Here is a 112,391-nt window from a genome sequence, read left to right as displayed (position 1 = left end):
CAGGTTCAACATCTTGGTGCCAAGGCAACCTGCTAATCACCAGAGGATTCTTGTCAAGACTTGTAACTTCCCCACAGACACATTTCCATCAACCTCTCGCCCGTGTTTCTTCTTTCCTGGCTCTGACTTTGACACCATTTGTAAATGGTGTAATGTAGGTTAAGTATTTGCAGTTTAAAGAAAGTGCTTTTTTTTTAGCCTATGACCCCTTTTATAGTGAGCAGGTAAAGGAGCAGTTAAACCAAAAGTACTTCAATTAAGCCCTGAATAAGAGGTAAAAGCATCCTGAATTTTACAGGATATAAAGAGGGCAAATAAATAATATAAACTTAAATCCTCTTTTGAACCTCTATATTTATCCTTCCAGATTGGAGGCCAATGCTTTAGTGTTATCTAGCTATACAATACAGTAGTTGCGGAGGTAAATTAAGTTATTACTATTCTGATAGCATTTGATGGCAAGATCTGTGAACTGTCCCTAGGGTCACACTAATTCTGGAAACTAATTTAATAGTTTAATTGTTTCAAGCCATGTCACTGTTTTATGCCTTAAAAACACATTTAATATACATAAACTAAATTCTAAATCTGTAAACTTCCACCTCAGTAAACATGTTATTTTTAATCTTGTATGCCAGGGGTCTCAAACTCAAATGACCTGGGGACCAATGCGCATCAATTGTGGTCAAGAGGGGGCCGGCCTAGAGAACAAAAAATGGGAAAAAAACTGTTTACAATATTGCATCCTGATATCACACGTATACTTAATAACACTATTTATGATGCAAAATTAATGTACTAATATCAAAAACAGACATGTATTTTAAATTACATAAATAATGGTGTCGACAACTGTAATTAAAATTCGTACCAGGAGCCGTTTCGGCCACTGCCATTGGTGGCTCGGGCCCTAACAAGTGTATTTATATATGTAATTGAATGTATATGATACAATTAATAATGGGATAATTATGACCAAATGTCTTATTACTGTTATAAAAACATTGCACTATCACCTTGCTGGCAGCTATGCCTTAGCTACACACTGTGTTTAAAAACGGTGAGGTCATGGGCCATGTTTTCATTAAAACATGATATTATGTGGGGGGCCGCATGTGGCCCTGGGCCGCCAGTTTGAGACCCCTGCTGTATGCTGTAACAGCCACGCTTTTTTATTTAACAACACAACAAAGTTCTGTGTTTTTTGCCTTTGGTTCAAAAATGGACCTTTGTGTGTTTGTTTGGGGATATTGCTTCACATTAAAATGCCATTTTTCTGTTACAGGTTATCCTCTTCATCTTTTCATAAAGCTGGACTTGTTATAACGTTACTGACGGCGTTCAGGATCTAATATAGTGTAGCTTCGTATCATCCTATGAGAGTCGGCGGCCCATATGTCCTTATCTCATTTTCATATATTGCTGCAGTCCCGTTAGATCAGACGGCAATAACCGAGATGGTGATCCAGCATTGGACATGTGTTATGAAAGAATCACTTTACCTTTAATAAAAACAAAAGGCAGGGAGATAGAGAACCGTGGTCTGTAAGAACCATCTCCTGATGAGGTAGAGCCACTGACAGGCGATACTTGCTTAGCATTGTAAATGAGTGGCAAAGCAAATGGCTAATTTGCACAGGGTCAGGTGTGCCTGCTCAACAGTAATAGACAGTGTGAGTGCTCTAAGCAGCCCTGTCAAATCCAGCCATGCACTTCCAGAGACCAGCAGAACGTGCTAGAAATCCCAGAACCGAAATTACAGCAGAGACGTGGGATAATGGCTCCTATGGCTCCAGCTGTATCAGACATATCTCCATGTCTCTGCATGCGTTGGCGCGAATGAATCCTCACTCAGTCACACTCAGAGTAGGCACATACAGGTGGTCATGAAAGGATTCCTCTCTAAAATATTCACTTCCTGAATGATGCTTCCCCCCCGTACATGAAATCCGTTTGATCGGATGCATCTGCTGATTCTGCAAACATCTCCGATATAATACAAATGTATGTAGACACAGGCCTCTTTCGCTTGCTTTGTACAGTTCACTTATATCTAAATTAGTTTTTGGCATGAGACAAAGGAATGCAGCGTCGCCAACGTTTATTGAAGGAGACCAATTCTTGGCTTCTGCCGTTACGTATATTTAAAAGTCAAGTAAACTCCAATCAGCATTGTCTTCATTAGTCAATTAACTGTGTGTGTGTCGTGCACTAAATGCTCTTTGTGAGGCTGATGCCGTCTGACCTCCAGTGTCATGGCATCGATCACTGGTGTCAACCTCTGCTAAAAAACAAAAGCCTGTCTTAATTTTACTGAAAGCAATTTTCTTAATTTAAATGTTTAATAATATAAATTATATATCTGGTAACACTTTAGATTAGGCAACACATATTCACCATAGGCGCTTACTAACATGTATAAATTGCATACTAGCCCTTTATTAGTAGTCATTAAGCACGTATTTACACCTTATTCTACATAACCTCATTCTACCTCTATTACGACATGAATTACGATTTTTCCTACATAAGGTGTTAAAAAGTGCTTAATGTTGACTAATAAAGGGCTAGTATGCTACTTATATGCATGTTAGTAAGCACCTAGTTAATGGTGAATATGTGTTACCTAATCTAAAGTAAATATTGAGTCATTAAATAGGATTGCACATATGGACATGGGTGTTTCCTTACATTTTTTTTCTATTTTGTGCTTTTCCCTCCTTTTGAATCTCATACGTTAACCAGTTTCCACCCATTTCAATTCCATTATCACCTTCTTTTTTTTTTTTCCTTTTTAAAATCTAATCCCCTGTCCACCCTAAGACACCATCAGTAAGCCCATTCTAATTGCTGGAAGCAGGTCCTTTATGAGAATGGCAAATCTGCTGAGAGGAGGGAAAAACAATGAAAGCAAATGCTGTTTCTATTGATCAGCAGTGTCTCTGTCCTCGCTCCAACCAGCTTTTCTTGTCCAGAGAGCCCTGACATGTCACAGAAGTTCCGGGTGAGCCACATTAGCCTCTGCAGGGAGTATTTCTGTAGATGAGTTGAGGGAAGCGTTGTTCTAAATACAGACTGTTCTCCCAAGCAGACAGTCACAGCTTCACAAGCTGCCTCAAACATAGCCATTAACCTCTGTTCTCGACAGCACAGGCAGGTGGAAGATAGTCATTACTTTGAAATATGTGAAAAAAAAAAAAAAGAATCGCTTAACAAAAACTCCAGAGTATATTATAGGATTTAGCTTAAAGTGTGTGGTGATCAACAAGTAGATCCACTGTAATGTAATGTACTCAATTTAACACAATTTTGAATAAATGTCTAATGATCATTTTGACAGAAATTGCGATTACCACATGATTTGTGATCAGAGGAAATGGTAATGTTTCCATAATTATAATCATTTTCATTCAAATAATATATTTAAAAATTACTGTGTGGGATATTTGTAAAGGTCTGTGAGAAACAAAGATGTTTTCTTCAGTCTGTGAATTGCAGCAGGCCGTATTGTGATTTTGATATAATTTCTCAGCCCTACTGCATACTTTGATTTAAACAATATAGGGGAAATATTGCAGTAATTGCAGTTTTTCTGACAGATATTTCAGTTGCGATGTCATTTGGGAGCCGCGCTTCGGTTTAATATTCGCTGTGAAATAGATGAATAAAGTGTGATGTAGCTGTACCACACAGCGCTGTAAAATACTTATAAATATAGTTTAATGCGATACGAAAATTCGATGTGATAGTCCAGCAGGAGCCAACACACAGAGAAAAACAACCATTCACTCTCACATTCACTCCTATGGTAAATTAAGAGAGTCCAATTAATCTTATACTCTTTATTTTTTGTAATTGTCTATTGTATGTTTTGGGTAACATCTACTGCACGTCTGTCTGTCCAGGAAGTGGATCCCTCACCTGTGGTTCTCCCTAAGGTTTCTACCTCTTTCTTTTTCCCTGTTATAAAGTTTTTTTTTTTTCCCCTGGTAGTTTTTCCTTACCCTGCTCGAGGGTCTAAGGACAGAGGATGTTACCAACCCTGTGAGACAAACTGTGTTTTGTAAACTGTGGGATTTATAAATACAATTTGATTGATTTGATTGATCCCCAATTGCACATGTTAGAACATGCAAACTCCACATAGAACAAACTGGTGACCTTCTTGCTATGAGGCAACAATTATAGCCACTTTTCCACCGTGTGACCCCTAAAGTAATAAAATTACACATTTTCCGTGAGTGTACAATGAGTCACACGTTTCTCTTTAAACCCTGTCTTTTTCGTGGGCCCATTGGCAAACAGACACTGATATTGATGATCTCACCTTTGACAGATATTCTATACTAGTAATAAGACTGATGCTGTGGTCTCAGAGCTCCTGGGGTTGGGCTACAGGTACTGTCCGACTCGTCTGTTTGCCCTCGTTGATCTGCACCACATATCAATATCTCTAATGAGGATGGAGGCCTGGTTAGATTAACTTTCCACTGTTGCCATGTCCTATCCGTCATAGAGGCCAGTGAGCTGGGGAAATAAATGTTGGCTTTGTCAAAGGCTTTTATTAGCATAAGGGATATTACAGACTGTTAATCATTAAAAGTTAGGATTTTTATAGCTGTCCTCAGATCAGAGGTCAATCTGGGATAGGGAGGTCTAATCCTCACACCAGTGGATATACGGCAGGATGCAGAGCTAGTGTTTCTTTTCCTCCTCTCTCTGCCTCCAAATGTGGCTGTGTGTGTTTGTGTGTCCAGCCTGCAGCACACTATGGTTGGTTTGCTCTTTTCTCTCCATCAGCATGACAGGTAGATGAGGTTGGGAGGGAAAGAAAAGAAAAAGGAGTTCCATCCGCTCATCAATAGTTATCAAGGTCAGGGTCAGAGAGACAGACAGGTAAGGTGATTTATTATTGGAGGCAAAAGGTAGAACGTTAGAAAAAAAAAGAGGGAAAGTGGGGAATATGGAGGACATGAAACGAGAAGAAAGGGGGGGGAAAGCTCATCGAGGAACTTAAGACATCAGTGCAAACTGACACAGTGGAAAAGATGCAGATGCGTGTGAAACTGCAGAATACTGAATCAGCTAAGAATCAAAGGTTTGGGCCAGATTTGTGTATTCAGTGCATGCATTTAACCTCGGCTTTAAGTGAATCGCTGATGAGCTGAGTTGCAGAGAGGTAACTGTGGATTATGTGAGCGGCATCGTCAAGAGTGTCCGACATGTACAACGTGCACAGATGATCAGCAATTATCAAACTGCAGGATTAGTGATGTTCGATTGAGGATTTGGGATTTGGACGACCTGTGATAAGACACTGCCAATACATTTGTTTTGTTTTTAATGTAGATTTTTTTAATTGCATGACTGTTTTTAATTAAGTCATGCACAGATTTATAATTAGCCTAAAGTACATCACATTTGGAGTCGCATTAACATATTCTAACTTGTTTCTCAGCGTGCACTTCCTCCTTGCAGTCCCCTGCCAAATTACATGACAGGGTTAATCCACCCAAGAGAATCCCCCCAAGGCTAATCATGCTTGAAAGAATAATTGCAGTCATTTAAAAGCAATGTATGAATGGTATTTGATAATATGAGTTCATTTTCCCTACAGACGTGTGACTCTGTAGGGTCCTGTATATGATTGCTTGTGAATTTGTGAACTACAACTATAACGTGGAGTTTTGTCACACTGAGGAGGACAATTCTGTTGTTTTTGTTTGAACACATAAGTCATTTATATTCAAGACAACACTGTATACTGTCAGCATATAAACGTTGTGAGCTGTACTTTTTAAAATAACCTTTCATGTACCAATGATTTAATTAAATGCTTCACTGACAGTTTAGAAAAGCAAATGTCATGTGAAAGGTGCACCTGATTTCTCCATCTCCATCATTTATATTTAAAAAAATACAAGAGAATGAAAAAGATTGTGTATGTAATCAGATTCCGGTTTTTTACGTTTTTCCACTATACTGTCCTAGCATGACACGGCACGGCTCTACACGGTTTGGTTAGTTTTCCATTACAAACTGGTGACTTGTAACGCAGTTGTTTTCGTTGTAACCGAATCATGAGAATCATTTAATTAAAAAGATTAGTACTTCCTGCATGACCGGAGCATCACTGAACTGAAATACAGCAGAAGGAGTTGTGATGCGGCCCAGCAGTGCTGTCACTAATACACCAGACTCCTCTGTTAAATTTCCTTTGCTAAATAGTGGAGATGAACGCATGTTTTAAGGATTTTTAAGTCTTTTTTAGTGATCTACAGTTTGGCATAGTTTGCTTTGATTATTGTGTTGGCCACCACGCTCATAACTCTTCTAGTGCCGACACTGACCAATCGGTGGCCGACAGTCTGTCGACGTCACACAGTCTTTTGTCTCAAGTTACGTTGAATTAAAACACAGTGTGTATAGAAGCTCCACAGACTCCAAAAGTTTCCAAAATACAAGCAGCAACACGTCTGAGAGAGCTCGTCACCATTCATGACAGAATTCTGTCATGACCACAGACTGCAAATCATGTTTACGTTTTGAAAGCATCTTGTGGCATGTTGCGCCCCCTACCGCCATCTACCAATCATTACAGTCAGTAGAGTCTCCGCTGCCAAGCAACCACGGGTTGCCAGTTATGTCTGAGCTACAATGGCAGAGAAAACGAAACCTAAAAGACCTCAGTATTTTGGCCACATTCTTACATATGGCGCCTTTAATTTTAATGTTGTTTGGAGTTTTTAGCCTGTACCTATTATGCTTTTATTGTTAAGAAGCCACAATAAATGTCATATTCAAAATTGTAATTGCTCACTTTGTTTAAATACTTTTACTTCTAATGTGAAGAAAATGACTTTTTATACTAGAGTACACTAAATGTCAGGTAATTTAAGACTTTTCCTCAAGTTTTATTCTAAAATGTGACTTTAACTTCTACCAAAGTCATTTACTGGTAAGATACTTGTACTTTTGCTCAAGTATTGCTTTCAAGTACTTTTACAAGACTGACCAGATACTATCACTAATGGAAAAGCAAAAAAAAATGTGCGGAGTCGAGCTGTGCTGGACCAGGTAGTGGAAAAGTGCCATTTGAGTCTTTACAAGCATATATGTGCATGATACAAGTCTGCTGACAACCACAGTGGCATAGAGAACTAAATGCAAACTGAAGGAAATATGAAAACTTTAGATTTCAGATTCATGCACAGAACACCCACTGGTGCAGGAGGTGCACTTGGCAGCATGTCTCTAGGTCTCCAGATTTCATGGTTCACATCTATGCATTCTCCTCTGTTGTTTAATTTCGCAGTGCAATCCATCCGTCTTCACAAAAGGCCATTTGGGTGACTTTAGAAAGATGTTAAGTAAGAAAACAACTCCATGGCTCCATAAAAGGCATGAAACATAGTCAAGGTAGTCGAGCCTGTAGTGACGGATTGTACCAGGTCTGCTTGGCAGAATAAATAGAGGCATAAGCAGCTCTGCAGCTGGCACACGGTCGTTGCTGGAGCTCACTGGCCTATGAAATGTGCAGCATAGCACTGTCCTGGTCCTCGCCCCCCATGTGATGGATGGTTTATATTCTTCTGTAATGCATATTAAAGTCCGACTGTGTGATTGATCATGGGCATAAGACACCAGGAAAGGAGAAGAAGGGGGTAGAAAAAGGAAGTGGGTGAGAGAGGTTTTGATCAAGTATGCAGCGAGAGGAAATTAAATCCTGGACAAAAATATCCAAAGTGTCCCCTCCTTCCTTCACACATCTACCTTACATTTCCAGTAACTGATGGTGAGAGCAGGGCCACTTTTACATTTTTAATGAGTCCCCTTTAGGCCCCTGAGTGATGTCTGGTTTTTTAACACCTCTTAGCCTCAACAGAAAGGCCATTGTGCACTTCACACAGATCAGGTGTGCTCCCAAGGGCGATATTCAAATTTTACCAATGACCCATAATTCTCTGAACGACTGCTTCTTGTTCACAGTGTTCCTCAGATAACCGCGCACCGTCCTTTTGGTTGAATAAAACTATGCAACCTATGCACTACTGCACCTTATTCACTGATGTGACTTATCAAACAAATTTGACATGTTGAAATCTGACATTTCAGAGTTGGATGAAAAGATCAAAAGCATTTTCACAATAAATATAACATATTTTCTACATATTGAAAATGGGGAGAAATTAATTGTTTTGTTGTCCAAAACCACTGTGTTTAAATCTTGGTCATGCATGCACACAGGAAGAGATATAATTCATATTCTATAATACAGATGAAGGCAACTATAGTAAAGCAAGATGGCTTCAAACAGGTTAGAATATGACTACAAAGACAATAATAACCCACAAAATGTTTCAGAAATTAGTAGTTTTGCTCAAAATACACGCTTGTTCACACTTTTTTGCCCCCGCCCACCCCTTCACTGCATGTATATACACACAAATGCTTCCTCAGTCATGTCTGATAGCGATGGAACCTGTTAACAGATGAAGGACGCAGCATACAAATTATGTTTGTATGCTTGTTTATGCTCACAAAGATGAAACAGAGACAGAGCAATCACATCAAAAGCAAAAAATGATAATAATAATCACAAAACTTTATGCTCTGCAGCTTAAATCATTAAGACATAGATGCTGTCCTAAGAGTCTATGGGATGCATCAAGAGAAGAGGTGACAACTCTTAGATCAGAGATCATCTTTCTATATCTTTGTATATTTTTTTTCTATTCCGTGTTGGTAAAACATCTTCTTGAATACAGATGAGTTTGGTGCCGCAAAGTTTTGTCACACATTTTGGCACATTTCATTTGGTCGAGGGATGCATTGATTTATCGGGACTTTTTTTCTGCTTGTCATACAATGGTTGATGACATCCTAATGGTAAAAAAAACAAAAAAAACAACACCGCCAAATGCCAACCACACCTTTACATCACTCAAAATACTCAAAATGAGTTCCCATCTGACATGAATCACCACAGGCACAGCTGTTTTTTAGAGTGTATCTGCGTCATTACCTTGTTTACGAAGCCCTGAAGTTTCTAAACAAACAGTTCAGCCACTGCTGAGAACGCTGTGTTTTATTGTGATCTCGGGCTCAGCGAGATCTCTGAAAAAACCTGGTCCGGTTATGTAACCAGCAGTTCTCCTGAACAGCAGATCGTCCTACTCCGGGCACTAGTCCGGGGACATCCATTTGCGTACATTGAACCGCAGAAGAATAGTGTCCGTTGTGGAGGTGTTTCACGAGCGACAGTGTCTTCTGACTCTGGGTCTGACTCTGGGTCAAAGTCATAAAAGGGACTGGGGCGGGGAGTCGTGACAAAGCTATTTTTAAACATTGTTAAAACAATGTTTTGATAATGAGGAGCAGTGCATCCACCGTTCCAGAGGGGGGAGCTGTGCTTCTGAGAGCGGGTGTGCTGATTATGTCACTTCCAGGTATTGGCCAATCACAAGACGGTTGGGAAGGCTCTACGCTGGCTGACCAATAACAACACACTCTGTCTTCTGGATGTGAGATTTCAGTCTGAAATATCGCGGCTGAGGACAGCATTAGAAAACAGAGATTTCTATCGGCTCGTTTACAGTAACTAGGAGGTTTTTGACCATAAAAACAAGTTAATGCATGTAAGTTGACCTCCATAACTAACATATATGTGCAACAGGAGCACTCTATGTGAGCTTTAATCATTTTTTGCGTACAGGGCAAAACAGCCTGAAAAAAAAAAAAGTAAAATAATCATAATTATGTGAAGGACCCATGAATTGATTACATAATTACCAAACATGATTCTGATATTTTTAATTCTCTCCATATCGGTACAACTTTATTTGTGAAAATAGTCAAACTTGCATGAAAATGTCATTCTTAATCTTCACAATCTCAGTCCACTAACTGCTTTTTCTGTGTGCAGATTTCCTGCGGAGCAGCACTGACGGCGACGGTGACGGCGAAGCACACCTGGTAATGTAATTACTTTAGTCACTTTCACTGTGGTTGGGAAAAATGGAGTGTCAGTGTCAGTGTTGATACACTGATTGATTGACAGGAGGGCTCAACAACTCAGTGTGTCAAATCACTTAGATAATCAAAGCCTGATCTCTTCATCGGCATGGGAGAAGCCTCTGTATGGCATTTCAGCTTCAGTGATTCAAACTGTGCCGTGGATCAGAGGAGATCGATCTTTGACCTTGCCTATTTAATCACAGGTAGAGAGGTGCTACTGATTTATTGGCTGAGAGGTGAGGAAGTGCGCGGTTAAACAGGCCAGCAGTGACCCCAGAGTGTTGAGTGAGTAGTGAAAATACCCATGAGCATACAGTATGTGTCTGTTTGTGCACGACCCTGGATGTGTATACCTTGTAAAAAAAAAACGAGAAAATGTAAATACCAAATTTGAAAGTGATGCATTACGGCAGCATGGCTGGATGAATTTGTGGCAAGGCTTATCCCTCATTTGTTATTAATATATGTACTATTTGGTTTCATTAATTCATAGAAATGATCAATCACTTTAAATGTGGCCAGAATTAATTATGTGGCGATGCTAATCGTGCGGAGAACATTTGAAACGGCGTCATCATCAGTCAACCGGCTCCATCAGACTCTGTTATCTGAACCAAATGTCCTCTCATTTTAATTTAATGCTCCCCAACAAGGAAAATGACTTGTACACCACGAGACGTACAATACTGACACCCTCCCCTGATAAACTCCTCTAATCACTGTCTGCGCCCTTCAGCGTGATCACGCTTTCACTGCTTTAGCCTCATTTTCCAAGGCAGTTATCTGTCACTTTGCTTTATGTTTTGAAGTAATAAATAAAAGCCTTTCACTGAGTAGTTTTCTCACACTACACATTAGATTGTTTACTACTCTTGAGCAACTATGCATAATTAAAATTCTTATGAATAATAACTAAGACTCTGCATTATTCCATACCACATTGTCCCTTAGGAGAGAAAATAAATCTTCAAATTGCTCTTACCAAGGTCAGGGGTTGAGCTAATGTCTCATTAGAAACTGTTCTCCCATCAGTAAATGTGATGGGATCAGGGAGTGATGGATTGCCTCAAGGTTTTTATTTTTTTAAATGGAAAATGGACATCGGTGGATGTGATGTGACATCACAGCATGCAAACACACACAAATCGATACGTACAAACACAGGATCACACATGGTGTCTTTTTTGTGTCTGCTGGTCAAAAATAACGCAAGCTTGCACACTCACTCTCACAAAGAGAGGGAGATAGAGAGATAGAGATAGACCTGACTCATCAACATCAACTGTATGTGTGTGTTTGTGTGTGTGTGTGTGAGTGGCACTTCGACAATCCCGAGGTGAAGTTGTATAAGACTGTATGATGAATGTTGTTTCTTTGCCACAACTGAGGTGAAATTAAACCCTTTCATCGATCACCTCGCCTGCAGCCGGGATCAAACCATGTGGGAAACACAGCCTCTTACTGTATTCTCTCAGCAATCCCTGACAGCAGAGGACACACTAAGAGAAACATGTCAACACACACATACACACAAACATCCAAAAAAATGTTTGCAGCTGCAGATGGGTTGGTTTAAATATCAAACATTTATCAACGATAGGGATCTGAGCGAGAGCGCGGGCAAAGAAAATGTTGATTTTTCTGTTAATGGCACTACATGTAAATGTACATCCAGGCCTTTACTGATTAGAAAATGTGTTCACGCGCAGGAGAAAATGTGCTGATGTAGTGCTATGTTTCAGCCAGGGAAGCATCTTTGCTGAATTTTATTTATATTTGTGCTTTTAGTTGACTTATTCAACAGCTTATGATGGATGAGCATGAAAACGCTAAATGTCTTTTTTTTTTCTTCTTTTTTTTTGCTTTACAGCACACAGCCTCTGGAGCACCCACAGTGTCTTGTTCAGTTAAATGCAGTTTAGCCAAGTTTCTTAGCAGTCACAGTCAAACCTCTGCACTAATTCTTTCTCTCACACACACGAGCACACACGCACGCGCACACACACACACACACCAGGGGACCTGACATCAAGGTCACCGGCTACAAAGCAGCTCTGATTCCCAGTGGTTTTAATGACTTTCACACTCTCCGCTCACTTTCCCACTTTCACTTTGAAAACAGAAGTCACTGCATGGGTCTTTGTGTTTGCATATAATTGCGATAATGCATGAGCTGGAGTCCAACATGGTGGGATAACTGTCATTTGGGGGACGGCAGGCTTCACCGACGGGGGGGGGGGGGGGGAGTAAATTGCCACACTTTGCCAGCTTTTATCACTGCAAACACTTTTTCCTGCAGTTGATAAAAAGCCTCGCGTTTCAACTCGATGACGGGTGCATGATGGATCAATTGTAGAGATTATTCGAGGGACATTTTCAGAAGGTTATTCCCTTTAATAACGACAATGGCCCTCGGTAGAGGGGATCCCCTTCACGAAGAGTTACTGGACCTGGCAGTGTTTAGCAAAGTGTAAAATCTTGGATCCGTCCCCTTATTTGACCTGCACCAAAATGATGGGTTCTTATCAGATTTAGTTCAAATCCATGAAATAGTAGTAGCAGCAGGTGAGAACATCCTTGACAGAGAGAATAATACTGCACACTAAGGGCCAATTCCAATTCCTATCTTAACCCTCACTCTTAACCCTCAAGTTCAACTTAATCTTAAACCAAGTGTTGAGGGTTATTTTGTCACGTAGAAATGGGACATCCCTTAAATGCAGAGACGTCTTCAGACTGTGGGGGGCAGAATAATGCGAAAGCTGCGTCCAGTCTGTCATCTCCCAAAAAAAGAAGACGAAGAACTCATTTATGTCACGATTATTTATTACGATCCGTGTCAGTCAAGTTATTAGGTTGTCAGTTAGTTATAAGATGATACTCATACAAACACCACAACCACGTACATATTCAGCTGACGGTTACCACACACCACGGCTTATTGAAAAATAAACGATAGCAAACGATCGCTTGTCCGCATCCGGCCGGGTACTGACAAAATATCGTAAAATAAAAATAAATGTTACGCAACAATGACGTCAGTAATCCATAAACCTAAGAACCTAAACTAAGCGTACTCGTTTCGCTGCTTTCTGCGCCATCTTTGTTATGTCAAAACACGCAATGCATTCTGGGTAGCCCTTGCTCACAAGGGTGGTCTTGTAAAATCTCAATATTGAGGGCGATACAGCCCTTAAACTTGCCCCTCAACCGAATTTTTCTGAGAATCGGGACAGCACTTGCACTAACGAGAGCGCGCATTTTTGAGATTGAGGGTTAAGCAAGGAATTGGAATTCACCCTAAAAGGTTTGTTCATCAAATTGATATAATTCACCAAACAGTTCTTCAGAATGGTTTTTTTACGCACGTATTAGATTAAAGTGTCACTCATTTGATTTTCTGCATCACACATTTTGTCCTGTATTTCCTGTTAAGTTTTGATACTCATGTATTTCTTCATTTCATATGCTCCTCTCCTGTGTTTCCCACAGGTCTCATCTGGATCTCATTGTCTCTCCTACCTGACTCTTTCAGTCTCCGTCTTTGTCTGTGCCTGTTCATCTTGTTCACTTGTGTCAGCACTCCAGTCTTTTCACAGCGTCTTTTGACTCTGCCCTTTGGACTTGTCACCTTTGCTGTGCAGAGTCATTCCTGAGTACTGAACCTACAGGGGAATTGTTGCTTCATTTTAACATTTTTTTTTTTCGCCAACAAAGCTGAGGAAAATAAGCCTTTAGCTCTACCAAAACAACTGATGCGACATCACTACACATAAACAGATAAAGTTGTTTATACCTTTTGAGAAATTACTAAAAAAAAAAGAACATGTCGGGGCAAATTTAAACAGGGTCTGGCTTGTGTTGTCTTGGCTCAAAAGGTTAATGAGGTGTATGTTCACACAGAGGAGAGGAGACAATGATGCTCTTTACGGAAGAGGAGGCGTCACATGCCCGAGGGGCCACAATAATGACACCCCTCAGATCTCATTATCAGCGTTATTGATTGGTCATGGACACCTGCCCCGTCCACCCACACACACACACACAGTCGCACACAAACTGCAGCACACACAATATCAGACACAATTATTCTCTTACATACAAGAGGTTTACACGTGCACAGGAAACATGAACATGGACAAATATTCACGCTAATGAGCTTGAAAATCCTTGTAAACATGTGGTTTTATTCAGTCACACACACACACGCCCACTCCACAACCACACAGCTTCTCCCCAGCACAGTTTAGTAATACAAGAAAATGCAATTTCTGAAGAAATGACTCTTGGGTTGCTGACTTACAAGCTAAAGCTGAACAGGGAGGCTGGCTCGAATTCTTATAATGAATCAATCTAAGGAATCTGAAGAATGATAAATGAAAAAAATAACACCTGCAGAATAAATAAAGTTTTAAAACGTAGGTGTTAGATAGAATTTGGTACACAACAGCAATCAAAAAACAACCTGAAAACTCAGGGAAGAGCATCTTGGCCCTGACGGTATAATAACTGTCAACACCTGCCCTTGTGTGTGAATGTAAGATAGTTTAATATAAGTTTTCAAAAGTATATCTATACAGACACTATTTGAATGCAAAGTTGTGTCTTGATCCATAAACATATTCAATGTATGAGCAAATAACTTTTTGGCAGACGATATTTGCAACATCCCCGTGTGTGTGCGTTCGTTTCCCCCCACAGTTCAAAAACATGCAGTTTTGGGGATAAGGCAAATTGGACACTCTAAATTGACTGTAGGTGTCAGAGTGAGAGTGGATGGTTGTTTGTCTCTCTATATGTGGCCCTGTGATGGACTGGCGACCTGATCAGGGCTAACCCCACCTTTCGCCCTATGTCAGCTGGGATTGGCACCAGCGCTCTCTGTGACCCTCATGTGGAGGATAAATGAAGCAGGGTTCCTATGCAGTATGGAATTTAATTTGAGTAATTACCAGGTCTGGATAAGTATGGAAGTTACTAACGCAACATAGCCTACCTGTAGATGATATGAAACTAATCAAGCTGGCTGTAGAATGGTGTCGTGTTACCATGGTTACTGTTCACTGCGATTCTTATTTATTTATTTTCGAGTCAGCCACCGATTGTTGGCAGGGACAGTGTCATGGGTCGATGCAAATTTACCGAGGGCTGGCTTCATGAAGAATGAGTGAAGATTTTTAAAACCATTTATTTGCATAATAAGGATCTAACAATTGGTATTTAGATGTTTAAAGGTGCATTATGTAATAAATCTAAAGCAACTGGCCATAAAATCCTCCTAATATGTCACAGAGACTCAGGAATAATGTTCATATAACAAACTGAACTCACCAACAACAACAGTACAGACAAATTATTGGAAAAACCTCAATATTGAGATTTTCCAAGACCACCCTTGGGAGCAAGGGCTACCCAGAATGCATTGCGTGTTTTGACATAACAAAGATGGCGCAGAAAGCAGCGAAACGAGTACGCTTAGTTTAGGTTCTTAGGTTTATGGATTACTGACGTCATTGTTGCGTAACATTTATTTTTATTTTACGATCTTTTGTCAATAGCCCGGCCGGTGCGGACAAGCGATCGTTTGCTATTGTTTATTTTTCAATAAGCCGTGGTGTGTGGTAACTGTCAGCTGAATATGTCCGTGGTTGTGGTATTTGTATGAGTATCATCTTATAACTAACTGACAACCTAATAACTTGACTGAAAAACGGATCGTAATAAATAATTGTGGCGTAAATGTGTTCTTTGTCTTCTTTTTTTGGTAGATGACAGACTGGACCCAGCTTTCGCGTTATTCTGCCCCCCACAAATTAAAAAAAATACTTTGCAGACTGCAAATCATGTTTATGTTTTGAAATCATGTTTTGGCAATATGGCGCCACCTACCGCCGTCTACCAATCATTGCAGTCAGTTGAGTCTCAGCTGCTGAGCAACCACGGGTTGCCAGTTACGTCAGAAAACTAAACCTAAAAGACCTCTGTTTTTTTTTAATTTGAATGTAGTAACTGTTTTGGCCACATTCTTACATATGGCACCTTTAATATTGACTGAAAAATCTGGAAATTTGAGTCTGGAAAAGTACGGAGTTTTGAAATGGAAAATATGTAGGAACTCTGAACACTGAACTACGGAGGGGCAGTTGATTATTTTTATTTAACATCTACTTGCATCTGTTCATGAGGCTGATTCATATAGCTATGTAGTCACTTCATCTCCTGCTGCTACTAAGGTGGTCATTGTTTGCATATTTAGTCATACTGCACCACAGAAGCAATGATTTTGGTTGTTTTTAGAAAGAAGAGAACATGTAGATTTCAGAAAGAATTAGTTCAGCAAAGCAGTGCTGGCCAGTTCCCCCATCAATTACATAACCACCTCAAAGGTAAACCCCTGTGGACCAAAAGGACGACACTAATAAATCTAATTAAGGTCCCTTTCTACACTGGACCTCTCTGCTGGAGCTTTCTCACCACAGTCTTCCACCTGCCACTAACCCAGCAGCTTGACCCGTGGGTCCAGGAGCAGACAACTGACCGCAGCAGCACTTGGCAGTGAGATGGAGGAATGACAGCAGATGGCACAGATATAGCACAGATGCCACCACTTTTCCCTGTCCCCACATGGAAACCTCATATAAAAAGAGGTTGGAGAAGCCTGGGTGGGTTGTATAGGAGAAGAAATAGAGGAAGAAAACAATGAGGCATGAAGACATGGAGCAGACTAGTGAAGTGAAAAAAACTGAAAGGATGTGGAGTAAGCTTTAACATTTAAATTCAAGATATTTGGAGAAACTGACAGAAAATGCCACATGTTGATCTGCACAAGCAATTTAATCCATTTGAATGTGATATTCCAGTTGTTTAATGGAAAGACTTTGGCAGAAGGAGCTGAAGAAACTGCGTTCAAAAACAAAATAAGGAGAAGAGAAAAGTGGAAGGTCCACTTTAGCTGTGCATATCAAATGGGAGTCTGACTGTTCCCTCTGCACAGTGTGCGGATGACACTGTCAACAAACTCATCTGCACTTTAGATTTTTTCCTGCTCAGCCACAATTATTATAGCAAAACCACTTTCAACTTCTTTCTTTAGGGGTGTCCTATCCCTCGCGTCCTCTTCTGTTCCAACCAACCATCTTCATGTCCTCCTTTACAACATCCATGATCCTCCTCCTGCCCGGCGACAGCTCCTTCTTCACCGTCCTTTGTCCAATATAATCACTATCCTTCCTCTGCACATGACTAAACCATCTCAACCTTGACTCTCTTATTTTATTTCCAAATCGTTCAACTTGTGAGCTGTCCCTCAAACATGCTCATTTCTAGTCCTGTCCATCTTTGGTCACCCAGCATCTTCAGCTCTCCTCTGTCTTAGCGCCACAGTCTCTGAGCCATACATCATAGCTGCTCTCACTACCATCTTGAAGACCTTCTCTTTCACTTTTGCTGCTGTCCTTCTGTCACCGCACACTCTACCCTCCCTTTACTCTATTTAAACTCATCCACTCTCTATCCCTCTACTCTTTGTGTCATCACCATACCACCTGTCGCACATCACCCCTGTTCTTGAAGATTGGAGAAACTCATGATTCTGTGTAAACACCATTTTACTTTCTACCTTCCTTCTCCATCAAATTAGCCAACTATCTCCCTTCGTTACCAGTCATTATCTCTAGTCTGTGTACTATCATCTAAAGAATACACCAGAACTTAAAGGACTTTTGGAAAAATTGGTCCATGCTTTTATCTTCAGTGGATATTAGACTGCTGTAATGCAGTTCTCACTGGCCTCCCAAAAAAGCTGATTCAGAACGCTGCTTCCCACATACAGTAACTCCAGTTCTGATACTGGCTTCCTTTCTGCTAAATAATTGATTGATTTTATTTTAATACTGTTATTAGTCTATAAAGCAGCATTTCTGACCTGCTGGCTCTCTATGAATCATCCTGAGTCAGGTTTGCTCTGTGTCCCCAGAACCAGGACTCAAACACGAGGAAGCTGCTGCCCAAATATCTGGAGCAAACTTCCAGAAGAGTGCAGGTCTGTTAAATCAATTCATTCTTTTACATCTACCATACCTGCTTGACACGGTGTTCAAATAAAAATAAAATGATCGTCGCTGCTTCACCTCAGCTGCAACTTTAAATCTTCTTTTAAATTCTTTTTTTTCCCTCTCTATTGAAATGTTTTTATTGTGTTTTATTACGCCCTTTCTATCTTTTATGCCTCTTCGTCTTCTGTTTATTGTAAAGCACTTAGAAATGCCTTGTTGTTGAAAAGTGCTATATAAATAAGTCCCCACTCTCATCTCCTTTGTCCCGCTGCCTCCTAACACGCCCTCCTCTTCTCTTCCTTTGTCTTCGAGCCAGGGGCAGTAGCAGCAGCAGCAGCAGCACAGTTTCCGTTGGCACCCTGCTGGTCAGAAGCACCGATGGCAGTCGGGCCTTGACCGATCTGGTATGCCAGTGTTGTTTTCACGGATCCACTTATTTGATTTGGCAAAGGTTTTGCAGCCTTTATGCAACTGTATTTTGTATATTGTTGTGGTTTAGTTTAGTCACAGTGTTCAGGACATGAGGACAGAAAAGTGTTGTTGTACGATGAGGATTGTAAATATCCTAGTATGAATATCCTAAATGATGCATATGAAAACAGTGTTTTGACAGCAGGAGAGAGCTGGTTATTCATTTTATGTCAGATTAGTATTTAAGAGATGTTTCTTGTGCAAAATAATATAATTGGTCTGTTATTTGTCTATGACTATATGATCTAATGCAGAGGATCTCACTTTCTTTCCAGCCAAGCCCCTCCTACTAGATAGAAGATACTAGATACTGGTTAGAATCCTGGTTCAACTGAGGGTCTTTTCTGTGTGGAGTATGCATGTTTCTGTCTCTGGTATTTTAGGTTAGCTGGACACTCTTAACTGACCATAGGTGTGAATGAGAGAGTGAATGGTTGTTCACCTGTGTATGTTGGGCTCTACTGTGGTAGACAATGAGTGCGAAAACTGTGCATTTTTTTCCAATTATAAAATAAAGGTTTCTACTATTCCACGTTGGGCTCTCCTATGAAACTTTTGGTTAAAGAAAATCAAAATATAGGCTCATTTAAAGGGACAATATGTAGTATTTATGGGTTTATATAACCCAAAATCCACTCTTTTATACATATTATGTGCTCCTGCATTGTCTAGTCGCTGTATAATAGTTTTTGTTTCATTTTCGTAGTGTTTCAAAAAGTCATGTAAAATAACATGGCCGCGGGCCGCGGTTGCATTGCCACTGTTAGCAGCGAGACGCCATGTTTCTACCGGAGCCTGTAAGGACAAACGCGAGAGAACAAATCAAGCGTCTCTTTACTTGTAGCGGAAGTCCCGCCTCCTCTCTCTCTCGCTTCGTCTGCTACGGCCGCGGTAGCTCGCCCTCTCCCTCACCTCACGAACCTCATCTGCTGACACGGAGAAAGACAACGAGGACGACATTTGACCAGCTGCGGACACCGTAGCGCTCAGGGAAGGGAGGGGGTGAGCAGAGCAGCAGTTCTTTGTTGTAAATTTCAGCCTCTCCTCTAGATGGCACTATAAACTACTTACTTCACCTTTAATGTATATCATCATCATTTTTATGTTGGAGCCTGTGACAGTGTACCACAGACCCCCAATGGTCCCTCCACCTGCATTTGAGGACCCCCACTGTATAAGGTGCATCGAATGATTTTAGACAAAAGTGAGTTAATATTCACATGGAGAACTGAGAGATAATTACAGCCAAATATTTGCTTCATATCCTGCATAAGGGCACACTATTGTCTCCCAGCTCACATTCAAGTCAAGTCCATGTGTTTGTCTGATTATAAATAGTTGTGATTTGTATCAATAATTTAGTATTGAATTGAAGCTACATTTGTGATTGGCTGTGTGCGCTGGAGGAGGCCGGAGTGGGTGGGGAGTTTTTAAGAGACTCTGCCTGCCTCCAGTCTCGTCTCCGCCGGTCATAGCGACAAGCTGAGCAGCAGCAGCAGCATCGTCTGCATCAGCAGCAGCAGCAGCGGGAGGAGGAGGAGCAGGAGCTGGAGGACACACAGAGAAGGAGATCCGAGCGCATCCCCAAAGTTTGAGACTGCAGCTTGTCCGGGCGCAGAAGACACAGTTGGAGCAGACTATGGAGAACCAGGTTTGTAGATTACTCGCATATATACAAACACACACATTTATTATTCTTATTCTTATTTTTTTATTTTTTTATTTTTAAATCAGCGCAAGTAAAGTTCGATACAAGCCTGGATTTAGTGGATTTTTTAAAGATGCTCTGTTGTAAAGTTTCCGCGTCGTCGATTCCTATGATTCGTGTCAAACTTTAGAAAGTCGTCCTCTCTCTCTCTCTCTCTCTCTCTCTCTCTCTCTCTCTCTCTCTCTCTCTCTCTCTCTCTCTCACTACAGATGCTCTATTCTCTCTCAGACAGCTCCAGTCTGCCAGACCTCTATTAGCTGATCACAACAGAACCACTGCCAAAAAAAAAGCAGCAGTTAAACGCTTCTGTTGTCTTGGAAATAAACATGAGAAATGTTCGATATGTGGCCTTGATGAAGACACAGTTGCGCATAAAAATGTCAGAGCAACACCTTGCATTTTTGCAGACTCCACCCCATGTGATTCCTGTCTCAATTGCATGGATAATGTCTTAATAATTGGCATAATATGGTCATTTGTACCTATTTGAACAAATAGTAGTCATTGATCTAGTATTGTTTTGTCAATATTTGATCAGGAGGTGCAGAACTTGGCTTGTAACTGGAGGGTTGCTGGTTTGAATCACAACAAGCATGGTGCCCAATCTCCATTGCTCCCAATTGATTGGGTTAATTGGACACAAAGAAATTGACCCCAGTGACTAGGTTCACCTAGTGCTGGTCCCAAACCTGGATAAATTGGTCTGCAGGGCATCCTGCGTAAAAAAAACATCTGCCAAATCAAATATGCAGATCACTGAAAAAGCAGGTGATAGTCTGTGACGGCCCCTAGAGAGAGAAGAGCTGAAATAAAAAGAGTAAATCAGGAGAATAGAAAAGCACTCCTTCATACGGCTACCCGGAGTGTCTTTGTGAACCAAACCTCCTTATTTTTTGGATTTATTTGAAACACAATACCCAGCAGGTCCCCATACCATTGACCAATTTGCCATGAAATGAGTGCTTTTACTGCTTTTACTGCCTTCGTTCACCGCCATCCTTGAAATACTTCAGAATGTTTTCACCTGGACCTGAATTGGACATTAACCATACAAAAATCCAAACGCTATTTACTTTACTGTTATATCATCGTTAGGTGCATAAGAGAAAATGAATAACTATATGTTATATGTGTGTCATGTTTATAACAGAAATGTTATCTCTAAAGATTATAACTGTTGCTTTCAGTTGAACTTAATGCTTCCAATAACATTTCATATTTATGTGCTTTTTTCAGGGGCATTCTCAGTTTAGATTAAGTTGGGATTCAGCAGTGGAAAAGATGAAAAACGCAGCTGTTTAAATACCACAGCTCAGCTCTCGCCACATTTTAAAGAACGCAATTTCTCCCCCTTAACGATATCTAAAATTTCATCAGCCGTGATTCGTCTGCTAAATTAATGTTGTGTGTAGATTTTCACGGGCCAAATAATCCGCAGATTAAAATGTGTGCTTGCAGAAATCAGTGTGATCCCTACTGTCCTTGTGCAAGCTGTTTGCTAAAGGGTTAAAGCTAAGAATGTCATATCACAAAAAGACCACAATTCTACATTAAAATCATCTAATTAGGCCAGAGCTCAGGGGTTCATGAATCAGGCTGGGAAAAGTGGTAAGAAGCAAGTCAACTGAATTGGGTTTTGTATAACCTTTGTTTCCCTTTGAATGTCATTTTTAAAAAGAAATGACATATCACAAGGGAATTTATACAAAAACAAGGATCTCACTCATACATCGTCTAGGACAACCTCGTCTCTGGCTTTGATTGTGTGTTGAATTGTGATTTTTGTGTTTTTAAAAAAAAGACTGTGGTTAAGGTTGATGTGTGATTTTACTGTCCTTTATTTATGTTGATGACTTAAGTGTCTGCAAATTTAGCAAACAAGTAAAAAAAAGAGCTGATGACTGGCGACCAAACAGTAGGCCTATAGTTTTAATGAAGCTGATGCAGTGACCTCTTGGTTAGATGTATGTTTGAGGTTTTATTGGCAAGCTTGTGCTGGTCTGCTGAGTTATAGTTATAACTTCACGAACAGCTTTAGAAAATGTGCTCAGTTAAAGTCACTGATGAGTGCCATTTGCTAAAGAACAACAACAACATAAAAGCAAATAAAGTATGTGAGGGGACGATCCCCGTCAGACCCAATCATATTTTATGTCTCCCGGAGGATGGGATCGCTGTTGCTCCTCTTCAATTTGTGTAATTCTCTGCAGCAGCAGGACTGAATTACTCCTGAAAGGTGTATTTGTTTTCCTCTGAAAGCCTCATAGAACCACAGGGTAGGTCAGATGCACACGTTCCTAAATAGCTAGCATCCTAAACAGTCTATCTGCACCGTGTTGCCACTGCATTCATCTTCATCTGTGATCTGCTGTCACTCGCTTGGTGTAATTTGATCCCGTTTGTGAATAGAGGTGTGGGGTTTGGCCTTGTCCTGCACCCTATCATTTACCCAGCAGAACTCTGAAATCTGTGCCAGGCTTTGGATGCACCATGGCCTTCCTGGACTCCTACATCCGTATTGTCTTGCGTTACGGTGACAACTACTGAATAATTAACTGTGGCTTCTTAACGGTAATGAGTATTGTGAGTTTGTGTTTGTATCTGGAATCTGACAGAGGGTGTAGTGCTGCTCTAAAACCAGCGAGAGCTTTCAGATTAAAGCTTTGAAGGTCACTGTCATTCAGTGTTCCATATTGTTGACGGTGACATTGTCGAGGTGTTGCCAAATAAATACTTTTGAAGGTGTCACAATCCTTTGTAATGCACTTGGCACATATTCAGAAACTGTACCTTAAGTTTTTGATGCCTCATCTGTGCAGTTGCTGCCCTGAGCAATAACCTCAACCAGACAATGTTGCTGTTGTTTTCATTTATTAATAACTCAATACCAAGTGTTCATTCAGTTGCTGAGCTGGCAAGATGCAAGAAATCTCAAGAAAATACTCAGATATCAGCATTGTTAGACCAGTGGAGCAAAATACTGGAGCATTTACAGAGAAGTTCATAAGAAACTTAAGAAATATAAAACTATACTATCACTTTTGGTATCCAAAACCACAAGGCCCCTTTCTTAGTGACATCGATATGTGAATGAAAATACCAGAAAAGTGTAAACACTCAACAATCAAGGAAAGGTCAGTGTTCTAATAAGAGCTGACTATCTGTAAGATTAAGCAGCTTAAAATTTAAGAGGTTTTTACTTTAATCAACAGTAGAGGCAGACACATTTTATTTCAGTCTCTGATAACTATTGATTTTTCTTTTCTTACCAAACACTCCACAGACTGTGGAAAGGCAATATTTAAAATTGTTCATTAAGACGTTTTTTTTGTCAATAGACAACACTGTGGTAAAGCTGATAGGCAGGAAGCTGTCAGTGTCATCATGTAATGAACTGTAATGAGAGGATAGATGGAAAGGAAGGAGAAAAACGGCTGGATTTACCTCCTAAGCCTTACACTCGCGTCAGTATATACAGTATTACATTGAGCACATTAGCAAATCGGGGCTCTCTCCACCACACAGCCGCCTCGCTCTGTGTCGCTGCCAATGTCTGTGATAGCGTTTAATATCTTATATCGTTTATTCTCCGCTGCTCACCAAGGTGGTTGTTTTATTAAATTGTTCAGGCATCGTTTGAAAGCAGCTGAGCGAGGCGGTATGGTCCTTGCACCGTCGCTGTGATGCCGTAATTGAAATTCCAGTCGGTGGAACAGTTCGGCGGTGAAACGGCTTTCTCGTGTGGAACCGCGAAACAAGAAATCACCTGTGCAGTTTGTCGTTTTTTTTGCCCCTGCAATATCAGCACTGTCACAGTGAGCGTGCTTGGTTCTTCTTGTAACATAGGGCCACATGGGGCCATGCAAAGAGGGGGGGCCCCCCTCCTGTTCACGTGATCACAGAAGCAGCATGGAGGTGGACGACTCACACGGCAAAGTCATCATTAGTTTTTCCATCCGTGACAAGCGAGTGAAGAGAGAGAGAGAGAGAGAGAGAGAGAGAGAGAGAGAGAGAGAGAGAGAGAGAGAGAGAGAGAGAGAGAGAGAGAGAGAGAGATGTATGTGGTTTTGATTTCCATTGAACATCCCTTGACAAATATTCATCAGCCTCATGATCTATTGCACTGTGATAACTGACACCGGCCACAGGATTTATTGTCTCTCTACTCAGCTCAGAGATAAACCCCCGGAGACTCGGCTCCAAGCACAAGTCTATTAACTCATGTGGGAACACTGGAGGAGGGAACGAGATGAGACCTATTCACTTATTGGAATGAAATCTGCTGATGGACCATGAAATAAAGTGTGCTGATAAGCTCTCCTTTCTTCTGCCCAAGATGTGTTTGGCATTGCCTTTTTTTTTTTTTTGGTCTGTGAGGCTTTAGGGCCTCCTCTGCGCCCACACTGTAAGCCCAGTAATCAAATCAGCTGGACAGACTACCTTCACCTTCACTTCAGCGAGACAGAACGTCCGTGTCTTTGTGATGACTTTTCTTTTGTGTTTAATCCGTGCTTAGGAGTTCAACTGGTGGCTTCTATTTCAGTGTGGATCTGAGGCGTCCTCAGCTCCCCGCTGAGCACTTTTTTTCAGACTCACTGTTTGAATCAGCACTTTGCCTTTGTTGAGAATTTAAAGCTTCTGTCTCCGATATGGACTCACGGAGAATTGCACCCACAGTGCGTGTCATCACTTCCATAGGTGGAAGTCGTCTGGTATGTGTGGGTTGTTTTTTGAGTGAATGAAAAGCATTGTTTTACATCCTGGTTTATGGGTTCTCTGATGTCTCAGGTCGTTTCTTTTCACAGTCGACTAAGTTTCTGACCTTTTTTTTTTTTTAATGCTGACTCCCCAGTCTTGCCACCTTGGATTTGAGCATTGTGTTGTGTGGGCAGGGCATGATATATATATATATATATATATATATACACACATATATATATATATATAGCCTTCATCAAGGGCCGGTTGACTGGCTGGCACAGGCACTGTTCTGTTCCAGTGGATTTGACAGAATGGCTGCCTGATGGAAGGAAAGTGCTGTCTTCTAACTTAAGATTGCTGACATCTCCATTTTACTTTACCCCACACATACACACACACACACACACACTTCCATCCTCTCTAATCCACATTTCCCTTTTTCTTTTACACTCCTCCTGATTTTTTTTTCTTTTTTTATATATATATTCTTGCTCTTTCCTCCACATGTATCTGATTGATGTTACCTGACCCTCTGCATTCCCTGGGCAGCGACAGACCTCTGCTCTGTCCGAATGCAGGTGTAAATCATTGGGATTACCGCTCCACTCGTCACCTTTGCTCCATGCTTCTACCGTTTCTCTCTCTCTGTCTCCGCTTCCTTTGTGCACCTTCAACTCTTACCTCATCGGATCACATCTTACCTCATCACGGGGTTTTTCACGCTGCCGTGTTGCACTGTTGTGATCTTTTGAGGTGAACTGGAGAGATTAAGGCAACACAGTGTAGGATATTGACCTTCATCTCCAAGATCAGTTTTATCAACTTACAACAGGGTGAATAGCACCTCTGTCACCTGCACTATCTTTCTTTTGTTGTTGTTTTTGGGGGTTAATCTTCATTTATGATATCTTGAAAAATAAGACAATTTAATTGTGTTTTTAGGATATTGTACCTGGTCTGAAGACATGGATGTTTGTCCTGCTTCAGAGTTTCCTAGCTTGTCAACAAATAACATGCATTACTGTGGCATATACAACAGTAGCGACAGACAATACTGTTTACCGACTGTAGGGGGACCCCATGAGCAAATCCTACATTGTGTTACCTCAATTGGCCTTTTCAACTGCTCTCATTCTCATTTATTTCCTCCTGTCCTCACTTTTTGTCTTGTTCCATACAAAACAATCCATTCTATTTCACAAACTCATCCACACTTTCTTCCATCAACTGGTGATCTCTATTTTTGTCCTGTTCAACACCTGTAATTTGTGAATTAGGATGAAGTTGACCTGACATTCATTGACCCTGAATGTGGAATAGTTGGTGGCAGTCTGGAGTAGACCATTTTAAAAGGAGACGAGGGCTGAGTGTTGTGAGGGTTCTCATAATATAATGGCCAGATACAGCAGAATTGATCGAGGTGGTGGTGGGGGACAGGAGAGAAAGGCAGTTTCCTTTAATGTTTGCCAGTAACACAGCATCTGCGAGAGAGGTGGCTGGAAGCAAGAAATATTTTTCAAGTCTGGTGCCTTTGAGTCAGACCTCAGGAGCTTTAGAACAGTAAAAAAAATAATCGCATTTAGAGCCAAGAGAGTCATGACTGTGTAAAAAAAAAAAAAATCACAAATAGGTTCACTGTGAGTGCATGAGTTGGCTGTTTTATAGCTGGTACTATTTTCTATTAACAGCAAGCAAACATGCGTGAAAAGATCAGCAATGTCAAGTCAAATATTTGAAAGCATCGATTTCCACATTATATTAAGTTCTGCATAGTGAGGATTTGAAGATCAAAAGTCATGTGATGTTTTAGTGAAAGTAAAACACCTTGTGGCAGTTTAATGACTGTACAAGTAAAACATTTCCTTTTGAATGCTGTGCAGTTGTTTGAAGGTGCACATTTTGAGCCCCAGTAGTCAGTGTTCTATTATGTATCCTGTACCATGTGTGCTAATTAAGCCTATCAGCTCCACACAACAGTAGAGTGGTGTTCAGATCTAATCTTGCCCAGAAACTTACCCGCACTGCGCACAGGAAGTGATTCTTTAAAGTCAACAACAGTAAATTTGTGCTAGTAAAGTGAGATGTTGAAAAACACCAAGCATCATCCATGACAAAAAGTATCTCAGTAATTCTCAGTTTGACAAAAGCTTCTTCTTCTCCTGTGCTGCCACTGTGTTCATACGACCACTCCCTCAGTCAGGTCTGATAGTATTGCTTCACACAACCTATATTCATATGACGGATGCACCAAGCATATGTTGTTACATCGTTTCTGTTCATGAAGACCAAACCGAGGCAGAATAATAACATCAGTAAAAAGGTTTCACACTGGTGCTTTAAACCTGTGTCACAGTGTTGGCACATGTTGGGCTCATGTCGTTGCATCAGTGTGTGTTTTTCTCACCAGCAGGAAATTATTTTTCTGTGTCCATATATTGCATCCTGCTGTCATCACTGTATTTTGACAGTTAATACAGTTTCAGTTTCACCAAAGATGTACAGGAGTATTTCCCACTGTTCAGTCAGACATAAAGCACTGACCCTTCAGGTTGTCATTCAGAGTGACACGAAACAACTGGGAAAAAGGATGAGCCCTAATAATTGGAAACTAATTAAGATGGAACTCCCTAGGCCACCGTCCTGATGAGCGGACCTAGTTTAGAGCTACACACAGCCTGCCATGCAGCGGTTGTCTCTGTCAGGGCAGAACCTCAGCTGTGTCTTAATCAGGCTGTGTTGCATTTAGGTAAAACAGGAAGCTTTTCCTGTTCCAAATGAATACTGATCAGGAAATCATGAATATTTCAAATATTGATGGAGGAGTGACATTGAAAATACTCTAAATATGCTGATAGGGGAAAATAAGTTTGCGTGTTCATCTGGTGATAAAATGATAGATGGCAGGCGGCTTGGACGTTGGAATTTTTCAGCTGTATTGCTGCAGCTGTTTTTTCCCCCTTTACCTTTTCTCCTCCATTTGTTTTTTATTCTCTTATCTCTTGTTAAGTTCTCCTGGCTCTCTTCTGTGTGCTGATGTGAACACTTTTCTGTGTTGCAGTGTTAACATTAGCAGTGAGCTATTTTCTTTTCCTCTTCACAAACATTTTGACAGTGAGATCCCGTACTTCAGCCTGACTACGAGCGAGCCGTGGGAAAGCATGTGTTCATGTCGATGGACACGTCCTTACAGGACGCGTTAATACAACATGTAATGCCCTCTGTGTTGTGTCACTGTCTCTTTTAGATGTAAAAGGTCAGCACTCTTGATTGCTTTCCACTCTCGTAGCTTTGTGTCCTTATTTGCATGAACACTCTGTAAAAGAACAGGTTGCTCTCTTGCTCTTTCTCAGTGTGTTTTTATGTCACTTTGAAATACACACAATTTTGTCCAAAAGCATGTGTCTATGCAGATATCAAATGGCTGGCTGTGTTTGAACCGCAGCATATTTAATTGCCCAGCTTTATCACCATTATTGTAACCTCTCACTGTCTGCCAGCCTAAGTATGACGGGCTTTCCAATGAGTTGGCAGGTTGTGTAAAGAGAAATCACTCCATAGACACTTTGTCTCTTTCAGATGCTAAAAATACCTGTGAAGTAATGTCTGTAGATATGAGTTTGCATACACGTGTGTGTGTATGTGTGTGTGTGTGTGCGTGTTTCCCCCCTCAGAAGAAGTGCAGGTTAAAACTGCACGTGTCAATAGTAGATAAGGTTGCTAGTTGGAGAGTGTTTGTTGTTGTTGTGCACAGCTGAAGGTGACCTGGTCCTCATTGATCTCATTAGCCAGAGATTCGCTGCAAGATGGCAACTCCCAGAGGTGACGAATGAACCCACACAAAGCACCCGGTGTCACCACAATCAAAAAATCAAACGTATCAATAAGTGATTGATGGATGGTATCAGTGTTAAGTATCTTCCAGAGGCCTCCCACTATCCGACAGTATATATATATATATATATATATATATATATATATAATGCTGCTTACGTGTGTTGTATGCTGTGAATGTGGTTGTCTGTTTTGTAAACAAAGCGTTGTGAGGGGAGGGGACACACCCACCTGAGCATGTGCATCTCATGCAGCTGCCGTCTGCATTTTCTCCAGGTCCACTTTATCTTTATAAGCAGCAAATTGGAAAGGGTTCATCCAATTCAAGCAGGCTGTGGCTGTGACTGGGAACATTAACTGTCTCTCCTTCTCTCTCCTCCTCCTCTCTCTCTCTCTCTCTCGCTGCTCTTTCCACTTGCTCTCTCTTGCTCTCCCTTTCTCTTTGTTACCAATGGCTAATTACTTTTAGAGAGTGGCTTTACACAGGCTATAAATAATGACAAATCAGGCCCGTCTTTGCACATCATCCTGTGGAGTCTGAGGAGTGGTGCGATCAGAGGACAGGACTTTTCAAAGGACATAACTTTGCCTTGTGTTGGTGAAACTGATGAAACAGCCAAACTTGAGCCCTGGATGTAAAGCCATGTGTTAATGGAAGTACAAAAATCTACAAATCTGTGTGATATATATATATACATATATATATCTATATATATGTATATGTATATATATGTATATATGTATATATATATGTGTCTACTGTGCAGTGTCAGTCAGCACAGCCTGACCAATGGCTCTGTGAAAATGATGACAGTCCTACAGAGTGTGACTGTGTTTAATTATAGCTCTCATCGACAGTACGTGTGCTGTGTTTATATTTGTGTGTGTGTGTGTGAGAAGAAGTGACCCTTTTAAGGGCTTTCCAATGAAGACTAAGCAGCGTCTGCTTCGCTTCCCGCCATCTCCGGGGTCTCGTCTACGCTTTGCGAAACTGTTGTGGAGAGGAAATGGAGTGGGCAAAGAAACTAGTGCGTGTCGACTGAGACAAGGCTGATGGACGACACAGTGTGAGAGTGTGAGTGAGAGAGAGAGAGAGGATGACGCCGATGGTGGAGAGAGAGAGCGAGAGAGAGACTTAACGAGGAGGAAAATAAGCTGAGCAATCTCTGTCTGTCCTCCCTCTACCTCCCAATGACTTATTCACACACATGCAGACACACACGTTTGCACAGCTATACTTCTGAGGACACTGTATTGACTTCCATTCATTCAAAGTGTTGTCCCTAACCTATAACATGCCATATATTACTGCCTAACCCTAACCTTAACTAACCACAATTCAAATCACACAGCCTTGGGGAACCATAACTGAACTGCATGACCACTCTCCCTCTCTCTCTCCTTCGCTCTCAGATGATGAGTTAATGAGAGATAATGGAGAAAGGCTGCTACGAGGTAATTACAGGTTGGATGGGATCAGATGGGGAGGTTATGTTTGTAGCTTTTAGCTGCTCCGCCCACATCCACAATGGAAATAATAACACCGTGTGGGTTTCATCAGCAATGTTCTATTTTCTGTGTGTTTGCTGCTTCTACTTGAGTTTCAAGTGCCTCTATATCTACATGTACTCTCCCTCTCTCGCCAACTAGCTGTGATGGTGCCAATATAAATTGTCATTGCAGGGAAAAAAACACAGGTCTTTATAACATTATGAATCATCATGTAGTACCAGGCGTGAGCAATTGTAGCTTAATTGGGCATTTTTGATGGAATTGAGCCATTATAAGTTATCCTATTGTTGTCATGTCTTGTTTCATACAGCCTGAAGTGAAAGACACGTTAATCTGTCAACAATAATGTAAACAGTGTTAAAAGTGAGAGAATTTGGTTTTAAAGTTGTGTTAAAAAAAAAAAAAAATGTATCAACAGTGTTGCTGAATCGACTCCCTGATAGAATGGAGTTGATATTGTCCTTGAAAGCACTTTCAAGGTTTTCTGACCTATTTTGGGAGTTTTGCAAGTTTTATCACTCACTGACAGAGGGCACACACACACACACACACACACACACACACACACACACACACACACAGAGAGAGAGGTAGAGAGGGAGCAGGTATGTTTGTACATATACAAAAGTGCACAATCATTCACTCTGCTTCCTCCCAGGTGCGTCATCCTGCTATACCAGCCTGAGTCCAATGCACCCCAGAGCCACTGACTGATAAAGTAACAGATAGAAAATACATTTGAAATGAAGAGAAGAGAAGGGTTGTGATAACAATGTATGGAAAAGACAGGTTGTCACAGTCATGCAGTTCTTCATCAATACAGTACAATGCATTCAAATGTCATTTTAATCTCTTGCACAGGCACACACAATAATCTCCACATCTCATGTATCGTGTTTGTCTAAGCAAAGCACGCTTCAGATAGGTGAGCAGGTAAAATGGTTTGCATATCATGTTTCCTAAATGATTTGAAACCTGGTCTGCAATGGGAGAACGTGATTCTTTATTAATGAGGCTCCCAACACTCTTAGTCTTGCCCTCCATCATGCGAGCGAATGATTGAAGGGGTCAACATTTGAACAAATGGCCCAGTGTAACACTGCACTGACAAACGAGGGTGATGTCATGTGGTATCTGTTTTTTTTTTTTTATAATCATGCATTCATTACTGCTAATGTGGCTGTAATGACACCATAATCAGCTCACTCACTGTGTGCGTGTCGTTACAGAGGATGCCGTGTTCTCCCGCAGATGGATCGTGTCACTCTCACTTACTGAGCAGAGAGTCATAACATTCATTTGCATCAAATGATGAAATCAGGAAGGAATGACTTAATCCTCTCCTTATGGTCCACATGAGAAACATCTGTCTGACCGATGTTATATCAGAGATTAAAGGTAGCGTTGATGGCTCTGTATTTGGAAAACAGAGAGTTGTGTTAGGCGTTAGTAGCAGCAGTACTCTAGCTTTTTTTGTCATTGCTAAAGAAGAGCAACAAAACACATTAACCAAACAACATAAAAGTGCTTAGTTAAGTTAAAAAACTTAAAGGCAACTCTTTTTCAAACACCACGCGATTCCAGGCGTCAGCAGAACGGGGCTATAATGTTGTGCACAGGACAGGGGAATAAGAAAGGAGCAGTGGGAGTAGAAGAGTCTCTAACTGTACACATTTCCTGGAGCAAATCATAAACATCAGCATTTGTGACTCAGATGAAACAGTGTTTCGAAAGCAGATTTTTTTCAATAGTTCATTTCTTTTCCTCTCTAACCATGTGCTGCCTTCATTTTTCAGGTGGCGATTTAGAAGAAGCTCCAGAGATTCTGCGTCTTAATAAGTCACAACGTTAACATCCTTCTGTCATGTCGAGACAGCTGGAGGAGCTGCGTGAACAGATTCTGCCTTCACTGGACTAAAGAATTGAACTGGATGGAGCCACTTTTCCTTTGACTGACACCAGACACAGAAAACCTTTAGCTTCTCATTCATTTCCTACCTCTTGCTGCTTGAAGGGAGAGAGAGGTTGTTTTTGAGGAGATCGTCCCAAAGGGAAACGGTGAAAGTAACTCGTAACAACACCTGACAGCTCTCTGACCCACTTATCACGCTTCAGCTATCGCCACTGAAGGAAGAACTTTGGGTATTTAGCAGGAAACTTCAGCGAAGGTGATGCGCTGTTTAATATTCAGGGCCATTGATCCGCTGACCTCGTGTTCTCATTAGCCGCACACTTACACCTCTGCATGTGCGCTCGCAGATAAACACCTGCCAGCCTCTGCAGATGCTTTAAATAGCCTTTTATTTTTTATTTTTTTGAACACTTGTGTCTGGGCTCATGGCTCACTGACATAACACCCAGTCACACAGATCAACAGAAATACACAATGGTGTCAGACGTCCACGTGTGCACACCATTAGCTCCCATGTAGAACACCGACCTTGACTGTGATCAGCAGTGTTTGTGTTTGGATTAGCAGGAGGTAGTGTCACATCCTGTCTGCTCTGATTGAGAACGAGAGCTGATGTGGCAGAGAAACAAAAACATTACTGTCAGGTGGGGCCGCTTTAGCTAGAAGCCAAAGCCGATTTTCCAAATAATGTGACACTAAAAGTTAGTCAATATTAATTGTCAGAGCACATTAAGGCCAGACATGTATGAGTCATGTCACGCTGACTGACCTTGATTTGACAGAATAAGCTGAGGAAAACTTATTGCTAATTACGCTGCTGAATTAGGCTGTTAAACGTCATCGCCCAACAAACAGGGTCTACAATATAAAAACGTGTAAAGCATCTTCTTCTTTTTTTTTTGCCTCTCAATCAAAACTCCCTGTTTTGGCATTTTCACTGCACTGACCCTCATGAGCACCTTCACTTCTTTCTCGTCAACTCCTCCCAACACACCAACCATCCAGTCAGTGTGTAAGCCCTGCCTTCGGGCCCCGTGGAGGATGAATGATGTGCCCACTCTTGACTATGAGTTGCTGCTGTCCCCGGCCAGCTCCTCTCTCCCCGGCAGCCCTGGTGGTGGCAGCAGCAGCCCCCCTTTGGCCCTGGTGGCTGTGGACGTTGAGCAGCGTACTGCCTTGGCCTTCGTCGGCCTCCTCATGCTTTTCCTGGTCTTCCTGCTGGTCAGGTGCTTCAGGATCCTGCTGGACCCCTACAGCCGCATGCCTGCATCATCCTGGACTGACCACAAGGAGGGGCTGGAGAGGGGTCAGTTTGATTATGCACTGGTGTAGGGTGAACAGGGTGTTGATGTTTCATGGTACACAGACAGGATAGCTTACATGGTGTAACTTAGAATTGGACATGGGAAGTGATAATGCACAGTGAGGTTGCCTGATGTGACTGCAGGCTGTGCACTGTGTAAATATGAGGCTGCAGCATCTTATCCAACTATAACAAGTCTGATTCAATATGAGCCACACCCTGCAAGGCAAGCACTCATCCAAACCCAGGTGTGTGAACATGGAATAAAAAACTACCCTGAAATAATAAGCTGCACAGCTGCCTTAACCTGAACTAATGTACGAGGCTAACATGCCACCACATTACAACATCACTTTAGGGCTAGGTTTTACAATTCCAGAGCTTTTCAATGGCAACATAATTTAAAGCCTCATTTGTGATGAAAACACGGGAGTTTACACTGAAGCAGACGCCCCTTTAACGAACCAAGGTCCATTACAACGTGTCTATAACATAGATTCTGTGTCAGTGCTGATTAAGTTGCACAAATCCTCACATGTTTAGACTTTAGATATCGATCATGCAGTTTACGTCTCTCAAAGAGCTCCTGTCCGTGTATGTTTTGTGTTACCGTCTATAACCGAGAAGCCATATTGAAAATATATAATCTCTTATTATTGCAAGTAGAATATTCCTGTTACTTGGTTGTGTCCTTTGCTTTAGTTAGCCTGCCAAGTGTGGTGATGAAGCGAACAACTTTTAGGCAAAAAAAAAGCTTTATTTTTCTATTCCTGACTCAGGTTTGGGAGTCTCCTTTTTGCTATTTTCCTCTCACTGAAGCGATCCTTAGACCGTAGGTTTTTGAAGTAGCCATGCAGTCATGTTAGAAGAAGCAAAGCAGGTAGCTTTGCTTGTTTGTGTTTTGTAATCACGTATTTTTCTGACTGTCTGCTTTGGTTTTGATACACTTCAATAAATCAGTGAAATGAAAGATCTGATTTCCGCTGAGAGACACAGACTCTGTGGAGCGTCCACACTGTTCAATGTTGGAAATGAAATAAAGAAATTATTATTTCTCATCACTTGTCACCTTTGTCAGCCATGAACAAAGACAAAAAAGGAAGAACTCAGGCACACAGGACTTAAAAATATAACCCACAATACTTTATTGCCATTTATGTCATTGGACAAAAGTGTACAATTTTATATGAATTGCTGTAATCTTACAGACTGCCAGATGGTTTCATAAATCTTTGGTGTTTGTCTTGCACAAAGATGATCATATTAAAAGAAATTCCACAATGGCTGAATGATTTATTAATCCTTAACTAGTAGATGTGCATCTGGATGATTGTCGTTTTCAGCTTTCAGCTGGACTTTGGTAAAGCAGATGTCAGCCTCGTGCTGAACATTTAAACTGCAGACTCCTTTTTTGAATATAAAGCACGAGATATTCCAATGCAAGCAGACAATGACAATATTGTTTCAAGTTTGTCACTGACACTAAGATACAGTAAGCACACGCAGCACACTGCATTTTCTTTTAAACATAGTGGCAAATAGGAGAAAAATTACAAACTGACAATAAAGACACAAAGTATACAAAGGTTCCCAGGTTAGAAAAATGGTTATGTGTTATAAACATTGCCTCGGCTGTGGGACAGTGCAGCAACCGTTACTGTAAAGAGAGTAAAATATTCATTAGCACCAAAAATCCTTCTTGGGGATGGTTTTGTTTGTTTTAATGGTATTGTACAGACAGTGTACGCTTTTAGAATAACAATATTGATTCCTTTCTTTTCTGACATGACTGGTGCCAGTGCTTTTAAAAGATTCAGTCAATGATCGACAAGTAGGACGTGAAACTACAAGCCTTCAGTTGGGTTTACTGTGAGTATTTGGTATGGCAGCCTTGACATAGAAAAAAAAAAAAAAAAAACATTTCATTTAAAAATATACAATTTAATTTTCAAGAAGCAAGTTTGATAATATTGTTTTTTTGTTCAGCACTGAGACAATACAAAAGACGGACAAACACAAAAAAAAAACCTAGCAAAAAGAAGTGTCACGTTTGCAATCCAAATTCCAGACTGCACTTTGTTCGTACAGCGTAAGAGAGATGGTATCGTTATCTAGCACCGTTTTTTTCTCTTTGAGAGAAATGAAAGATGACCTGACAAATGTTTGCTTTTTTTTGTGAGGTTTCGTGTTCACCTGTGCGTGTCCTTACGCTGCCAAGCACTACCTTTAGTTACAGCTTAGGTAATGTTAACATGTCATGTACCTTTGAGACTGTCATCGTGTTCAGCTGTGTGTCTCTTTTTTTTATTGTGTTGTAAACGAGACCTCAGACATAAAACTCAAAGAAGTCAGATAAAGTCAGCTTATTGTCAATTTCAGCCACGCAACACCCGACCGTGGGCTACAGCACCATTCTTCTGAAGCTTTTATGACTCAGGGGTTTAGAATTAAACTTTCAAAACCAGAAAAACCTCTGACAGCCAACAAGGGAAAGGCTGGACTTAATGCAACAGCTCGCTATCATGTCCAAACTCAGTGCACCTGAAATCTTAATCCCTTAAAGGATAAATACAATGACCTGATCTATCTTCTTTAAAGTCTACAAGCTAACTGATGTGATCCCTGCGTATGGTGGATGCTGAGGGACACTAGCACCCTCTTTTGTTTTAAAGTCAGCATCACAGCATGGCGTCCATACCCGACGAGAGGTACTGAGGTAACCAAACATGACAGCACACACATGCAAACACGTCGATCCCTGCTTGCCACAGCCTGCAAGGCGGGGCAGAAAGTCAGTCACACCAGAGGAGAACACACCGCATGCTGTTTTCTCATCTGAACATTGGTTGGCATCCAGCTATAAAAACAGACTGCTACAGAAGAACCTGAAATGCTGTGTAAATGTTGCAGTCCTTCGTGTTAACATTTTAAAACAGCACAAACACATTAAATGACACACTACAATACTGAGAGGGGCAGACGTGACGATCCTTGTTCCCCAGTGTTGTGATTTTTTTTTTTTTTTGCAAGATTACAGAGAGGTGAAAGAGTCCTCAGACCACTATGATGCACCTGACTCCCGATCTCTACACTTAATATTACTTTTATATTGTTTGTAATGAAGGATGAATCACTTCAGCTCCTGCACAGTGATTTAAATACCAAAATTGTGGCCACTCTCAGCACTTTGTTTCTGTTGATTTTTGTTTTGCTTGTCTACAAAAGTGCTTCATGGACTTGTGGACCATCTGTCTGCTGTTTTGTTTTTACTCAACACTGTGGTCCAAGCACAAAGACACCTCTCTGCCATCTATTCCACTGGAAATCTCAGCGGAAAAAGAGTGCTAGATCAGGTACAAGTGGAGGGGGCACTAGAAGGAGTGTAGTCAAGAAAAAAAACAAAAAAAAACATGAACATATAATAACATGAACAGTAACAAAGTGGTAGTGAGTTGGGCTGATTGACTCAGTTTTTCCATTGCCCTTGATAACCCCCTGATGGTGGGGATGGTCCCATGGGGGGTGAGCTGAGAGATGGAATTATTGAATAAAAGGTCAGGTTAAAACTCAAAGGCTTTAAAAAAAAACAAAAATCAGTCCAGGGCAGACACATTATGAGCTCAGTGCAGATGGATGTGAAGTTTGATGCGCAGGGCGTTTCCTATTTCTGCTTGTAGGTAGTCACTGTCGTGCTGCTTCTCCATCTGGTGTAGTCTTCGGGGCCCAAACAGCGGCAGGCTGGCGATCTCCAGCCGGTAGGATCCTGGTGAAGGCTGCCTCTTGCCAAGTCGGAGCACGCTCTTTCCATCGCGGCGTTCCAGCAGGCGGAAGTGTTCGTTAGCATTGCCGTGGGTGATGACGTAGCGTACGTGGTGTTCCAGAGGTTGCAGGGCGGGCAGGAGCTCGAGCAGAGGCTCCTTGTTGACCAACGTGGCCAAAGAGAGGTTCATGGGGATGGAGGCCTGAGTGTCCAAGCTGGCCATGCTCACTGCTGGCTCCTATAGTGAGGACAAGCACAAATCAGTCAGAAATGAAGCACTCTTGACCCTTGAACTGTCAGGAGGAGGATGATGAAGAGAGCAAGAAGTGTGTTGACACATGTACCTGGTTTATGTCATTTTCATCAGCGTTGCGCCTGTGCCGTCCATTCTTTCCACCTCCATTGATCTTGCACTCATAGCAGGCCTCATGAGACAGACTGTCATCATCCTCACCCTCCACATACTCGCTGGAGAAACCTGAGCCTGTTATACAGTGACTGGGATGGAGACAGCATAAGAGAGGTCAGTAAACTGAGCATGAGGAGCATGTGTAATACTTTAAAAAAATATATATTTCCCTCACCCCTGTCCAGCTCTGTAGAAACCTCCAGGACATCCACACAGGTAGCCTCCATCAGTGTTGGAGCAGCCATAGATACAGGGGTTGCCGCCTGCGGAGCATTCATTCACATCTTGGCAGCCTCCGCTGTTCTGCTCAAAGTCAAAGCCAGAAGGACACACACACTTGAAGCTTCCCAGTGTGTTGTAGCAGGAGGCAGAGCCACACATGGATCCTCCCTGACACTCATTCTCATCTGCAGGCGGAAGGAAAACAAGGTAAACAGACAATAAACTGAGAATGTGTTCAAAAATGTATATGATGTGCAAATGTATACACAATTGCACACTTTCAGCATAACTAATGCATTCACTTTAAACAGGGTAGATTCTAACGTGAAACTTGTTTCATTACTAACTGGGTTAACAAACAAATTACAGACTATAGCTTTAAGAAACTCATTTATAATGATGAATGAATTCAGAACTCCTTTCTTTTTTTACAGGAAACGGTCTCACACAGACATTACTGTCATGAAACTGTGACAGTCTTAGTAACTCACCCACACACTGGTTCCACTGGTAGTGCTGCACATAGCCCTGAGGACAGCCACAGCGGAAACCTCCCATCATGTTCTGACAGCCGTGCTGACAGCGATGGTTACTGCCACATTCATCCACATCTGATAAGAGGGAAAATAGAGAAGTTTTTCTTTTTCTCTCATGATCAGCACTGGTACAACCTTTCTGTCTCCAGCGTCGAGCACGAACACCTCAAAATAACTCTCTTTATCCAGCAAAACATTGAGCTTAAAGTGCTCACTCACCTTCACACTCGATGCCAGTGGTGTCCAAGGAGAACCCTTTAGTGCATTCACAATTAAAGCTTCCAGGCGTGTTAATGCAAGAGGCCCGAGAGCCGCACGCGCTGTTCTGCCCTGAACACTCATTATTGTCTGCAAAGAAAAAAGTTGGTTTTTTTTCTCATTTCTGTCTTTCTTCCAATTTCAGCTCTTCTTCTGTCATGTACTCACCGATGCAGGCAGTCTGGTGCTGGGAGAAGCCGGGAGGACACTTGCAGGTGAAGCCTCCGATGGTGTTGACACAGAGGAACTGGCAATTATGCTGCTTTGTCGAACACTCATCCAGATCTTACAGAGGGAAGACACACGGAAACCAAACTTAAACTACTTAAACGATAGTAAGTAATGTTTCAGCATTATATTCATGTTCATTTGTTACTTGAATTACTGACGATTAGAAGTAAAATTATAAATATAGATAATCAATTTACAGAAAAAAACATGTAGGAGGGTTTATTAGCAGAAATTGAATATACCACCCATGAGTATGTAAGTGCATAATCACTTTAAATTAAAAATTGTTAGGTTTATGTAGCTTACAAATACATCTTTTATAATATTATATTATATCTTTAGGCAACAGGGTTTCCTTTACAAGGCCTGCCATCTTGTGCAGACATGTTTCCACTGCAGCCTGAAGTAAAAGCTTACTCTGCAAACTGTGGCAAATAATAATCTTAATCTTTGGGTTGAACAGAACCATTTGTTGCACTCTGCATTCTCACCATTAGATGTAATTAAAGGTGCATTATGTAATAAATCTAAAGCAACTGGCCGTAAAATCCTCCTAATATGTCACAGAGACTCAGGAATAATGTTCATATCACAAACTGAACTCACCAACAACAACAATACAGCCAAAATATTTGCATTAAAAAAATATTTTGCAGACTTCAAATCATGTTTTATGTTTTGAAATCATGTTTTGGCATGTGGCGCCACGTACGGCCATTTACCAATCATTGCAGTCAGTAGAGTCCTAGCTGCCAAGCAACCACAGGTTGCCAGTTACATTAGAAAAAGAAACTTAAAAGACCTCGGTATTTTGAATTTGAATGTAGTAACCGTTTTTGGCCACATTCTTATATATGTCACCTTAAATTACACACTGGACCTTTGAATAATATTCTACATGATTTAGTCTGAGTGTGTCTGCCCTGACAAATTAATGTTCAGGCACATTTACAAGTAAGTCCATGTACCTTTGCATGTCTTCCCATCTGGCTGTAAGATGTATCCTCTGGGGCAGGAGCAGAGGTAGCTGCCCTCTGAGTTTTTGCACAGGAAGTTGCACGGCTTCGGCGACAGAGCACATTCATCCAAATCTGAAATTGACACACAAGGAGATTAAGAATACACAGGAAAGCGGCAATTAAACTGTTTTTTGAATAGATACCGGTGTTAATCAATGTGTAAGATGAAGAATAACCAGTACCTGGAAACTGAGAGGATATAGATCAGTCTTACCAACGCAGGAGGTTGCGGTGTAGTCCGTCTTGTATCCCATGTTGCAGTGACAGCGGAAGGATCCAATAGTGTTAATGCACTGACCATTTTGACACAGATCTGGCATCACCTGGCACTCGTTGATGTCTGGAAGAGCAGACATATACTCAGACAGTAACACACTAACGACCAAACACGTAATTCAGCATAGTCCGAGTGTGTTTTTCTTCTAGTTTCCTTGTATATTATAGAATATATAACCCTGCTCCTCACCTCTTCCATCAGTGGTGTAGCCTGGTCCCAGTGGACACATCTTCTTGTACTGTACAGTACCAGGCAGTGGGCAGAGCTCACATTGTGAACCCCAGCCTCGGCCCATGTTACAGCAGCATTCAGACTTAGTCACGCTGTTCCTGTTGGTGGACGACTGTTGGCACATGGTCTGCAAAACCTCAGCGTAACAGAAGCCCTTTCTGTTGTCTGAAGGAAAACGGAAAAAAAACAATTATTATTAAAGTTGTGAAACTATGGTTTCTGACACTAACAGGTCTTCAGCTGAATTTAAAAACTTAAGTTAAAACATATTCACAGTTTTGTATACAGTACTTAAAAGCGATACTTGAGCAAAAGTACCAGAAAATGACTTTGGTCAAGTCACCATTTAGAATATTACTTGAGTAAAAGTACCTGACATTTATTGTACTTAAGTATCAAAAGTCATTTTCTGATATAAAATGTACTTTAAAATGTATTAGAAGTCAAAGTAAAAGTATCGGTTAGCCACTCAGCTAACAGCTGAGAGCTGAAATCACTGAGAGTTGAAACCCGGTGTCCGGAGTGTACAACAGAAACCCGGAGACCAGAACCACGGACGCGGTAAACAACGAGCCACTGGTGTGTTTTAAGTCCACCTGGAGCCGAAATAACTAGCTAACAGCTGAGCGGCTAACAGCTGGTGCCGCTAAAAACAACTACAACAAACAGACATTACGTCAACTAACTCAACTTTTATTTTGTAGTAACAGGTAACGGAATTGGTTAAAGGTGCATTATGTAATATATCTAAAGCAACTGGCCGTAAAATCCTCCTAATATGTCACAGAGACTCAGGAATAATGTTCATATAACAAACTGAACTCACCAACAACAACAGTACAGACAAAATATTTGCATTGAAAAAAATATTTTGCAGACTGCAACTCATGTTTATGTTTTGAAATCATGTTTTGGCATGTGGCGCCACCTACTGCCGTCTACCAATCATTGCAGTCAGTAGAGTCTCAGCTGCCAAGCAACCACGGGTTGCCGGTTACGTCTGAGCTACAATGGCGGAGGAAACGAAACCTAAAAGACCTCTGTGTTTTGAATTTCAGTGTAGTAACCGTTTTTGGCCACATTCTTACATATGGTGCCTTTAAGGGAAATGTATTGGAGTAAAAGTACACATTTTGTATTTGTACTTGGTTACATTACAACACTGCGTCTTCACCACCACAGTCTGAACTGTGCTGAACTTACCGATACATTCAGTTCCAGTGGAGCTTGGCTCGAAACCGTCATTGCACTCGCAGCGGTAACTCCCTACTGTGTTGGTGCAGCGTCCGTTCTTACAGATGCCAGGTTTGGCGCGACACTCGTTCAGGTCTGCCAGTACATAGAGCAAAGGGTGAGAGGGTGTAGAGAGTGCAGAGAAGGGGGGAAAAAAACCCAGGAACAAGAGCAGCTGTTGTGGACTGAGGAAAAACATTGACACTGGCTGAGTGTTTTTACTCACCCATACATCCTTCTCCATCCGGTCGCCGCTGCATGCCGAGAGGGCAGATACACATGAAGGTACCGATTAAGTTTTTACAGGTCATGCCCTTGGAGTCACAGTCATCCAGACCCTCTGAGCATTCATCATGGTCTGGAGGGGGAGACAATAAATCAGTCGGATTAAATTTAAAGTCTTAGGCTGGGTGTGTGACCGCTGCAGCACTGTATCGTACTGTTTTTCACATTGGGAGCATGTTTAAAACAGGCTTTGCCATTGAAATTCATTAAAATATACATTAAAATACTCATAATGAATATATTATAGATGTTGAAAGAGTGACCCTTCTTCCGATGGTGCAAGACGTCTATTTTCAAGAACAGTCACACAGCTCCCTCATGTGAGGGCAGTGAAGCTGCTGGTGTTGGAGAATTACCAGTAGATCGACGTGTTCTCTCACCTCTACACATGCGTTGGTCGTCTCGCAGCACATAGCCAGCAGGACACATACATTCATAGGAACCAAAGGTGTTGACACACCGGAAAGCACAAAGCAGAGGATTCTGGGAGCACTCATTGATGTCTGATATGGAGAAGAGATATCACAAAGTTTTTAATCAGTTTTTTTTTTTTATGTGAAACAACCATGTGCATATTCTGCTGTGTGTGTGTGTGTGTGTGTGTGTGAATGACTGACCTTCACAAGTCATCATGGGTCCAGGTTCAAAGCCCTCATGGCATGAACACTCAAAACCTCCCACCACATTGGTGCAGGTTCCATTTCCACACGGGTTTCCTATGGAGCACTCATCAGTGTCTGGAAAAGAAGGAGATCAGAAATAGAGACAATTAAAAAGCTGTAATTTGCTGTATTTATTATACCTTTAACACTAGCCCAAAAAAATGAACTGAAGCTGAACTTTGGTGTTTGGAAAATAATGTCAGTCCTGGCTGATAATACTGTTTTCAGTGAGAGAGTCTTTAACACAGTCTGCGGCAATAAAGCTTTTAAAAATCCTACAAAGAAATCTATTCAGCCATTGGTTTTTCTGTCTTTTCAACTTTTTAGAATAAAAATGAAAAAGTGAATCATGGACAAATGAAACGGATGCATTACATCTGTAGGTGATAATTGCTGCCAGTATTATTTTAAATGCAGAGAGCAACGCACCAACACAGTTGACTCCGGTGTAATCGAGGTTGAATCCGAAGGGGCATTCACAGCGGAAGGAGCCGTCCGTGTTGATGCAGATGCCGTTCTGGCAGATGCCTGGGTTATCCAGACACTCATTCATATCTGAAGAGAATAAAACAACACTTTCAGAATACAACCCCTCCACATCTCTCTCCACCACAACCATCAGGACTTTTTGGTTAGAGCAGCACTCACCTTCACGTGCATCGCCCGGTCCAGGCAGCACTCCATGGCCGAAGGGACACAGAGTGTTGAAAGCAGCTGGAGATGAACAGGAATAGGTCTTTATGTGTGATTATGAGGAAGAACTCAGCGAGAGCAAACCTCCACCAAGGCCTCAATACACCAACATGTAATTCCATTTTCCTTGATCTCAAATGAGATGGTAAAAAAGAACCTTCCTGGGTAATGTCTGTGTGTCTGTGTCTGTGTTACTCACCTTCAGTCCCTCGTGGACACAGTTCACAGGGCAGTCCCCAGCCCTCTCCAGGCATCTTGCTGCAGCAGCACTTGGCCTTGGTGGTGTTGAAGGCCTTGGGGACGGAGCATTTACCCGCGTCAAATTTGGTGAAACAGAAGCTCTCTCTGGTGTCTGTTAAAGAGAAAACAAGCTCCAGTAAGCAGTCGTCTATCTGTTATCCATCTTCAACACTGTCCGCTGTGCCCTAATGTTAACTAACAGCCTTTCTCTCACCGTAGCAGCGGCGTTTGTTGTCAGAGAGCACGAAGCCTGGCTGGCATGAGCACTGGAAGCTGCCTGGGGTGTTGGTGCAGGTGCCAAACTGGCAGATGTTGGGCTCCTCACACTCGTTGATATCTGGGAAGAGAGTGGAAAACGGGGCAGAGGAAGGTGAGGAGGGGGAGGGCGGATGGAGGGCGATTGGAGCAGATGGTCCGATCATGACTCTGTCTCTGACTCCCTCCCTCATGTTTAATTGCAGGACTGATTTTTGATTTATTGTATGTTTTATACTATAAAAGTGTGTGTGTCTTACCAATACACTGGTCATTTTGCACTTCATATCCAGGAGGACAGATACATCTGAAGGAACCGTCGAGATTCTGACATGTTCCTGGAGAACACGTTCCAGGCAGACTCACGCACTCGTTGATGTCTACGAAAGAAAAGATTCAAAGATTCAATTGAGAGTGTGTGTTTGTGAGACACACGTGTGCCACTGTGATGCTACACTTTTATATTTCCACTCTTACCAATGCAATTCTTCCCATCTTGAGTGTTCTCATAACCCTCGTGGCAGAGACACTGGAAGGAACCGAGTGCGTTGATGCACTGTCCGTTCCTGCACACTTGGCCCTGGAGAGCACTGCACTCGTCTATGTCTGTGTGAACACGGACATTGGACAGATCAGATATATTTAGTTCAAGCTTAATTAAAATGACATTTAATGACGAATATACGCTCAGTATTATAACAGTTAGATGATGCCACAGAAAAATGGCAGTATGTCTTTATTAGAATTTACAGGTGTTACCTCTAATAATAATAATATGATAGCTAACTATAGCTAACACATGTTGACACTTTAAGAGAAAGAGGGGTAAAGGAGTCATACCCATGCAGTCATTGTTGTGAGTGAGCTCAAAACCAGGGAAGCAGAGACAGTTGTAGGATCCCACAGTATTTTTGCAGGTACCATTGCCGCACGGCTGTCGGTCACACTCATCAATGTCTAAAAAAAAGAACAAAAAAATATTAAAATGACCACCCAAAGACCTGCACAAATAGATACTAAATGTATTATGACATACAAGAGTATAACAAATATAATGTCTGATGTTAAACATGATGTGGTGACTCTTGACACTGGAGTGTCCTTCTCACCCATGCACATGGTCTGGTCAGCAGAAACCTTGAAACCATTGTGGCAGAGACAGCGGTAACTGCCCTCTGTGTCGATGCACTCGCCATGGCTGCACACATTAGGAATCTCCTGGCATTCATTACGGTCTAAGAGAAAAAAATAAATGCATTGAAAAGTTGATTAACCGAGTTGCCACGGCACAGTCTATAAACTGTAAGACAAATGCTGTCAGATCAGCAGCTTTGACGGTCAGTCGCACTTTTAATAAAAACATAAACCACAGGAAACAAACTGTGTCTCAGCTAATACTTTGAGCACTACTATTGAACGAGTGACATTGAAAATACATTATCTTTCCTGCTTTTCAGTATTTTAAGAACAGAAGCCTTCATGAGGCCTGACAGACCGGACGGACTCACCCACACAGGCCCCGCTGGGGGACAATTTGAAACCTGGCGAGCACTCGCAGCGGTAGCTTCCTGGAATATTGATGCAGTTGGCGTTACGTTGGCACAGGTTATCCCCACTGTTACACTCATCAATATCTGTGAGGGAGGGAGAAACAGAGCGAGAGTGCGCATCAATCACAGGTCTCTATAACTGTCTGGTCGGGGCAGACTGTCGGCTTGTGGACAGCGGGAGAGTAAACACAAGGGGCGCCATTTTGGCGCTGATACAGTTGACACAGTCACTGGCAGGTTCTGGATGATTTAAAGTCCTGGCAGGTGCTCCCATTCAGAGCCACTATACTTCTCTTTACAAGGACATAATTCATGAAGGAAAGGAGGAGCAGTTCCACTGCTGAGTGGACTGCTTGTGCCCCTCGGTCAGTGATTGAGCGTGATGTAGTGTTAAAAAATGTTTGTGTTCCTGCCAGCAGTGAGTATATACTGCATGTTGCATAAGTGACACTTTAAGCACACAGTAATTCAGAAACGCCATCCAAAGGTGAAAGTGTCAGATTGTGTCCGGGGGCATTTGTGTGTGCAGAAAAAGCATCTTATTGTATATAGTATAGCATATGGTGTATTGCACTGTTTTAATATCAAATTTTTGCCATCACCTGTCCATTGTATTCTTTCTATCTATCTATCTATCTATCTATCTATCTATCTATCTATCTATCTGTCTATCTATCTATCTATCTATCTATCTATCTATCTATCTATCTATCTATCTATCTATCTATCTATCTATCTATCTATCTATCTATCTATCTATCTATCTATCGAGGAAGCGTGAGAGAGAAGAAGAAGTTGTACCTTCACAAATGAGCAGTATGTTGTTGTAGCTGAAGCCCATGGGACATTCACAGCGGAAGCTTCCGATCTGGTTTATACACACTCCACTGGCACAGATGCCTGGGATCTCTCGACACTCATCAATGTCTGCAAGAAGACAACACACACAAACAACGCTAGGTGTAAAATCTGATTATACTCGTCACCACGACCAATGTTGACCATGTAATGTAAGAATCTTACCAATGGGTTTGCCAGTGTGGATGTCAATGATAAAGCCGGGCGCTTGGTTTCCACACAGTAACTGGTACTCAGCTGAAAGACAGTCAGGACAGAGGAGACTGTCGTCAAAAAGTAGTCTTACAGCATAATGAGCTGTGTGAGTGTATATTGGTGTCTGTGTTTTATCTTAGAGGTTTTATCGGTGGCTCACAGGTAGCAGGGGTCGGACAGGACTCGCATGGCTTATTCCAGGCCTTCCCCACGTTGTAGGCACAGCAGCACATCTTCTTGGTCATGTTGAAGGACAGCTCGTTCTCACACGTGTCGTTGAAGTTGCGGTAACACACACTCTTCCTCATGTCTGAAGTAAAAGATGGAGAGTTGGAACAACTGTGCTTCAAAACTGACTTTTATTAAAAGCTATTCTTTACTCCTGGGGATGTGGATCACACTAACTCATTATTCTTAGGTGCAAACCATGTTTAAAGCCAAGGTTTAAAGCCAAGGATATCATACTACTGGGAAATATTAAAAAGTAATAATGTAGGTGGGTAACACTATGAGCATATGCGCCAACAGGAAACTGTTTAGTCTATAAATCACTGGAGAGTGACTTTCCTCTTTATTTATCAGCATCTCTTTTTATTCAGTCATTTTTATTATAAATAATTCATGTAAACATTTATTTAACTTTGGGTATAACTTCACTGTATGTGTACATAATGAAGAGATTATAACACAGATTTAAAGGCAGGGGTAGAATTCAAACAGTTTATTCTTCTTCTAACCCTTCTCACTCATTTATAATATGTTTATAGGCATTAACTGATATTTCTTTAGGTTTTAAGTATTATTATTATTTGCACTATAGATTTGAACTATACTGTCATTCAGTCAGTCATTCTGCTCACTTTTACAAGAGATAATGAGACTAAAGAGAAGTCTCTCAGTCTGAACTCACCCATGCAGTTGTTTCCTCCATTGACTTGCATGTATTCAGGTGGACACACACAGGTGTAGTTGCCCAGAGTGTTGTAGCAGGTACCAGGTCCACAGATCCCAATGTGAGCTGTACACTCGTCAATATCTGCACAAAAGGATAAGTTGCAAGTTAAATGCAAAAGAAGTAGATGCTAGATACTTATTCGTCATTTGTCTTTCAGTCCTTACCCTCACAGATCCGAGTCAGCTCATTGAGATAGTAGCCCACTGGACATTCACACTGGAAACTGCCAAAGGTGTTGACACAGTTTCCTCCCTGGCAGAGCCCTGGCAGCTCCTGGCACTCATCAATATCTGTAAAATAATTCAAATGGTTAAATCACTGTCATGTCTACTTGTGTAACATAAAAAAATTCCCCTTTCGACCTGAAAAAGAACAGGGGAAGAGAGAAAACTGGATGGTTTACCTTCTAAGATAACAGTGATGGGGTTGGGTCTGAATCCCTCTCCTCCAGGACAGAGAGTCTTATACTCGGCTATAAACACAGCACACGTGAAGTTAGAGCACTGAAAAGTAAATATGATCAATTTTAATTGTAGCATTATGGCAGTGTATTTTGTAGCGTACTGGAGTTGGAGGCGGGGCACAGTTCACAGGGGTTTCCCCAGGCTCCTCCCAGAGAGCAGCAACAGGACGCTCTCGTCACTCCAACGCCAATCTCCACGCTGCAGGAGATTCCTCCGTCACCACGTGGGTTGATTTCCAGGAAGCAGTTGCCAACACGAGTATCTGACAAAGACATTTAACTCATTAAAAAGGACAGATTTTTTTATAGAACTGTTTTATTTCAACATTATTTTAAATGTGTCATGCATGAATTATGACAACCTCAGTCAGGACTTTGGAAGTGTTTTTTATTCATCTTTGGTCATGGAAAATAAAGGCACAAATGGTCCAATAGTTTGTCCTTCACTGTATGACTTGCTTTTTAAAAGTTTTCTAGACTCACCTACACAGCCCACTCCTGTGGGGTTGAGCTCAAAGTCAGCTGGGCAGTTGCACTGGTAGCCTCCAGGAGTGTTCACGCACAGTCCGTTGATACAGTTCACTGGGTCTGCACACTCGTTTATATCTGCCATACGCATGGACACACACAAGCTCAGAAAAAAAACACAACACCAGACATCTTTCAGAACGTACGACTGAATTATAATTATATTATTGACTGAAACGTTCAAGTCCTTCAGTCTGTTTTCTTGTTTTTAGAGATACAGTTACTCATGTGAAACACTGACCAGTGCAGTTTCCTCCACTGCGGTCCAGCTCATAACCGTCATCGCACACACAGCGGAACATCCCGGGGAGGTTCTGGCACGTTCCAAACACACAGATGTTCTGGAAGTTACATTCGTCAATGTCTGCGACAAAAGGAAACACAGAGAGAAAACTTATTTTAGTAACAAAGTAACCCAAAGGACTGTAAGAAATGTGGCAAGAATGAAGTTCAGTACCTTGACAGGCTTTGCTGTCTTCTGTGGGCGTGAAACCCATTTCACACTCGCAGCGGTATCCGCCCGGAGCGTTCAGACACTGGCCGTTCTCACACAGGTTCACGTTGTCTGCACACTCATCCATGTCTAAAAAACAGAGCAGATCAAAGTGTCAGAAATATCTGTTACCTTGAATTTCACTCAGCATTTACTCAGATATATAATTTGTCTCCCTTACCAGAGCAGGAAAAGCCGTCTCCATTAAAGCCCTCTTTGCACGTGCACCTGTAGGATCCTGGTGTGTTGACACAGTCCGCGTTGAGGTTACAGTTGTGGTCCTCAAGAGAGCACTCATCCTGATCTACACAATAGACAAAAAATAAACTTGGCATGATTACAAAATCATCGTATACAAAACTTAATTACATTTAAATTACAGTAATATTGTGAAAATGCACTCACCCACACACTTGATGCCATCTCCCACCCAGCCATCCCGACAGCGGCATTTAAAGCTTCCAGGAACGTTGATGCAGGCAGCGTGCATGTCACAGTTATGAGCCCCGATCTCGCACTCATCAACATCTACAAGATTGTGGATATAAATTGTGAGTGAAACAGATTTTTCATTCGAGTTCTTTTCTTGTAAACGTTTAATAAGAACGTAAAACAAATAATAAGCGTATATTTGTGTGTGTGTATACAGTACCTGTGCAGCCTGTAGATCCCTTCTTGACAAAGTATCCCAGCTGACAGTGGCAGATGAAGGAGCCCTTGGTGTTCTCACAGTCGCCGTGGAGACAGATGTTTGCGTTCAGATCACACTCGTTCACATCTGCGTAGACGGGGATGCACAGACACGGGTATAGTATGTAGTAGAAAAAAGGGGAGAAGAGAAATTTCACAACGCAAACATATCAGCACGTGTTTCCTCTCTCACCAATACAGGTCCTCATGTCCATGGACGCCATGAAGCCATCGTAACACAGGCAGCGGTATTCACCAGGAATGTTGGTGCACTGGCCTCCATCACAGATGTCTGGTGTCTCCTCACACTCGTCAATATCTGACGGAAATTGACGATATGAATGTCAGTGTGATAAAGGTAGCAAACACAATGTAAGTGGATGTGTATATTTTTTTTCGTTTTTTTTACCTGCACAAGTCCTGAGGTCAGGCATGAGGGCGTAGCCTTCACTGCAGCTGCACTCGTAACTGCCTTCTGAGTTGGTGCAGTGGGTCTCACAGCCTCCGTTCATAATGGTGCATTCATCAATGTCTGCAAAATGTAGTAATTCAAAGCGGTTATATATACTGTGGAATCTAAAGTCAGGGCGTATCTTAAGAGTAAATTGGCTTTACTCACCAACGCAGCCTTGTCGGTCCGGCGTGGCTTGGTAACCGGTGTCACAGGTGCACTGGTATGTTCCTTGCAAGTTCACACACTGTCCGTTCCTGCACAAGTTCTCACTCAGCTGGCATTCATTCACATCTGAAAAAATGTTGACAAGAAAAAACATCCTTACATCCTTTTCTGTGTGAAAATGACTTCACAGTGGCTATTTAAATAGATTTGGATGGGCTGTGAATGATATATTATAAGATCCATACAGATGATTATGATTTATGACCAACCTTCACAGGCAGAGCCATCATTGGTGAGCGAGTGTCCTGGGGGACATTCACACTCATAACTCCCCTCTGTGTTCAAACAGGTTCCTCCGCGGCACAGCAGGGGGTTTCTCTCACACTCATCGATGTCTGTCAACACAGAGGACGAAATTAAAAGAGTCACGAAGAGCGGAAAAAGGGAGGAAAAGTTTATAAATGGAAAACGGGGAGGGAAGACGATTTCACAGTGAGCTTGTATTTCAGTGTGAGTAGGGGTTTTATTTGAAGTTGTGTCTCTGTGTGTGCAGAAATGTGCTCACTGCTCACCCATGCAGTTCTTCATCATCATGAAGCCACTCTCGTAGCCCTCAAAGCACTCGCACTCAAAGCTGCCAGGTGTGTTGACGCAGGCGCCGTGACCACACAAGTCGGGGGAGATGCGGCACTCGTCGATGTCTGAAACGCAGGGAGTGATGCGAGCAAAAAAAGAAAAATTACTGAGTGTTTGCTATATTTTTTTCAGAAAGTAAGTAAATCTATGTCACTCCTTCTCTCATACCTGTGCAGTTCCTCTCCTCAGCCGTGAGAGCAAAACCGTTGTTGCAGCGACACTTGAAACTGCCAATGGTGTTTCGGCAGGTTCCATGCGTGCAGAGACCGTTGAACACCTTGCACTCGTTCACGTCTGAGGAAAAAGACAGTGTTATTAACACTCACACATCCTTGAATGTTCAAAGCATCGATTTGACAGCACTATCCAAAACCACTGCAGTGAACTGGCATTAGAAAGTGTTTATGATTTCAGTAACATCCCAGTATGATTGTAAGGACTGCCTCAGGTTCACATTAACATGTACAAGGCAAAGATTTCTTTAAAAATCACATTTAATTGAGTATGGCGTTTGCAGAAGCTTGACTATTATTATTTAGAGTGTTTTTTAACCCTTAACACAATCACTGAATAGAGCAAATGGTTTTGGTGATGCAGCTTGCAGCCCTCTTTACACAGGGTCTGAATTACAGTTCCTATTCCTATAAATTAGAATCCGTGTACCTTTGTAAAACGGTCTGCCGGTCAGAATATCTCCTCTGTTGGCAAAGCCCGGCCCTCTGGGGCAAATGGCTTTGTAGTCCAGTGTGTCTGATTTGGGACACTCGTCGCAGTCAATTCCCCAGGCGGCTCCCACTGAACAGCAGCACATGTCCAGACGATATCTGCCAGGCAGTGGCTCGCCACACTCGTCCTCGTGCCACTTCAAGAAGCACTGCTCACTGCGCGTATCTACAAAGAGAGGTTATAAAAATTGTAAAACACCTCTGTTGACAAGTTGTTGTTCTCGTGTTCACGGTCAAATGAAATCCCTTAAATGATGTGTGCTCTTTTTGTTGTGCAGTATTCTTACCCACGCATGTGCGTCCAGTGCTGTCCAAGGTGAGACCCGCCGCACACTCGCAGCGGAAAGAGCCCTGGGTGTTGACACACCGGCCGTTGGTACACACTCCAGGGAAAACCTCACACTCGTTGATGTCTACAGGGAAGAGGACAAAGCACACACAATATGACTGCAAGGTGAAACACACCCAACAAACACATTCACTAATTACTTTTTTAAGAAGACAAATCTCCAGGGAGCACATTACGGCACATTAGAAGGACAAAAACGTCAAATTTGTTATTAAGTTATCAGACGTCCTCACCTTCACACACAAGGCCCTTCATACGCGCCAATCCCCGAGAACAGGCAGTGTCTGAGGAACATGAGACGAAAAAATTTATGAAATACTTTGCGTTTCACACAAGAACCCTCCCCTAATTTGATTACTTCTGCACATTTTATAAACAAATCTGAGTTTGAACTGACCGATCTCACAGGGTTCACAGGGGCTGCCCCAGGCAGCTCCCAGTGTGGAGCAGCACTCAGACTTCAGCGTGGCTCCGTTGATGTTGACTTCACAGCGGTTGTCCTGTATCGTCAACCAGCAGGTGCTCTTCATGCTATCTGTGGAGTCGAAAGAAACGGGAGAGAATGGATGGATTTAATGGTGTGCTGTGGCTTTTTTCTTTCACTGTTTGCCACTAAAACAAGTCTAACATATTATTTTCCCTTGTTTACTGTCTCAATAAAGCACAACAAGTGGTGAGAAGCTTTAGCCATGGCAACCAAAGACGATCGCTGGCTGTTGTGTGTGTGTCTGTGGCTGCAGAATGAGATGATTCAGGCCCATGCATCATTAGAATGAATCCTATGCTAGTGGATTTCAAATGAACTGAAGGAATGTGATCCAAAACCATCCAAAAGAAATGACCCAAAACCAGAGAAATGTGAAGAACTCACACAGAGCCAGCTCATGCAATATGTATTGCATGAGTGTTGTTAACGGCTCATTCTGCCAGTCAGATGCAATAACATCTGTATTTTGTATTAACATGTGGCTTTCCCAGTATCCTCTCTCAAAAACAACAAACCTCCAAACACGGAAATGTTTGACCTCAGTGGAGTCTCGCATACCACACGTCATTCTGAATATGTGGCAGCGCTCGACAAAGCAAAGCGATCTCCATGCATGCAATTATTTATATAATAAGTCTGTGTGTGTCATCTGAGGATGATAATGTCTCTGGACGGCTCCGTGAAACCTCATAACCTCACTGTTTGTTTACAACGGCGGAAGGTAAACTTTTATTAAAATGTATATAGGCAAAAATAATCTTGCACCAATTATGTCCATTTGACACTGGTGTGAATGCGCTCGTCTCACACGAGCTGTTTCCAAACCTTGTGGTGCTGCTCCAGTTTTCTAACGATCTTTTGGGAGAGCGGATGTCTTACCCACGCAGATGGTGTTGGTGGAGTCCAGTTTGCTGCCATGGGCGCATTCGCAGTTGAAGGACCCGGCCACGTTGCGACACGCTCCGTTGATGCACGGGCTGGACTCGCATTCGTTGACATCTGACGCGTGGGAAAACAAAACGCGGGTCAGAACAAATCGTCGCCGATGCTGGCACTTCAAAATACAATGTGTTCACTTTGTGTGCTCACCCTCGCATGTCTCTGAGTCAGGTTTGAAGACGAACCCTTTGGGGCAGGAGCAGGAGTAGGAGCCAGGTGTGTTTCTGCACAGGCCGTTGTCACAGAGCAGCCGGTTCACCATACACTCATTGATGTCTGGAAGTGAAAAAAGGCAAAAGTCATCATCAAAAACATACAATATCTTATCTAAATATCTTATTTTATCTAAACCAGCATTGCCGCACACTTTCTCTTGGTTTATTATGACGAGCAAACTTGCTTAATTCAATCCACTTGCTTTTGCTTCAACAGTGTCCCTCTATGTCTAAAGTTGGAAAAGGAAAAATATTATAATTTGTTGTTGTTATTATTGTGCCTCTATTTAGGTCTTTGTGGACAGAAATGGTATAACATTATTTGTATGCTGTGTCCTTCAAGGACACAGGTTGGCTTGGTCAATCAATACTATCAGACCTGCATGAGTGAGCGCTTGTGTTTATACACCAGCAGCACAAGGACAGCCAGGGTAAAAAAGCCCATTTATCCCATTAAACTGTTAAATGACTGGGTTTTCTGTGCAGTAGGATTCATTTTGGAAACATTTTGGCTTGACATAAAACAAACCACTTCCTGAGTGCAGCATAAACACTGCTATAGTGAGAAATGCAGGGACAAGTGGAGCTGATAGACTTAAACAGCATTGTGTGAACTTGTTTGGTAATGGCTTGAATTTACAGCTTTAATAAGAAAGAAAGTGTATACTTTTATATGAAGAATATTGATGCATATGAGACGGATGATTGTGCACTGAGGGAGTGTAGCTGCCTTTTCCTCTTAATCCTCACAATCCAGCCCACTCTGACTCACCGACGCAATTCTTGCCACTGGTGTCGGACTCGTAGCCAATGTTGCAGATACAGCGGTAGCTCCCTCTCAGGTTCTCACAGATGCCATTCTGACAAATGTCTGGGTCAAGAGCGCACTCGTTGATGTCTAAGAGGAGAGAAAGGTTATAAAGCAGACGTAGATAAATGCGAGCAGGGGTGCTTCGTCACAAACACTGTGGGAAACACACTCACCTCTGCCGTCAGCTGTGATGCCGATGCCACTGCTGCACACAGCCTGGAACTCGGCTGACACATGAGAAGATAGAAAACACATTTGAGGAGTTGTATATAGATGCACAAGTTTCTGCTTTCTAAAACGTTAATAACATTACAAAAATATAGACTTAAGATTTGACATTACCTGAGTTCCTGGAGGGACAGGGATGGCAGGGCTCTCCAAAACCGTGCTCAGGATTTGCACAGCAGCACTCGGACTTTGTCACGGCACCAGGAAATGGACGCGAGCATGTGCCCATCTTTATGGCACCGTAACAGGTGGTCCTCATGTGTGTGTCCACACACACTCTCCCATCTACGTCAATAGCCAGGCCGGGTGGGCACTCGCAGCGGAAGGAGCCCTCGGAGTTGATGCAGCGGCCATTCATACAAATGCCTGATGTCTGACACTCGTCGATGTCTGATTAAGAGAGGGTGGATTAGTCTCTTATCGATTTCGAAAATAAAAGTCACAAGCTCCGTTAAAATCAGCCCAATTTCAAAATTATCTTCAGCATTTTAAAGCTACATTCAAAAGCAGGAAAATGATTCAGATTACAGATTTCTCAAAGAGAGAACCAGGTCATGTGGAGTTCAGACACATACTTCTGCCTGGGCTATTGTGTGGCTGTGATAGATAGACAGCTAGAAGCGTGCAGAAATCCCTCACTGGAGTCTCAGAAAATGTATATATTTAAATATAAATAATCAACATATGTGTCTCTTCCAGTGTAGATCATGCTGGGAATGTTTAAAAGTCTGACGTAGGATTTCAGGGAGCACCAAATCTGTCAGCGCTGCATTGAAGCAGCCTGTTTGAGTTTGGCCCAAGCTTTTCAAGGCCCGTGACTGTACTTCATAAATCTTACATACCAGTACAGTAGCGTCCGTTTGGTGCGAGTGCAAAGCCTGGCTTGCAGAGGCACTTAAAGCTGCCGTCCTCGTTGATGCACATGCCGTTGAGACACATGTTGGTGGTGGCACATTCATCGTGATCTGGAGCGGTGAGAGAAGTGGTATTAGGTTCGGTTAATTAAGGGTTCATGTGAAGTTCGAGTTGATTTGATGTTGTGCTCTTACCTATGCAGTTCTTCCCATCAGGAGTGAGCTCAAAGCCGGCGTTGCAGATACACTGAAAGCTGCCCTCGGTGTTGACACAGCGGCCATTGCGGCACATCACCCCATTCATAATGCACTCATCTATGTCTAAAGAAAGAAAATAATCAAACCATGAGATTAGTATTGAAGATAACTCTCTTAAGCTGTAATAAAACACCCTTAAAGCTGACATACCAATACAGGATTGTTTGGTAGATGTCCCGGTGAAGCCCTCATGGCACTTGCAGTGGTATGATCCAGGTGTGTTGACACAATCTCCATTGATGCATGGATTACTGACACACTCATCCACATCTGGAGAGAGAAGAACGACAAATATGAACTATCCTGACACAAAAACACACAATGCCCAAAGCCAAATTTCCCCTGCATGCATCAACATTCACTTTCCCTCCATCAGCAGGAGATGGCAGTGCAGTGCATACTATCAACATTCACCACTTCATGGGAAAACTGAGCAACACATATCATATAGAGTGTATATATATATGATCATGTCTTTTACCGATACACTGTCCGCGAATATCCTGCTTGTAGCCCATGTTGCATTCACAGCGGTAGCTTATAGGTGTGGGAATGCAGCGTCCATTTAGACAGAGGTTGGTGAAATGTTTGCATACGTCGATGGATTCGTTTACAGAAACGGTGCCTGGGAAAACACACAAATAGACGGGAGTTTACCAAAAAACCTCGTATAAATAAGTTTGGTACCACTTTATAATAAGTACACATTAATAAATATTGAATTCATAATTTATAACGCATGAATACTCATTAGTTTGTAGTTTACAAACATAGTTCTAAATGTTTATTTGTTAATGTTAATTATAAAGTTCTTTAATAAGCTCTAGACATGATTATCATCTTCAGATCCACAGCAGGACACACCTATTTGCTGGTGGTTGAAACGTCCGCCTCCATTTCCTCCAGCGCCTCCGCCGTTTCCTCCAAAGCTTCCTCCGTTTCCCCCAAAGCTTCCTCCGTTGCCTCCAAAACTCCCGCCATTGCCGCCGAAGCCTCCTCCGCCGTTGCCGCCGATGCCGCCGTTACCGTTCCCGTTAGGTCCACTGGGGAACTTGTGACCATAGTTGAAACCATTGCCGTTGTTGGGAAAGTGTCCGTTGGGGTAACCATGAGGAAGACCGTGTACCTGAGGAACGCCCACGATACACAGGCGCCTGAACTCATCTATAAGGGAAAAAAAAAAACAGAAAAGACAGGGAACATAATCATTGGATTGAGGCAAATCTGGTGTAGATGACATTGTCTGTTACCAGTTGCACGAACAAAGAGCTTTTGTTAAAGCAGTTTTACGAGGATTAAAACACTAATTCAGTCTAAAACACTTCAAATCCACCAAAGCATTGGAAATTCTAACACTGTGTGTTTCTAAATGTGTTCCAGGTTTTACAAAATGTCATTACACTTTATGACATGCACTTTGTGTCATTTTTTCTTAAGTTTCTTACAAAGCTGAGTGTCTAATGTCTACTGTAAGACTTGCACCAGGTCCAGTTTTGCTTTTACTGGAACGAAGCCTGACAGAGTAGTAAGAGGAAAAATGTGGGCACAGATGATGCAGATGATGATCTGTTCAGTTCTACTTGTGCGTGGCATTACAGCAGATATATTGTATATGTTGAGATGTTTGCACCTATGACTCATATGCAGAGTATGCAAGTATGTTTGTGTATGTACTCGTGTTAGTCTGGCAGTCACAATAAATCAAACACACCCATCGTATTCTGGTGCAGAAAGATCAGTTATGGATCACACAATGTCACGCAGAGGAAGAAATGATGACGGGCCATTATCTCTGCACAAATCCTTTCCATCTTTCTCTGTTTAGTTTGTGCTCATGACATCATGCTCGTCACTTTGGGTGAGTGCTCTGACCCCGCTCATCTCATCATGCATACATACACAAACTCAAAGCAGCCTCTCTTTGACAAAGTCACTCTTGTTTGGTTTAACATTACCGTGTTGAATTTCCATTTGGCTTGAACACCATTTACTACAGACGTGTCATAATTTTTCCACATGTCCTCGTGCCAAAATTATCAACATTTCCAGTGAGGGGGGAACCCCGATTTGTGTCAACAGAGGACGACAGTGATGGATGTTGTGTCTTAAATGTACAGTCATCATTTGGTTTGCGACAACACAGATGGTTGGTCGGGCCTGTGTGGTTTTTTCTGCGTATGAAACATTGGATTTGCGTGTATTTAAATGTGGATTTTGCGTGTTTACTTACCTGTGCCCCTGACAGGACACATCTCAGGGATCTGAGCCATAGCCCAGCAGCGTCCCGTGTCACAGCAGCACTGCATCTTGGTGTGCTGACCGCTCAGCTCCGCAGCACAGCGGCCGTTAGCCAGAGCAGAGAAACAGGTGCCCACTCGCTGGTCTGAATGAGAGGGAGAGACACATGGACGTCATGCTCACGTTTGCTTTACATATCTCATTATTAAGTTTGTATGTTCCAAGTTATCACTGACTTCATGACAAAATACATTATTTTAAGAATTGTTACTGTACGCAAGAATATGCATTCAATTGTAGTCCATAATATTTATTAGGAGCTGAAAGCTGGACAACAGGATGTCTCTAATTACCTTCTCTCTCTGCCAAGATCCAACTTGATAAGTCGGAGAAAATTCAAATATAGATCAAATACTTTTCTGATATTTTAATATTTTAGTATTTTTTTTATATTTGGCAACTAGTTTTGCTCCACTGTTATCTGAGACCAAATGAGTATGGGAAGAGGCTGTAGTCCTCGCTGCAGGCGACCCTGGTTCGAATCCCGCACCAAGCGGTCTTTCCTGCGTGTCATTCCCCATCTCTCTGCCTCCTGTTTCCTGTCTCTCTCCACTATACTATCATTAAAGGCAAATAGGCCCAAAAAAATTAAAAAATAAATGAGTATGGGAAAATATTGAAAAATAATATAAAAATTGCTATTTTACTGATATGCATTATAATTGATTTAAGTCTAGCTTCAGATTATTGATTGAATCAGAATCAAAATACGTTATATTGCCAAGTAGGTATTAATATACAGTGAATTTGCTCAGGATAAATACTTTGTAAGTTTGTAATACCTGAAATGGGCATCAATAAAAAAAAAAAAATGTAAATGTTAAATAAATGGACTCAAATAGAAATGGGTTAGGGTTAAAACTGTTCAGTCCTACTATTATCTTAACAAATCTACAACAGTAATTTAATGAGCCAGGACTTTGTTGCAGTGATGTCTGAACACAATATATATTACATTATGACATCACCACTGACTGACTGTGGTTAGACGGGCAACAGATATGAAAGTTTCAGCCAGACAGACTTCAGGTTACACCGTCTGTAACATTTCGAGAACTAACACTGTATTATACGTGGGAAAAGGTAACGTGTAATAAAAGCTCCTTTCAAATCAGCGGTGCAGTTAGAAGTCTGGCTTGTCTTTTTTCATGGTGGCGGGAGAGGAAGCGTCTTAATGGGCTAGCGGTGGGAGAGGTTGGCTCGGGTCTCGGCTGACTGCAGGCATCTGAAGGGCCTCCAAAAAGGGGCTCTTATTTGGTACAGTTTGCCAGGTCAGGGTCACTGGGGCAGGAGAGAGAGGCCTGAGCTTCAATGAGCGTATGTGTATGGAGTAAATGGAATGGAAAACAGAGAGCGAGGACTCTCCAATGCGCGTGTATTATTTTACAAAGCAGGCAACATATTATGTGAGAGAGACTTTTATGTTCATTTATAGAAAAAAAATAGAAAAGTTGGAGAAAAAGGGAAAGCAAAGTAAAGGGGGCACAAGTCGATTAACTCACTAATGAGCCAGCAGTCTGGAATTAATGAGTTTCATGTGGAGCAATTCTTGCCAATTATAAAGAATATGAGGCTGCTGTTCTGACTGAGATCACCAAGTACAGTACACACACACACGTATGTCCTTACGAAGGGAGATACACCTTCCACTACTTATCTACTCAAACACATGCACACACACACACACATAAATACCCAGAAACTCGACCCAAAAATTCCCCACTACAGCGGCCGTGCTGGAGGTTTGGTGGAGGAGAAGGGGGTTTGCGTGGGTGGGGTTTTGCTGATGAGGATGACGATGACTTAAATTGGATCCAGACGGTGGTTTGCTCGCTGGTATTCCTCCTCTACATGAGCATATGCTTTCATTTGGCGAGGTGTTTTTACAGACTGACTGACTGACTGGACAGTTCTGTTTTTCCCCCCCGAGCCTCCACTGTGTGACAGGGCATTAAGCTCTGATTACAGTCAGACCCCCCCCAACACCTCCCACTGGCTCACTACACCATGATCCAGTACATCTCACACAACACCTGGTTGCATAGTACAGCTTCAAGTCCAGAATATGTGCATTTATAGAGTGAGGGACAGCAAGAAATCATCACTTATTTTTCCAAGTTTCCAAACCCATGTTTGCACTTTTGACTGGTTTGAAATATCCAAAGGATGGCTTGGATCTTGCCTGGCCGAGTCTGGACTTGTTTGGATTTACATATCTCTGCCCCTGTCTCCGACAATTCCAGTTCATTTTGGAAGAGGGACAGAGATGGATGAAGGATATATGGGGGTTGTGTCTGGCACCTGTTTTATTTGCTCTCCCTTTTTCTCTTTCCCTTCAGCCAGCTGCCGAAGAGCAACTGGAAACCACAACTAAGGGAAGCAAGGTGGAGGATCCAGATGTGAGTGGGACTGGGAGGAAAACAAAATGGGGCCAAGAGGAAACGGTAAGATAGATAAGGATGACGAGAGTGAAAGAATTCCTTAGTTTCAGAGATAAAGAGTAAAGAGCGGAGATGGAACAAGAGAAAATGTCCAAATGGAAACAGAAATGAGCACAGTTCCAAAGTAAACAGAGACTTTTCTTGTAAATCACTGAGGTGCTGCTGAACATGATCCTTGCTTTCTACTGAGAAATACAGTGAAAGAATGATGTATCAGTCCAGAAAATCAAAGACGAAAAGGAGAGAAAAAAAATGTGGACACGCATAAACACAGACAGATGAAAAATCTTGAGTTTGGGTGATGAAAACACTGATTCACTGTATGATTCATGTTCTATTAGCACCAAAATAGACACAAAGGACCCAACACTATGCTCTATGATTAGGAAAACATATTATTTCCAAAAGTTTGTCTTCCATCAGCTCTTGATTTCCTCTTTATTTTACCCCATCAGTTTTTTTAATGTAAATTTCCCATTTAACGCAAACTAGACGATAAAACAAGGCACATCAGAGTGAACACCAGTGTGCCTGACAGCGTCCAATAGGCACCTGTTTGCAGGCGACATCTGTGAACTTCCAGTTTCAAACACTAACCTGACATCAGTCAATGTGCCTTCACCCTGTTTTATACGTGCATGTGTGGAAAAAAAACAATCTGGCATTTTGGGACGAGGAAGTTCTGCAGCCTCAACTAATTTCCTCGAGCATTTCTTTTGCAAAACAAGCTGCTCGTGTTGAGATGAAGGAGGACAGGTTAACTCTCTGAATAACAGTCAGAGGAAACATTTGGAGAAGTCCAGTGGTTTCATTTTTCTACAATAGTTTTGTTTTTTACTGGAGCAATGAAACATAGAAGGAAACCTTGAAAAGATATATTAACACCTGGTTGTGTTTGATTGTGGCTGTCGTGAGGAGTGAGGACTTCAGGATTACATTAACACCTGGTAGTGTTTCATGGGACATGTCAGTTAGGTATGTGTGTGTGTGTGTGTGTGTGTGTGTGTGTTTGTGTGTGTGTGTGTGTGTGTGTGTGTGTGTGTGTGTGTGTGTGTGTGTGTGTGTGTGTGTGTGTGTGTGTGTGTGTGTGTGTGTGTGTGTGTGTGTGTGTGTGTGTGTGTGTGTGTGTGTGTGAGTGAGTCAGTGGTGCACTAACATTAGGGCAGATTAATGCTGCAATGGCCAAACAGTGCGTGCAAGTGTGTTTGACTGCACATGGTGACCACGGGTCTACGAGCCAGCTTGAGTCATCAGAACTCCAATCACAGGAAGCAGTGATGGAGAGAGGGAAGTTACAGACCAGATGTGAAGCCAGGGGGTAAAGGGAAATCAGAAATGAGAGAGAGAGAGGGGGGGGGGTGCCTGATAATGTGTGTAATACTCACCCACACATCTGGAACCATCTGTGCTGGAGATGTAGCCTCGTGGACAGGTGCAGACGTAGCTACCAGCAGTGTTGGTGCATTCTCCCCCATCGCACACACCGGGGATGGTGCTGCATTCATCAACATCTGAAACACACACACACATACACAGTTACATCAGAAATGACATCAGATCACATCTGTGACTAATGCAGCCAAAAAGGTTTCAAAGCTCCTATTTCCTTTGTTTGGAGAGATGCAGTAGCGCACTGCAGTAAAAGTTTATTTCACTCAATTTCCTCTGGGGAAATTAAACAAAGTAATTAGATCCTCAGTCTGTGGCTATTTTTTTATACCTGAGCAAACACATGAGCTATAAAATCTGCACTTAAAGCTCCAGTGTGTGACTTCTGTCACCAAAAAACCGCTCGTGTCACAACCCAACCCCCACCTCACAGGTGAGCGTGCACTGTACAAGTACAAGTGTAGCTGTTATGCGTCCGCTTTCCCTCCATCGGCTGAGATACAAAACGCATCATTCTGTGTCACCACACATACAAAAACATGAATACTCACCGCCTGACACGAGATTTAAACCAGAAATCAGCATTGTGTGAATTCATGTCAGTGGTTTGAAATCTATGCAATCCCTTGCCTCTGAGAGCAACCAACTCCATCACAGCACCAATATTCGTCCGAGAGAGACAGAGTAAGCCCAACCATCCCCTTACCAAACAAGAAGCTGGACAGCTAGCCATAGCCAAGATGCTAGTCGGTATCAGCCAGCAACTAATCTTTCCACCTGAGATTGCAGCGACCACCCTTAGGCCAGACATGGTAGAATTCAACCGAAGAGGCCTATGAGTGCAAGAAACTGTGCTACACAGAACTGGCAGCAGACGCACAACTACAAGGATGGAAGGCAAAAGTCTATCCGGTTGAAGAGGGATGCAGAGGTTTGTGGCTTCTTCCGCCATTAGGCTGCTAAAAGACCTCAGTATCAATGAACAGACAATTAGATCAGTCTCTGAATCGTGAACCCGAAAGAAGCAGCCAGTGGATATGGGTCAAGCGGAAGGATCCTTGCTGTGCCCAAAGAACAGCAGGACTTGCTCACTAACCCCCCACCCACCTCCCACTTGAGAACACAAGTCAGGTATGCGGTCAGCTCTAGGCTTGACTCAGGGGAGAGGACGCCCCTGCCTTGCATAGTCCCTTGGGCTGCTATTTAAATAACCAGGCAATACTCATTAGAGCTGCAACTCACGATTTTTTTCGTAATTGATTAATTGTTTGGTCCAAAAAATGTCAGAAAAAATGTTGATTAGTGATTGTCAAACCTGGAAATGACAATGTTCTCAAATGTCTTGTTTTGTCCACAAACCAAAATGATTCGGTTTGAATGATTTCTTTGTTATGTGGAGCAAAGAAACAAAGAAAATATTCACATTAAAGAAGCTGAAAACTTGTTTTAATGAAACAAACTTCAAACCAATTATCAAAATAGTTGATGATTAATTGAGTAATCGATAAATAATCGATTAATTTGGCATGGGATCACCCTGTAGCTGGCCACCTTTGATGAAGGTGTCTAGTGTTGAGAGGCCGAAACACCCCCTGATTCAAAGGTGCACTACTGATGATTCGTCCCAAATTTACATCCTTCCCATGGCTGAGATACAGCTCCCACTCCACTCTCAACATCAAGGCAAACCTCATGTCACTACCATCTGTTGGCACAACGGACACAACGGTCTACCAATCACGTCCCGTGCTTCATGAATCTAACAGATATTTGTTTTTATATTAAAACAAAGTACACACTAAATGTGTGTGCTGGAAAATTAGTTCAAGCCTTATGTCCTCAATGTTAAAAGTGCCAACTGTAAAGTACATGAGCAAAACATCCTGTTTAAGTGAATAAATCGGCTTAATCGCATTTAAACATGTCTCAGAAATGGCGACAACACATGAGAGTACCTGGTCATGATATTTGGCAGGGTCAGTGTGGTTTATGACGTTTTTATATTGGAATATTCAGGGAGAGGGCGCCTCGCTGCTGCACGACGGGGGAAGTTCCAGAAGGTGTTGGGTTTTTATGATGTGACACTTATTTATACACGTACGTAATTACAACACCACTGTGAGGCATAATTAGAGAATAAGTTCAGACTGAGTGAACTGTGTGTGTGTGTGTGTGTGTGTGTGTGTGTGTTTGTGTGTGTGTGTCACTGGAAAAGTGAAGAATGTGCTAGTGTTTGTCTTTCTGTGAGTAAAGAGTCCGTTCCTTTATATCCATGTATCATTCTTACATAGAGTATATGTGCCTGCTGCACCTTAGAGTGGATACGTGATGGGAAGCTTTGAGCTGGTTCTTCCTCTGCTGACTGTGTGTCTGACACCAGTGGCAGAGGGCGTAGTTAAAGCTGTAAAAGCACACGGCCAAATGAACCTCGTGTCAGCACCAACAACAGCACGCCAGACATTACACTCCGCACAGGCATTACACTGTGAGACTGACTGTGTGTGTGTGTGTGTGCAAAGGGAACTGTTTGTCACCTGAATAAATGTCATAAATGTGATAACGCCGTCAAATCTGCTAATCTACTGTATGTGTGTAATTTAATTTTCCTTTCCATCTAAATCCTGACGTGTGAAAGTGTCGTGTGTGAGTGCGGAGCGAGTGCGTGAGAATCTGCAGGTGTCAGGGCGACAGGGAGGTCTGCGTGCATAATGAGAAAGTCTCCCAGTTGAGTCAGTGTTTCTTTGTTCAGCATAAACAGCTGGTTTTCAGCCAAAGGGCTGTATTTATGGGAGGAAAATGGAAGGAGAAGCACAAGAAGCAGAAAGAGGAGGAGGAGGAGGAGGGGGGGAAAGGAGAGACACTTAAGCACAGTCAGGGCTAAAAGCTGGCTATAAAACCAGGTGCCTTGTTGTGCCCCAAAACAATCAGAACAGAGGACACATTAACCACACTTTATCTAAACTACTCCCAAGCCTCACTAATTTCACTGTGAAAGCACTGGGGTGAGGCTGTTTGTGCAGTAGCTAGAAGGGCATGTCAATTAAAGCTTTCCCCCAAAGGACCTGCGCTGGTTATTTGTGAGATTTCACTAAACAGCGGTTTCCTGCAGATCCGTGACTTAAGACACACATCTTCACACAAGCGATGTATTGTTTTAACAAGCTCCACCAACACTGAACTTTTTTTCTCTTCTCGCTCTCCGTGGGTGAAATCACATAGCTCGATAAATCCTAAAACCAACACGTCGGTACCAGAGCTGAACCGGAGTACATTGTGCAGCTAAGGCTACATCCATATGAGCATTTCCAGAATCAGCATCTATACTAACACACATAAAAACATATATCAAATGACTGGGGGATGTGCGAGCCTGTGTAAACAGGAAGCACATTTTACCCCCCTGCCATGTGCTTGATTAGAGAAAGCTCTTCTAATGAGAAACAACAAAGATGAAAAGTAAGAGCAACAACTTCTGACGAGGAGAAACTGAAACAGCAAGTGTTTTAAAAGAGCTTTTCATTCACAGCTGATTCAGCTGTGAATTAATTCAGACCGATAGCCAACGAAAACCAATCAGGAAACAAATGACTGTCACTCCATCATGGTTTTTAAGGTTTACATGTTAAAAACCGAACCCGCAGTATTTAACAAACGCCTTCCTTTCGGGGGCTTTAAACCGCTGCAGTAACATCTGGGGCATAATTTATGCGTTTTAATTTGAAAATCTGGGTGTGTGGGTGGCCTTTTACTTTTACTGAGAAAACTAAGCAGCAGCAGTTTTGTCAAAAGAAGGCTTATACAAAATACACAGTATGTGTGCCAATGCTCGTACAATATATTATAGAATTATTTGGCATCATATTTATCGTTTGCCAAAATACTGTATTTTATACTCTTTTAAAAGTGTGCACTTTCAGATAAATTATCTTCCTTCCTCACAATCATGGAGTAAAGAGCAGAAAATAGTGACCATGGATGTGTGAGGACTTTAGTGTCAGAATTCTGATTAAGTTCTGTAACGTGTGTTTCTGGTGGATTTTTTGTCCTTGTTTCTCATGCCGTATAATTGCTCAATATCAACACCCAAACCTCTTACGCAGTGCCTGCCTTCTCTGGAAATGCTCATTCACTCCTTACAGTAAGCCCTGACACAACAAGGCAGTCGCCCAAAAACACAACCTTGACTTGGTGAATTAGTGAAGTCAGTTTCCTCTTTCACTCACTGAGACATAAATCACTTTTTTGTATGTGTGTCACAACAACTGCTTCTCATGAATCTTTTTTTTTTTAAGTATGTGGTACAGATCGTGGCCATGCTACAAATGAATAAAAGAAGAGTTTACCTACAACATGCTTTGATAACTTGTGCAACACTTTCTGTAATCCTGTAAAAAAGTTTCACTCCAAGAGAAACAAAATCAGCCTGAATAACTGTCAGATTGTTTAACCTTCGACATTGTATACAACTCTATCTAGTTATGTTGTTTCTTAAAAATGTCCTCAGAGGTTTGTCATATTACATTAGCAAACTCCAAAGTTATTATAAAGTGTACAGTCCATGACTCTCACCAAAGTCTCAGTTGAGACTTTTAAATCATTTCCACTTGCTAAAACAAAACCAATGGGTTTTTAATATTTGGTCTCACACACTAAATTATGAATAATTCAATAGTAATGAATAATTTCTTCATGTTTGGTGGATCTACAGCAGAGCAGGAAGACCGTGTCTTATAATGGCTTGGCTTATAATGGCTTGGCTTATAATGGCGTGTAATAATCCAGCTCTAGTCTCCAAAGCTTTTTTTTTCCATACAAGACGTTGTGTGAAAGTCAGCTCAGCTTCTCTCATATTCCCCTGTAAGTGACCATCTAATGATTTAAATCAAGATGGACATCATTTTCCATGACACTTATCTGAACACATTTTTAATTTGGTGACCGTAACGCCTTCAGTTCTCATGATTAATGTCATCGTGTCAAATCAACTATTACAGCACTGCTATGTCGTGTGTCAGAGACTCACCTTCACATTTGTGGCTGGTTTCACTTTGACGGTGACCCGCGGGACATTTACATTCGTACGATCCCACAGTGTTGATGCAGTTACCTCCCGCACACATGCCTGGCACAGCCTGGCACTCGTCCACATCTAAGAGAAGGAAGGTGTTAACACACTGGTCAATGTACAGATAAGAACAAATGTTTGATTGCATCTACACGGCACTGGCTTTAGCACCACCCAAAGCTTAGTTACCTTATAATTTAACATGGTCAACCCAAAGTTCTCAGTTGTATTGAGACTATCAATAATAGTCTCGTGTAGTTGTACTATTTTTGGTCGACACTGTATCCTGCAATGTGCAGGCATCACATCCAAAGACCAAAATCCCCAATTTTACCCTATGCGAAATCCCCGGGAGCAAGAACTTTGATAACCTTACACAGAAAATGTAACTACAAGTAACTGAGGGACAGACTTCCAGAAAGACCCACTTTAATTCTTGTTTCAACAGGAAATGACTTTTTAAATGTACGCTTTTCCCAGCATTCAACGTGAGTCACTTTTCCCAGTATTGAGGATATGCAGTTGGCTGTATCCTATAAAATGCTGTCTGATCATGCACGCACACACACGCACACACACACACACCGAGGCTTTATGAAGGCTACTCTCAAGAAAAACCCCAAAGCCTGTGAACATGTGTGCACACCTGCATGCTCATGCACAAATACTGTGTGGACAGCCTGTTTGTAATCATCCATAAAGCATTCAATCTTTAATCCTTGTACTGAAGAAATGATGAAAACTAGTGATGAAGAACTCTCTCTGCCAAAGCACATGAGAGAGGGGGGAAAAAACGCTGGCCAACATTGTGATGTGGAGCCTGGAGAGAAATCCTTACATTTGGATTCATGGTCATGTTTGCTTTGTGCTACTGCCAGTGAGACGCTGCTCTAGGTTCTCTGGCAACAAGCTATTTTAGCGTATGAGTGTGTAAGAGAGCGAGGGAGGACGATTAGAGATCGATGGAGAAAAGACAGAAACGGAGATTCATGAAAGAAGGAAAAGGAAAAAAAAGGCACAGGAAAAGACGGTGAAAGAGTAAGAGAGAAGAATGTGAGCAACAGAGAGATGAGTGATCTCTGGCTTCACACTGACATACTTCTAACATAAGAACAGCCTGGTCTGAGCCACATCCAAAGAAAAGGTCACTGCGGTCGAGCTGAAACTCTACAGCTACACTTGTGAAGATGTGAGAGGTGACCTGACTCTGATCCTGTCCTTTAACATCCACCCTGTCTACATCATCAGGGTTACATCTGCCCCACAGATTAAAAGGGGGAGGCAGTTTTCAGGTTGCTTCCGTTGCTCATTATTTTTGATTCAAATGAAAAGAGCTGAAACTAACGATGGGGACAATTAACTTCTTGTTTGCTCACATAAATCTTGTGAGTATTGCGGCTCATTTTCCCATAGACTTCCACTCAAATTGAGTTATTTTTGATTGGAGGCTAAATGCGATTCCGATTGTTTACTTTTCAAACTGGAAGGCTACGTCCGATTCTTATATACAGTCTATGATCAGCCAAATCTGTTTGCAATGGGATTTTTAAAAGTTATAAACTCCCAGTAAAAAAAAAAAGGCAAATACAGTCAGTGCTCATGACATCTTCATCACAATGTGCCTGGGGTGCTGCTGGGTGTGTCCATGTGAGGGGAGCAGGAAGGGGGCAAAAAAAACAACCTAGCTGGTCTCATATTGGACAAACATACCATCCATATTTGTCATATGAATATTGATGCAATCTTATTGCTTAGTCTGAGCAGGGCCATAGGTTATTAGAGAGGTATGCACAGCGAGTCTGGCCTGGAACACTGTCAGCAGGAATGTTCATGGAAAAGGGGGAAATCTGAGTTCACTTTTGAGTGGTTTGATTATATTATCTGGGTCTATGCTGTGATAGTGAAGAACAGTAAAGACACGTGAACAGCAATTTCAATTTACATTTCCACAAAGTTAGAGGAAACATGTAAGACTTGTAAGAAGACATTTAGAAATAAATGGTCTAAAGGAATCACGCTTACACTGGACGGTATTCTTCCATTAGATAACTCCGCTGTGTCTCCTAATAGACACAGTGCTCCTTGTAAATTACTACTTTTCAACTGCACACCCCCGCAGGCTTTCTGTTAAAAGTCTGGAAACCTCCAAGCCAAAACTAAGATCACAGAAGTAAGTAATTTTGTACTTGATGATGTCCCTCAGAGGGCATTACACAACAGTTTTTACAGCCTTGACACAAATCCTAATAGTCTAGTAAAGTGCAAACGAGTGTTCTATTAACAAAACAAAACAGGAAAACATTTCTCTTATAATTAGTCTTTATTGTAATGTACGTCTCCTAAGATTAGAGATCACAGGATCTGTCATTTAAGCTACATGTTTACTTGGAATGACGATGAACTCAAACTTGAGAAAGACATACTGTAAGTAGCAGAGGGCATTTATTACTCACAGTGACGCCTAAATACAACAGACAAATGAACCTGTTTACTGTTTTGCAGTAGATATAGAAGCATGTACACAGCTTCTGGCATCCGGTCCATGATGAACATAAACACCCTCCAAGAATGGACTGAGGATGTTATTGGTAGGATATGCAGCTGAGATGATGATGGACAAAGTAATGGTTACAGTATTTATTGTAGTGATGGTATGTAGCCGTACAGTATATGTTCGCTTGTGTGTGTGTCCTCATTCATCACTGTTAGCAAGAAGGTAATAAGGAAATTCGTAAGGTGTGTGCGCGAGCAAGAGAGAGTTTTGTACGTGCACCACACTGACCTTGGCAAGCTCCGGTGCGGATGTTGGGGATGAAGCCTCTTCTGCAGGGATGTGGCTGGGCTGGACACTGCTCACAGGGGTGACCCCATGCTCGGCCAATGGTGGCACAGCAGAGGGTTTTGGTGCAGACGATTCCGCTGAGCTGTCCCTGACACATCTGGTTGTTCACCTGCGTGAAACACGGTCCAGTCCGGTAGTCTGTGGTCGGAGAGACACACACATGTCCTTAGTTAGTTAATGACTATCTTTGCATTTAAAGTATTAAACGACAAAAAATGGTGATTCACTTCCTCCAACACATCTGGCGTAGCACTAAATGAAAGCAGAATAAGCACATAAATGAGAAATTTCTTTGGGCAAAAGCCATAATTTGCTGGAAGATCTCACTAAATGACTAAGTGATAAAAAAAAAAAAGAGAATTGGCACTGCTTGCAGGATGAATTTAGAGGGATGACTCACTGGGCCTTTAAACACATCCTCACACTTTAATAGTTTCAAGTGTTAAGTCGTTTGATCAAAGTTCAGCTTACAGAAAGGAGCATTTACAAGTAGTAGGTTAAGAGGAACAATATGAGCATTGGTAGCAGCATAGGGGATCACGCCGGAGCACGAGTTCACCGCCATTATCCTATTAAACCTGCTGCAGATTAAACTGGAAAACATATCAATGCTGTCTTTCAGCAGGAATGTAGCAATAGGATTGGAATGAGTGCTACGCATTTGTCAGACTGACATAGTGAAGCACATTCCAGCGCTTTAACTATAACCTTGATGGTCAGTCAGTAAAGTAAATGCCTCTATCCGTGTGAGAATTTGCTAGTTTGTATGAAAGTAAACATGCAAACTCAATCATTGAAACAGATGCTGCATGCATAACAAACTCTAAAGAAAGTGAGAATGAAATGTTCCAGGCCTCATGGATCATCTGCTCGGCGGTTTTCCAGCCAAACCCAGGTTTAATCTTGTTAAATGTGCTTAACAATGAATTCAGACACCTCATACTGAAATGATTTCTGGAATACAATATTCATCCTTTCAATCACATGCAGCGTAATGATGCCTTCCCTTGTGGAAGAAACCATTATTACATTCACGGCAGTGGCGCCAAACTCACTGTAGCCTTCATTTAAAAAGTGGATTGTTACATTGTGTCAACGGAGATGAAAGACAAGGCAGGGAGACGTGGGGAAGGAGAGTAACATGTTCAGCTCCGAAGGACAGAATCAAACCGCTCTTTTTTGTTCCTTGTCCAACATGAAAAGGAGAAAAGGGGAAATGAGTAGGAGACGGAGAAAGAAAACGACAGCGAGCGAGAGGGAGGGAAAGTAAAGTAGGTCAAAGTGGGCATCCAGAGTGCAGGTTGGAGTTCACAGCAGTTCTCCCTTTCATCCATCTGTCTTTATTTCTCTTTGCTCACTGAAGGTTTTCCTGTCTGTCTGTCTTTCTGTCTCCTGCTCTTTCCTTGCACGTCTATCAGACACTTTTTGAACATCTTTCATCTTCACAGTAGAATGCAGACTCATAAAAGCAATTGGTCACGTTCTCTGAAACTACCATTAAAGGACTCATATTATACCCTATTTCTCCAAGTTAACCTAGTTCCCTTGTGTCCTAATGAACATGTCTGTGACATGCTTTGGTCAAAATACCATAAGGATGAAGCACCACAGCAGTTCAATCACATGCCAAAACAGCCCTGTTCAGAACGCTCTGTTTAGTAATATCTCTTTAGGTCCACCTTAAAAAAAAAACGACAACGAAACTTAAGAGACGGGAAATGACATCAGCCGCAGAGGCTACTGGGAGCTAACAGCATTAGCATTTGGAAAAGTGATCATTTGCAGTCTCTAGCAAGCACATTGCCATCATATTGTAACATGTATCCACTGGACAGATAAATCCTCTGAGGCTGGAAGTTTGTGTAGAACTCTGTGCTGCACTGTGGAGCCAAGAGTAGAACTTTTTCGGATACCGTTGCCCTCGCCAGCACTCTCTCATGTTTTACGGACAAAGCGGAGCTCCGCGAGACAACAATTCCAGGAATTTAGCGCATCGTGACGTCCCAGTGAGTGCGGAAGTCAACATTGCCTGTACTTAGACTGAGGAGGACCACAAAAACATCAGTGAGTCATCTTTTTTCACACTTTACCGACTGATAGGGCCTCCAGAGTCACAAATATAAGATTTTTTGAAGAATGGGAATCCTTATTTTTGAAACCATTCGTTCTCAAGAAAGATATAATTCTTTACATTCACAACCCAAATAAAATGGGACCCAAATATAATAAATTGAAAAAAATAAAATAAGGCTCAATAACTTGTGTAACTAAAACAACTCCATGTCAACACAAGCACATTGTGCAATTAGAACAAAATAAGACAGTGTTTCCAGCCTTGATGCTTTGATTTTATGACACAGAGGACATGAGTGGACTCACACACTGGTCATCCAGCAACACTGTGACCACACACTGCAGCCAAGTCTCAAACATTGCCCTATTCTCTCTCTGTTTCCTAAACACATGTGTATATACAAGATGGAAATGCTTGTCTCTGTGGATACACACATCTGAATAACAACACATCATCCATCTGAGCTCCAGCGTCAAGCCAAACAAAAGACTGGAGCAGGTTTCTTTGAAAGCACACAATAACAAACAACGCTGTCTCACCGTGTCCAGAAAAACATGTGCACTTCATGTTTCAGGGTTAGTTTTGGATTGCTTCTTTGTCTTGTGCATAAATATTTCTATGATGTGTATAGGCCTGAATGAAGAGGGTTAGTGTGACAGGGACACAATGGTATGCACACATCTATATGGTATGCATGCAGATTCAGGGGACACACGTGATCAGGGGCGTGGGCACTTCAGGACAGAGGCATAATCAAGCATCCTGACTCAGTTCTGCTGACGACATTGGGAAACAATTTTGTCTAATTAGTGTTTAAATGACTTCGTAGATGAAGAACGTTCTCCATGCCTTACTCCTAACTCCACCGTGAGCTATCTCTGTGCTCCGTCTCATTGAGACATCTCTGCTTTTATTCTTAGGCTCCATGATTTGTAGAATCCAGTGTACTTCACAGTAAAGGAAGAACTTTCCCACTTTGCATTAGACTCAATGGAGTATTCTGTTATACGTGTTTATCGGGCTTTTTTTCCCCATTAAAAGTCCTCCACGAATTATTTCCAGCTCTCAGTGGGCAAACACTTTAACACGTTCCTGATCTCTTAAGCCTAGTGCAAATGTCTTCTACCCAGTTGGAGGATTATATTTTTTTTAATGGCCGGCTATAGTTAGTTGGTAATTGGATCAACACAATGTCTTAGCAAGAGCCAAATTGTTTAAAAGAGATAATACCAGAGGTGATACCAGTATTGGTGGGAGTTCAAAGTATTTGATTTTGATGTTCACAAAAAAGTGGTATTGAGCCATTCCTTCTTAACACTGTATTCTGGATTAGTGATACCTACAGGTCCTGTCAATTCCCCTCTCTAATTTAAAAACTAAAGGCTTTCTAGGTTTTCTATAACCATTGATGTTGTTTTAAACTGCTTTACATCACTGCTTTATTTGGACTTGGTCTTATCTTTTCTATTATTTGCTCTCATTTTGCTTTTTCTCTGTTGAATCTTGTGCTACTCCATGTGCTACGTAAGTTAACTCGACGAGTCGTAACCACATTTTGCCTTAAGCCACTGCTGCACTTATAACCTTTAACCCAGCTCAGTCCACATAGATTAGAAAGTCATTCAAATCAGGCAATTTGACCATGATCTGACCTTTCACATGTGATAATGTTTTTTGTAGTCAAGTCAGCCATATCTGATAAAAGAACGTTGCCACTCATCCAAGCAGATTACTACTTGCTCTATAATGAGGGATGGATTAAAGGACGATGAAATGCTGTTAAAGAGAGTAAATGTTTAAATCTGTCTGGAATGCAAAGCCTTCTGAACAAAAAAACAACAACAAAACAAACAAAGTTTCCCATCAAGCATGTCTAACTGTGGTATCTTGGCTATGAGGCAGGGCAGTGACCGGACCACTAAGCAGAAAGAGATATTGAATGAGAGAAGAGGAAAAACTCCACACTTAACTATTTATAAAACTCCCATGAGGGAAAGGTCTGAGATCGGACACTTGATATGTTGGAAATATGAGGTGATTACACTGATTGATTACTCTCTGACAAGAGGTCATCAAGTCAAACTAATTAAGTGTAGAAATGTATTCATACACAAACCTCTGTGTGTTTGTGTGTGTGTGTGTGAGTGAGTGTGTTCATGTCTGGTTAGTGTGTACAGGTTGAGCATATGTTTGGCCAATCTTGTGCGATTTCTGATTCCAGTGTGGTGTTTGTGTCCCTTAGTCCCACTAATGTTGATATAAATAAATCATTCAAATGTGTGGGCTTTTTGTTTGCATGTGTGTGTGTGTGTGTCAGTGTGTGTCCTTGTGTTTGGGAGGTTTGCCTCCATCTTGGCCAACTGTAGCAGACTCTGTTAGTCTTATCAGCGCCATTATCAACAGGCTTGACATCTCCCTTTTCCTTTAGACCTAATCGCTCCTCAAGGAGTCTGCTCCTTTCATTTTTTTTCTCTCTTCCACACCAGCAGCAGCCAGTCGAACATGACCAAACACACACACACACACACACACACACACACACACACACACACACACACACACACACACACACACACACACACACACACACACACACACACACTTACGAGGGCCAAAAACTGTGGGAGAATGGAAATTGGAGAGATAAGCCTACTGCAATCTACCATAATCTAAAAGCCTGAAACCTCTTGCAAATTGCTGTATGGTGGTGATCACACACACACACACACACACACACACACACACACACACACACACACACACACACACACACACACACACACACACACACACACACACACACACACACACACACATTACTGCTTTTGAAGCACTTTCACTATGTTCATTTTGAATATCTATACTTAAATTGTGTCAGAGTCATCAGGTCGTTGATACAGTTCCTCTGTCATTGTTCCTATATTTCACCCATTGTATGTAAAAGCTATCTTGACTTTGGGAAACTTCCTGACACAATGTTGCTGCAGTGGCACAATAATGCAGACGCTTTTAAATGACACCGCCAGGAAAAAACACTGGTGGGCAAGCGGTGAGGGCTCTTGGCTCCATCAACAACAGGCGCTCATGAGACGTGCTATTTATTCTGCACACGGGAATGTTTTTGTAACAGCAGTTAGAGATAAACTGCTTCATTTTTCATCTCGCTCGATCGAACGCTGCCTTTGCCGCCATCCTGTGAATTCAATGCGGACTAGAACAAACTAGAGCCACTAAGTTTGACCTGGGCATTAAAAAGGAAACCAAAAAACAACCTCAATTTGGCATTTACAAGATAGCTCATCAAAATTAAGTGCTGCCATGAAAACGGAAAATAAAACACAGCTGGAGAAACGTGATTACACATTATTCAAAACATGATGTTTCAATTCAGAGCATATAATTGTTTTTATTTGAATGAAGTACCAGGCTCATTATAACAGAGAGCAAATTAAAACACACTGTTGCTATACTAAGAAAATACCATCAGCTGGTTCTGATGTCTAGATATTTGCCCGTTAGTGATTTAAAGGAGTTCATTGTGAATCTCATGGAAAATAGAAAGAAATGTGGCTTCTCCATCATAATTTAAAGACTTTGCTGTAGATCAAATTTAGCAAGGCTCCAAAGTGGCTGACTTCAACTAAATCATCGTCATTGGTATTATTTTCCACAGTTGCCTTTATCTCAAAAGAAAGCCTTGTTTCTCTTGCTCTCACACAGATTCAGAGAAATATCACAACTTCCTTCACCTCTAAAACCTTAAAATGCCCCTGACATCATCGCCTGCTGAGGGACAAAATTGCTCTTCTGCAATTATCGATTTATTTGGTCTGGCCTGGTCTGGAATTGGGGCTGACGACAGAGGAACTTTACAGGTCCACTGGGACACACTGGACTGGGTATTACTGAAGCAGAGCTGGCTTAACTGGGCCAAAACTAATGCCATTATTTTTCCAACTATGTTGTTTCAAACCAATGCAGTGGACCAATTAAAAAAGGATCCTAATGATGAAGTGGTTGAGACATTTCAACTAACACTAAAAAAAAAGTCAGACTATCATATTCATTGGGATTCGTCTTTACAGGAACACAAATGCCTGCACTAAATCATGGCAATACATCAAATAATGTTAAATATATGTCAGCTTGAAGAAAAGTGGTGAATTAAAACCATTTTCAGACGTAAACTCTACTTCTCACATAATATGCTTGAAGTTGTAGGGATGACTCAGGCGTTAACATATTTTAGAGATTATACTTGGGAGCTGACAGGACAATCTCTGCTCTGTCTACTTCTGTGCACATTTGCTCTTGCACACACATCTGCTCCACACAGTGCTCGGTGCATGTCTAACACTACAGCAGGTTAACTGTTCGTAGACAGAGGCAATCGGTCATGACATCATCCATCAAAACATGAACTCCCATTTTAAAGCCTCCAGAATCACAATTTGGCTGCCACCATTTTGATGGTTCAGAGGGCGTCACCTACAACCAGGCTCCTATTGGACAGTAAAAGCTCTAACACTCTGGTGTCACACTTAACTGTCTATTTTCATCTTAATGGAAATATACTTTACAAACTTGACACCATGTGCTATTGAATAGGACCAGAAACTAGCGTTAGAGACCTTCAACTCCTCAGATGTCAAATGTTTACTGATGTTACTAATCAATGAGAATGACATGTAGGCTCAATTTTGATAACTAAGTTATTTTTGTAATCAGAAGCTTTGCCCCCTGGTGGCCACTCAATATACATTCACTTCCCGTGTTTCTTCACTGTGGCAACTGAAAGTTTTTGTCCATTTTTTAAAATATATATATACATATCATTCCTTGAGATACACTGCTACCAAGGCTAACAAATATGTGTTTGTACATGTACACATTCACAGGAAGAAAAACTGCTATTCTGAAACGCATCATGTGGACAGTAGATTCTGAATGATGATAACGTACGGTAGAGACTGTGGTGAATGATTGTGATAACGCTAAGTATCTCATGTTAACCATAACTGAAGCCTTAGACACACACACACACACGAGCTGTTAGCACTTTGCTCCACACTCACACACACAAACACACACACAGGAGGTTCCCATGACTCCGATTCCATTCCCAGTTCTCCGAAAGTGAAGGACTTCCACTGCCCTCATAATTGCAGTGCAGTCCTCTCACTGAATCACACAGTAAATCTGTTGACTCATGGCCTCAGTTACACTGACACGATATATAACAGTCGTAAGAGTTTACACCAGGGAATCTCCAGCCTTTCTCGGGATGAACCCAATATTAACTATATTTATTAGTCACATGTCAAATGTTGGGGAGTTTAGGGTCTTTTCCTTGGTGACCCAAAGATCGTATGAGAACAAAGTTGACATCCAATTTGTCATTTTTTAGAATTTATGAATGAAGTGACTAAGATCATTTCCGTGTTAATGATTCTTCATAAATAAGATTGTTTGTAAAATGACCTCATCCCCCTTTTCTCTGGAGAATACTTTGCAACAAAAACAGACAAGTTAATTGTCTGTGGCTACCTGCAGGTCCAGGATTCTACTCAATCTTACAACATGGAGATTAATTCTAAAAGACTGTGTGTACACAGCTGGGAAGTCTATTTTCATTTTCACCCGATTCCGTCCCTTTCCCTCTCTCCTCTCCTCTCCCCTCCATCTCTCTCTCTCTCTTTCGCTCTGTCTCCACTCCTCATCAGGAAATGTCCATGACTACTCCACAAAGAAAGTCTATTCTGTCAGTCCTGTGGGGATGTTGAGGAGCAGGACGGGGTATAGTATTTGTTGCCAGATGTCCTTTTTGCTGCCTTTGACAAACTCAACCATTCAGGTTCCGTTTTGTCCAAGACAAAAAAAAGACACTTGAGTTTCATGGTGAGTGGAAGAAATTCTAGGAAAGTTACAATTGTTACAGTATAGAGGGGAAGAAGACAGGAGAGAGGGACATGAGAAAAGAAAAGTGGAATGCCAAAAAGATGAATGAGGTGTGGGCAATTAAGGGCCAAGCCATTATCCTGCCTCAGTTCAGGTAACAGGCAGGGCAGGAAGAGGGAGGTACAAAAAGGTGAAGGTCGCAGTAAGGTCACATAGTATATGAAGGCATAAACATCTCTCTCCTTCTCTGAGAAGGTGAACTGAGGTGAGCAGAGACTGAAAGTAGCCATCAATTCTGACTTTTTTTTTTTTCTTCTGCCACAGCAATGTGCTACCTACTTCCAACGCCCCACCACACACACACACACACACACACACACACACACACACACACACACACACACACACACACACACACACATACTACAGGCTTCTGTTCAATGCCCAGGAGAGACACACCCACTGTCTGTCTCAAGCTGTAGAGAAGAGCCTGCTCACTCAGCGCTGAAGTAATGCAGTAGCAGAAAACATCTGGACTGATAGGAACAGCACTTCATGACTGCATGACCACGTCAAAGCTTTCCTGGTAACGATATTTATCTGACCAGTTAAGTATGTGCTGGTGGGGAATGTGTTGACAAAACACAGCGTCACAGGGTCTAAACTAGGGCTGAACAATTAATCGAAATTTTACAATATCTTTTCAAGCCAAAATGTGTGATAATATCATTTTAGATCTATACACATCTTATTCTACAGACTGAAGAAATCATTTTAAATGTGTTTGTCAAACGCAAAAATGAGAATAATGATGTAAAAAAATTGTGATTCATATCACAATCGCAATTCCTGTCAAAATATTTGACCAATATAATTGGATATTTAGTCAAAATCCTACAGCCCTAGTCTAAAAACCTCACCAGGCAGGTTGGCCAATCAAATCCTGGCTGACAAAGTCAAATCATGTCGTTTTTCCACTATATGGTACCACCTCGCCTCGCCTCTACACAGTTTGGTTGGTTTTCCATTAAAATATGGTACCTCCTCAACGTGGGCGGGGTCATCACAGCACGGCTTCATGAAACTGCAGTGACTTTGTTTTATATACGCGACAAACACAAACTAGTGACTTGTAAAGCAGTTGTTTTCGATGTACTGAATCATTAGAATCAGTTTATTAAAAAGATTTGCTCAGTACTTCCTGCGTGACCGGAGCACAGATTCAGTCTGACACAGTCAGTGAATACTACGGCAGGGTTTGTGATTAAACCATGTTTTCAGGATTGTTAAGTCGTTTTAACTGATCTACATTTTCGTCATTTTTCGCTTTGATTCTTGTTCCAGTCAGACGACATAGTCACACATAGTTGGAACCTCACCTGAGCAGATACCAGGTACTGTCGCTAATGGAAAAGCAAAGCAACTGTGCAGCACCGAGGTGACAAAAAAGAAACAAATCCCATCCTGAGCAATATCTTTTGGATCACATGTTAGGAAGTGAAGCCACATCACGTTAGTGTACGTGAAGTGAAAGTGAAGACTCAGTGAAGACATCGTGAATCATGACGGACAGAAAGGAGGATGAGCTCTCACCTCTCTCGCACTGTGGACCGGTGAAACCATAAACACAGGCACATCTGTTGGGCCCGATGCAGCGTCCGCCATTCTGACAGCCTTTCTCACACACAGCTACAGGAGACACGGGGAGAGACAGACGGCGTGAATCACAGAGGGGCTACAAATTAACACACGCTTTTCTTGTCACAGACACAAACACTGGTCTCTCATTTAGCTTCAAATGACTTCACTGTTTGAATAACTTGCTTCACTAACTCATAAACACACGCCGCATTGTGTACTTGTATTGCAAACATATGTGAAGATTGTCACAGATGACATCAGTCCTTTGGCCAGTAATGCTAACTCTCCTCACGTCATGTCTCACTTAACTCCAAAAACATGTCTAACCTTTCAAAAGAATTAGACCGGTCTAAAAACAGGTCTTAATCGACTAACGAGGTCCAAATTAAAGAAGCGGAATGTCTGCAGAGCTGCAGCAGCTTCTACTCACGCTGGCCACAGTGGCTGCCTGTGTAGCCGTTTGTGCAGGAGCACGAATCCTCCGCGCAGCTGCCTCCATTCATACACCTGATGTTGCAGGACTGAACTGTGGGAGACAAGAAACAGAGAGGGGAAATGAGGACTGTGAAGATGAGCAAGAACAGATGCACTTTAAAAATGCACTACTTCACTCTTCTCATTTCATCAAGTAAAACAAGATGCAACGTTATAATGAAGAAACTTTGAACATCACAACGTTTTTGGTGTCAAATAGTGTATTTTAGCTTTATTTTGTTTTAACCCACACTAAGAGTTGTTTAAGAACATCTTCACATTTTCTGTTAGTTTTGTTTTATCAGACAAAGCTCAAAGGCCCCGTGGCCACAAAACCCCCAAAAATCAAGCCGACTGGGATCAGGCAATAAGTCAAGCCAGCTGTGTGCTACAGTCTGTCATTCAGGAATTTGCTGAGAGGAGAGGGAAGAGGGAAACTGGGTAAGGGGTGTAAGTCAAATGTAGCAGGATGCACAAAGGAAGAAAGCATGCCATTTTGAGTAAACACAAAAAAAGTAGAGCTACAGCGATACTGGCTGTTGTAATCTGAAACAGGACCTTTCCGGCAGGCAGACTGCTTTCTCAAAGTGTGAGATGGTCTTAAACACGTCGCTGCAGCTTCCATAAGAGAAACTAATTGGTCCTCTTGGCCGACAGCTCAGCATCTTTCAGCAGAGCCAGCCTTTTACCATACACAAGAGGACAGCAGACACCTACAGTGCTGGATGTCAGCAGACTGCATTCTCTGACTGTTCTCTCACATCCTGTTTTACTTTATCCTTCAGGCTCGACTCTGGTGTCTTCTACCTCGTACTCTTATTGTTCTTCCTTCATCCACTTTCCTTTATTCCCCCAGTGCCTTTCATGCTCATCTGTCTATCTCTTAAATGGAAGTTTAACATCAATTTCCTTTCCCTCTTTCTGCTTCTCTTTCCTTTATGTCTCTCTCCGTCTTTAACTGCCATGCAGCAGAAGAAGGGAAATGACTGGGCTTCCCTCTTGGTTGACTTTTTCTAATGACAAAGTCTGTGTATGCACACTTGCCAACAAGAGACATTTCAGCTGCGACAATCCGTCCACTTACAGTACTCTGACTGTGCCCTAACACACTAAATGTGACTTGTGTGAGTCATGATGAGCAACTTTTCTCTCAGGTAGTTCCTCGTCATAACGATCCTCACTTACTTACATGCATACACTTCAGTTACGTCAATAGTACATAGCTGGGACCCTGTGGACTTTCAGTAAAAATGCAAGGCAGAGCTTTCATGTCTCCATGTACTTAATGCATCTTAAGTCTGGAAGAATTTTTTTTGGCAGAGTCTATGCACAGATTTGGCAGAAAAACGTCATGGCAACATATGGTCATCAATTAAAGCAAATAGTTTGGGGCTCTGGGGCAATCCAGGTTTTTATGTTAGTGTAGACTGCTGGCTCTCTCTCTCCCTCTCTCACTTTCCATCATTCGCATTCACTCTCATGGGAGTTCAGTCGAGTCGTCCTATCAGGTTTCACCTTAAGCTCTGTAAAGCCACTGTACGCTCGTTTGACTCTGTTGTCTTCACTCGGGCCAACGCACAGTGGCAGCCATGATGTGAAACATCAAAGAATAAGCATCATTATTGCAGTAAATAATTGCTGTTTTCCCAACTATGGAGCACACCTTGGAGGAAACCATCCCAGTGTGCTGTAAACTAGACTCACACAAAACAAAGGGCATCTTGGGTAAGCTCATACATTTTTCAACAAGTCCCCCTCCCCATGAAAACATATTTTCAAATAGGTCAAGGCAGGGGAAAGTATTGGGAAAGTATTTTGGCAGAGTGAGGTGGATGGGGAAAGAGACTCTGCAGCAAGAGTCTTTCTGTCCACTTATAGTCACTGATGTTTCTGCCCTCAGGAATAAAGGATGATGGGATAAGTGCTGATAGGATGGAAACAGATTGAAGGTATATGAGTAACAGATATTCAGCTCATGTGTTTTCTCTGTTACAGGAACCAGATAGGAGGAAAGGGAGGAGAAGGAAGCCTATTTGGAGGCAGAGTAGGATGATCTCACTGGCTGACTTTGCAGCTCACTCCCCCTTTTACATGGCACTCCATCCCCCACAGGTGAAGGGGCATGGTTTGCCCCAATGGCCTGTGTCTGAAAAAGCTACACATGCAGAGCAACAGGATGTGTGCGCACGCTTGCATCTATGTGTGAGTCTTCCACATACAGAGCAAAGCGAGTTGGGTGTAGCTTTGAGGCACCACAATGCACCTCTGTATTCTGGTAGTGTCGTCGGTGAGCCGCTCACATCTGGGTGTTTTTTACGAGAGGCTGCGAAACACAGGAAGTCCAGATTTGTGTGTGTGTGTGTGTGTGTGTGTGTGTGTGTGTGTGTGTGTGTGTGTGTGTGTGTGTGTGTGTGTGTGTGTGTGTGTGTGTGTGTGTGTGTGTGTGTACGTGCACGCGTGCCCGTGTGTGTGTGTGTATGGGTGCATGGCCACACATGTCTGATGGAAAGCTGAGGAACTTTACAGCTGTGTTTTGTCCTGATTTACTCAGACGCCAGGGACCAGGGACTGGTCAGCTGCAGTTTCAGTGTTGGGCAATGTAATGAAATGAAAGGCTATATGAGATGCCGTCACAGCAGGCTGACGTCAAAACGCAGACATTTCTGCTCATTTTTTCGAAAATCTGAGGCCTTCACCTTTTTTATTTGTGGAGACAGTACCTCACGTCTCCAGCCTAATCGGCAGACCAATTTATTTGCTTCCATACATCATAACTTATACACTTAATGCGTAATTTGCATTAACAGTCCAGTACTGTATGTAGCATTAGGGAGGATTTATTGGCAGAAATTCAATATAATACACATGTGTTCTTGTACATATTTTGTACATATGTATAATCACTTTTCAGTTTCCATGGCCTCAGAAAAAGCCTTTTGTCTTTACTTTAAGCAAAGACTTTATGGAAGCCGCCATCTTACACTGCCATGTCTCTACAAAAGCGCTCAGAGCATGCTTTGTGTGTTTTGACGTACGTTTACTAGTACAAAGAGGCCACCGTAGTTCCCTGACACTTCCGGAAAAAGGAAGGGGTGAGTGGAGGACTCCTCCATTTGTTACAATCTGCAGTCTCACCATTAGATGTCACTAATTCTTACGCACTGGACCATTAAAGGTGGAATATTTTGACAGAGCGTGGCTTCGAATTAAAAAGGTCCCCTGCGGGGTGGTTTGACCTCTGTCATTGGTTTCATAATTTTTTATCGTCTGGGGGCTGGGTGGGGTGGGACCAGCCCCTCCTCCAGGTCCTCCATGGGTTAGGCACATGGCTATACCTGAGATCAATAGCCTCAGATCTTTCCTGCCCTATGACACTGCTGGATGCTCTGTGCATCTGGGTCCTGATAGGCTTGCTGTGGAAGCCCGACCAGATGCTGTCGTGGTCCTCCACTCTAACTCCTGACCACATCTAGTGACAACCTCTACACATGCAGATGTGAGTGATCACACACAAACACTCTGCTTCACTTAACTGTTACAGCCAGTGTAGGTTTGGTTACCTTTTTTAATGTTGCTGCAGTTCTACTTGGTGGTTTTTTGTTCATATTATCTTTGACATTGTTACTGTCATGTATTAAGTTGTCTTGTCCAACCTTGTTTGGTGCTTGTTTTTTGTCTACCTCTTTCTCTCCTGTCTTACCCCTCCTCTGATCTGTATAGCACCCATTCGCCCCTAAGTCTACAATAGACGTCAGTTTAAAGACAGGTGTTTCTCAGCATTAGGGAGAGAATAGCCATGGTCATAATTTCATAATTATGGTTAAAGGAAGTCACAAGGTAATAAAGTTGACCCTGTGCGGTTCTGTGCACAGCTGCTCTGCTGTAAGAATGTCTGGTTTTCTTTAAGGCTGACTTTCGAAGCCTTGTGGGTCTGGGAAGTGACGTATATCTCCAGGTTATCAGTAAACATGTTTCATGCAACTGCAAGACCGCCCTGGCTTTTCCTTCCACTGTTTCTGAACATGTGTACATTTCTGACCATCTGCACAGAAACACATGGTGTGGCTCCAGTAGATAAACTAGAAAATCTGTTTCTGATTTATTTTAAAGTCTGCATTCCACAGGCAAGACGTAAAGATGCTATCTTTAACCCATTGGAGCAGGGTGCTAGAATCAGGCTGTATCATTAAGACGGATTCCGTCCAAACGGATCTCCATTGAGTTGCAGTTTGTTTCCCACTGCACTAAATTATCCCGTTGAACAGAACGAGGAGCAGTACAATGCACAATTGCATACAATGTAGCATTTCCTATAGACGGATAATGCTGTGAAAACGATATTCATTTTGCCAAAGCTTCACAACCCAATATTAAATTAAACACAGCATTCATTTCTGCTGTTTGGGCTCTCAACCAAAACCAGCTAGTTTGACGACATTGGAAGTAGCATTTGATCTTGGGAATTGTTGGATTGTCTCAATTAGATGCCCTGTGTTTCTCACTTTATTGAGAGCAGCAGCAGAACACCATCCAAACACACGGACTGACTAGTACTACCCAATATTTTCTTCCTCGCTCTGGTGTTTCATGTGGGCTTTGGCCCAGCAATGTGTGCAGAGAAGGGTAACGCAGATGAAGCCATTAAAAGGCTATCAAAATTAGACAGTAAATTAGTTAGAAGTACAGATTTTTATGGATTTGGCGTGTTGAAAACGTGATGTCGGGTGATGTATGTACACTAATCAACATCTGCCATGACAAACATTAGTCATCTTATTTTTAGCTATTTGAATGCACAAATGCTACGTATTATATCTTTTAAGTGATTGCCATGGTTATCCAGGATCATTTGAAGCATTATGAGCACAAGTTGTGGATTTGAATATTCACTAAAGGGACAGAGAGCAACAAAGGTCTTTCCAAGGAATAAACACCACTCCACCATTCTGTTAAACAAGCCCCCAAATGACAATTGAGACGATGTATTTAACAGATCATAGAGCAACTCAGTGGCTTCCCTTCACTGTCTGCTACCATGAGGAAAAAGTCACCATAAATCCCAGCGGAGGGAAACCGAGAATCACCAAGTGTGACAATCGGTTAGTTCCCTCTTCTGCTAAGCTCCCACAATTGCTTCACTTTCTAGCGTCATTCCTGTCTCTGAGGGACACGAGTCTTGCCAAAGCACTGACTCTGCAGGAGAAATGTGTGTACGCTGCCATATAGGTCAGAGACTGTTTTTGTCCACTCCATCCTCTACGGGTCATCCTTAGTTATAGATCCCACTTTACACCTCTGAGTCATAACATACGTGTGTGTTATTCTTTCTGTCTGCAGTATACCTGTGTGTCGGTCTGTGTGTGCAGCCGCATGTGTGTAATGGAGTGTGAGCATGTGAAAAGTGTCTGACAGACTTCAGGAATTGAAGCAATAAAGCTGAACTACAACTGAGCTACACTTTGCTTGCTCCCACGAGTGCTGCTTAGTGACCTGTTTCCAGCGTGTGCCGTACATATTAACTTCATACTTAAACCCTGCACAGATTGCACTAATCTCAAGTAGACACATTTTCACACACTGCTTGTGCTCATACTCTACATGCTACAATTACACTGTGCTGCATAACTATTCTGGGGTGGAACCATTACCTCTGGAAAATGACAGAGCAATTGAATGAGTGGAAGATGAAACTGCTCAGTGTATCTGGCTACATCAGGAGTCTGAGCTGCTTGGCAGGTTCAGAAGTTCAGAGAAAAATGCATTATTTCTATACATAGACTTAGCAACAATGATCTACAGTTCTGTTCTGCCAATCACTTTGTTCAATAAATGATCAGATATGGTGCTGAAAAAGGCCAAAGGCTATAATTAGCAGAAAGTACGCTTAGTTTAGCACAAAGACTGGAAGCAGGGGGAACAATTCAGTATTTTTGGACACTGCAAGACAAAGTAAACTGCAGTGTAGCTTCATAATAACTGTAATGGACAGATGAGTGAACTCTCCAACAGAAAGAGAATAGGCACAGTTTCCAAAATGTCAAACAAATCCTTTAATCATAGTTTATGGCTGAATGCAATTTTAGCATTTCAGTTCCATTTTTCCCATGACAAAACATTTGGTCCATAAAATGTATATATATAGAAGTTGTATTACTCTGGACAAAAGTGTCAGCTTGAATACAGATACAATTTGATTCTGTTTATCCCATTATGACGAAGTTTGATGTTATTGTATATATTCTGTGTGCACGTGTTTGATTCGAAGCATTACTGACCTCCTCCTCCCGCTCCTGCTCCACAGCTGGGAGAGAGCTGACCATTCGAACAGGTACACATGTTGGGTCTGGAACAGAAGCCATCGCCACATGAGTTCCTGCAAATTGCTGAAGAGGACAAGAGGGGAGAGGTGAATTTAGCTTTTTCCCTTTTTTTCTCGATAGTGGCATTTTTTCTTTGTCGTATCAAAGGTTTAAGGATTACTTACGAACAATACACTGGTTCCCTCCGGGCAGTGTCTTCCATCCTGGACAGCAATATGAATGAAAGCGAGAGCCACACACATTGGGCCTAACAGAGACAAAAAGACAGAACAAACAAACTCACTACTCACCCAGACCTCCCAAATATATTTTAGCAAAAATCCCTAAACAAATACACACAGTTTTGAGTAATCTTCTGAGCTGGCCAAGGCCTGCACAGCTCTGCTTTCAGAATAAACAAAACAAACTTTGATATGAAGCCTCCTCCGGTGATGGATGGAGGTATTTTCAGAGAACGGAGGGAAGAATGAGGGGTCTACGACGTGAGGACGCGTGGGATTTTAATTTCCGTTTAAGGCTAAATTTAACATTTGAAGGACAATAAAGTTCCGCCATTTTCTCAAATCACATACTTGGCTGTCCTGTCCTCTGGCAAGTATCCAGTCATCCTCCGCATTGCTGCCCCCCCCCCCCCCCCCATACAGCGCTGATTCTTCCTGTTCAAGGGCCTGCAGTGAACTTTGACCCAGTCTGACAGATGTAGGAGTCATAACAGTGCATATAGTGCTTGACTGGCCTGACAGGTTAGCCACAAAGTTTTATGCTGAGGAAATGACTAAACCACATCTATAGACGACAAGCTCGGCTCATACACACACACACAAACGTACAGTGGTACTTAAGTGTGCAGCTGCCTTACAATCTAATGCAAAGTACACTTCCCTTTCACTTTTATCATCCATGAATAATAACACTCCTATGCCTGTAGCTCAGTTTATTTAGAAATGGACCTAAAATACCAACATGCATCAATCCCAAAGCCCAACTCCACATCCACATACTATAAGGAAGTGTGAGTCACTGTGTGCGCTCAAGTGAAATACCCTGCATAAATCGCTTTAACAAGCTGAGGGGATCCCAACTATGTGGTTGTAGTAATGATATCCTTGCTGACCTCTCACAGTGTGTAATAGTAATAATAATAATAATGTCTATATCTGTGCTGGTGGTTTTCTTGTTTGCAGGACCATAGCGTGGTAAATTGTGAAAAATCCTTATCCAGATGCTCATAGTAGAGTAATTTGCCTCAGGGATCACATCACATCTCACTTTAGTCCATTTCTGCCCCCTGGACACGATTTATGACTGTTTAAACTTACGCTCCATCACTCTGTGTTTTCTGACAGAGACCAAGGAGTAGTAAAATTGGAGAATAATTTAACAAGCCTTTAACAAGGGATACCCTAGCGGTTTGATATACTTTTATAAAGTTGAGGCACGTTTAAGGGAGTAGTTAAAATAATCTAAAGGTACTGCAGAGAATATAATATTCCAGTGTTTGCAGCCTAGAATGAATAAAGTCTAAAAAGTTGACCTGACTGTTGGCTTTTTTTCTCATAAAAGTCTACATGAGCAGCATCAGGTTGGACGAGGAGACTAGAGCTAAAGTGCAAAGTGAATAGTTTGCTCTGGTGAACTTTTCAAGTTCCTCCAGCATGAAACAGATGACCTTCCTTCCTACTCACTAGACAGCATCCATAGTAACCCCGGGCTGTCACCAGGCAGATGACAGCTGGGGTTTGAATCTCAGATGCACAGATAGCAGGGTACACCTCCAACCACATTACCAGATGGTACGTGGGGGACAGAGAGACAGACAAACAGGTGGGCAAACAGACAAGATATATTTATGTAGGCAGAATTAGTGGTCAGACAAAAAAACAGACATGGGAGAAAAGACAAAAGCAGAGAGGGCTGAGACTCTTGATGGCTGGCTTTACAGGGAAAGTGTAAAGAGGAACGTCAGTGGGGAGAAGGGAAAACAGGACGGTGGGAAAGGAACAGGAGAACAGTGGGAGGGAAAGCAAAACAAGTTTCTGTTGAGAAGAGGAAGAAGCCGGAGGAGGAGTGGGAGCAGAAAGCAGGAGATATGGAAACGAAAGGAGACAGCAGAAGCTTGGTGAGGGTCGAACTTCTGGGGAAAATAAACACGTGCACAAAAAACTTCAGAAATGTAGATCGAGACATCGGCATTCCGTCAATTAACGAACGGAGAAAAATATTTTCTCTGATCTAATTTGCTACAAAACTTTAAAGAATTTCCACTGTTTCAGACCTGGAGGATGTCAGTATGTGGAGGATTACGCAGGCCTGATTTTAAGGTGCTATGGTTTGTTATTCTTCGCCTCTCTCTCTTTCCCTGCTTCTATCGCAAAGAGGAGGCTTTTGAGGGTGAAGTAAAACAGACTGAGAGACTGTCATAAAAGGGAGTTTAAGCCCCAGGAGTTTATCCTCAATTTTGAAATGTCCTACTGTTCTCAGGATTCAATCTAAAGAAGATTAACTCTTCAGTGGCCATGTCACAGCCTTTGAAGTCGCCTCCTGCTCTGTGGACGTCTCATTAACTTCTATTAATCGTAATAAAGAGATAATAGGTGTTGAATGGGAGTTAAAAGGAACACAGTAGTGAGGGTTCACAGTTTAAAAGAGGGGGCAGTATCAACATCCATAATAATCATAAATCTATTCACTTGTATTCACATATCATTTATCATCATGAAACTTAGATAAAAGTCTTTTTTGACTGTTATGTAATGTTCGCCTGTAAAACATTATCACTACATTAGTACACAAGTATTCAGTGTATATGGTATCATTTGGTTACCAGAGAGTTGTATAAAGTTATTCTATTAGAAAACGCTCAATCAACAGTGCTGTTATGAGGCCGTAGCCTGAGGGTCCTGCTCCTTTGCAGGAATCCACGGGGTCAAATGTTAAGGCAGTTTAGAGCGGCAGCTTCCACTAAGCTCCAAAGAAGGGCAGAGCTGGGCAGGCACAGAAAATGACTGCAGACAATCTGTTTTCATAAAGACACAGACCATAAGTTCACAGTTGCCAGGTCAGGAGTCTGTGTCCATGTGTACTGGTCATAGGTCAAAGGTCTTCTGCCTGGCATCTGAACCACCTCAGCAAAACTCTAGCTGCCTTTAGCAACATCAAGACTTGTTGCTCAAACAGTGGAGATCGTAAAAAAAATGTAGTGTGTAGTAGTTTTGATGGCAGAAATTGAATGTTTTCCTAGAGTGAGGGACTTTAGGGCAAGGGCTTCTCTTTGCAGAGGCCACAATCTTGTGCAGCCATGTTTCTACATTCTCGATTAGACAAACTATCCAGTGTGTAATTCCCGTTTTTGAGACTTTGGAGACTACGAAAATGAAACAATACCCTATTTGGTATGTGAAGGCCGACGTAGTTTCCTGAAGCACTTAGGGCCAGGTCATAGCCACCGTGTCTGGCGTCTGTGGAGAGTCGCTTCACATTTCCACATGTGCATAAAGGCTGCATGGTCCACGTCAGTATAGGATTCTATACATATTGCATATTCAATTCCTGAAACAGCAAGTTCTCAACAGGAATTTGGCCCAATACGTAGTATTCTTGCTGAGTAGTACAATCTGTGGTCTTCCACAAATAACCTCAAGCAAGTTCCCATGGTTTCCCATGGTCTTCTTCGTTGAGTATTTTTGCCCAAAAGAAGAGTGCGCTATAAACTGACGAAATGTACATCACATGGAGCCTAAGGCCTCTGTCTCTTACAATCAGCAGTCAGATGTCACTAAATCTGACACGCATGACCTTTTAGTCTGGTATTAGAGCAAGTACACGTAAAAAGACTGAGGCTACAAAAACCAAACCCAAGGCAATTACACACTTATACAGACACGGCTCGTATATTCAATATCTGCCAATAAAACCTCTTTAATGTTACAGACTGGACCTTTAAGTCAGTGACTAAACTACAGGTGGTGATAGATGATAGATGAGAAGTGACTGTACCTTATGTTTTAGTTTAAGTAGAAGGCAACATGAATACAGTTTATAAACATATTAAAAGCGAAATTTAACTTCACTCACATGGCAGATAAAAAACTGTCTGCAGTTTGAAAGCCTTTCATGATCGCTCAGAAGAAAGGAAAAGAAAGACGAGAGCAGCTTGTGTTTTTGCTTAAACTGTAAAATCCTTATGAAGAAAGGTCACCAGACTTAAGCAGCTGTGATTATTGTGGAGGCAAGAAAACAATGGGTCCTTTTTTCTTGAGAAATATTGTCCAGCCATTAAAAAAAAAAAAAAAAAAAAAAAACTAAGAGTGAATTGAATTAAGAGAATCAGAGAATCAGAGTGAGAGACTGTTGGCCGTGCCGCCAAGAAGGGACTTGGCCATGTTTGTTGTGAAGACTGTGAAGACTCTTCTGGCTGAGAGACAAGAGATTAAGCTCTAAATGACATTAACTTAAACTGTGGTCTACCATACAAACCCCAGAGGAGATATTTGATTATTCTTCTGTGCCATGAAAACAAAAATGGAGCGAATGCCAACATCTTTCTTAACTTGGATGATTCGTGGCAAAACTAATACTGTTTGTGATCAGCTATAAAAATAACTCAACTGTAAATCAAACACAGCTCTGCACAGAAATATGCTCACAAGGAGCCTTTATGCACTTTTGTTGTATTTATTGTGAGTCAGTGTGTGTGGCAGTGTGGAATGTGCGAAGCAGACTGATGGCTAAATCTTTTTACACTGCCTGACATTAAACAGAAACTGCTTTATTCACAGACCACGTGCCAATCAGCGCTCCCAGATAATCCTCTCTCTCTCTCTCTAGAACTCAAGTCTCACTCTGTATGTACAGTAAATAATGAAGGTAGACACATAAAAACCAGAAGCACATACAACAAAGAGAGAAGTTGGCAGATGATCGCAAATACCTCCTGGAGGTGTTTCATGAGTGTTCATTATGTTCCTTGTCCTCATATCACTTATTTCTGGTGTGAAGAGGCCATCGGAAACAGGAAAATGCTTTTATTCTCCTTTCAATGTCTACACAGTAGAGGCAGAGTATAAATAGAGGATTTTAACCAGACCATTGAGGTGATATTGACATTATACTAGAAGGGTCTTGAGTAGAGCTGCAACTAAGGATTATTTTCGTAAATCTGTCGATTTCTTTCTCGATTAATCGTTTGGTCCATAAAATGTCAGAAAATGTCAAAAAACGTTGATCAAACCTGGAAATGACGATGTTCTCGAATGTCTTGTTTTGTCCACAAACCAAAAAAGATTCAGTTTGAATGATTTCTTTGTAATGTGGAGCAAATAAACAAAGGAAATATTCACATTTAAGAAGCTAAAACAATCAGAAATCTTGTTTTAATCATGAAAAAAGCTTGAAACCGATTAATCGATTATCAAAAAGTGGATGATTAATTTAGTAATCAATTCATAATCACTGACTCGATTAAATGTTTCAGCTCTAGACTTGAGTGACTGAATTTAATTGTCTGCTTTGAGGCTGAACTCTGCTAAATTAGCCAGCGTCCAGAATGATGCTCTTCAGCCAAGTTCATAGGATGAGTGGCTACAACAAAGATACTCCAATGGATATTATATACCAGAGACTGTATTCATCTATAAATAGTCAACTTTTTGGAGGCGTTAAAGAAAGAAAGTGAGAGAAAGTCTCCATCTCTGCCTCACACTTTCCTTTTCCTCTTTTCAACCAACCAACCAGACAGTTAATCACTCATCTAGTAAAGCAGACACGCCAGGCAGCCACCCGAGCTAAAGTCTGATCAGATGCCGCCCCTTGAGTGGACCAGTGCCAGCCTTTAGTGTGGGAGCCAATAAATCAGAGTCAGTCAGCATAAGACCGGGCACGACCAGAGACAGACCAGGGGATATGGAGCTCCAGCCAGCAAATAAACACTACACCTCAGCCCAAGGCCGGTGTAATGACCATCATTAAACTAACCTCCCTCCATCTCCCACAAAGAGAATCTGTGAAACCCATACTGAGTTACTGATAGAACGTTCACTGTGGTGCAACTATTGGTTGAAAGCATTACGGTAAGACACGAGCATGGGTTAGCATGTATTGTGGTTTGTCAGCGTGAATGAAGGACGTTGTTACATACACTCCATTAAGGAGTATCCAGCCAGTGTTTCTCTCTGGTTGCCATAGCAGTGAGTGACTCGGAGTGTTGGCACCAAGGATTTTGTAGTAAAATTCACTGATTTCTGAATAAAACACACTTGGCTCACACTACAGAAAAACATATCAACAGCCACTTAGTGGTTAGATGACGACTTATCACGAATGATTTCAGATGAACTTTAATTGTTTCAGCCAGTGACAGTGAAACAGTTATACGGCAGATTAATTCAACACATTAAGTGTGTTTGCTTTGGCCACATCGCATGAGAACACGGGGGCTGGGTTTAAATCTAGGGATAATTCCACTGAGTAATAATTCCAGTGACAGTTACCAGGCAACACCTAGTATTACAATAAAAATAATCAAAAAGATGTTGAACCATTTGTCCAAAAAAAACATGGGTTTTTGTTTGTTACGCTGGATGCTGTGTAAATTTGTCGCCTATTTATTTCAGTACACAAAGCTCATTGTATGAGCAATTCATTCCTAACACAGTGGTGTTTCCAGAACTTAACAATGCAATGGAAAAAGTCTTCAGGCTTGTGTTACTTGTTTTCATGAAACCGCACTATTTGACGGGGATAAAATGCTATTGTGCAAGGTCCTCCTAGTTTCTCTGTTCTCTTCGCCGGCCTTCACTCACTGCTAATGTGAGTTGTAGCTCAGACAAAACATAAAACGTAAAAAAATCAAACTCAATCCCAGTCATCTCAGTTTATCAGTGAACACATGATGGCGCAGACAGGATAAAGAACATTGAATTCAAAGTTAAATAACTTCAATAAAACATAAAGGCAAATATGGGAATTGACTTCAAAATGAACCATAATAAAATAAAAGTTATTATTATGCTGCTGGAAACTGTGCCGAACATGAAAAAGCAGCAGTGGGCTGAGCCACACGTTATTAATCAGGCTCAACTGAACACAATCTACAAAGTTTAAGTTTTTTTTTGTCCATCTCTTTCTCTGTTTCATGTCTTTCATCCAATTTCCTCAAGTGCTCTGCTTTCTTTTCGTGTGTGCCTCTCCTGACCTCTGTTATTCCTTCGGCTGTTTTGTCACCTACAGCAATGAAACAAATGCCCCCTTTCATACCCCCCTCGGGTGATACGAATACCTCATTTCCTGTGGCTTGGCACTGGGGGGGGTGAACCATAAGCTGGGACAGATGGGAGAATGATTGGAATAACTGACGCTGACACCGAAAACGGGGCCCCGACAAAACATCTTTTGTTTTGTGGCGAAATATACAGTAAGAACTTTTTTTTTATTATTTGCTACACTGACACACATCCCACACCCAGATCTGGTGTGTTTAGTCAAGTTGGACTGAGAAGGGGGACGGACGGAGGGGGGGGTGGGTCGCAGCTGGTGAGAGGTGATGTGATCCCTGTAGTCCATTTCACTGGATACTCCCCACATACAGGCACTCAAATAAACAACACCTTTAAAAACACACACACACACATGCATGTTCACATGTTACGCACACACACCATTCTCCCCATTGCTTTGCCTCAAGGTGAAACACCAGAGGCGGCGATCACACCCCAGCAGCCCTGAACTATACTTTCTCCAGATTAACTAATACACTCAAGGGAATTTGGGTCATGATTTTTCTCTCATCATTTTTTCGTGAGATGTAAGGGAAGCTGCGTTTTCCCTCTCTTTCCCACGAAAATGTCAGTTTGCTGTAAACACACTGTGGGATTCCAGTGTGGCAAGCTGCCTGTTAAGGTTGAACATGTGCTGTTTTTGTGAAAACAATGTGGTAGTATTCAGCAGCATAATTTGGTATAAGGCGATGTTGGCTTCGGCCCAGAAAGCACAGCAGTAGAAAGAGAGCTGCCAGGAAAGCAACGAGGGGAAAGTCATTTCTTTTTCTTTTTTTTTCAAACCTTCTCCAGATAGAGCAGCGGATATTCTGCGAAACCAAACTTAACGCAACTCAGTGGATACTTCTACGCTGTCATGTGAACAAAATCAGTACCAGACTGTATCGTGCGTTGCTGATTATTTGGCTTTGACAAACACAGTGCCACTCGCACACACAAACACACACACACACTCTCTCATCCTTACCCTCTCAGTGTCTCCTGGCCACGGCGTCGAACCCGCTGCGCCGCTCTCTGGTCCACGGCGCTGGTTAAGCGGCTCGCCTCGAACGGCGCATTTCCAGTTTGATTACATGCCACATTGACCGCCGCAAGACACACCGCCGCCCATCCCAGCAGCATCTGAGCCAGATTCCCTGATCCCATTGGTTCTGTCTGGCTATTCCTCCAAGTGCAGCACCTCTTAGTTACCACTCACTTACTTGACTGTGTGGACCCAGGTTGAACAGGAAGATCTAGACCTGGATCCAGTCCTGGTGTGCACACCAGAGTAGGGGCTGGAGAGAGGATGAGAGGAGATACAAGTTATGGAAGTTATTTTTTTTTTGTTCAGCTCATCTTACACAATGGCTTACAACCTTTTCAGTCCAGCACCTTCAAGTGGTAATTTTACACTATTATTGACTAAAAAAGTCCATGTTTCACGCGTATAGTAGTAGTGGCAAAAAAAGATGAACATTTCAACTAATTATCCAGCACTTTTTGCAACTTATCCATCATTGTAATGCTAGTTCTCCATTGCTTTTAGAAAACTACAAAACTATCTCTGTTTGTTTTCAAGCATTCAACAACTGCAACACATTACTTTAATACAACTGACTGATTTAAGCTAGTGAGTATTCCTCATTTTTTGGATTGGGAATCATTTTATCCAACAGATCAAGTTGATTTTTTACGATTTGTCGTACAAGTCCAACCACCCCTTTTCTAACCTTAAAAACCTTGTTAAACGGATATGCTGTTGGTGGGTATGTTGAAGAAGGAGAAAACAACCAAATACTGTATGTATTGGAAGGAAAATGTCTTTCAAGGACTACACAGACACATATATTTCATATTTATTGTTATTAAAATGCTGCTAATCATAGTTCTAATCATATTAAAGATACATAACAACAGGAGGCTTATAAAAATGTCTAAATGTGAGATTGTTTTTGGCCTGTGAATCACCGCGTGACGAACAACCTCAACACTTACAAACGACAAAACGAGTCCCAAGTTTTAATCTCAGCATTGTCTCCGTTTCAAGCCACCACCCATCAGTTTACCCATCACGCCGTATTATTTCAAGTCGTTTGTAGACATTGTTTGGATTTAAAGGGAGACATGGCGCATAAGTTGGAAATCCCTGCCTTAAACCATGTGCCTAGAGGGAGCCAAAGAGACAGACCAGAGGGAGGACGGTTGAAAGGACAGGGCTAAAAGTTGAGTGAGCATTAAATGGTGATGTAATGGCGATCAATTAGCTCAATATTAGAACAATGAATGCACTTCCAAAAACCTCAAATTAAATTACTTTAAATTTCATTTATTGTACAGTACTGGATTTCTATATCTTATTATTTCACATTTCCTTTACCCCATACAGAGCACACGATAACACAGTCTTACAAGCCTGCCCTGACTTTATTAAACTGGAAAACACCCAGAGTGCAGCTGGACCGCACAGCCAGGAGGTTTATTTTCTCTTCTATACCTCAACATACACCACAGGTCTGAGAGTGAACTGCGGGCCCCTGGTGATATATAACCTGAGCAGATCCAGCCTGCGGCCCTCAACTTATGAGTCCGACCACATTATCACGGCTGACAAAGTAAGAAAAAGAAAAGAAATATGGCCTCCACACATCCCAGTGACTCAGATCAATTTAAATGGATAATGGAAGAGAAAAATGCAGAGACTGGGGAGGAAGAGATGAATGTGAAGAAGCACTGATGTGGAAGTAATTGTACCCAATTTATACATAAATAACATTGTCAAACACAAATGACTATTCAAGTATAAGCTCCATTTATCTCCTATATCACATGTCTATTAAATTACTTTTTTTCTAGACTTTTCTTGGTCCATAAAATGTCAGAATAAATTCCCAAACCTCACGATAGCCAAATATATTCAGTTTTCTGCCATAGAAGTCAATAAACCTCATCATATTCACAGACAGGAAGCTCAAATCAGACAACATTCCATAAACAAATCAATTAATTGACTAATTTACTAATCAATTCGTTTAATTTGATTATTTCTGCCATGAATCTATTGTATTGCTGCATTCTTCCACTTTTCCTTCTCCCTTTTCTCCATTAAACACGACAAAAATAACTGTGGCTGTAGCTGCTGCATGCAACAAGAGAAGTTTGACGGGGGCGGGATCAATGGTGAACAAAAGAAATGCCTGATCAATTATCGAGAGGAGAGCTGTGCTGAGGATTCGTGCTGTCAAAATGAAACAACAGGTTCCTACACAATCAATGAAACACCACAGTGAAGCCAGAGGGCATTTTGTATACATGTACAAGAGTAGTGGGATCTTTAGAGCAATGTCAAACACAATGTTATGAATAAATAAATAAATAAATAAATAAATAAATAAATAAATAAATGTACAGTAGATTTAACCGCACACACATATATAGTACTTACATATACTACAGTAAACACTTGTGTCTGTAGTTTGCTGACAGAGACTAAATGTGGGTATTTTCCAGCACAAACCTCCTCTGTCTGTGTGACACCGCAACTTTATGAATGAAGACAGACGCAACAACGGTGTCTGTCCTCTGAAATACGCGTGACTTTTACAATGAAAAGAAATAGTCGCACTTTTCCCAAACTATGACAACTTCTCCAAGGCGAGAAATCAATCTGTAAAATTAGATTTTTTTCTTTTTTTCCCAACGTATTAGTTTCCCCATTAAAAAAAAGCCGGTTTAAAAATGCAACGATCGCGATTCAAACACTCTTTGCAACAAATGTAGAAAAAAAAGAAAAAGTATCCTCCATCTTTGCGCATCTGAAACTTGCACAACTCCGCATCTATTCCGCAGACGCGCATTCAGGGATAATAAGGTCCCCGTGAAACAACGGGCTTGTAAAACAATAGTCACCCTCAGAGCTATTGATAAGTTGATTGTCAGAGATCACTAATGCACACAATTACCTTGCAACAACTGGAGAGCCTTTGGCGTCGAGGAGCCCAGAGTCGGGAATTTGAGACAGGATATGCGCTCCAGAATGGAATATTTAACTATAGCCTTGTGAGAAAAAGAGAAAAGTTAGGGAATTGCCCTGTTAGGCAGAGGGGAGGGGACACAGAGTGAGGCAGAGACACACAGTGAGAGGGAGAGAGGGGGTAGTAACGGACTGCAGGACAAACCCACATTCCTCAAGACTCCTAGAGTCATTATAAAAGGGGCCAAGCAGCTAAACCTTCACACTGTGGCCAACATATCTTCACTATCTTCCCTCCTTCAGGCCTACCTGAGTGATGACACCAGCGGTGAGTGATCTTTGATGGTTGCTCAGCGGAATTTGCATTAACACCAAGCAGTGGAAAATAAGCCAACAGTGGTAACACAATTAGGAAAATTAACATTATCCATTAAAAGGTGAGGACGTTGTCCTACAGGGCCGACATTCAACAGTTTCTCGTCTTTTTAAAAAAAAAAAAACACACACACACTCAGCAAAGCAAATATTAATCCGTCACAGTGTGTCAAATTTACGCTTGCTGCTATTTACTAATCCAGCTATTTACTGCCTCGGACCACTGTGATTGACACATCCTTGTGCTTTGTTGCCACAAAGTGCTGATAGGAAGTTAGCATTGAGAGAGTTGCCATCTGGGTGGTATATGGGTGAGGACAGCTGAGCACATCTCAGATGTTTCTACCTACTGTGCTGATTTCACCACTCTCGACAGGAACGGCTCAGTGTGGTTCAGCTGGCCTGAGTGACGGTGCTAATGTATCTGTTCACACCCACAAAAATGAATGCAGCTTGTATTCTGACCACAACCAAATCGTTCGTGTCAGCAAATTCAGCATAACAATAAAGACGAAGATTTTATATTACATTTAACAGAGTCTAATGTTTGAGAAGAGAAACATCCAATTGAAACTTGCTGCCTTTACGTCTGATGTCGTGTTTGTTTGTGCTGTTAAAGCATGAATGTGAAGCACATCAGTTTGTGCAGCAGTCGCTGAGCGTCCGTAAACCTCATGGGTGCAGCCCTGTTGGCTCTTGTCACCATGAGCTCTGTTGATGGCTTTGACAACACCAGAGCCATTCCAGTCTACCTCCTCATGATGTCATCCAAGTTGAATTTGTTGTGCTATGAAGAGTCCATCTGTCTGCGGAATGACTGAGTGAAGACAAACAAATTCCAATTTCCCCTTTTAATGACAAATACAGATTAATGCCACCTTCTAATAAGGAAGGTAGCATGGTATTGGTTTGGTTTGGTGATGGTTGTAGTCAATGTGATGTGTGATGTGTCTTGTCTTTGGTCTTTGTCGTCAGCCCACAGCGTATCATGGCTGTGTGTCCAGAGCTTAAGATTCAAAAGCAACACAAAGCAACAAGTGTCAAACTTCCCAACATGGTTGTTTTGTAATCAAAGACATTTGACTCTCCTTAATTTGCTTTGAGATTCGTTCATAGAATCATTTTCCTCGATATGACAGCCAGCTTTCCACCATGTGTATTTTAGTTGAGGTAACAATGCGTCAATGTAACTTCAGGTGTTTTTGACTGAGCTCATCCCCATCTGCATAATTGAGCTACAGTATGTCAGTGTCCGGGCCACACGGTTGGTTTAGTGGTAAGCATCCGGTCAGACCAAGGGCCTTTCTGCATGGAGTTTGCATGTTCTCCTCGTGTGTGCGAGGGTATTCTCCAGCTTCCTCCCACAGTCCAAAAACATGCAATTTGGGGATTAGGTAAATTGGACACTCTGAATTGACCGGAGGTGTGAGAGTAAATGGTTGTTTGCCTCTATGTGGCCCTGTGATGGACTGGCGAGCTGTCCAGGGCTTACCCCATGTATCGTCCTATGTCTGCTTAGATTGGTACCCTCATGTGGATGATAAAATGGTCAAAAATTAATGTCTGTGTCCTTTCCTGATTCTTCTCACTATATGGCAGCTGTCGTGACATCTTTTGTCCCACTTGTACCTGATGTCTGGATTCTTCAGGCCATCACTCAATCCCAGCTCACTATACTATTATTGTTGATGGTCAAACTGATTGTTGACCATCAACCACCACCAGTAAATGTCCAGGTGTTCTGCTGCCCATGCTTTAAAATACTGCAGTACGTACTTTGGTCAAATGGTTTTAAGAACAATCAAAGCAATGGCTTCTCAATGTTCAAGTGGTTCAGTCAGTAATCTGCTCAGTAAAGCTCTAAAAAGAACCCTGAAGAATTATTGTTTGTTTGTCAGAGTGGGCAGGGACAGGATACACACACACACACACACACACACACACACACACACACACACACACACACACACACACACACACACACACACAGAGCTTTTGTAAGGGTCATTTTCATGAGTATTAGGTGGATTTAAAGGTTACCTGGATGTTGTGTTACTCTCCCTGACATTATTCGATGAGCTTACAAAGGGCAAGGCGTTTTCTTGTTGTTCTTCGGCCAGTATTCAAGACAAAGATTAAAAAAGCTGGGTAATTACAACCATGTGCAAAATGCATTTTGTCCTTGCAGAACTTGGGCATGCCTTAAATTTAACAAACTGAGAGGGACTGACTTCCAGAAAAGATGATGTAAAGCCACTTTTAATTATCGAGGGATTTGTTGGACTTTTACTTGAAAGCACGAACATTTCCACATTGTCCTCCGCTGTTAAGCGAGTGTTCAGCATTGTTGCCAATTTGAAACATCAGTTAAAATAACCAGGGCATTTCCCGTTACATCAGAATGAAGAATTCAAACACTGTACCTCTGTCGTGTACGCACACATCAAAGAAACACAGACTTATACTGCCTCGCAGATCATCCTATTGAAAATGGCATTTCATCCTAATGGGGAACATGCTGTAGGACCAGCCTTCAACATGCTGCAGAGTCATGCGGGATGATTTGTGGTGTGGTGCAGAAGCCTTGAAGGAGTCTCATAGGCTCACACTGACACCACCAAAGACAGGGATAGATGGGAACAGAGATTTAGACCCTAAAGGAGTTTCAAGCTCATTGCAAGTGTGTGTGTGTGTGTGTGTGTGTGTGTGTGTGTGTGTTTTCTCTGTCTTTTTTCCTTCTCTCTCTCCCGCAGCAGACCCTCCCTCTCCCCCTCTAAACAGAACCATATTTTGCCAAGCAGTGATCTGGCTACAGAGGAAAAACACACCACTGTCTGTCTGTATGTAACTGTGCTTTCAGAGCCCACAGAAATACTTTTACTAGCTGTCCCTTCCCCTCCTTTCCCTTGCCCCCCCTCTCCTTCCCTTGATCTTTGTATTTTTTTTTTTCACTAAGTACATCTGTATACACATATGACAACACCCACGTAAACACGCCATACGTTGACCTACAGTAAACACACCACAGCGTGAGGCACCAAGTGAAGCTGAGTGTGCTTATGACGTCACACATTTTTCCACTTGTGATCGCTGAACTACAAGAGATTTTTGTTGCTCTGTTTGTTTTTTTTCGTGTTTAGACAATTGCAAACATGACCATGTGTTTTCAAGATAAAAACAAGTTCTATTGTCAGGTTTAATACTTGTTATGCCGTGAAACAAAAAAACGGCCCTGGTCGGACTTGTGGTGACTGTTGTGGTAACGACTTGGGCTCACATTGACAAAAGCAAGCCATTTGTTTTGCACGAACCAGACTAGAATATTATTACATGTGCCAGGCCTGGTGGGGGCAGGAATGTGGGGGATTTGTTGCGCATGTGGGTCCCTCTTGTTGCTCACTTGGTATAATAAGCCAGAAACCAGTTAAGGATTAGCTTGTCCTCATATGAACACATAAGCCAAATTTCCATCAAACGGTACAGTGAAGTTCAGCCCGCCATGGTGTGGTCTGGAATGGTACACCCTAATCTGCCTTGCACTTCCACCGTGGGGTGTGTGGGCCAGATGGTGATATCTGTGTCAGCTACGTAAATAGTGTGATGTCATAGCAGCTTGACACAGGGTGGCTTGCCAATAAATTCCGTCAAGAGGGAAAAACGGGAACGCAGTAAACAAAGGATTACAATGGAGAAAGTCCAGCACTTCACGTTCTGTCTTCTTGGCATGTGGCTGTTAATCACAAGAAGAGGACACGCTTTGTTTGAGAGAAGGCACGCTGCAAAGAAAACGATGTTTTGTGTGTTTTTTCCTATTCTCCCGATTCCCCTAATGTGATGATTGTGTCAACAAATCATCAAACTGTGGTATTTCCAAGTCCACCCTTTAAGAGCTAGATGACTGCTTGGTGCCCTGCACAACTTTTGACAAAGGAAACACAAATAATCGTATAATATAGCTCGTTGGAACTGGGGATATAGTTACACACTTTGATGTTCACATACCCCGGCTAATCTTTATATCCCATGTCTAACTCTGATTCCTTGTGAGCCAAAATGTTACAATCAGCATCTTTATCTGATGGGAAAAGGCTAAGTGTCTCCATGTCTGAACTGTTTGTGTGAGTGATATGGACACAGCAGTGATCTGCACTTTTGTCTGCACTTGTACTTGTGCAGTATTTGACTTTTTAAAGCAGTGCTTGAACTCCACTGACACAGACAGTTAGAACCATGGGGTTTTTCAGGCTGCTGTCTAGTCCTGCCAGCAGAGGCATCATTGAGCCAAATCACTGCCATGACAGCTTCACAGCAGGGAGAGACTAAAGGCCAGAATTAGTCACATCCAACTGCCAATAACAGTGAGCCATTGAACATGTGTCACTGAAGGCAGGACCGGACCTGAGAAGTATATGTTAAAGGACCGCAGTGTGTTTCAATACTACATTTATGTTTTCCATAAAAGGTGCAATCTGATTACAAGGTTTTTGCTTTCTAAAAATGTAATATGATATGAATGACCCAAAAAGAAAAATCTTCAAAATTCATCACCCAGCCACGTGTTTAATCTAAAACAAGAAGAGATCAAAATCATGGATCAAGGATAATTGAACCTCTAATAAGAGATAGCGTTAAGTTAAATAAAGCAATTAAGTAGATCACTGAAGCTTTAAAGCAATAGGCGGATGGAAGGAAGACAACCAGAAACCCTGTTGTTTGTGCATCAGTAACATTTCCCGCTCTCCACACTGACGTCATCCACATGCTGTGTCTTCAGCGTTTAGAGCAGAGAGTATCACGCTCAGGTCATGGGAGCACGGAGGTGTGTGCGCGTACATAGCGTGTGCGCTGTACATCGTTAGGGCGGGGCTGAGGGATTAGCGGTTGGTTTTTGGAGTGTCATCATGGTCTTGGGGTTTGTGGTCGGAGCCTGTGGGGTCAGGGCGGAGTGTGGCTGGGTCTAGAGATGGTCTCAGTTGGAAATCTTGTGGTCAGCTGTTGGGGTTGTTTTTTTTTTTTTTCTCCCTGAGTGAATGAAAATGTGATCAGTGCACCACACACATACAGGGACACAGATAGATAGATAGATAGATAGATAGATAGATAGATAGATAGATAGATAGATAGATAGATAGATAGATAGATAGATAGATAGATAGATAGATAGATAGATAGACAGACAGACAGACAGACAGACAGACAGACAGACAGACAGACAGACAGACATGTCCTCACGTGCAGGGCAATAGAACAACCCTCTGACCTCCTGTTTTTTCCCCCCAGGCTCCTGTTCCAGATTTTCCTTCTATTCAACCCAGTCTCATTTCCTAACCCTCCCTCACCACTCCCCTCCCTATACCTCTTCTTCTTCTTCTTCTTCCATCTTTCTTACCATCATTCTCTTACAAGGCAAAGCATTTCTCGCCTCACCTTACCTGTTGCTGTTTCTGTCTCCTGTTAAAGACCTGGCCGTGTGCAGCTGTGCTGCCCCAGTGATGCAGTGGGAGAGGAATGCAGAACTTCAAAGTATAATGCGAGCGAAGACAAAGAATGGCAGTGTTCGCCGGGGACGAGAATATGTGATCTCATAAAACAGCACACAAACACATCGGTCCTTTCATGCAAGGTTAGACTGCAGAGGATGAGAGGGAGGGAGGAGGGAAGACCTGCCTCACATGTCTCCTGCCTGTTTTGTGGGAACCAGAGGAGGAAGGAGGCGGACTCGTGTACACGTGACGCTGCTCTCCAGTGATAGAGCACATTGTAACGCCGCACAGCTCGTTTGGCCATGGTTTAATGACTGTTAAAACATACAGTGGGGAAGTGGGATGGAGAGAGGTTTATGGCTGAAGTTTGGAAGACTCAGGTTTTAGTGGGCCATGGAGCAAAAGCTTCTGGATGAGAGTTTTGACATTCCGTTACCCTTGTAACTGCAAAAAAGGCAAAGGGCAGGAGAGGCTGCAAAAGAAAGAAAGGAAAAATCAAAAGAGGCAAGGAGAGAAATGTAGCAAGATTCCAAGAGAGCGGAAAGAATCCTCAGACTGCTTGGTAACAGTTTGAGGGGCTAATGGCTTTCAGATGTGTGCAGCGTCTTTTGTATTTTTAAAGGAGCATAAAACATTCTCTCTCAGAGGAATCCAAACAACGTTTGGAATTCACAGACTGAAAATTCACAGCAGCAGTCAGAGCTAAATGTTTATTTCACGATCGCACTGGTTACAAGTATTATGTGTTTTACATTCACAAACGCGCTTTGTGAATGTTTGTTTGTTTTTTAAAATAATCTCTGAGATAAGTTTTCTGTTGTGTTGTTTTCTCTTTGGGAGTGTTGTAATGAGGGAAAGTAAGCCCCCCCCCCCCCCCCCCCCGTTTCCTGTTCAGACCTTGAGCAGGGACTTGGACGAGAGTAGGTCATTTCTTGCTCCAACTGTAAAGTTGAAACTCCAACGAGAGGAGACAGTGGAGTGCAGTCATTTCCACATCCACTCTCAGCTCCAGGCAAATTATGGCTAGATTGTGGCAGACCAGTGGCTGAATTATCAGATATTTTACTGTCACTTCAGTAATTTATTTAAAAAATTGATTTTGTCCTACAAATGTGTGGTATTTAAGTCAAAAGCAATTCAATATTTGCCTAAAAATGTTGCACTACGAGTTAAAAGACAGATTTTAACTCATTGAAACAGAGGCTGTGATATTATTTATATGGGATTAAATCTCCACAGTAATTATTCAAGAGAAAGTACATTTAAAAAGACACAGGATTACTTTTTATCTCAAATCTTTAGTATATTCCCTGAACAGTAAAGTAACAGTAACAGTAAAGACCTCATACACTGACCACATAACCACTTTTTACCAGTCCAGCATATTCAATGAGTCAAAGCCAAAAAAAATGTATATTATTTATGGTTTTGCAAAATTAAATGTATTCAGTTCACTACACAGAATGAACCACATATTTATATCTTTTCCTGCTGTTACAAGACTCGTTACTGCATCGGGACAACGTATAACCTACTTCACTGTAATCCTTTTCAATAACTAAGCTCATTTAATAATACCCACCAAGAATTTTCCCCTAAGTCTCGCCTCTGCGTTGAGTTTGAGGCTGCCCCTACTGAGGTGTGGTCCTCTACAATGATTTACACCGCTGAGAATAAAAGGAAAAGGGTGAAAAATGATTTCACTGGCTGTTGAATGGGGGGGGGGGGATGGGCAGAATGGCGTCCGGATTTTGGAACAATCTGTCATCCAGAAAGTATAACAACTTTGATATGTCTTTCCTCCCCTCTGCGCTTTAGCATACCATAAACTTTTCATCTCTGTTTCAGGGAAACCATACTTTTGGACGATGTACTGTATTTAGCATGGTCTCATGGTGTAAATGACTTACATTTCTGTTTTCACTTTAAAAAGTCAAGCCTTAATTATTGAGGAGTCTGTAAGACTTTAAGAAAGCATATATTGTCCAGTAATGTGTTCTCTCGTGACTTAACGTCACCCTGTCTATAACAAGGTCTAGGATTTCACAGTGTAGCTTTTGGCTCAAGTTTATTCTAAACCACTCAAACCTTGAGCCCTGGTTCTTCATGACCTCAGCTGAGGGTGCTACTAAGATGACACACATTCAAGAGGAAACCGCTATAATACACCTTTAACATTATATGTCGTCAACTTTTTTTTTTTTTGCTATTTTGTGATTAAAAGCTTTTAGACATTTGATTTATGAAATTTACAAAATGTATGGCCTAGAAATCCTGGTTAAACTTGTTCCATTCAAATACAAATTGTTCTTCAGATTACATTGTAACATCTGCAAAATCTTCAGGTCGAGAAAAACGTACTAATGCCCAGCACTGTAAAGTGTTTGTATTACATTTGGGTGAGTTACTGTAAAGGAGTTTTGGGAGGCATCCAAATTGTTTGTGCGTCACAACACAGACAGACAAATTCCAGTTGATCCTCAGCTACGTAGGAAGTGCAAATGGCTTGTTTAGATCGTAATTGAAACAGTGAAGCATAAAACCAATTCTGGACATAAATCTACATGTGTGCTTCTCACTTGCAAGATACATAGTTTGAGTGCATGGATCCAAAGGCACAGTTAACACGTCTGAGGTTATACTATGAGGGGCCGTGTAGGCCATAATTCCTTTTTTACCTCTCAAATACACAATTTTACCTCACACATACACAATTTTACCTCTCACATACACAATTTTACCTCACTCATACACAGTTTTACCTCTCACATACACAATTTTACCTCACACATGCACAATTTTACCTCTCACACACAATTTTACCTCTCACATAAAATTTTCTTTACCTCTTGCATTACATTTTTTACATGTGAGAGGTAAAACAGTTGTATGTGAAAGGTAAAATTGTGAATGTGAGAGGCAAAATTGTGTATGTGAGAGGTAAAATTGTGTATGTGCAAAGTAAAAGAGAGTATGTGAGAGGTAAAATTGTGAATGTGTGAGGTAAAATTGTGTATGTAAGAGGTAAAAAAAAAAATTATTATCGCCTACACGGCCCGTCATAGTATACAGCTGTGTGCACAGATTTCTAAACCCAGAGCCTCCACTTTTACACTTGGATCTCTGCCTCCAGCAGGAGAATCTGTACTTGCCTCCTCCTCTGGTAGATTTCTGACACAGGTAATGTGTCTGTTGTTGCCAATAACTGCTCTTGAGAGAGATGCAAGCGCTGCACTACTTGGACGAATCTTCGTCCGTCTGCAGAACAGATGAAGATAGCTATGAGGTTTTCGGGCACCAAAGCCAAAGGATTGAACCTAGTATGATTTCCTTCAAGCACAGTTTCGACCACATTCTCCTTGTTTGTGTCATTCCAATCCGCTGAGCCAATTTACAATAAGTCAAAAGAGCATGAACATGATGTTCACCTCCCTTTACCTTAAAACACGCCACATGACATCTGTGAGTCCACCTGTAAGTAAGCGTGTGTATCTGCATGTTTATGCGTGTCATGTTGTTTTCAGTGTATGGGATTGGAAAATACCTTTTTATGAGTGTAAAACTCTAGCAAAGGCAGTGAACTTGGGACAAATAGAACAACAGGACATCCCGTTATAGCTGCCCGTCTGCTGTTGTAATACGATCATTAGAGGTTTGGACAACAGATGCTAAGATACCTGGAACCTCCTCCTTGCCTACCTGTCTATCAGCATTCCTTTCACCTATCATCCATCCCTTTGGTCCTTCCTGCTGTTGTCTTACGTCTTGTCTTGTTGCAGCTGTTTTTCCAGGGAATCACAGAGGTGAGGGTGAGAAAAAAATCAGGGGAGGAGCCAGTGAGTGATGTATGCGTGCAGAAACGACAACAAAAACAATAAGGAGAAAACATCTTTGTTCATCTTCTACTGCTTTACCCTTCACATGACGGTCGCTTGGGGCCGCTGGTAGGAGAAAATATGTAACGAAATTAACTATTTAAAGAAATGATCACTGTCTGGGTGTGCTAATGTCTAACAAAACAAACGTATGAGCACTTGAAGTCGTGTCCTTCAATGCAAACAGATGCTGTTGTTTCCTGTGACTATCAGTGACACGTTTGTTTAGGGTCAAACCTCAGTTGCGTGTCTTACAGCAGTAGAGGCTCGTATCAATGGACCACCCAGGAGTTTTACACAAACCAACAAAAGGAAAGAGGGGGGGGGGGGGGGGGTGTTTAGTCTGGAAGCACATAACAGAGCATATGTAGTGACAAGTGAGGAGATCTAAAGAGATGATGAGTTAATTTTCACGCTGTGAAACTGTGAACATATACAAATGGTCCCATCAAGGCTTGCGTGATCATAATCACGGCCACAGAGGATTTTCTGAAGGTCAGTTTGGACTCAAAGTATCCGGTGTTCAACTGTGATTGACACGAATAAGAGTTTGCAGAGAAGATCAACCCATTTTTATGCAAAGCTATGATGGCTTCATATTTAACAGACACGTATCACAGTGTCATTGATCTTAGAACTGAATTCTAACTGTATACATCCCTAAATGTCTGTTTGATGAAGCTTTTAATCATTTACTTCTACAAGATAAAACTTCGATTTCGGAGATTACAAATAAGGCTTCAGATTGCTGCTTTAAACCTTTAATTCCTGCTTTCAGTCAGACTCCTGTTTGCTTTACTAGCTCATTGTTGCCGTTGCCTCCATCTGTCTTGATATAAAACAAATCACTTCCTGTGTGCAGCGAGGGAACGTAGCCGTTTGACAGGAGATCTAAACACCACTTTAATGAGAAACACATAAGAGAGTTACTGTATGTGAAGCTGATACTGGGCTTATTCAGCATTGTGTGAAGAATGGTTTTAGTGCAACAGGCATTTGTTTATATTAAAAAATAACACAGTACAGTTTTTAAATGATAAGGCAGTATGAAAAAACTCTGTATCAAAGTAGGTTGCACACACAATCTACAACATGTGTCTGTTTGACATTGACAAGTGCAATGCTGCAACGCTCACCCCATTGGAGCACACACACACACACACATGCCGAGAAAGCAATCGTGTAGGTTTACAGACAGACAGAGACCTTGGAGTGGGAGGGGGGGTTTTCTCTGGGATGAAAGGCGGTGCTATAGCAGTCCAGCTGTTTGCTCTGCCAGCCCAACACCAAAGAAAGACACTAGGACTGAAAGAATCAATATTTGCTCCGGTGTGTGAGTGGCTGAGTTGGTGATAGACTCAGTGAACTCTCACTTAGAAGAGCCTGTGTGAGGTCACAGAGTTAGTTGCCAGTTCATTATTTTGTGGTTCTCTAGTTACTGTCCTAAATCCATCTCCAAAAACTGTGATAATCACTTAAAAATGCCACCCGATACTGAGCATACTTGGACGTTAATTTCCTTCTGTGTGCTGTACAGGAAAATAGCTGAGATGTGACTGGGGAGTTGTGTGGTCTCACTGAGGAAGTGAGCGTAAGCCTTTCTGCAGCGTGGTCTCAGCATCTGGTCCTAGTTGGAGGCTCGTGGTTTGATTGCGCTCTGCATAGTTTGAAAGCTGCTGCATCAGTGCAGCGAAACTTGGTCAGCATACCTTACATTAAAAGGCACATCATAGATACTGCACAGGGACTGTCTGCAAACAGCAGAAAGTCTCCTTTTGAGTCTCTAACATTGGTCAAATCGGAGAGAAACCTCTTATTGCTCTTATTTCATTTCCTTGCCGTGCACATGGACTTGATGAGGACACACACTGTATATTTGAATGTGTCTGACTGAGGAAGAGGAAAACCTCTGTGTAAGAGTGAGTAAGGATTGTGGCTTTGTTTTAAATGGTGAAGAATTAAAATAGGAGTGAGGTCATAGTAGAATATGTTGAAGGTCAGGGGTGACAGTATCGGTAATATGCGCATGCACAATCACTATAATCTAAGGAGTAGTTTGAGGAATGCGACTCCCACTGTCCCGCTCTCTCCCCAGCCTGTCCATCTCCATTATGGTCATTCCCACATACTGGTCATGTGATTTACAGCCACGGGCCCCAAACTCCATTGATATAGGGCAAATTCCTAGCCAGGATCAGCCATGTTTCATACACACAGCAGGGGTGAGGAGCTTGGACGTGAGGAGGGATGGAGACGAAGGGAAAGGGGAGAGGAATCGAGACGCTGGAACTGGAGCAAACAAAGGAAAAGGACAGGGAATTATCCAGATTTTTTTTTAATTATGCTGTTTGAATGGAGTTTAACAAAGTAAGACAAGTGACAACAATCAAAGATGTTAAAAGAGTAAAAACAGGTGCCATGTCAGAAAGAGACAGGGCACACACAAAAAAACACACTGGTGTCATTTTCAAGTCCACGGTTTTCTCTGAGAGGTGTGAGGTTTTACAGTGTTTAAAATCTCCAGAGTCTTGTTGACATAAGACCTCAGCACAGATTGCCGGCCAGTTCATGGAACAAGGGCTGCACTAAACACCTCCGCTGTATACGGCGCTGGTGATTAGATTGAAATATAACATATGTCGTCCATGTTTGCCGTTTGGCTTTTAACCTGCGGTGGCTTATTGTTGAGTGTTGACCACGAGAAGCAACACCAAACACTTTTACAACACGTCATCGTGAACACGTCATCGCTAGTTTTTACATCAGACAACAGATCAATAAGGCAAGGGCTTGAAAAAAGAGTAAATATTTACGCGGGCATAGCGAATGGAAAGCACGAGTAGGCCCACCCTCTTGCTCAAATGTAGCAGGGTCATGAAAACAATGTCGCAGGATTGTAACAGCTACAACACATTCCTGGCTGTCGTTGCTGATGCGAGATAAGAATGCAGCTGTGGAGTGACCGTTCCTCTCATTGTGCACAAGCTATTGTAAAAAAAAAAGTGTAAATGTAAAATGTAAACGTTTGTTTTTTTTCTCTCGAATATGCAAGTATGTATGCAAATGCAAATGCATAAGATAACAAAGACATTTCAGACAAAAACAATCAGACATTATGCAAGCAAAATGTACAGGACACATGAATAAAGTTGCAAACTTGAAAAGGAGTGAGAAGAAGTATAACTTATTAGCTCCCACTAAAAATTATTACATGACAGAAAGAGCCTGCTTCCTCTCAATTACTGCTTATTTGTCAAGTAAATGTGTAACATATTAAGCCCTATACCACCTGGTAACTTCATGTCTACATTAACTAAGAATGATATCTTTATATTTCCTTTTAATCAGTTTCAAACAAAAAAACAACACAGTCTTTAGCTTTGGGTTTGTGACTCATGCGATAAAGTTAGAGTAGTTGTATGTTAGTAATCCAACCACTTCAAACACAGACGGTCGAATAAGCAGTGGGAGGATGAATCAAAGCAGCAACTGGAGATCAGAGGTGGCAATAAAGTCATAGGTCCACTGTGAGAATGTTGACAACAGCTAATGAGAGGAAGATAAAGTTAACGTCGAAGCTGCAGTGCATGACTTTTTAACTTCTGCAAGAGGTATATGTTTTCGACCATAACTCATGAAGTCGCGTACAGATTTGGATGAGATTTTTAGGAAATGTCTGCAATGGGAACCAGGAACAAGTGGTTAAATTTGGGCGTGATCCGTAGATGCTATCTCTATTTTTATCACTATTTTGTGGGGGGGGGCCTGAGCTGCCTTGGCGGAGGTCTGCGCTCTCCGAGTGCTTTTCTAGTTTTATGTTGTTGTTGATGATGTTATTATTCTTCCCAACCTACTGTAACATTATTTGTATGCTACGGAGCCCCAGACATGTGTGTGCACGAAATATTAATACTATTAATATCACTCCCATGAAATACCTTGAGCAAAAAAGCAAAAAACAATGCACAGAAATGGTGTGATTGAGTTTTATTTAAAACAAAAATTTATTACACAAATTAAAATTTTTGACTTATTTCATGGCTACAAATTAATATTTCATGCGCACGTTATACTTTTACTTTTATGGCCACCAATTAGAGTTTTTTCCCACCATGTCAGGTCTGGGGCTCCTAAAAACAGACTCTATCAAGTATTGCTATCTACAGTACAATGACTGACCTTTGACCTGTGTGTGTGTGTGTGTGTGTGTGTGTGTGTGTGTGTGTGTGTGTGTGTGTGTGTGTGTGTGTGTGTGTGTGTGTGTGTGTGTGTGTGTGTGTGTGTGTGTGTGTGTGTGTGTGTGTGTGTGTGTGTGTGTGTACAACAGCAGTGCAGTTAATGTTGCCAGGGCGACATGAGATCTAACAAATACTGAGAAACCCAGAGAGAGTCAAAGGCTTAATCAACACACGCTGAACTCATATAACAATGTCGTTTGAATGTAGCAGACGTTTGTCTAGATTTAAAAGTTACACATGACAGCGTTAACTATAGGTGATGATACTGATAATAAAACGGACCAGTGTTTAGGTGACTGGAATGCTCTTTCACTGGCCTACAAATACTTCTTCTCCCTCCACAGAACCCAAACCTGTCCTTTTCCCCCCAACCTCACCCCCGACGTCATCCTCATGGAAGGAAGTTCACCAAACGTGATGAAGAGAGTCACACTTGGTGGTACGATAATGATCATCATTACCGAAATCATGATGAAAGAAGTGTCCTTGTTAGCAATTCAATGATGTCACAGGAAGACAATGAGAAGCTGAGGTGAAGAGAGGCAGATGTGCACGTCTCGACCTGTAAAAGACTGAGGGCAGCTGTGATGAAGGTGCAGGACACAGCCAACAAAGGTGCAGTGAAGAAAGTTTCATTTTTAAATATTTATCCCATGGCATTAGTATGATGTCTGTTGGCTATTTGAAGACATGTTTGAAGAATGTCTGGTGAAAAGGTGGAAGTATCTGTGAGAGCACTGGACACTGCCTGAGAATGTGAACACGTTTTTATATTTAGACACAGACAAAATAGCCAGCAAAATCATGTTCATTAGGGATTTAGAGCTAAGAGGAACAGTGTGTGCGAATGTGAAATCATAAACAGTGATGTTTTGCTTTAGAGACTTGGGATTGTTTGTCTTGTTTTATAATTTTATTGTGGCTGTTCTTAACAATCGGAGGAGCACACAGGAATTGGTATCGAATAATTATGCTAATATATTCATTATTTCTTAAAGAAAACAGATCCCGTGGAAAGATCTAAACCAGGAGTGATCTGGTCCTGATAGTCATTACTTCGTGCCACTGTCGTCTCAAAT

At 41.9% G+C, this 112,391-nt stretch overlaps 2 protein-coding genes across 3 annotated transcripts; one reads left to right on the top strand and one right to left on the bottom strand.

The window, feature by feature from the left end:
* Positions 1–33,157: 33,157 nt before the first annotated feature.
* Positions 33,158–33,538, top strand: LOC310925679 (cortexin-1-like; the record flags this gene model as incomplete). Its single annotated transcript, XM_083887682.1, has 1 exon — positions 33,158–33,538. The coding sequence occupies one exon, from the start codon at positions 33,158–33,160 to the stop codon at positions 33,536–33,538; it is 381 nt and encodes a 126-aa protein (XP_083743808.1).
* A 1,162-nt stretch (positions 33,539–34,700) lies between these two features.
* On the bottom strand, positions 34,701–94,535 carry fbn2b (fibrillin 2b; the record flags this gene model as incomplete). Of its 2 annotated transcripts, none has more annotated exons than XM_083887504.1 (64): positions 34,701–37,504; positions 37,608–37,767; positions 37,854–38,085; positions 38,392–38,511; positions 38,656–38,784; positions 38,863–38,979; positions 39,894–40,016; positions 40,159–40,284; positions 40,411–40,617; positions 41,656–41,781; positions 41,912–42,043; positions 42,351–42,473; positions 42,588–42,707; positions 43,062–43,187; positions 43,281–43,346; positions 43,525–43,677; positions 43,780–43,902; positions 44,081–44,200; positions 44,298–44,426; positions 44,661–44,777; positions 44,930–45,055; positions 45,329–45,454; positions 46,172–46,297; positions 46,394–46,465; positions 46,584–46,733; positions 47,334–47,459; positions 47,543–47,668; positions 47,782–47,850; positions 47,943–48,104; positions 48,325–48,447; positions 48,611–48,733; positions 48,827–48,952; positions 49,044–49,166; positions 49,268–49,390; positions 49,515–49,640; positions 49,746–49,871; positions 49,962–50,084; positions 50,172–50,297; positions 50,441–50,566; positions 50,744–50,872; positions 50,976–51,101; positions 51,471–51,698; positions 51,820–51,945; positions 52,115–52,165; positions 52,279–52,416; positions 53,248–53,367; positions 53,458–53,583; positions 54,295–54,420; positions 54,507–54,560; positions 54,676–54,951; positions 55,404–55,526; positions 55,611–55,736; positions 55,824–55,943; positions 56,155–56,298; positions 56,538–56,837; positions 57,904–58,056; positions 61,798–61,923; positions 66,825–66,950; positions 69,649–69,846; positions 79,274–79,369; positions 79,752–79,847; positions 86,071–86,178; positions 86,280–86,362; positions 94,357–94,535. In XM_083887504.1, the coding sequence occupies 64 exons, from the start codon at positions 94,533–94,535 to the stop codon at positions 37,130–37,132; spliced, it is 8,730 nt and encodes a 2,909-aa protein (XP_083743630.1). In that variant the 3' UTR covers positions 34,701–37,129. The 2 variants fall into 2 exon arrangements, with proteins under 2 accessions (XP_083743630.1, XP_083743629.1); XM_083887503.1 differs by having other exon boundaries at positions 34,701–37,507; positions 37,614–37,767.
* Positions 94,536–112,391: the final 17,856 nt, after the last annotated feature.

Source organism: Microchirus variegatus (genome assembly GCF_963457635.1).
Source record: "Microchirus variegatus genome assembly, chromosome: 4".
Lineage (NCBI taxonomy): Eukaryota > Metazoa > Chordata > Actinopteri > Pleuronectiformes > Soleidae > Microchirus > Microchirus variegatus.
This window is presented reverse-complemented; position numbering and strand designations above follow the sequence as displayed.